The sequence below is a fragment of the Lates calcarifer genome, linkage group LG12 (genome assembly GCF_001640805.2).
Source record: "Lates calcarifer isolate ASB-BC8 linkage group LG12, TLL_Latcal_v3, whole genome shotgun sequence".
NCBI classification, from domain to species: domain Eukaryota; kingdom Metazoa; phylum Chordata; class Actinopteri; family Centropomidae; genus Lates; species Lates calcarifer.
This window is the reverse complement of record NC_066844.1, coordinates 19862385-19966172: the sequence shown is the minus strand read 5'-3', so window position 1 is coordinate 19966172 and position 103788 is coordinate 19862385. Positions and strand designations below refer to the sequence as shown.

At 43.4% G+C, this 103788-nt stretch overlaps 4 protein-coding genes across 11 annotated transcripts; 1 reads left to right on the top strand and 3 right to left on the bottom strand.

Moving 5' to 3' along the window:
- Window positions 1–1484: 1484 nt before the first annotated feature.
- Window positions 1485–29062, bottom strand: rassf5 (Ras association domain family member 5). 5 transcript variants are annotated; one of them, XM_018686747.2, is made up of 6 exons: window positions 28133–29062; window positions 14342–14469; window positions 5017–5127; window positions 4309–4642; window positions 4100–4215; window positions 1485–4001 (listed from the first exon to the last, which is right to left on the bottom strand). In XM_018686747.2, exons 1-6 carry the CDS (start codon window positions 28935–28937, stop codon window positions 3858–3860), a joined length of 1638 nt encoding a protein of 545 aa, XP_018542263.1. In that variant the 5' UTR covers window positions 28938–29062; the 3' UTR covers window positions 1485–3857. The 5 variants fall into 5 exon arrangements, with proteins under 5 accessions (XP_018542263.1, XP_018542261.1, XP_050930358.1 ...); XM_018686745.2 differs by having other exon boundaries at window positions 5017–5130; window positions 28133–29061; XM_051074401.1 differs by lacking the exon at window positions 28133–29062 and adding an exon at window positions 22145–23439 and having other exon boundaries at window positions 5017–5130.
- Window positions 29063–30216: 1154 nt separating this feature from the next.
- Window positions 30217–40491, bottom strand: ikbke (inhibitor of nuclear factor kappa B kinase subunit epsilon). Of its 2 annotated transcripts, XM_018686748.2 has the most exons (22): window positions 40294–40491; window positions 40044–40156; window positions 39562–39661; window positions 39166–39303; window positions 38762–38891; window positions 38495–38676; window positions 36851–37011; window positions 36484–36594; window positions 36143–36322; window positions 35018–35214; window positions 34648–34706; window positions 34425–34516; window positions 34177–34278; window positions 33803–33860; window positions 33053–33165; window positions 32899–32975; window positions 32768–32807; window positions 32557–32658; window positions 31906–32002; window positions 31563–31654; window positions 31418–31489; window positions 30217–31299 (listed from the first exon to the last, which is right to left on the bottom strand). In XM_018686748.2, exons 3-22 carry the CDS (start codon window positions 39658–39660, stop codon window positions 31236–31238), a joined length of 2166 nt encoding a protein of 721 aa, XP_018542264.1. In that variant the 5' UTR covers window position 39661; window positions 40044–40156; window positions 40294–40491; the 3' UTR covers window positions 30217–31235. The 2 variants fall into 2 exon arrangements, with proteins under 2 accessions (XP_018542264.1, XP_050930357.1); XM_051074400.1 differs by lacking the exon at window positions 40044–40156.
- Window positions 40492–41215: 724 nt separating this feature from the next.
- srgap2 (SLIT-ROBO Rho GTPase activating protein 2) lies at window positions 41216–93244 on the bottom strand. Of its 3 annotated transcripts, none has more exons than XM_018686728.2 (23): window positions 92645–93244; window positions 64167–64359; window positions 59278–59440; window positions 56232–56294; window positions 54412–54627; window positions 53944–54072; window positions 52661–52882; window positions 52458–52559; window positions 52142–52339; window positions 51909–51993; window positions 51307–51334; window positions 51011–51041; window positions 50168–50228; window positions 49874–49951; window positions 49611–49745; window positions 49379–49484; window positions 47857–48081; window positions 46839–46918; window positions 46306–46504; window positions 45229–45366; window positions 44721–44949; window positions 44509–44619; window positions 41216–44422 (listed from the first exon to the last, which is right to left on the bottom strand). In XM_018686728.2, exons 1-23 carry the CDS (start codon window positions 92709–92711, stop codon window positions 43862–43864), a joined length of 3420 nt encoding a protein of 1139 aa, XP_018542244.1. In that variant the 5' UTR covers window positions 92712–93244; the 3' UTR covers window positions 41216–43861. The 3 variants fall into 3 exon arrangements, with proteins under 3 accessions (XP_018542244.1, XP_018542245.1, XP_018542246.1); XM_018686729.2 differs by having other exon boundaries at window positions 46306–46486; XM_018686730.2 differs by lacking the exon at window positions 92645–93244 and adding an exon at window positions 65315–65505.
- Window positions 93245–93396: 152 nt separating this feature from the next.
- Window positions 93397–98533, top strand: fam72a (family with sequence similarity 72 member A). Its single transcript, XM_018686731.2, has 4 exons — window positions 93397–94855; window positions 95077–95154; window positions 95694–95818; window positions 95908–98533. The coding sequence occupies exons 1-4, from the start codon at window positions 94692–94694 to the stop codon at window positions 96000–96002; spliced, it is 462 nt and encodes a 153-aa protein (XP_018542247.1). The 5' UTR covers window positions 93397–94691; the 3' UTR covers window positions 96003–98533.
- The last annotated feature ends 5255 nt before the right edge of the window (window positions 98534–103788 follow it).

Genomic DNA, 103788 nt, shown 5'->3' with positions numbered 1-103788 from the left:
AATCTTAGCTCTTTCTCAGAGGTGAGAAGAGGGGTCTGTCTATATTTGCAGCCATAAATAAGCATACTAACACAGTTTTAGGTGGTCCTCTGGGTAGCAGCCAGCCTTTAAGGCCAGCTCGGCCACGCAGATTATTCTTAGACGGTGGCATATAAAGAGAGTAGGGTGACAATGCCTATAAATTGATCTGCTTATTGCACTTTCCTCTCAAAAGAGTTCAAGGTGTAAGAGTGTGTGCACTCTAATCACAGCCAGTGAATTTACAACCACAGCAAGAGATGGGACCAGGTGCAAAGCTACCTATAGGTCCCTTGCGGGGGTTGTGGGCTCTGGCTGTATTTGGTCTCAGAGCCTGTGACAGACACTGACACCTGTGAGTTTATTGGTCTAACACCTTCTTTTGAACGCACTTTGAACAGAATCGGACTAAAAACAGCCATATCAGCGGAGGAATTGTGAACCGGTGAGTGTCACAGCAAAATCTAAATTCTTTATCATGTGAAGCATATCAGAGCATATGAAAGCAAAATCACACACACACACACACACACACACACACACACACACACACACACACACACACACATACACACACACTTCTATTTGGGCATTAACACTTACCATCTGCATGGTGAAGATAGCACTTGTTCAGATGATGTATTGCCACCTGCTGGTGATTTGAAAGCAATACAAGAGATGGAAAAGCTCAGCATCTGCTGCTTGGGTCATGTCTGGACAATACCCGAAAGAAGGTGTACATCTGTCTTGCTTAAGAGAAGCAAACAGGTAATGAAATCCACAAGCTCTAATATCCTGATTTTACTGTCTACTATATGATGATGACATGCATCAGCTAGTTCTAACATTTCATTTTCATTTATTTATGAGGACAACACAAATTAATTAACATTTCTGTGATTCAGTGTTAGCTGGCTGGCTAAATTTCAGCAGCAGTTCTTTGGCTGATATTATGAAACAAAGGAAGTGATGAATCCTTTACAGCAAGTCTAACTGGAAATTAGCTCACAGGAACTTCTAGTGTACATAACAACATGAAAAAGTGAAACCAGTGAATGGGCTTTTAGTTTTTTTTAGCCATTGTGACCCACCCCATAATCTAGTCAGAGAGTAATTGAAAGGAATCTCTCTGGGCTTTCTTCTTGAAGGGTATATCTTCTAGAATACACCCTGTAGTTTATAACTTTCTGAGAAAGTTATAGTAGTATAGTAAGTATAGTAAAGTAGACAGTTTCTGTTTGTGAAAATATTTTATGTGATGTGATTATGGTCAACATATATTGTGCTCAAATTCTCAATGAAGACCATCACATTGGGAGCCATTTTGGGCCTCATGATTTATAGAGAAATACCAAAAAACTAGATGACTTAAAATGCAGAAAAGATCTCGCTGATGTAACCCCAAGTAAGTGTGGTATGGAAGCCATGTAGGACCTGAACACATGAGGAAATAAAGAACATGTCAATAAAGCGACAACCTTTTTTTATTTCATTTTGATATTCTGTACAGTTCTACTGATATATTTATACACACTTCTTCAAATAAAACAAAATAAATTGCAAAAAAGCATTTAGTCTCAACATCCTTCACATAATATCATGTGGATGGTGTGAACCATGAAATAAATAACACGCATGCACGCACACAAACTCACACACAGTCAGAGGGTTTGTTGGACAGACACACAAGTGTTTAGGAAAGGGGACAGAAAGAAAAGATACAACACCACCCAAGGAACACATGTAAAAGCACCCATACACTCCACTCAGGCACCTGTGTGCTGAAACACACCTTACATAGATACACTGGGATTGGGGGGGGGGACACGCAAAACAAAAGGCACTGCCAGCAGGAACAGCTTGAGCTTTGGGTGATGATGTTAAAAACAAAAAAAGGAACAGGTTTGGGTTTACTGAGAAGCATGTGCTTATGGACAATGGGCCTCATTTATCAGCATGTACATGGAATAAATGAAGAAATATAAGTATGTGTGAATTTTTTTAATGATTTGGTTAAATGCATTAATTTTGTGATACATGCATGCCAAATACCATTTCCAAAACAACCTAATTAGCAGTTGTAATGTGTTATATTACATGTGCACTCAGTGTATATTTTACTACTTGATAAGTGAGGCCCAATGAGGGAGTGCTGATGACACACAGACACTCATTATAAAACACTATTCACATTTTTCTCTCTGCCCTGGAAGAGCATGCACGCACACACGCACGCACGCGCACACACACACACACACATATGCACACACATACGCAGGCACACCAACCAGTAGGAATGATACCAAAAGAATATTAATATCTGTAATAACAACAAAGTTAAACCTTGTCACTCTTTTTCCAGTGTCTACATAATACATATGAATTGCAAACACATCATTGGTACATTATAGCCATTATCATGAATCTTATAAATTTTCTGTTTCTCTTTTTGGGAGTGGGGGGTAGGGGATGGGTGGAAGGTGTAGGAGATAAAAGAAAAACAAAAACAAAACAGAAATCCATGCCCAGCCTCAGCCGTCGTGGGCCATTCAGTGACCTGCATCAGTATGTGCAAAACAGAGGCTGGTTTAATTTTTACATACACCACCTTTAATTCCATAAACACCCAAATGTCTCTCTTTTCCCTTTAAAATCCTCTCAATAGATGTGTCCCTCTAAGCTTTGGTGTAAAAGACAATCACATTCAAATACAAACCATATACCATAACGGTGTATGTAAAGTGTAAAATCTGTAAAGGTATGTGAACTGCCTCCCTCAGCAGGCTTCATTTGCAGGTGGAGTTCAAGCAACGTTTGGATTGTGTGTCTGTTTGGAGGATCAAGGAGAGAGGCAGGAACCGGGGGTCTGACTAATCTCCCTGTCAAGCGAAGCACTTGACATGGCATTTAAGTGGGCAGACAAAAGTGAGCTAAAATAGGGCGGGTGTAGGGTGGAAGAGGGTTCTCTTTCCTCCTTTAAGTTTTATCTTTGCTCAACACATGCTCCCTGAGAAAAATCAGAGAATGGATCACTTTCTTATCCTTCCATTCGTCCTTGGTCTAAGCAATGAAAGCAAACGCAGCCTTCTACTTCCTACCAAATAGTCAGTAATCCAGCCCTGACCCTAAACGCCTCCCTCACAAATTCACACGTTATATTCCAGCCAAAAAAATAAAACATCTGGTGATAACCCTATACATTTCCAAGAAAGAAAAACAAAGAAACACACAGAGTATGATTGTCCTTCCATCCCAAAGAGATGCAGAGAAAAGTAATCATGCCTTCTGTTTCTATTCTAACTCTATGTGCAGAGGGATGAGCTGAGAGAGACTCATGCATAAGTAACACTTGCAGTAGCAGCAGCAGCAGTAGCAGAAGAAGACGGAATCTTTAAACACCGCTGATTCACATCAGTCCCAAAAGAGATCTCGAGTCGGAGGGGGTTTCAGATCTTTCTGTGTGTGTGTGTGTGTGTGTATGTCCTTGGCAATGAAAACACTACTTGTCCAATTGGTGTGCAGACCACACACTCTGTAGCCTTTCATGTCACCTTCAACCCCTGATTTTCTCCTCAAAGGGGGTGGGGGTGGGAGGGGACCTATGGATAGTGGGGGGGCTTGTAAGCGTCCTGAGAGAGGGTATGCCTCTGTGAGTGGATGTACTGTATTCTCATTTGTGTGTATATGTGGAGGGTGGAGACAAGTTCACCCCCTGGCTCCAGTCTCTGAAGATCAGGGGTCTTGAGAGGGAGTGATGGGGTGGGGGGTTAGGCGTTCATAAGGTCAGTCTTTCCCTGGGTTGAGGTCAGAAGGTAACAGGTGAGGGTGGGGTGAGGGGGTCAGGGGTCATGTTGTCGTAGGGCCTGTTGTAGTTTCTGTCGGTACGTGGCGTATTTTTGCTCCACTGCCCGCACGCGCTCCGCCTCCTCTTTCTCCAGGATTACCAGGAAGTTTTGTAGCTCAGGGACAGAGAATGCATGCCACTGAGAAAGAGTGAAAATAAGAGAAACAGATTAATATGCCATTGCAGGTACTTGTATTGTGCATATGTGTGTTTGCATGTGTTTCTGTGCCTTCTCACCTCCACCTCTCCAGTCTCATTTTCCTTCAGGACAAAGCTGAGTTGGTCCGGGTCAGGCCCAGTGATCAACCTCAGAAGAAGAGGACGCTCACACAGAGGAAGCTTCTGGAACAGATCTGCACACACACACACAAAAAAACCCACATTATTCAATGCTGTCTATTTATTTTCTGCAGATAAGTTGGTAACTGCGTGTGTTTTTTCCTCACCTTGCCCGTCGCGGTGCGTCTGCCTGTACAATGCAAACTTGCGGGGATTGTCCAGCACCATGAACTTCTTTAGCAAGCCCTGGATGACCTCTCTGGTGGTGGTCAGAGAGCTGATGTGGAGCTGCTTCACACAGTCGCATGGTAGGTAGAAGGATGTTCTCTTTTCGCTCTGCCCGCAGTCCATCCTTTCCTGGTCCTCTGATGGCGTCCGACTGCAACCGCCTGGCTGCCTGGACGCTCCTTCTAGGCCTGCCGCCTCCAAATCAGGGACTGTGACAGGTCGATTGAGCCTAAGGTGGACCTTAATGAAACCCGTGTAGGATCCATCTGCAGCCTGGAGCACACACAAAGAACGAGAGACGGTAAGAGAGAGGAGGCTCATTTAAGCGTATACATGTGCACTATGGCAAGACTGGAAAGAGGTACTGTATGTGGTTCTTTAAAGGAGTATTCCAGCATTTTGGCCTGACTCCATCCAAAGATAACAAACTTTCTTTTCGGGTGTATTACCAGTCAAGAAATTGTTATCACTTCAGCTTTTGTAGGGATTAAACAAACAAGATAGAATGTTTATTAGTGTTTAGAGGCTCAATTTCCTGTTTCTATTGTATACAGTAAGAAAGCAAGGAAGCTGTAAAAATCCAGTTTTATTGTCAGTTTGACATTACACAGTACATTCACCAGATCCAAAAAGTGTCCAAAACTCACCAGGTTCATGCCATTTTCTGTGACTTGAGCGTTATACTGCTCTATCCTGGTCCGCACCTCTTCCTCTGACAGGTCTTTCGTCCCTCCCTCCTCTTCCTCCTTTTTCTCATTCTGCTGCAATGAGAGAGGCAGAGAAAATGTCAGTCTGTTGAGGTATCACAGTAGCAGTATGAGTAGTAGGAATGTTTAAATTTGACCAGCAGATGGTGCTGCTTCCCCCACTGCAAGTCATGTAAAAAATGAATGCTCTATCTGGTTTGCTCAAGTTCATGAATAGATATGTGGGTACATTAGAGTCAGGAGAACCCATATCCCTTTAAAAAAGTGGACTGACTGACTGGATGTTACATTTGGTTGAAAACCAGACTAAACAGCATCTAGGCCAGTTACTGTTCTCTCTAATTAACAACTACATGTGACAACACCTCCCTTTCCCATCCTCCATCTTTTCCATTCTCAGAAAGAAAAGCTGCCCTGACCGTGGCTGATGAGGATTCTCACAGTCACTTCACTATCTTTCTCCCCCTCAGCATGGTTACACACCTCTACAGCTCTATACAGGCACAGGAAATGTTGTGAATGGAGCAAATCACACATTCAAGCAGCGTGAGAATATTGACATCGTTGCCTCCCTTTCACCATTACTCACTTCCCTCTGTGACTAGGAATGAGAGAGAGAGATAAGATGATGGGGAAGGAGGAGAGGGAGTCAAAGAGGGAGAGGCGGTGAAAGAAACGAGTAAGGGGTAAGGACTGATGAAAGAACGGCTGCTGAGCCAGCCTTAGCAACACAGAGTTTGACTGGGTTATTTATAGTACAGTGGGATGCATCCTCTCTATCTCACAATAGCTTTTTTTTCTTCCTTCTCCTGTTTGTTTGCAATTTCTGGGGCAAAGAGAGAGAGAGAGAGAGAGAGAGAGAGAGTATGTTTGAGAGAGAGAGAGTGAATGCAGGGCAGGAATCGTTTCTGTAGGGGAGTCCTCAGGTCCTGTGCGATGAAGTCACTATTTCATTCAATACAGATGCAGCGCGCGTACGTGTGTGTGTTTCCCTACGTGTGCACGCATATAGATCAAGGAACCTTGTGGAAATAAACGCATGCACACACGCACACACACACACAGAGCACGAGTCAGGCTTAGCTCATTCTGGCAGCAAAAAGAGAAGATAAGATTATAACATTTTAAATTCAAGGCTGGCGTGTTTGGAAATATGTGTTTATGTGTGAGGAGAAACAACAAGAGCAGGGGGACTTTTGACTTTGCCTACCACATTACTGATTCTTTTTGTTGCCTTCATCTCTCTTTAGCACTTATCATCAGCCACTCCTCTGTGCAACTGTGGTCCTCCTATCATGGTACCTGCCCACACTGCAGTGAAATAGTAATGTGAGCAGGTGATTCTATTATGGTGACTGCATTTCACAAATAAATGAAATCCCTTCTAATAAGGACAAAAGTACATTTAAATGTCAGAGTTAATAGGCCTGGCTCTGTACCTCCACGGGCTCACAAAGAGTCAGTGTTCTGATCTAATCATATTCATATAAGAGTAAAATGAAAGCCCATATATTTAATGGAACTCTGTTGGATAAATAGCAAGTGTGAATGGTGCAATCTAGGGTTAAGAAAAGAATCTGAGGGATATGGAGGAGTTGACTTGTATCAAAAATTCCTCCCAGTCTAAATCAACAAACTGAAAAGAACAGAACCTTGCAGGAATTCCTGCGTTTGTATGCAAGTTTCTAAATGTATCAGTGCCCTGCCCTCCCTTTCTGCATACCAGTGAGAGTGCTCAGAGGACAACAGAGAGGGACAATAGTGCAGTTTCCGCCCCTGAGAGTTCCACGAAGTCCAGGGACGCTGCCCTCGACTGGACTCAGTCATGAGGGAGCCAATGACCGGCAAGACACAGAAACAGAGATATGAGCACTGAAAAAGCCTGTGTTCTCTGCACTTTAAGGGACTATCACTTTGGTTAACTATTTGTGAAGTGGTCAAAAAAATGTGACATGACACTCATTCACGTTGCGCCCAGTAGAACACTGGTTCCCATGCTGTCTTCTCACTCAGTAGTAGCTATCAATATGCAAGGTAATAAGACTTATCTTGTGCTTTGAAAGCATATTCATAAATATATAAACAATACATCACTGTTTCAGTGTGAATGATACAGTGTTTATCTTCAGAAATATTCTTGATACGTTACAGTTTTTGTATGGTCCTCCATTGCCCACTATGCTCACACCATGTCTTTATCTTATGAAAATTTGTCCTAAATTTTCCAATCTCATACATTTTCATATTTTGCTAAATGGCATTTTATCTGATTCATCTTTAGTGCTCTTATGAGTTCTCATTTTTGCACTTTTGAGCTCCCACTTTATTGCCTCTCTACACAGTAGGCACTGAGCTCCAAGCAAACCAAGTGCACCTGAGGACACAGGTGCTGTACAAATATGTTGTCGTGACTGAATGGTTATGACAATGAAAGACCAATTGTATCAAAAAAGAACTAGCCTCTGGCAGTAAGTGTACCCACCGAATGCTTTGTCACTGCCTGATAATAACAATATCACAGGTGTCAGAGACAGGTCAAGGCCGTATTTTCCAGGTTAATGTTGTGATTCAGATAGATGCAAAGCAGCTTAAATGTGTAAGACATATGGGACTGTTACGTAAGGGCAACACACACACACACACATATGCACACATATGTATACATGTCATGTGGATACACACGCCCTCAGGGTGACATGGGTAAGTGTTGATGCTCTCACTCTGATGAGATCAGACAAAAGAGGTCATATGACTGCTTGAAATGTCACTGCAAAGTCAACGTGCCAAACCTGTCTGTGCATATGCGTGTATAACCTGGCCTCATTTTCCTTTCCTTTACTTGAATTTGCTCTTTAATTTGTCAGTCAAATCTGTAAAACCTTTGTCAGTGTGTGTGTGTGTGTGTGTGTGTGTGTGTGTGTGTGTTTCTTGTGATTGACACCATTATCTTCAGGAAACACTAGACTCTGGGATCTATTACAACTAAGTCTGGGGACATAATGAGCTCTGCCACAACTGACCTAACAATTGTCATATAATAAAAGACAAACAAGTGGACAGAATTCAACAATCATACATCAAAACATACACACACACACCCACATATGCACACACACCGATAAAAGCGTGTGCTACGTCTTTAGTGGGTCAAGTGTCGAGGAGGAGAAGCACAAGTGAGGACACACACGCTGATTCTATTTCACAGCTCAGAGACTGCTGTGTGCCAGCTACGCCAGCAGTACACACATACAAGTGTATGCTCACAAGCATACACACGTATGCACACACACACAGGTTTGTGCAGCTATCTTTGTTAGGACATGGCATTGACTTCCATTCACTGTGGACAGCCTAACCTAAATCCTAACACCAAACGTAACCATAAACAATTCATACCTATAGTGTTGTAATGTATAGCTATGCATCATATTGCACAGTTTATTATATGTTTTGTAGGAAAACTCTTTATCTGTAACATAACTAACTACTCTCTAAAAAGGCAGTAAAGTAAAATGATCATATTTCCATCTGAAATGTAGTGGAATGGAGGTGTTAAGTAGTACAAAATAGAAATGCTCATGTTAAGTACCTGTGCTTCAAAGCTGCATAGTACACGAGCACTATAATAAGTACTGTAGTAGGTCCTCCTCAATAACAATACACAAGTGTGGGCTGTGTATAGAGTCTGAGTGTGAAGCCAACATGTGTGTGTGAAAATGCATTTTTTAGTCGACAGCAATGTAACTCGTTCATTTTCATTGCATCAAAAAACAGACCGGAGAAAATTGCACACACACACCCCTCTCTACGGTGGTACGCTCACATGCATGTGTACATACAGACACACATAAAACACATTAAAGCTGGCTGGCTTATCTGGAGCAAAAGGCTCAGCTCTGGAAATAATTCATAAAGAAAAGAGGATCTGACCTCCACTTCCACTGTTGTGAATGTAAGTATCTCCCTGTGTGTCTGTGTGCATAAGTACATTGAAAAAGACTTAGCACAGTGGCACACTTAATGCCTTATACACAAAAAAATATAATAATGTCTTTATTTACAGGATGCCACACAGATCTTTGCATACCTCTTTTCCATATTCAAACACAAGGATGAAGAGGGTACTTTCTGGGAGAATGCAGCACACCTCAGGCCTGCTTTTAATACCTACAAACCAATACTATTGAAGATGTAGAGCAATCCCCTCCCATATTAGCTAACTAGCTAACAGTGCGGCTATATTATATTTCACACCGTATTTCTCTGGCTGTGTAGTGCCAGAGAGAAATCAGTCTCTGTCAGATTGGCAGCTTCTGCGCAGGCAAACCCAGACAAGCTAACCCCAATACCCTTGTGTCTCAGCACGGCAGCAATCCTAACTCCACACGCTGACAACACAGCTGGTCAATTATTCAGAGATTATGCCTTCTCCAAGTCAGACACCAAAGGCACTGCCAGGGTGAGGACACTAAGAACAGGGCTGAACACGTTTTGTATGAATGCAAATGTAGTTAAAAGGCTTTCATCTCCAGGCTTCTTGTGCAACCGGAAACACTTCCTCATTTCTGTCTGTCTCACTCCTCTCCCCTCCTTTTGCTGTAGAAAATCAATCAATCACTTAATGTGTATCAATACCCAACAACACCCTGCAGAGCCAGTGGCACTGTATATACTGTACTGGCAGGACTGTAAATGACACAGTTGTGTGTTAAGTAATTGAATGTACAGTAGACCAAAACAAAATCTCAGGAAGTGCATAGAGTGTGCCAATATAACCATGAGTTGCTATGGTAACAGGGAAAATGGTTTGCTACAGTTAAGTAGTTGCCCTGCAAACACAAACACAAACACAAACACACACACACACACACACACTAATGCAAAAGTACCAGCTTTGTTTCTACGGAAACCTCTCCCACACAGTGTGGAGAAGAAGCTTCTATGGAATCTGTAGGTTAACATCATTAGTTCAATTTCTCTGCTAAAACACAGCAAAACACATGATCTCCATTGACTGCGGTTAACAGTCTGAGATGAAACCACACCGCAGAACGTCTTCAGACTCAAAACAGACTGTGATGCTAACTCTGTGCTAGCCGTTGACATGATAAACGAGCTGCCAAAAGGCTTCAAGGTTGATGAACAAGGCTGACAGGACAGCAGATCAATGTTGCACAACATATGCCTGACAGTAACCCTTTCCCACACCCTCACATACATTTACACACACACACACACACACACACACACACACACACACACGCACGCACACACACACACAACTTAAGCATTCACAAACACTACCACTTCCTCTCCACACTTCTGCTTTTTGGCTGCATGTTTTTGATATAAATGGCAGCTTGTTTCCCAGCCCAACTGAAACACCATCCGTCTGACCTGTCTGAGTTTGTCTAACTCTTACAATCTCATCTACCAGAGTCAGAGTGCCACCCCGATTCTGTACCTTCGCTGCAGGCCTGGGCTTGCGGAAGAACGAGGTCTTGGCCGTGAAGAAAGTGAAGTCTTCGCTCTCATCGTCCAGGCTGCAGTACCCGCTGCTCATGCTGTTACTGCTGGTCATGGAGGGGGTCAGCACTGCATTGACAGTCATGGAGAGGTCCAGATTTGGGCCCCAGCACTACAACGGCACCAGAGCAGCACGTTGGCGGCTTGAGGAAGTGCTGGTTTTATCTCAAAAAAAAAAGGCAGGGCTGACTTGGACGCTCAGCCACGGTCAGAGTCTACAAGCATCTAACTGTCCTTTACTCATCCCTCATCCAGAAAAAGTCAGTGCTCCTCTGCTGATGCATCCAGAAAGAGTTTAAGTCCCACCTGTGGGGGCGAGACAGGTGAACTCGGCTCAGATTCGGCGCTTTGCGTGCCACCGGAGAGGGGACCAGGAAATCCGAGAGCGAGCACAGACGTGTCACTTCCTCCTGACGCGTGTGTGTGTTCTGACGCCGGTGTCACACACACGCACACACCATACAGTATATGCACCTGGTCATTTGCAGCTCAACATACACACTCATACACAACATGTAACTGTCTCACACACACAAACACAAATAGGCACGCGCCGGCATCATGGAGTCAGTTTACAGGTCGGTTTCAAGTTAATCCTGCTCACCTGAGAGCACCTTTTATACCCACAAACAAACACGCATAAAAGCATGCATGAAATACCACATCCTGCTTCTGGTTTCGCTCTGTGTCTCTGTGAGGACCCACTACAGGGTTCTAGGTTCAGTCCAAGTCCTGGTTGCAGCAGCAGGAGCTCAATTATGCCGGCGTTTATGTGTGCGAGCATCCATCCATCCCTTGAGTCCAGGGTAAACAGCAGCAGAAGATCTCTTGGCTGCGGCAACAAGACGCTCACAGATCCCTGCACTACCTCCTCTCTCCTCTTCCCTCCGTTGCTTTGGCAATACTACCAGAGAGAAAGATGCCTCCCACTCAGCCTCTCTCTTTCCTACTCTCTTCCCCTCGTCTCTTCTGCCCTCCTCTCTCTCTCTCTCTCTCTGTCTCTCTCTCTCTGTCTCTCTCTCTCTGTCTCTCTCTCTCTGTCTCTCTCCTTGCACTCGCTTTGCTCCCTCACTCTCTTGCAGCCTTGCTCAACCATCTGTGGTCGAGAGTGTTATCAGCCTGTGAGCACCCTCCCTCCCTGCCTCCCTCCCCCTCTCCCTCCACTCTCTCTCTTCCTGCAAGCGACTGCACCCTGCAGAGCATGGCCACTTCCTCTTACAGAGAGAGAGAGAGAGAGAGAGAGAGAGAGAGAGAGAGAGAGAGAGAGGCAGGGGTAAGTAGAGAGAGAAATGATGAGTGAGAGATACGAAGCCTTGCAGCTCCTGTTTTACATACGTAAGGGCAGCAGTGACAGGAAGCAGCAGCTCAGAGGCTGGGGAAGATGGCTGCTTTGTTGATGATGTTGTGCTGCAGCATGCAAAGGACTAGAAACCATTAGAACCACTGTAAACACGTGGCTTTTATGTAGGAACATGACATAATTAGGACTTGTTTATCAAAACGGAAATCAATCGGGGAGAGATACAGTATAGCTAAAGCCAACTGGCAGTAGTGCAGCCAAAACCAGCTGCACTACTGCCAGCTGACTTGTTGGCGGAGGGGTGGGCTCACGGTGCTAAAGGTGAGATTAAGAAAATAATGAGTGATTGCCCTCAGGATAGAGACTAGTATGACCCCTAACCCCTACACTGACCCTCCTATCTGCCCTCTGACTCTGGCAGTGACCCCCTTGTCAAAAAGTCGGCTAATGCCGCGGTCACTGGTGAGATTGACGATGCATGTGTGCGTCTGTCTGTTTCTGTGTGTGTAATATGATTTTAAAATCTACTCAGACATGATTATAGGTAAGCCTATATGCTACTGGGGAGCTGCAGCATGCAGAGACAGTATGTCACCCTTTCATCGCGTGTCCCCCTGTCAGGTTCGACTCGGCCCGAAGACTGATCACCTGCAGCTTTGCCCCTTGCTTCCATCAGAGTAATCACTGTGGGAGAAGGCAGCGTGCAGAGGGTGGAATGCTACACACAAACACACATGCACACACATGCATACTGAAAAACACTCCTGCTGGCTTCAGGTCGATGAAGCACAGACAATCTGCTGCATGTATATTGTGACTGCAGCAGTGTCTTTGCGTACTGGGGGGAAAAAAGGGAATCAATTTCTGCTGATGCACACACAATAAGGGCCTGTAAAGATAGAGCAGAAAGTATGCACAGCCACACATACACACACAAAGCTGCAGCTATAAAACAGAGGAAAGGGGAGAAAGGGGACTGCAGGAAATAAACTGTCATCTCTCCTCTTGTCTGCAGTGCTAGTGCGCTCTATGAAACAAATGGGAGTGTGGGGAGAGAGACAGGCCTTAGTCACAGCCAGTTCACATACCTCCAAGACAGACATCATCAACGCTCACTTAATTCTAACTCGCAGCTCATCATCTTCAACTACACAGTCATTAAACTTACTGAGAGCAGCAGTGATTAAGCTAAAAATGACTCTACAAAAAAAAGAGTATATGCCATTATTTTGTTCCGGTAGATTTGGTATATTAAAAGAAATGAGGATGTTTTTGGATAAACAGTCTGAATTGTAGTTTGAGCAGTTCCTGCTTGGCGCGAAAATAATCGAACAGATATTTAAGAAAAGACATTTGGTAAAATTTACACTATATATCTTCCTCTTCGCTCCAGTTTTCGCGATCCTGATCAACGCGCATCAGTGTGGCATGATTGTGTATATTTGTTCAGGCTCTCTCTAGAAACAGAGTAGTACCTGGCACACTACCAGGGGTCTAATTTTGTTTATCTGCCTCCCTGGGTATAGGGTAGCTGCCAACATTCTGCTGCTGGCCTGCAGGGTTATCCAGTTTTCTCTCGTGCATGACATGTGAATCTGTATATGTGTGTGTGTGTCTGCATGTATGTGTGTGGACCACATTGCGTGGGTGACTGAGGCTGGGATGCCAGGAGCAGTATGCAGGCTCACACTCTCTCAGGTTCCCGTACACTCACATGTGCTTGCACAAAGAGTGGGTGCACATAATTACTGTATCACTGGATATTGTGTGGCTCATACAGTACGAGTATGAAAGCTGAAATAGATTTTGAGTTAAACTTGGTGCAAAACATTAAAATGGTGGATAACTAGATATATTCCACTAGCTCACAAAAACATCTGAGAATAGCTAACAGCTAATACAGCTATGTGATTAGCCTGATTAGTTTGCAGTCATTGGACAGAAACTGAGGAAGTGAGGATGTCAGTATCCAACACTGTTTGCATAAAAGACACCAATTCTACAGCAGGGAGATGACAAAGAGTCTCTGAAGAGAAAAACAAGAGAGGCCAGGATAGAGGGGGGCACATCCGATGCTGATGTGACATAGCAGATTCTGTCCTGAGAACACTCTGTGACCAAAAAAAGCAAATGAGCGCATACATAAATTTATAAGTAGACAACCGGGGAGGTGGGACAGCGTGTTGTGAAAGAGGAGGACGGTTATGTAAAAGTGTAGGCTTGAAGAGACGCTGTGGAATGAACCCTGACATTACCCAATTCTGTCTCATGTACACCTCTGCACCACACACACACACACAGACTCAAAAAGTTCAGTAACATTAAAAATATTTGCTTTTTCTCAGCAGTGCCCTAAAAGTACCCGTAATACTATAAACACCTCTTTTGTAAGTCTTATTCCTCACGTAATTAATTGCTATATGTCTTTGAAATGCTCACCTTGCGCTGAGGGGCTGTGGAGGAGCAGTGGCCTCTGGGAGATGGAGTTTTTTCAGGCTGCCTGTCCCTCTTGTTGCAGTCCAGCTGGACCTGGCTCTGACACTCCAGGTGACAGGTGTAGCTGCAGTCTGATGAAGACAAAAAACACACTGGTCAGAGAAAAGAGCACAAAACGCAGGACAGTAAGTAATCAAACACTGAGGCCTACACTCCTCTGTGGTATTACCTGTCAGAGAGTGTAACACTGAATAATCACCATGAAGAATTCTAGACTAATCAAACAGGAACAGTCACACAAGCACTTCCTTTGCATAGAAAACTAGCTCCATCTAGTGGATAATGTCAGACTCACACCCTCAGGCTATTAGACCACACAGACAGTATTCCTTAACAAAACATATCTGACGATACACACTTGTGTGTGCAGTGATTTCGAGAATAATCAAATTTTGATATGCACATGCAAGATATACCTATAAATGCATTGTTATAATAAGGAAAAATAGCTCTGCAGTTGAATACCTGTTGTAATCTTACCCGTTGTAATCTCAATTTACAAATTACACCTCTGAGATTAACTGCTATGCATCTCTTTTACCCATCAGATGGCAGGAAATACACAATACAGTAGAACAATCACAAAAGAAATATGACATCTTCTTATGCAGAACCATTATGCTACCTAAAATGGACATACCGAACGAGGTCCAACAAAGACTATAATGGAAACAAATATATCACATAAAACAAGACATAATGTATTGTAATGGATGGCCACACTCAAACATTCAAGCCCAACAACAACAATATAGCAGCCATGTTATGGTCAACTCCCATCTCACTTCTCAGTTAAGCAAAAAGAATAGATTTAGGTACTTCCCCCAAAACTTCCCCAAATAGTCCGTCGTTGTTCTTTAACTTTTAGTTGGTTCCACATATGACAGCGCCGCCTTGTTTATGCCCTGCGGACTTTATTGTGGCCAGAGGCTTTTCCACTGAGACGCATGGCTTCACATCTCATTCCTCCTCAGCTGGTGAGGTAATCCACGCTAAAGAAACGAGAGATTTTAAAACCACATGGGCAAAGGGAGGTTTTGGGGAAATTCTGAGTCAGATCCTTTTTTATCGTCCTGAGGCAGGAAAGCCTACATATAATCAGCAAGGTTTAATAAAAACATACAACAATTAAGACGATATTCTGTTTACTTACAAACAAACTTATAAATACTTGTTCACAGGAAACATAATGTTTTTTTCTGGTGCACCTCTTTGTTGCTGCAGTCAGAATAAGCTGAGCTAAGCCTCGTTGTTTTTCTGTCCACTGATATTAGTCGCTCTGTCTGTATCCTGCTAAGAGAGGGACACCACTGTGTCTCTCACAGTCAGCATCAGCACCGTAACTATGGCAACAAGCTTCTTGTTGACGACTGTAGAGAGAGGAGGTCATTGGTAGAATTTTTTGTTATTAATTAGATACAAGTCTCAATGTAATTACTAAAGACTTTTCCTTTCATGCCAGGAACGAAAGGTATTATTAAAGCAGCTTGTTTGGGAATGAAATGATCAGTGTATTTTGCACAAGGAGGAGAGAGTGAAGAGAGACAGGACAGGGCTTACTGACAGGAGAGACATGTCCAGCAAAGAGGAAAGTTCAAATAAAGGGTATTTTGCTGTGACAGTTCAGAGGTGGCTGCATTAGGAGCGGAGGATGGGCATAAGTATGTGTGTGTGACAGAGACAGGCTGGCAGAGAGAGAGAGAGAGAGAGGAGAGAGAGAGAGAGAGAGAGAGAGAGAGAGAGGGTAAAAGGGAAGGGCTGAGATGCCTCGCTGACAGCAGGGATGTGTTGAGGAAAGAGGAGAGTTCAGATAAGGGATACTCTGCTCCTGGTGGTTTAGGGGTCAATACAAAAAGAGTGGAAGAGAGGAAACACATAGGGGAAGGGAAGAGAGAAACTCCTTTCCTGTCCTGCATCACTTCATTCACTTCATCTGAGAGAATGTGCCTTTATGTCCCCATCTGCCATACATAAAAGAAATGTTCAACATTCTAAGAAATACACTTATGCAGTTTCTTGCTGAGTGTTACATGAGAAGACTGATGCCATTCTCATAACTTAGCTTAGCACAAGGACTAGAAACAGTGGGAGAGGGAGCTAGCCTGGCATTATCCAAACACAATAGAATCCACCTACATAACCCCCATAAAACCACCAACAACAAATTGCCATTTAGAGCCAGGCTAACTGTTTCCAGTCTTCTAAACTGAGCTTGACGGCTGCTGGCAGAAGCTTCATATTTGGCATAGACATGAGAATGGTGGGGATGTTCGCATCAAGAAAATGAATGAGTGTTCTGTTTCTTGCAAAGAAACAACAAAGTCATCTTTCCATTCCCTGTTACTCATCAGAATGCATTGTGTGTATTCATGGTATCATGTTTGGGAACTACTTTTAAAGACATTACTCCAAAGCACTACCAGTGGCCAAAAATTCCACGGGGTACCTTTAAACGTCTACCGTTTTTCTCAAGACAGACATCTGTGTTTTTGTTGGGTGGTGGCTCCTTGGTCTTTCCTCTGATAATTCGTTTTGAAGACAGGAATTGGACAGCTGCAAGGAAAAATGGGAGCAACGCTCAGGAGTGGAAACCTTTTCCTGTTCCACACCTACAGCTTGATATGCCACTGTCAGCAAGTCATGGTTCACCTAGCATCCACACTATTCCCACACTGATAAGACACACAGTTTCTGTCTGTCATTATATACAGGCACAAAGAGAGATCGGCATTTCAGCATTTTGGACCAAGTGTTGACGCTGCTGTCTGACTCAAACTGACAGACAAACACCTACAGTAACAAAAATTTGTGGTATGACTTTATGACCACAGGGACATGTTTGTTTTACAAAGACCAGTGTCTGGACATGACTAAAATTAAGTTGTAGGATTTGGTTTAATGTGAAATAAGTGTTAGAGTAACTCACAGGATTTAGGCTTTTTCTTGTATCTATGCATGGGTGTGTGTACAAGCTTAATATAAGGTCTACCTCCTTGTGATGCAGTGTCATGCATGTATAAGCGCTAACGAGCAGGTGGAGAAACTGCAGCAGCGGTCCTGTGACCCAGAAGGGCTCTGAAGGTTACAGTATGCAGGCTGTGCTGACACAGGCACAATCACAGGGAATCATGAGGGAGACAAATGAGAGAGAAAGGAAAAGAGGAGGGAGTCAGCAAAAAGAACACATTTTCTTGTGTGACTTTTCTGCATATCAGTGGTTTGAATTTCTCAGATAACCCCACCCCCAGACTGTGTGTTATGGCTTCCCTTTTGCTCTTCTGTGGAAAGTCCATTGTTTCACCCGCCGTGGAATGGGGAAGTTGCTTGGCCTTAAAGACAGCGAGAATGATTCCCCTCTGCTGGAGTTTTAGGGAGAAGTTGTGTTCAGGTCCAATAATGGGAATGGGTTTTGTTAGAAGACACCCCCCCCAAGTAGTTTCTGCACATGCATACACAATTTGTTTTCAACCATATCCTTGCCACCCTGCTTCTCTATTTATCACTCCAGAGCTGGAAACTACCTCATACTCCCTATATTTGCTTTCGATTCTCTATGTAGTCTACTCCCTTTGACTGGAAAGTGCTTTAGTCATGCACCAAACTTGAAGTACTTGTAAAAATGGACTCTTTTAAAAGTATGTATAATCTGAAGGCGAGCTAATCTAGCTGTCAGTGTTAATAGACCTTTTTATTTGACTTGCCTTGTAAGATTCTTTGTCTGGCAAACTGCGGAACTATGATTCCCCTCATATTAAATCCCATCTCAACAGGTCAACCATCTTTATTATTCCACTTTAATTTTTTTTTTTTTTAGATTCTTTCTTGTATAGTCGTACTCTACTTTTTCTGATATCAAATCTTTGATACCATTTTACACAATCCCTCAGACCTGATTCTTAACATATTTAAATTATTCTATCATAACTCTGACTTATGGGTTTTGTAACTGGAATTTCCTATGTGCTGCTGCTCCTGTAAAAGCTTTTTGATATCAGTGAGACATTTCCTTTTTGAATAAAGCTATTACAAAATTCATAAATGTGCATTGATTCATGCATCCAGGGATGAAGTTGAGCAATAAACACTCATCAGGATCAGTTCCTCTGCACAGAGCCATAATGTCTGGAGTGTGTGTGTTGTCTCAACAAGGAGAAGGGCTGTAGTGTTATGTGCCGCCATGGTAGGCTGGCTTTGGACCGCTCCCTCACAGCAGGAGATGTGTTCACAAACTCCCCCCATTTGTCTCTCATCCCATCATTCCAGTCTGACTGCTTTTTAACTGACACTGCCTCCAGACAGAGAGAGGGACAATGATGCAGACAGATAGAGATGGAGACAGAGACAGCGTTGGAAAGCTCCATCGGTGCGGCGGAAAGAGATGAGGAAGCTCGGAAGTGCAGTGTGTAAAGATCTATATGTAGCGGCTATCTTAACTTCCACTGCTGCACTTGGGTCGATAACACCCGCTTGCGAGGGAAGACAGGAAAGGAAGAGCTTCGATTACGGTGCGTTTAATGACGACAGGTCTGTTCTCAAAAGAGGACAGTCAAATTGTCTTGGTGGAGGCTGGTAAATGAAAAATCTCCACAGTCATGTTTCTCCTTTCTGTCCCCTAAAATGTCTGTCTTTTGTTTCCTCTCAGCTTTTGTCATTCTCAGAAAGGCCAAGTCGCCAGAAAATTGGCCCATTTCGCCTTTACCCCATGTAACTGGAGATGCTGCGGTGTGTGTGATCAAAACTGGACTATGTGCTCTGTGTGCGTGCAAGACAGAAAGAGAAAGGAATTGGAAGATAGGGGTTGTAGGTGGTTGTTTTTTTTTCTTTTTCTGTAAGACAGTGGGTGTGGGACAGACAGGGGAGGGTAAAGACACAGATTAGAAGTTTTTCTAAGGTCATGGAGGATGTCTGCATGGCACAAGATAGAGACATAGTGGGGACATGGAGGGTGGGACATATTGTCTTCTCTCCTTGTCTGGGTAAGAAGGGAGGGGATAAATAGGGGTTAGGTAGCTATAAAGTATAGGGCGATGATATTAACACGGTCACTAATGAACCTAAAGGGAGCTCTGCAGGTCTTAGGAAGGAATTAAGAGCAGCTTTGGGGTCTTTGGGGGGCTTTAAGCAGTCTGATCCCATCATAGCTCATTTGGAGCAGTTATCTATGTTCTCCTACTGTGTAGCTCATGCACACACACACACACACCCAATCGCATAACTCCGTGTCTACTACTGTGTCTCCCTCATTCACACACACAAACTCAATGAACTCAAATCTCCACTAACCCAAATCAAATCCGACCCCTCACCTTGACATCTGCGTGTATTTGTGTGAACAATAATTTCATATTTGATAACTGACACTGTTTATCTCCTATCACAGCAGCAGCATCTCTATCTCCCTCTCTGTCAGCACCTCCATCTGTGCAGCTACAGATGCTGCCAGAATTAACTAAACAAACAAGAGAAAAACCAAGCTTTAATTTGTTTTTATGAAGGCTTACTCTGTACAAATGGTGCAGCTGAGGGCTTTAAGAGGTATTTTCTCTTTGCTTCTTGAGAAAAATTTCTTCAGCTTATGACTACATTATCACTGAGTTTTTATGTTTTAGTGATTTTATGTTATAATTTCAGATGGATGCTCTGACTGTGGGTTTTCAGAAATGGGCTCAGGATTAATTAGATGATAAAGAATGCACTGTTCTCAGTCTTTAAACACCAGTGTTGAGGGTGACATTTCACCAACGTAACGGCAACAGGGCACTTGTGATTACATTAAACTTAACAGATAAGTCAGTTTTACACCCACGCCTCCAGACAAAGTAAATCTGGGTGTATGTCTCTTAATTGTGAGGTTATATGTCCCAACTGCTTGACCATCTGTGCAGCAGGACAAAGTATTATTCTGATATTGATGTCGCAAATGTAAAATCAAATAAGAGAATTAAATCAATGTGACAAACAAAATTCTTAACTCAAGGCCCACTTACTATATCTCCAGAAATTTCAGCCATGTCTCTTGGCCCTGAAGAACTTTGGTTATTACCTCCCCCCATATACAACCACCTCTTATAACCAAAGTTCTATACTTAGATATGATGATGACAACTGAACCATCCCAATGACAACTGAGGAAACTCCATCAGTTGATGAAGGCCATGGAATGGGGCTGAAGAATGACTTGTCCAGCTCAATCACATTGATGTTATGCATCTGATCAGAGAAAACTTCTCAAATAAGTACAACAACAAGAGACAGATTACACAAAGGTTAGTCAAAATAAAAGCAGCAGATGCCGACAGATGACTAAATTTTAGTTTCGCATATGAGTCAAATTCAAAGAACACTGAGTCTTACATTTTCCATGATGCAACCAACAGCATCACCTTTACTGATGTGCAAATGTCCATTTTTCAAATTCCATGTCCCTCTGTTTGCAACACACGCTTTAACTGAACACATATGACTTTGTAACAGTCCTCTTCTAAAACACATTATTACCCTCCGACCACATCTGAGATGCTGAAGAGACCACAGTCACCACGTTATTATATTCTTAGTCGTTCAGAGCATTCAAGAGGAATTTCCAGACAGCTGGCGTCATCTGCGATTATGACACACTTTGGCAGAAGATAATTATAGATTGAAGATGCAACAGAAGAGGAACTGAGGAATCTGGTTTGGGCCAGTTCATTCTTAAAAGGATTAACTGGGTTTCCTTTATAAGGGAACACCATCTAAAAATAGCCATTATCTGTCTGCGGTAGCTCTGGCTTTTGATGGCGTTTTCTGAAGCTTTTGAGGCTGCAGCATGACGTCACTCAGGTGGAGCGGTGAGCTCTTGATGAGCTGCTCCGTGACTCATGTTTGGTCAGGGTCTTATCAGGTTTACACAGGAGGGCACACCCACACACACACACAAACACGCAAAAGAGCTGCAGTAAACATCTTTTTTTATTCAGCTGTCAGTCTCTCGCTGTGAATAGATCAATAATTCTGCAGCACCCAGCCATTTTTGCTGCCTGCCTCTTTTCACCCCATCCACACTTTGTGCTAATGTTACATTATGTTAAAAAAAAAAAAAAACGGAATTAAAAAAAACTGCATTAGCTGGTCGTCTATTTGGAGAAACATGGGAAAAATCGATGCCACGCAGCCTCCAGCAGGCTCACTCCTCTCTCGAATTCCTGCCACAAATATGAAAGTCGATACGATAATCCACTTACATAGGATTTTATCAGCAGATTGATAATGTGTAGGTTTTCTGTGTTTGCCTGTGTGTAGTTGTGAAACAGAAACGTCTGTCTGGAGCAAGCATAAACCGTAGATCCTGCTGCTTTCATCTGACCTGTTTACTGGACTATTCTACCATTTACAACCAATCTGCAGTGTCTGTCCTCACTGTTCACACACAATCTTACACACATAGACATTATGTGCTCTTACACAATAGCGAGGGGGACAGATCAGCCGATAGAGAGGGGGGTATAGACAAAGAGTAACTGGGCTTGAGGGCATTGCAGTTCACAGATAGACAGATGCACACAATACCCACATATTTTGGCCCACAGCCGCCCTTTGAGGCCAGCCCGGCTCAACCTGTCTACTCATCATCTTTCCCCTTTTTTCCAAAGTACTGCCCCCTCTTTTCACCAGTACCAAAATGATCTGGATTCCTTGTACAACTTCAAGTCTCAATTCCCACTTTTTACTAGTTGTGCACACTCCATTCTCCTCTCCTCTCCATACCTGAGGTGGTGAGCAGAGATCCGTTAGATGATGATCGTCGGAGGATCCGCAGGCTGTCACTCCAGGAGCGAGACTTGGGCAGCCTCTTCAGCAGCCGCCCCAGCCGCCTCGAGACCTGCCCGAAGCAGGCGCTGCCAGCCTCCCCTTCTGAGTCACCCCTGACCTCCTCCAGATGCAGCGACACCTGGCCGAGAAACGTCCGGCCCACCCTGACGCCTTCAACTGCTCCGGGCCTGACCCCTGCCGCTGCCACCCCCTTGGCCCTCTCCTCCTCTTCTTCCTCCTCCTCCTCCTGCACCTCTCGCCCCGGGACGAGAGGTGCTATCTGTGCCATGGATGGGGCATGGTGGCACCAACCGGCAGGCACCGTCCTGTGCAAGTAACCCTCGCTGGCTCTCCTGTCCTGCCCCCGGCCGCCCCTGTCCCTCTGAGGACTGCCCCAGCGCCAGCCCCCCCAGTTCCCCCCTCTGCCATCCCAGCGCAGCCACTCTGCCACCGGTGCCACGCTCCGAATAAACAGCCCCCTCTCCACTCGCTCTGCCACCCCTCCACCTGTACTCCTCACACGTTCCCCAATGCTCTCACGTCTCTACCTGCCTCACTCTTTCCTCCCCTGGCCTGCACCTGACCGATCTCCCTCACACCTCAGCGTGCGGACATGAGCCCTGATTCTCTGCTGTGCTGCTACTTGTTCCTCTCTAACGTCTCTCCGTTATCAATGCTCCCTCATCCTCTCTCGTCCTCTCTCTCCCCCCCGTCTCTACTGCAGCACCCACACACTCTGCAGTAACAAACAGCCAGCTTAAAGAGACAGAGACCCCCAGATACGATCAAAATCCTGGCTGCCCTGTTCCCCTCTCTCCTCTCTTTCCAGTAACAGGAGCCTTTATCCTTCCCGTTCACTCAGTGGTTGACAGTAAACTCCTCATTCATTAGCCAAAGACCTGGTGGGATCTCCATACAACAGAGCACAAACACCACAGACCACTGCAGAGCTGGTCACCGACGCTGCCACCTCTCTCTTCTCCCCGTTTTTTCCGTCTCCTTGGTGTGAAACCCCACAGCCTGGTCGAGGGGGAAGTGAGTCAGCCATCCTGTCTAACCCCACAACAGTGACATAGCTTGTCAGTGTGAGGGACACGCATCACCTCGAGTGTGTGTGCAGGGATGCTTGCATGTGTGGGCTGAGTTGATGTGCAGTCCGCCGGTTATTAATATGGGCTGCGAAAGAGAATGAGAGAGAGATAGAGCTACTGGGAGTTATCCTCCTGCCCTACTTCTAAAACTGAAGAGTTCGGAGGAACAGGATGTGCTTCACTCACAAGAGGATGACATAATCACGAGCAATGCCACAAGAAGGGTACGCTCTGATGTCACCGCCTTTCCCCGCTTCAGCGCCTGATGTATTTTGTGTAGGTTGAATATGATGTCATGTGTAATGTCTGTGTTTTTTTTTAAATCCAAAATGTCAAATTTGCTCTCAGCCAACATGTGCTTAAGAACCTCTTTGTCCTGTCCTTGCTGCCCTTACCACCTCTTCCTCTGCAGTCCTCCTATCACTATCACACAAAGGGCGACCTAAATATAGCCTGCTTGAAAGTCCCCACTGTTCTACCATACGTACAGCAGAGTGGTGATGCACAGCAAAGAGAGAACACCGCGCAGGTGTTTCTGTAAGAACAAAACACCCTTATCTGCATGTCCTATCTTGTCACTACATATATTTATCAAGGTCGAATGATGTTAAACAGTCTGAGTGGGTGAAGACTGTTTGTGTCTAAGAAACTGAACAAAAAAAACTTGACTGATATTGAAGAAAACCACAGTATAACGGAAGTGTCAGTGCAGTAATGTGTTTGGCATGTGTTCAGTAGCTCTTTTCAACATTGAATGCAGCTTTGTATTCAGATTCTATGTTTTCAACTTAAGACGTATGAGCTCTGAAGGAATGTTTTGGCTGAAGTCTAGTTAAAACTATATTCATCGCAGGTCTGGCAGAGCGGCAGCAGTGGTATGCCGAGACAAGAAGGTTATGAGCCATTTAACACAACCCTCCTCCCATGTTTTCTTCTTCCACTGTGAATGGAGCTTTGAGAGGACCAACGTGAAGCGGATGAGAAGGTTTCATAAGACAAGGCCTGTACTGTGTAGACCAGGGGGAAGAGGTAAAATAAGGAAGAGACGGGTGTTAAAGGGAAAAATACATCCCCCAGAGAGAGATTAGGAATGCCACAGGGCATAAAGAATACACTGGGAGGGTAACTGTGATGGTCTGTGGCACATGTGTGTTTAGGTGAGTGAGCATGTGGGGGCTTCTTGGCAGCCATGTGTCAATACTAGTATCCCTGTGTCTCAGCAGTGACCGGCACATGACCTCACATTTGCTGCTGCTGCTGTAGATGCACTGTAACAAGGATCTCAATTCAGCTTGCAAATATTTAAGCACAAACACCTTCAACAAGGCTTAATCAAAGTCTGAGATCTATGCAAGCTAATGCTGCTCACGAAAGTGTTGCAAAATCACGTATTGAAGGACTCTGATCTCTCCTTTGGGCATCTTATAGCCAAAGTAATTAATCGATTAATTGCAAAAAATAAATTTTCACGAAGGGAGATTATTCAGTAACAATAGCAATCATCAGTCGTCGCCCAACTGAAAGTGTAAAGAGGCTTTAGGTGTTTAGGAAACACATTACTTTAAAGACACTAAGTATTTATAAGCAGCATATAAAAACCTAATTGACAGTTCACAGCACATTGTAATGTACTTATAACAAATACAAGAACGCTTTAAGTGATTGTTATGTATTTATAATCCTTACAGGTTTGTTTAGAACTATTTATGGATGTGGTAATGTTCACAAATATCTGCTTTAAAATCTGCTTCAAACTACATTATAATGTGTTATAAACCATTAACAGATCTGCTGCTCAGATGCTAAATAGGGACAGTTAAGTATTGATCCAATATTAAGTGACAAATATATATATATACACACACACACACACGTATATATATATATATATATATATATATATATATACACACACACACACGTTAAAGAGTTGCACATCCTCTTGTCTGACAGAGATGGATGCTAGAAGCGAGAAACAAACTCAGCACTGGTGCCACAACAGCATGGTTCCCTGAAAGCTTTAATTAAATATTAATCTGGTGTCTGACTCTGTCTGCCTGTCTGTAATCCCAACCTCTTCATCCCTGAGGCATAATCCCAAAAAGGAGACACCCAGAGCTGGGATTAAAGAGGCTGCCATTCCCCACCCTCCCTCACACCTGGTATTCCCTGACCAACGGCTCAACGGTAAGATATGACAAATCAAATCATGAGAGGTGATGAACAACAAGGTGATAATCCAGATTTATACTACTGTTACACACCTTCCTGAGCAGTTTTGTATTTTTTTGTATTATTTTTTGTAAAAATAGAATTTATTATTCTTTCTTCTGAATTAATTTGACTGTACATGTGTGTTTTCCAGTGCTTACAGGAGGGTAGTATCAGATTAGTGTCAGTAAATCAGATATTCAGAGCTCATACATGTCTAGACTGTCACACTTATCAGACATGTTTGTCATATTTATGCCCCATTAGGACTTGACACCACACATGGCTATCATCTATATGTGTGTAGTGTTTTTATATATATAGGGTGGGGGTTGCTTTATAACTAGACATACCACAAATCAAACTCCCATCTAACTCCCAAGAGGAGGAATAAAGATATTAAAAAACACAGCACAAACATGGATGAAAGTCAGCAGTAGGAATTAATTCAGAGGTCTATACAACAACAGAGCAGTAGTCTATGAGACTGGGAGCTCTGGCTAGGTTGACAGATTCCACTGCAAGCCAAGGCCACATCAGAGCAGTCCCCGCAAGTTCTTGACTCTCCCAGGGGAAGGAAGAGCTGCATGGCCGCCTTAGTGAGCTTCCAATGCAACAAAGCCAACACAGATAGGAGAGAGGGTGATAAATTAAAGACAGAGGCAGAGGGAGCGAGGCACACAGTAAGACAAAGACACAGAATGATGGTTGTTTACGGTCGCAAGGCCTCCATCTCTCACTCCCTGTCATTTGCTGGGTGTAGTTGAAAGAAGAGCATGTGTGCGTGTGTGCACCGTTTCTATTTTAGCATTTTGGTTGCATTTCTCCCCACAAAAATACCCTGAAATGCCTAAATTTGTATTGCATGTCATAAATGTCCTGGTGACCCCCACGACTGCGCACCACAATCACCTCTGATGTTTTCCGGGAAAAGGGAGCAGAGAGGACAGAGGACAGCTGCTGGCAGCATAAAACTAGAGCTAATTAGCTTGATCCATAAAGAGACTACTGAAGGAAAAAAAACACTTGGTGCAGTTCTTGGGTTATAAAGAAACTCCTGGCTCTGTGTGTGTGTTTGGGTATGTGTGTGTGCATAGTGCTCTAGTAATCTCTGCTCTCGCTCCACTGAGCTCTTGCTGATAGCACACTAAATCAGACAGCTCTGCAGTGCTGGGCAAACTCTCGTTCTTTTCCCCCCATCCCTCACTCACATCGCCTTTCTTTCCTCCCCGTTGCTCTTGTCCTATCTCTCCGTCCCTCCTCATTTTTATCACCCTGCCTCCCTCTACCTCTTCTCTGACTCTTCTTCTCCACTATTTTTGTCAATCCAGCTCCAAACTACTTGTCATCCTTTCCCTCTGTCCTTCCATCAACCCCTTGGTGTCATTCCCTTTATCTGCCCCCTTTCTTCTCCCACTTCTTTCTTCACTTTTAATCCCTTCAATTTCTTTATCTCACAGGGCTCTACAGCCGCAGCCCCCCCCCCGATGACTGAATGTTGCTGACACAATGCCAACTCAGCAGCCACATGCGCTCAGAGACACACAAATTCCCCCACACATGCACACACAGGACTCATGCATGTACAGTATGTGCACAGAGAAGCCCCCATACACACAAATGCTCTTCAGTTAGAGCTGGGTGTTTATAGCACAACGCGTGTGTGTGTGTGTATATTCAAGCCAGACTAAACACATATCCACGATGCCAGGTCAAATTGGCTTGGCCCAAACTCTCTGCATCCCAGAGCTGTGCAGGTGGGAGTGATGTCATCTGCCTGAGCAGCTCTCAGTAATACAATAAAGTCAGTACAGTCAGGTATGTGCGTCCAGAGATGTCAGGCACAATGAGTGTAAAAAGTTTTAAATGGCCTTAACCTGGCACTCTAATATACAACCAAGGAAAATATAATGCTTTCCTGGAGTGTCCCCGACTCCCTCTGTACGATTCCTGGAACAAATACTTTGCTCTCACATCCTCATCAGTTTAAAAACACCAAAACACACATACATGTTTGTGCACACTCACAAATGAATACGAGTTTTACAGAAATTTCCACTGCATTTTATGGAGTTCAATAGTGTGTCACTGGTGAATTCTACTATCTTTCCCCGGCTTTTTGAGCTGAGGCTGCAAATCACAGAGTGAGAACTCTGGGAGGCAAAGCTGGAAGGACAAGATAATGAGCTTTCCATGGAAGATTTTTTGGCTTTGTCTGTGGAGCAAAATGCTTGGAAATGTCCTTCCTTGTCATACTGGCACACTCACAAAGGCACACGCTCTTTTTTTTTGCGTACAAACACACACACACACAAGTGTGAAAGAATTCAGCACCCAGCTACTTGTATCCTTCACAAAATAATCCAATAGTACCAGAAAGAAGATACAGGCCACTGACTCATGACTCCATGTGTTCAAGCAAAGCCCATCTCATCAACTAAACACAACCAACACAACTGACATAACCGTGCACTGTTTGTACTGATGTGCATGTTTTGGATTCACATAATATAGAAACAGTGTAGTAGTGACAATGTTGTAGCCAATGTGTAGCCTTCCTGTTGTTAACAGCAATTTCCACATGTACAGTACAAATTTACTGTGAGGACAGATTAGCATGCTGGAGGACTTAACTACTTACTTTGGCATTTGAGTGCCTGAGCTGTGATCTTACGACTACAGGCGTCGCACCAGTCCTGCGGGACGGCCTTGGCCTCGAACCTGTGTCCTTCGCCCCTCTCGCTCCTCACCCGGGGGTCCACCCCCTGGGGAAAGATGGACCAGGCCTCCCTGCGGGAAGGCTCGAGGCGGGCCAGCCTCACGACTCCGGTTCTGCCCTGTGTAACCCGCTCCAGTGGGAGAACACCACCGCTCTCTCCTTGCGCCGACACAGACGAGGAGACGTTATCGTGTCCGCTGTCTCCGTTCCGAGAGTCCCGTCTCCCGTCCCGGTGCCGGTGCGCTCCTTTGTGTCCGTTCGCGACCGGTTGGCTTGGCATGACATTGATGCCCGACCTCTTGAGCGAAGTCCCCCTCCGACCACCGGTGTTGTGGTTTGAGTCACAGTCAATGTTGCTGTTGCGGTCACCGGTGATGTGCCCTGTGTGACTTTCTCGGGTGAGCCTATCGCAGTCCGTGTTGCCCTCCTCTCTGTCCCGGTCCGGGCTACGTGGCGCAGCAGGGCCGGCCGGAGCTCCGCATCCTCCACCGGGCATCATCCCTCCTTTCACCGCCGTTTCTCCCGCTGGTCCTGGAGACAAGGGCTGAGTGTCCAATTCGCCCTCAGTAGTGGCGGACCCGCACTCCCCGCCGCTCCCCGAGCGTCTCCTGAACATCATCTTCTCCTTGGACGATTTCCTCGACGGGGTGCTTTTCCTCCTGACGCCGGGCAGTTTGAAGGAAAAGAGCGGTTCCGCGTGTTGACCCACCACACTCGCAGACGCCATTGTCCTGTTCTGTGGTGCGTGTGTGTTCGGCTGTTTAGAATGTGTATTAGTGTGTTTTCCCTTCGTGCTCTGGAATGTAAACTCAACTCACGCCCGCGACAAGCGTGTAGTAGTGACGCAAGGGACCTGACAGCTTTAAATGCCGCGAGCGCGCACCCCTAACGCAACAGGAGCGCGCGCACTAATCCCTGCTTTATACTGAAGGTTTGATTTGGTGTTACTTCATGAATTATTAAGCACCAATTCACTGGATGAAAACAACCCACATTCAGACAAGTCATTGTAATTTGTTAGCGGCTTTATTTCTATTGCTACCAGGCCTTTACTCTAGAATGACTTGTAGCTACTGAAAGCAGACTACAGAAAGAAACTGACATGAACCAAAAGCCACAATCACAGAAAAACAAAATCTGTGGGGAGCCACCAGAGACTGGATCCATATGTATGACACATGCAATGATAATAATGATGATTTAGGTTTCCTATTATAGGTTTTCCTATTTAAATAGTTTATACTATAAACTGGCTTTTGCCAATATACAACCATCTATTGTATGCTAATTACACAACAATCAACTAAATATCTCAACAGCAACAAAACTAAACTAATGAAATTGTTGTTTAGGTAACAACACAGGACTGACACAGCAGAGACCTATAAGAGGGCCTACAGTATGTGGATGAATGTTGCCATGATGTACAATAGTTTAAAAAAGCTAAGTGATTTCAACACGTCACATTTGTTTGTGTGGGCCACAAACGGGAAAATAAAAAAATTCCACTTCGCCAAAAGCACATCATATGAGCGGCACAAAACCACAGAGGCATCAGAGGTTGTCCCCCTTATTTGAGAAAGCCCCCGAGGACACCCACAGCACTCCCACACAAGAGTGAGCGAAAAAAAAACTTTCAATTTCATTCTCAGTACTTTGCAGTGTCACAACAGCTTGCTTGTTTTCTGTTTTGTTTGAGACCTTTCATCTTCACCAGCCCTGTTATAACCACCCACCCCTAATTTAATGTTAAAGGAATGCGAGTACAGACTGAAGAGGACACAGCACACTTAACAGTAGGAGTGTACTGTTAAGTGTGCTGTTATCGCAGCCATTCAGGACCTTAACTGACTTCTCAGAGCATGGTGACTCATCGTCAAAGAGGTAGTGCAGCTGTGAATTTACAAGAGCGGACATGAAAAGGCCTTTTTACTTTCACTTTTTAGCCTCTTATCACTTCATCGACTAAGATCATTTTTTCAGAGAAGAGCAAACACATTCAAAAATCTGGCAAAATATTTTATGTGAACACAAGCTGAAGTATATTTCACAATTTTCTCTGAGTTTAGCCATGGCCTGTGACCCCTTCACAAATACCAAGCCATGGGATTTCCCCACCTTGTTAACACACAGGCTAATGTCATTTCAAACTGTAAAATTTCTGTACTGTCACTGGACTGTTAACATTATTTACTTCTGTTAAAAAGGAGATACTGTGGTGAATGCAGAGTTTCCCTGATCCCATTTCTTCTCTTTTACACTGAAACCTATGATAAACACAGAGAAATAACTTATCATTACAGTTTAACATCAACAGGAGCAGAAACGCTACAGTACTGTACTGTGCTTAAAGAGAACAGTCACTGATGCAATCAACCACTACTCATCCACTGAATTAAAACATAGAAGGAAAGTCACATGGAACCGTTTGACTGATCAAGCGTTAAAAAGACAACAGATGACTCATGCCCTTCCTACAGCAAACATACACACTGACACAGACACACATACATACACAAAGACATGCAGTCAGTCTGAGTACATTTTTGGTTAAAGGTCCCCCAGATTGCACTGTGCTTCTTCTTCTGGACAAAGAAAAGACATGGCCTCAGAGAAACACTAGTAGTTGACTCGGCATTCATTTGTCTGTCCTGGCAGTCCATCACTGTGGTAGCCTATTAGAAATACAATAACACTAAAGGCATTAATGAGGTTTGTATTGAACTGCTGTAGTCAGTTGCCAACCACACACACACACACGCATGCACATTCACACAAAAACAAAGACTAAACATCCATCAGTAGCATTACTTCCTCCTCTGTGCATCTTATCTTTAAATTGAGATTACATTTTATTGATTGTCCTCAGTTGCTTCCTCTTCATAAAACAACTTCAGTTGGTCCTTGAAAGAAGATCCTGACACTGTCCATAATTGTTCATTAAAGACAGTTAAAATGAGGTGTTTGTCTGAGAGAGGTTGTATGTGAATTCACGAGTTTAAAAGGCAAAGATGCTACATTTCTGTCACAGTGTAGAAGGTCTGGCCAAGCTCGGCTCCAGAGCTGCTGCAGGGTTCACTGTTCCCAAACTAAAAGGACAAAAAACCCCACGTGAAATCATCATTCAGAATGTCATATTGTGTCGCACTGTATATGTGGGTGTGAGTTTCGACAGAGGAAATGCATAAACACGATCACTCAACTGACCTCTCTATAATGGTGTTGTTGCACTGTAGTTCCCTCACCAAAATCTCCATTTCCCCCTTCAAATGGTGCATCCTAGAACAAAGCAAGATGTTATCTGGGCAATTGTCTCTATCTTGCACGCAGACACACACACACAAACACACACCTGGACACCATCTGGTCTTTGTCTCTGGGTGTGAGTCCAGGCTGCTGTCCTGCTCTTTTGGACTGCAGAGTGAGAAGGATTCTGTCCAGAGCCTGAGGAGGACAGATGAGACATTGCATCATCACATCACTGAGATGCTACATGAGTGAAATCACTAAGACAGAAAAACACACTCCCAAATCAGTCAAGCAAAAACAAACAAATCCAAAAATAATAGAGCACAAACATGTTAGACCACGTGTTTATGAATATGGTATGCTAGCAGAGACTTGCGTTTTCCACACACTGTCTATTAGTTTATGACAGTGACCAGTTCAAGGATGAAGAAACGTGAAATGCTGACCTTATTCTGGCGCTGCTCAGCCATCTCTAGGTCTGCCAACAAGCCTGTCGAGAAAGAGCTGAAGTCCTGCAGCCGAGTCTGCATCTCCAGTAAAACACTGCAAATACAGGAAGAGACACACTTAAGTAAGTCAAAGTCAAAACAATTTGCATTGTACCGATAGCTGGTTGAGATAAAATGTATCCAATAAAATTTGCAGTGAAATTGAAAACTGCTATAGCCAATTTTAAATTAGTAAAACGTCTGCTGGCAGATAATATGGATGATTTTTAAAGTAATTTATCTGACAATTATGCAAGATGTTTTTTTCCTCACATATTCTCCTTTTTTTTGTGCAAAATTAAAATGTAATCTTGAAAGTAAAAATGTATCTTTGTATCTGTAGAGAGTTCTACCCTGAAAATGAGTGAGTGAGCTTTAATAATGCAGACTACCAATTTAATCTGTTAGAGCTGGATTGCTGATAAGTAATGTCCTGCTGTCCTGGGTTAATCTTCATGTAAGCCTCCATCATCTGTGTGAGTGGTTGTTGAACCACACAAACAGTTATCTGACTGTAAATAGTTCAAGAGTTGTTGGAATAACACAGCTGAAGTGAATCTGATGCAAAGGTTACACTGTGTTTGGAGTTTAAATATGTGAGTTGAGAACCTGCTCCATGTCCTGCTTGAGGCCAAGAGCTCTTTGTATTTCTGCACGCAGTCCTCTCTAAAGAGAGATTTCACTCTCTTAATGTGGGACGACAGGTGGATTCTGGGAAGGAAGAGCGACAAGCAGATTAAAGGAGGAGCTCAGAGTAGGGCCGTCACAGGCTGGATGAGCAGCTGCGTGGACGCACAAATCGACAAAGACACATACTCACTTCTCGAATTTGTGGATTTGTTCATCATTATAAGCCAACTCTGTGGTGAAAGACAAATGTGGGTGTCAATTTTAGCATAAATAAAAAGAGAAATAAATATACAGTAACTACCAACAAAGAAACACACATACTGCCAGTAAGTCTGTCTTTGCGATACTGCTGATGAATTGCTGTTATCTTCTGCAGCAGCATCTCCATCTTCTGACAGCTGTGGCAGATAAGAGGTCAGAGTTTAAAAATCCAAAACCCATGAAGCTGACCTGATTCCCTGCTTCCCCAGAGTACCTCTTGTCATTGGCCAGGGTCTCTGCCAGCTTGGCCTGTTCTATCTGCAGGTGGTCCAGTTGGTTCTGAAACTCTTGGATGCCTGCTGCATAAATAGGCAGGTGTTCATGGACCTGTGAAGGCAGTGGCAACAGACCCTTAACACCTGTTAGGCTGTACCTTTATTCATTTTCTGTCCCTCATGATATAGCATTTTTCGCTTTAAAAAAATGAAGAAGAGAGGACTCTCAGGGAACTGTGGTTGTTCAGCTTGCAAAGTTTTTGCAATGCTGTGAGGTTAAACCCTGCTACGATACCATGGTAATGAGAAATATTTTTTTCAACTTAGCATAGTATGAGCTACAACATCGCACCCGATCAACCTGGGATTCAGTGTCTCCTTCAGTACAGTCAGAGCTTGCCATTAGGTGGCCTTGAAAACATGGTTAAAGGCCAGTTTTCCTTTTTCTCTGCCTCTATAATGCTTTTATGTATAAAATATTACAAACACTTCTCATTATAACACAATACAGTTTAACAGCACAACATACGGCAGCCTCCAGAATATTCACACCTATTGAAAACACTTTCCACAAAAACTGATCTATTGTAACCTTTGCGTAAGGAGGATATAGTTCAGTGAACCCAATAAGCTGGGAATAGAGTGTATATACTGCTGAGGACAGGAAAAAAAGGGAACTTCCACAACCCAGTTCCCAGTACCGCTCAGTCAAACTGGTCTCTGTGATGTTGCTTCTTAATGACACTCACCAGCTGTAGCTTCGGACTATTATCAGCTGAGCCTTGGTTTTCTGAAGAGTTATAACCGCTGAGAAGGATAACAGGTATAGGGGGAGAGAGGGGGTAAAAGGAGGAAGATGTTATTATGACAGTACTAAAAACTTTATCAGCAACTGATCTGTCAGAATCAACAATATTCATATGACAAGACCAAGCTTTTCTTATCCTGATGGCAAATTCAACTTCAAGGAACAAGAATAACTCAATCTGTCCTATTGTTAGCATCATAATGCTTGTCATACAAACGTGTATCAGTCAGTTAATTTATCAGTGCAATTTTTAACTTAAAGTGTGACATGGTGGATTAACCGTATTTGTCCCAGAAAGTGTGAAGATAAACTCACAGTGTGTGGGTTCTGTGTTCTAAGTTGAGGCAAGACTGCAGTCTGATGGTGATCATTGCAATACTGTGAATGGCTTCTCCACACTCCTTGCGCAACCGCATCCTGAGGATGAATGAGAGTGTCAAAGACAGAGACACGGCATAGAGAATTTGCAAAGGATCATTACCTGGAGTCATCATATAACTTGAGAGGTGCATAACTCAGTGCAGTAAAACAAATGTAGTGATTTAAGTATGAGTGTGTCTCACATGTAGCTGTAGTATCCTTGCAGCAGCAGCTCTCTCTGTGTGTGCAGCAACTGTACTATCCTCAGATACTGATGGACTACTCCTACTATTACCTAGAAATAAAAGGGATTACAGAGATAACAAATGATGGGTTGGAGGCTTGTAACACATAAAAGTCATATAAAAATGAACATAACATTAGGCATGAGTGGGATAGAAAATCAGCAGGGCAGCAGTACAGTACCTTGGAGAAATTGTAGTCTGCCACGACATCAAACCTGGATGGGATGACAGGAGTCTCTGCTACAGAGAGGAGAAAAAATGTCAAATATGACTACTTTCCTTTTTAACCAGCCTTCATTGTACACTCATAATTTGTCTATATCTAGCTCTGGCATTCCAAAAAATATTACTGAATACAACTGGAAAGAAACAGCTGATTCACAAACACTATGTGTAGAGTAAGTGAATTTGATGTTAGAAAACACCTCATATCAGAATTCTTTCATGTCTCCCTAAGGGAGCAGCAAAGAGTGAAGAAGATAAAAGCTCAAGACTTCACAGAAAAAAAACATATTAAAGAAAAGATGTAAACATGTCTTTGTTTGTCTTACGTTCCCTGAAGGGCAGGTTGGTGTTTGCTTCAGGCCCGTAGCTGAGCAGAATGAGGGGCCGGGAAGGTGAAGTACGTGGGAGGTTGACCACCTTCATGTTGCCCTCCAGGGGGAGCTCATGCCCAAGGTACAGCAGATGCTGGTGCTGAACCCCTATACCAGTCTGAGACGCCACCTCCTCAAAGAAGACTGACACCCTGGATGAGAAGAGGGGAAGATTCATTCTTGGGTCACCATTATAAAATTGAACCAAATTATTTAAAGCAATGATTCAGCTCAGGTCTGCTGCAGGGATTCAATTAACTGAGAAAGAAAATCTTCATACATGGAATTTGGAATTACAGATATAATCTAGAGCTGAGCACAGACTCTACCAGCATTATCATATTAAAAGTATTATACATAACATTATTCTACATTATTCTGCAACTGTTATGCATATCTGGCATGAATTTCATGTTGCGCTTATTGAGTCAAATGAATAGGTCTATAAGTATGTTGTCTGTGATGAGTGTAACCTTTTATCAAAATGCCAACATCCCACCTTGCACTACAACATTTACATGGATCCACTTTGATTTAAGCCCCCTCCCACTCTCCCACTGTCATGCTGTTTAAAATTAAAAAAAAAAAGAAAAAGAAAGAAACAACAGGCGAAGCATGTTTAAAGGTCAGTAAACAATAACTTGTCATAATGTAATAGTTGCTGCACTGGAATAAAAACAAACAATGTTTTCCCTCCTCTCCTGCTGTGGCATAAACATAATTTCAAAATTGATATCAGGACAAACATGGGTAAAATTCAGCAATAGTTTGTTAAAAAATAACACATAGGACATAAGCAAGTTGCGGCATCCTCATCATCTTTCCTAATGTTGCATCACACGTTCTCATTAAAGAATTACTAATATGTTTTGAATGCTTTTTATTAAGTGACATACTGTGACAATTGGCAGCTACTTACTATCACACCTGCAGGACAGACTAGAAATCTAATGCTCTCTGGTGACTAGCAAAAAAAGTTTTTTTATTTCAGTCTATTATGATTTAAGCAGCCCTGTAAACTGCTTAACTTTTGTGTTTGATTAGAATAACGTGTGTGATGACATAACTGTGCAGACTTACGTGTTGTAGTGGTGTATGTAGATACAGAGCGCCGTTGCCTGCTGCAGAGAGAAGAGCTGAACTGGCTGCCGCTGCAATATATCTGTGGTGGCTGTGAAGAACTGGTCAAAACCCCAGCATCTCTCCTGGTCAGCCTCCAGTATGCCTGCTAACACTGGAACTAGCTGCACCCTCAGACCCCTGCAGATAGAGAGAGCAAGACAGAGACAGATCAACAAAGAGAGAGAGAGAGAGTGAGACAGGAGAGAAATAGATGGAGTCAATTAAGGATAATGTTGCATCACATGTTCTCATTAAAGAATCACTAATTTGTTTTGAATGCTCTTTATTAAGTGACATACTGTGACAATTGGCAGCTGTGAGGTAGGTGGTAGCTCCACTCTATGGGTCCGCCCTCTACCCTCTGTATTCCAGCTATTGCACCCATAGGTTTCTCTGTGGTTATTTTGAACCTACACAACAAAACATACAAATCAGGTTGATGCATCACAGGTGGATGTTCATGGTCTGCCTGATATCCCAGGATTACAGAGGAAACAACATCCAGCAAAATATCTTTTTTTAAGGTTTGGCACAATTAAAATTGAATGGAGCTTACATTAATACAGACAAAATTTGACCCTCTATTGACTAAACAGTGGAATGCTTTCCAACATTAAAATGGACCTTGGCTGGTGCAGATGGAGCTCAACTAATGTATCAACTTACATGATGGGTTTGTTCCTGCGGGGTCCTTCATATGGCGTGAAGGGAAGACTCCCTGTGGCAGCATGGTAAAATGTCACACCAATACTCCACAAGTCAACATTCACCCCGTAGGATTTCTGATGAGCCTTACGCAGCACAGCACGTTCATACATGTCTGGATGCTACAAACAGACACACACAGGTGTACACACATAGTAAGATATGACACAAGCAACTTTCACTTCAGAGACTCTTATACAGCAGTCAGTGTACATTCATATGCTGATAGCAGTTAAGCTTGAGTATAATCTTAGTGTAAAGTGAAAGCGGAGTTTTGCCACAACACGTTTTCTCTCCTCGGGGGTATCTTTCTTTTTAATCAGAGAACATCATGTTAAATTTGACAGCATGCAGAAGTATACCAGTGAAATGTAGAATAGCTTTTTTGAAGAGCCATACACACATTCTCCCTTCATAGGATCCTACTTTGAATAACCAGGAAAGGTGTAAAACCAGTTTGTTGAGTATTTATGTCACACATACTATATATACTCATGTGACATATACCATATTCTTGGTTAGAAATAAACATATCTACCGTACAGTCACTATATAAGCCAATGCTTGTTGATCGTTTATACTTTTGTACTGTGTATGTTTACTCATTTGTCCAGTAGAGGGCTACCTAGTCATGATAATGAAGTCACTTTAAGGTCTGAGGATGAGGAACCTACAGGCCTTCTCTCACTATGTCAGTTCAAACAGCCAGGTTGTGTTGTTTGCTCTGAAACCTAACACTGGTTTTTCACATCAGGTTGGAGTGGAACAGCACACAATGGTGGGATCTGTACCAAACCACCAATCACATGCAATGTAGTGAGATTTAAATCAAGAGTGTTTGGGGCAGGCTGTCTTCAAGGGGAAATGGGACTTTTGCACGTAGCAGCAAAGGTAATCTGATTTTAGGGAGAAAAGCCTCCTTTATAAAAGGAAACAACCCAATTAGTGGGGAAAAATACAGACTACATTCATACTGAAATGTATTATTAACAGACGTGTTCTTTACTCTTAAACAAGCCAGGACAATTAAGACTCAGCTACTGAGCCTTGAAAGCTGTCACTGGAGATAGCAAAGTTACAGCAGGAGACTGGGTGAGTATGAATACACTTTCTCAGCACTGCCCCCCTCCACTGAAACAGTTAACAGATTTTCTGCTCATAAAGTCACCTTGTGTTCTTTAAAGCGGCAGTAAATGTAATATGAATGTGACAGGCAATGTTATTATTGTTTTTAGGGCTAACCTGCAATAAAGGTGATATAAGGATATAAACAACCTCTGTGTACACCATATGGTGGACAAAAATTTCCAAGAGACAATTAAAGGCAACCTGTGTTTGCTGTGGGCATCAAATTGGTTGTTACCTTCACTTACCTTCACTGACTTCAACAACATTTGGCGACAAATCAAAGATTTGAACACATTACTGTCATACATGCTACTAATCTAATAAAATGCAATCAATCTTTGCTATAATCCATACAGAGTATATTTAGATGACCCCCCAAAAAATGGACTGCTCGGGCTGTGGCTGAAGTATTCTCACTGCATAACATGAATACATGAGTAGTGAAGTTCATCTTAATAAGCCAGTATGATATCTTACCAGATACTCTTCAGTTCCATATATGGACACAAACTTCTCATCATCATCTAGCTCTCTTGCTGCTCCAAAGTCTGTCAGCTTATAAACTGACTTGCCGTCCTCCCCGACCTGTCGCATGATGTTGCCTGGCTTAATGTCCCGGTGTACCACTCCGTTTTCACGCAGGTGGTTCATCCCCTGCACTGAAGAGAGCAAAGAGAGGAATATTTCAATAACAGGTACATGAAATGTATTAATTATTCAACAACATCAGATACACCCACCCACCTACACACTGCAATACGGTGAGGAATTCTGTTTCAGGCAGGCCAAAGGCGTTTTCTGGCTCCTCCAGCAGGCTGAGCAGACTTCCTCCTGAACAGTACTCCATCACCAGCACTTTCTGTTTGGAGGGCAGCTAGAGAAAGAGAGGAAAGGAGATCAGCTGCACTTGTCATCTACATAGCAGACATTATGAAAATATTAGAAAGCCCTTTTTCACCAAAATTTCCATAAAAGACAAATACTGAAATTCTTCCCTAAAGACTGCAAACAACTCTTAAGAGAGGAAAGTCACCAAGAGAACTTGAAGTTTACATCACTATTTATCCCATCCAGGATAATGCACATGGGCAAGGGGAGAGGCCCCTTGTTGTTGTTTTTGTCTTATCCTCCTCTCACAGTGGCCTTACCTCCTCCACAGTGTACAGCCTGACAATATTGCTGTGGTTGAGCTTCCTCAGCATCTCAAACTCCCTCATCTGGACCTCATGAGGGCGGTTGTAGCTCATCATATTGAACACCTTAACAGCAACCAGTTCACCCGACCTCTGCACATACATACACACACATCATTTAACATCAGCACAACACACTCAGCATCACTGAGAACGTCAAAGCCAGCCCACACATCAACAGCACTGCAACCACAACCTTTTCCTATCACACATCCTGGAGTCGCCTTTGAACCAAAAAGTAGGCTGAGAACGTGTGAAATGATGGCAGCAGTGATGTGCTGCAGTGATGAACGAGCTGCTCGGTGAAAAACAACTTAACAGAGTGTGTTATGATGATACATTTTTCCCTACCTTGTTGCGCGCTTTGTATACGCTGGCAGTGGCCCCTTGGCCGAGGACATCTTGTAAAGACCACAGGTAGTTTGTTGTACTGGCTGTCATCCCTGACATACTGTGAGGAAGAGACAGGGACAAATTATTGTGCAGAGAACTAGAAAAAAAATAACAGACAGGGAAGAGAGACAAGCCCTCTTTGTCTGGGGCATAACAACCAGCTGGCTGATTCATGACAAAATTCACAAGAAAGTATAAAGCATGCTCAAACTCGCTAATAAGACTGGTAGCAAGGTTACATAAATCACAGACCCAGGGTTACTATCACAAACTTAAGTTCCTATTGAGTAAGGTTTTTCACCAGCTAACAGCAAACATGGCACATTCAAGTTTACATTGTACCACAGCAACCAATTCTGTCAACAACTAGCCATTTAAAGTTAGTTAACAAACATTTCTGCATTTTACTAGCTAAAATGTTAGCTGTAGCGTTAGCTTACCTGGACCGGTTCAGTGGTTAGACGTGCGTTAGCTAAATCAGTAACGTTAAACCATCTAACGTTAACTGTCAGTTATGCAGGGTGTCGTAGCACTGCTGTTTATCCCGTGTTATCTGGGGTCAAAATGGAAAGTCAGTCTTCTCAGTTCCAGATCAAACTATTCCAGAGTTTCACCGTAAATGCAACTTGTCTGAAAACAAAATACGCCTACGTGTGAAACCTGTTCTGTCGTGACAGAACAGCAGCATACCTGCGGAATGGCCGCTGTCTCGACAGGTGAGGTACGGGGAGGAAATGCTGTTTAAGGTAGCGACCCGTTTCTTAAGTTTCTTTCTAACGTGGATCCAAACAGACCGTGGGTTTCTTCAGAGGTAGCGGTTGGCTGCATTACTTGTCTGATTTAGGAAGTGTGTTTGCATCACAAGGGGCGGACTCTGCGGAAATACAATTACGTTTGCGGAGTACAAACTTCACTGTTTAATTCTCTCCCTGAACTTCCGACTGTGTTGGCGCTGACTGTGAGAGTACAGCCAGTCAAAGGGGAGACGCCATACAGTCCTATATCACATTATACTGTGAGTCTGGAAAGATTTCGGATCAGACTTTTGATTTGACACTAGTTTTACGTGGGTAGAGGAGCCCCTGGGAATCTCCAGACACGTTAGTGCACCTCCAGGTTAGAGTGAAAACTACAGCAGAATTTCCATCCTGCTAATTCCATGTATTTGGAGGGGAAGTCAGCAGACAAAACCACAAACAGTAGTTTCTTTATGTTTTTACATATTTAACTCAAATGGGTTTTCACCTTCATAAATGTGCAGATGTGGATGTGTTAGTGGTAATGTTTAAATACAGTTAGGGTGTACATTCTCCTTTTTGATCCACTGGCCCCTGAAACCACATGGCTCATGAAAGACTTGACTGGACATGAATGACAAGAATATTTAAGCTGCTGATACAGAGAACTGATCTGATACCAGTGCTTTAACTTTGCTTATCTTTAACTAGATAAACTCTTCATTGTGTGAAACTCACTAGAATCTTGCATCTTACGGGCATCCTTAAGAGTCAGCCAGTGTTACATCATCCCAAGTTAAATCATTTTTCTTACCTGCAGTGAAAGGACATTAAATGTCTTTCCATTGTAACAAAGACCAGACAAATTGAGAATCTTTATAGCAAGCAATGTTTATTAAAAAACAGATCTACTACAAGAACTACACATAGAATTATATAAGGCCTATTTGATTAAACTACTATTGCTATTACTGTACAATATTGTACCAAAAAAAGAGTGTACCTCTGTAATGTACAACATTGTATATACAAAGTACATCTGAACACAGGATTCTCCAGTAATACAGAGACAACTATAAATAGATTTGACATTACAGTCATTTTTTTTAGTTCTGCTGTTTTCAAATGGACACAAAAATGCATATTTAACAATATTCAATTCTGACAAATCATCCCCACACAGTTAGTCCACACGCAAGCCACGTTGTTCAAGTGCATGATGATTGATTCGAGATCGCAGAGGGTCCCAGCTCCTCTCGACAGCACAGCCAGGATGAAACACACCAACCACCCACATGCATGTGTGAGAGTGTGCATGCTGATAAGGCGAGTTCATTCTCTCACCACTCACACAGTCACAGTCCCTCCAGTTGTTGTGATGAGGTAAGAGCAACACAAATACACCAGGTAATACACAAACAGTATACAGAGATTTTAAAAAAAGAAAACCTTTACAACTATAATCCATTACCTGGTAAAGAGCATACAGGAATGCAGTATGTGCTGTACTTTTGGGGAAACAGTTGTGGAGGAGGGGAAAGGTGTGATAGGAGGGAATATGAGGATACCAGGGTAAAATTAGTTCAGTACTTTCTCAAGAAAGTGAAATACAGAAAAAGGTTTTCTTCAGTTTACCCTGAATGACATATCTCCACATTTGAAGTCAGTATTCAAAAAAATTATTCACTTATTACATAATTCATCATCAGATCTAATTTTGCAAAGGTACATATTATCAAATAGTATCATAAAAAAGAAAAGTGGGTTTCCTCAGCATCTTTCTACTTAAAGCTAGTCTGCTACTGGTGTTACAGCAGTGACTGAAGACAAGACATTTCATGTATCCCTGCAGGCATTTTTTTTTTTTTCAAATTTGATCACACATAAACAGTGCATATTCAGGCTGCTGGTACTCCATGGACATAGGAGAGGTGTTTTCCTGTGTGTCTGCAGACAGCTGTTGGTTGCTGTAGGGTGGCGTCCCTTTATGATGAGTGGGGGCAAGAGTGGGGGGGGGGTGTGAGGTGCAAACATACTCTGCATCCACGCGTGCTTGCACAGGCGCACACACACATACACACGCATCATGCACACACCCAAGACAGCTAACACAGTTCCACATTTTACCATAACAGATTCTGAGCATTATTCAACACCTGGGAAGAAAAAAAAACATAATAATAAAAGCAAACCTTGCTTAAGAGCGCATTGAATGAGGTGGTTGGTTGTGCTTCTATCTAAAAACACACTCAGGAGGATCCTCAGCTCCATGCTTCCAGTTATCGTGATTATTAAACATACATACACACCATTAGAATAATAAAACCCTTTTTTTTTTACTGTTAAGTCTTAAGTATATATTTAAAGGAGCAAGCTGTAACTTTGTTTGAAGTTGTTCTATAGCTGGTACTGCAGATAGATACAATCAGCCAGCTCACCATAGTGGCTGCTGCCTGTGGCCCCAGCATGCAAGGAAAACCTGAAAGGCGTTTAGCTGCCACAAAACACCACCACACACAGATTTGGAGAAACGTGTGTGTGTGCACAGTCCAACATTACATATAAAAATGCTGGGTTTCAGTGGTCCCCTACACACATATAATAGAGCTGCAGGAGAGAAGCAGCAGAATGCTTCAAAACTACCAGCTGTTGTTGTTTTTTTATTGCTATATATGGATTTAAGAGTTACCGTTGGCCGTGTTAAGTATATTGGAGAACACTACTCCTGTTATGCTCCTGTTGTGGTACTAGTACTGAACAGTAATAAAAAAAAAAAAAAATCACCAACATATCAAACACTGGAGGAAGAGATAAAATAAAGCTCTTGATCACATGACTTACACTGATATTTGGCCCAGTTTTCTTTCCTTTCATCATCCAAAATGTCCACCTTGATCTCCAGTCTTCCACTTCTGAAGCAGCGAGTCAGTGTGTTTAATTTCTACACAGAGCGAGAACTTAGCATTTCACAGTCTTTTCTTAGGAATCAAACACTCCCTTCCAGTCCGCAAGTCATGGGGTCATTAAAAAGAAGAAGAAAAAAAAAATCTGTCATGTCTACTATACAAAAATCAAACAGTGCTTTTGTTCCTCACATAGATCTGTGTATAAAGGCAAGTAACACTTTTGCACGCCCACTCAAACACAATTTCAAACATCACAAACTAATGTATGTAAGCTCCAGGCGCTGTAGGTCTGTAGGTGTCCATCCTGAGTCCTGTTCCCTTGTAAAAGATTTTAAAATCCAGTGATGACTGGAATCTCAGTGGTGGCAAAGAGGAAGAAGAAGTGTCTCTGAAGGGTGTTCACTAACCTACACCTTGTGACAGTTACGAGCTGCCATGAGAGGGCAGGAAAAACTCTAAAGGGAACATGGCATCTTAAGAACTCGCCTGGACACCAGGAAGTGAATGCTACACATGAGTAGTGGGTTAGGGGTCTTATGTGAAAGAAATGAAGTGCTTCTAGCACCTGGTAGAGGAGTTTGTAAAGATCAGTATTGTGGTTCAGATTAAGGGGTATTAAGCCGGGCAGGATTTGTCGTTAGACTGCGGGGGTGGTGGTGGAGGAGGAGTGTGAGGGAGAGAGTGTGTGTGGCCTGCAGGTGGAGGTGGAGGCGTAGGTGGAACGGTGGAGGTCGGGGAGCCCATTGCTGGACTGCCACCTCCTCCGCTCTTCGGGAACACCACAGGCTTGGGTCTTGTCGCCGGGGGGCGCAGCTCTCTAAAGGATGGGACAGAGGAGGAGAGGGAGGAGGAGGAGAGGGAGGGGGACGTAGAGGAGGGCAGGGGGCTCCGTGGCTGACTCTTGGCTGGGCGGAAGGAGGAGGGTACGTCGCTGGCGGAGGAGGCGCTGCGCTGAAGCGGGTGAGCGTTGGAGGAGCCCCCCTCGCTGTCCCGCAACAGACGGGAGTGGAGCGGGCTGGAGGGCTCCGAGGCTCCTCCCCCTCCTCCGCCGCCCATGCCTTTCAGCTGCTCCAGTGTGTCCAGCACCACGTCAGGGGTGTGTGTGTGCTTGGAGGTGCTCTGTCTCTCTGACTTACTGAGCTCACTCAGGGCAGAGGTCATCACCACCTCAATGTCCTGCAACACAGAGATGTAAAGTAAACACACAGGGATGTGCACAGAGTTGCAGACACGGTGGTAAGTAACTGAACTGAGAGCAGTACCTGTGAGCTGTGCTCCACCTGGGCGATGACCTCTGGGTCCAGTGGTCTGTGGTTACTGAAGCTCTTAGAGCGCCCTGCTGTAGTTGTCTTCCTTAACTGTGGACTCTCCACCTAGATGTTCACAATGCCCTCAGTTAAACGCTTACCACTAACAACTAAACAGTCCATTCACTGCATTAATTTGCTAAAGATATAGTAAGATGTTACAGTACCTTGGTCTTCAGAGAGGAGTGGCGAGTGACTGAGTTGAGGATGCTATGAGCGCTGACGGGTCGTTTGTCTCCAGTTTCTTTCACTAGAGCCCCCCCGACAGGAAGAGAAGCTGTTCTCACTCCTCCTCCTCCTCCTCCTCCTCCTCCGCTGGCTCCTGGACTGGTACTGTCGCTCTCTGAGCCCCGGAACGTTCTTCGGATGTTCCCAGACTCTGGGCGTTTCCTCATCCTGAATGATACAAATATTTTAGTTACATTTTTCTATGATTTACTGCATTGTTGTTATAAAGTTCATGCGGTCAGAAAAAAGCTAATTCAGGGTTAGAAAGTCTGAGAACAACAACAGAAAAAAAGACACCAAAAGCAAAAACAATCTAGAATCCTTTTGTTAATGGTTTTGGTACATCTGTCACATTCTTATTTATTTTTTTGCTTGTATGTAAGTTTTTGGCCCTGAACAGATTTTCATTGTCTGTCAGTGCAACTGTAAACTGACATCGCGACATACTTGTTCAGGTTGGCCAGGTAGATGTCGGCCACGTGAGCTCCAGTGGGAGAGGCAGCACTGCCTCTGGTGGAGACCCTCTCTTCCAGCAGATCCCTGGAATCAACATCAGGCTTTGGACTTCCCCGACCACCATCAGGCCTGAAACAACAATTCAAGCTGACTTTGGTGCCACCTCACTTATAAGCAGCAACTTCTACATACATGACTCTTCTTGACTCATATCCAAAACTGGCCATAGTAGAATGACGTGAGGAGGCATGAACAGTGATTGAACTGTCTCTCTGCGACACTAAATGAAGGATTCAAACACTAATCCTGATCATAACTTTTCCAAAATTACATAGGGTTTAACCCAGAAGAAACTAAAGGGGAATTCCTGTAGTTGTCAACCTGAGTATTATTATTATTACTCTGTTTTAGTCCATTATGACAGTTGGTCAAGATAACTTTTTACTCATAGTCTGTTGATGAGTATTGGAAATGAGGACCAACAACTGAGCCTTACACATTTCTCTGTGTTCATGTTCATGCAGTCACAGAGGGTATTCCCCTGAAAACCCCTGCAGTTATTGTAGTCACCTCTTTAGCTGCTGTACAACAATTAGCCACAATTAGAGTCACCATGCTATGTGTACCATGTCATTTTATTTTTTCAGATGGGAAGTTTTGCAGAGGGCAAGAGATTTGAATCGTTTCTTCGTCATATGTTGCAGTTAACTGAACATCTTCTCATGCATAAAAAAGTGTAAAAACGCCTGACACTTGTGGAAACAAGCCACTCTGCCTGCACGAATGCAACAGCTGAAGTTGACAAGGAAACTGATCTGGCATGATGACGCATCTCTTTTCATATTAGTTCAACTTCCTTTTGCTACGGGGATCTCCAGTGGCATGCTTTCTATGTTTACACTTGGTCAGATAAATGAACAAGTGTTGGAGATAACTTCTGTTAATGTTTTCTGTAGAAGGCTCTCTTCCTTCTAGTTCGTGTTTCTCAAAACTGTACAACAGAGCAGGTAATTATTCTGTTCTTTATGCCGATATTTGGTTGAGACTAATGACTGGAACACATCTTACGCGTCTTGGACCACAATATACTGGTGTGGCACCAGTCCATCCACTCCGTTGTGTCGTCCCTCCCACCAGTCATCAGAGGCTCGCTGGTACAGAAGCAGAGAGGCTCCCTTTTTAAACGACAGCTCCCGACTAGTCCGCCCAGAGTAGTCGAACCGAGCGATGGCTTCGATCGGGTCAGACTCTGAAACAGCCAAGGAGCCTGAGATTCAGATGGATGGTGGACGGAGATGGGGAGTGGCAGAGAAGCAGGGGGTGACGACAAGTGAGAGAGAGAGAGAGGAAAAAGAGGGGAAGCCAGATTAGTGCATAGCAGGTTAGTGCTGCTGTATTTGGTGACTGAGCAAATGTTAAAAAAATGCTGAGCAGTGACAAGGCAGCATAATAAACAGGTTTACGAGAGCAGGATGTGAGCTGGTTTAAAAGGTTAAAGCCAGAGTAACTGGTGAGGAAAGCAGGGTGAGATTTCTGGTGACAAGAGGAAACTGGCTCCAGGAAGTACATATAATGCTCGTGTTTGTGTGTGTGTTATTCACCGTCTTCGCTGTTGTGGCTGACAGAGACAGTGTCAGGTGCAGGCTCTTCCACAAGGGGGGGCTCACAGTGTGGACTGTCACTGAGGTAGACACAGAGGGCAGATGAGGTTAGAGGACACAACTACACAACTCTCAGGCTGACAACTTGATGACTCACAGCTTGAGCTCATATCCCCCTATTCAGCTGCATAAGCTCATGCTGCAGACACCTCCACCACTGCACAGTGTTACGATCATAACCATCTTTCAAACTTACACACTATCAGCAATGCAATTTATGTTAGAAATGTGCTTTCTGTCTCGCAGAGCCTGAGTCTGAGTCAGGTCACAAGTCCCAATAATGCCGCCACGTCTATGATTACAGCAACCCATGACTCTCTCTCCATACATATGGCATGTGAGTGTTTTGTTCAGATAGACTTGAAACGAAATCTGAACCTATCCTTTAATTGTGTCTAGGTCTTGGTCGTGGCCCTCTGGGTGCAACAAAGCCCAGCCATGCCAGTGTGATAATATTTTCTGTCTACACTATCTACAGTCGAGACAGAGCTGCTGCTCCTGTGTGACTTACAGTCTAAACAACTGCACTGACTGGCAGTAATCATAATAACTGGTGCCGAGGCGTGTCATTACAGTAAAATTGAGAGTTGGTCCTTGTGTGCATTGTGGTATGTGTGTGTGTGTGTGTGTGTGTGTGTGTGTGTGTGTGTGTGTGTGTGTGAGTGTGCGTGTGTGTGCATTCTGTGCTCTCCCAGGGCTGATGTGGTCAGGAGGTACTTTAATCTCCCGTGTGATGGGAGGGTAAGCTGATCCTCGTGGCTCCCTGGCCCTGAGCGGAGCAGACAAGCTGAGCACCCCACCTCCCACCTCCCACCCCCACCCATCACTCCGCGGCAGCCCCTAAATCAACCCCCTTCCCTCCCCTGCCAGCCCCCCACTACTAGCTTCCTAGTTCATACCCCACATGACTTATCAAACTCCTTTCATACATATACACCTTCTCTTCCCCAGCTCTCACCAGAAGTCATCTCCGGTTCCAGGGATGGTGTAGATGGGGCCCTGCAGGTCCTGCAGTCCAGGGAAGATGGTGTCATGGTGGATGATGATGGTTTTAATGAGCTCGTTGACGTGAGCCTGGCAAGAGACCTGGTCGTGGCCCTCTGGGACAGACATCAGGGTGGGACCGAAACAGATGGCCAGGTTGTAGGGGTCCATCATGTTCTCCTCGCTGTACTGAGACAGGCTGAGCGCAGAGGAGAGAAAGAGTCATTTACAGGGCACCATCTCATCCTTCTCTCTTAGACGTAGAATATATACACAAGTCGGACTATGCTAACAAACAGACACGACATATCATTTACAGCCTACATCACCACCAGCCTGTAAATAAGCTGTGAATGTAAATATATGTATCAGATTGCACAAGGTCCAACAGTAAACACTAGCCTGCATCAATACATCACTTCATTTGTACGATGTGGTAATAGAGAGACTCTGATGATGTGTGTGTTTCAGTGTAGTGAGAAGAAGCAGGAGCATTGGGGTGAGTGTAAATCACTTCACCAAAAGAAGAAGCTCCCCTTCTGTCTGAGCTTTCTGGGACCTCTTGGTTTACCCAGGAGTCTCAAATTTCAGGTTTTGTCTTTCACTCAATTTTTTTTATCTCCCTGTGTTGTCATGGATTTACAGATTGATTGTGTGCGTCTACAATGTATGTTCAGTGTGCACTGGGTATTAACATATAATCAACCACAAAACACCAAAGCACACATTCAGGAAAAAAGGGTTACTACCTTTGGCTTAAAATTACTATGACACAGGAGCTCATGTGTTTCTTTGCCTCTCCTGATGTTTCTACAAATACTCCACTTCTACCATATCCAGTTCTGTTTTTGTGGAGCTTAGGTTTGTGGCTAATGAGAGGCACTGTATGTGGTATTGGACATACAAATAAACTTTACTTTAAGTGAGAAATTAAACTATTTCTCAAGGAGGGAAGCTTCCAGTGACTTGGGTAATGTAGGGGGAGAAATCTCCTTTGCACTTCGGACTTTAATTATGGGTCCATACTTGACTTTCCACAGAGGGTAAAGGATGTTTGGATTTGGTGTGAGAAGGGCAAAGGAAGGCCTTCTGACCTCATTATGATGATTATGAAACTATTGTGTGTGTATGGGATAATGTTAGCAGATTGGAGGAGCGGATGTTCTTTATATCAGGCTTTATTACTTTTATAACTTTATTTCTGAGCAAGTTATATAAAAATCATGTTATTGTGTATTGATCGTGGGCAGTTTTCAAATGGCAGCCCTATCTCTGAAAAGTTTCTATAATAGTGGATTTGTGAATACCAGATCTGGAGCTGTAAATAATTTTTTTGGTGTCTCTCATGTCATGTTTAAATAACTTATATACAGCTACAACTACTAGCCCAGGTCTTATTCCAGCTATTTTATTGACAGAGCAACTCCATATTTCTCACAAGCTGTTTTTCTCAAGTGTCTTGTTGTGTGTGTGTATATGTGTATTCTGTGACTCACTGGTTGAGGAAGGCGAACAGGTATCTCATAATGATGAGGGTTTTGCTTGGCAGAGATTGCAGAACTTTCTTGATATGGACTGCCCGCTCCTGGAGGCTCTCCATTGCTGGAAAATAACACAGCCACAACACCCAGGAGATTACTCACACAATCAAGTACACAAACAAGAGCGCACACATACACACACACACACACACACACACACACAAAGACAAAGGGATCCAAAACTTACAGACACAGGATATGAGATCATGGAAGACTTCTTTAGGGAAGAGGGCGTGGTCCAGTCCTCTAAAGTAAAGCTTCAAGACACCAGCGATGGAGTCCATGTCGTGGTCATTCTGGTCCCCTGCCAGCGGGTCCTCACCTACAAGCGGATGAGAGGACGGGGGAGAGAGGGGAGGAGGGAGGAGGGAGGAGGGAAAAGATAATAAAGCACCAAGTAAACGCATTCTCTTAAAAATGCTCATGTTTCCCGTTGGATAATAGCTGTACCTCTCTCAAAGGCATTCTTGATGTCGTTGACTTCCACCTGAGAGCCTGACACTCTAAAGATGCCCTCATGCTGAAGACCTACACAAATACACACAAAGTGTTTCATTTTCAGGATTGTACAGCTCTGGAGTTTTTGCTTTTTGATTCTTTTGTTGTGTGAAACTGAGAAGTTCTGGTAAAATTCCAAGTTTAATTCCATCCAGAACCAATCACACTTGACATGACAATGTAACCAATCAGTACACAGGAAAAGTTAATGCTAAACCTATCACTTCACTGGAGAATTTCTCTCACCATGGCGACTGATGAAGCGGATACAGCTCTCGACCATCAGAGGAATGGCCTCACCCGAGTCCTAAAATAAGAGGGGAGAGGAATTACTCCCAGTTTCGGAGGAGACAAGACAGGAAGACCAGTGTGGAAATAAAACACAGTGCGCACTACTTGTCAGGAGGATTTCCACACACGCGTCTGCACACATGCACGCATCGGTGCACACATTTAGGAGGAATGGGTATCAGACATTGGGGGGGGGGGGGGGGGGGTGGGCGCCCTACCCAGCTGTTGCTAGGAGACGCTGCTTTTTCCTTTTCCCTTTGTTTGTTTGGGCTTTCCAGAAATCTCTGGGAGGTGAGGCTGTGGAATATACTGCTGGATGATACTCACATATGCACATAATTGTTGTTATGTGAACACAATTGTGCTGTTATATGGCAAAACTTCATCACAATTTGAAATGAACAATCGGTGATGTCTCTTAGAAGTGAGAGCTTTTAACCAAAACATAAATCACCCACAAGGGGGCGCCCCAAACATGAGCTACCCCAAATGAGCAGCTTCTTTTGATCAGTTGTGTGCTATGTCAGATTGCATGGCACCACACCAACAGACTGTGCTGATTCCACTGTAAGTATAGATGTATATTGCATATTGGGTTAAATTAATCATTAATGACTGATTATAACAAAAATGCTGTCAACATTTAGGTACTCATGCATCCTGTGGGCGGAGGATACTGTGAGAAAACATGTGGCTTGAGTTAAAAACAAAGCTACAGCAGCTCTGCAGCGCTGACTGAAAAGCTTACAGCCAACTCAGAAACACACTCACACACACACACTTATGACAGATAATTACCTGCTTCCGTACTGTTGAGTTTCTCCGTCCACTATGCAGAGGGAGAGAGGGGAGAGAGGGGAGAGAGAGAGAAACAGCACTCTGTCATTATGTCTCCAGAGAAAGTCTATTTATACTCACAACTCTGGTAACGGTCTATTTGTATACTCATAGACATACGCACATGTGTTGAGAATATCTATAAACAGTGAGAGGGAAAATAATACCCCCGGCTGCCAAGAAATCAAGCTTAAATGCTGCTATGGTATACGCAAGTGTGTATGTGAGACCATATTTCCTTCCTTCACCACACCTACCTGGCAAGGCAACAGTCGGTCTTCTGACCTAAAGGAGGGAGAAACAGGAAGAGGGGGAGGGGAGAGAGAGGGAGGAAAAGCGAGAGGGAGCGAGAGAAAGAGATAGGCAGTTATAGTAGATGTGGGACACATGAGGAAACGGCTTCACATGGGACAAAAAGAGGGAACAAACTTCCCACTTAAGCTGTACACACACAATTTCAGGGAGGCTCTTCCTGTAAGACTGTGGAAACGCAGACACATTCAGCCTGGAGGAATGACTCCCCGTACACACACACTTAAACACACAGCTGCATCCACATATGGTCACTGTCACTGTGACCTAACCCACCACACACACACAGCTTGTGATTATTAGATGTATTAAACTCATTCTGCTTCACTGCATGCGTTCTGATGTGTCCCACTACACCACTCATCTCTATGATCTGTTCCCTGTTCTGCCTCCAGGCACTAGACCTTTTTTCCTGAATCCATCTCCCTCCTGCTGCGGAGGAGCTCCCAGTGCACTTACACACACACACACATACACTCGCACAGACAGGACACACAAGGACGATGTCTAAAACAGTATGAAGGACACTCCAGCAGTCCAGACTCACTCTCTCCCAGGGTCTTCTGGATGAGGTCATGCTTGGCTTCCAGCTTGGTGATCAGATTCCTGCCTTCCAGAAACTCTTTCAGCTTCTACAACAGACAAAGACCAACACTGGAGTCAGTACATATGTAGATTATGCTCATGTATAACTACGGTAAAGCATACAGCTTCATCCAACTGAGGCTTGATCTCATTAATGCCTCTGAGAAATCATCTACACCGATAGCTGGCACTGACCGTGAAGTAAAACTGCTCCGTCTCCTGCTGATTGGCCCGTCGCTTCGCTAGGCTGGGCTTGCTGAGATAGGATTCGCTGAAAGTGGACTTGACCGACTCCATGCTGTTGCTGTGGTGGAAGCACTCTGAGACATCGTAGTCCTCCACCGTCACCATGTCTTGGATGGTGGACAGAGTGGCCTCCATGGTTTTCTTCACCTGAGGGGCAGTACAGAGGAGAAGACAAGATATAAAACAAAAGCACAAGACAGTTACAAGGGCTGGAAGATGACAGAGATAAATGAGCAATACTAGAGGCATCAGAAAAACGTCTGACCTCTTCGTTCTCAATTTTGAGCGTGGAGAGACGGGACTGCAGCTGCTGACACCTCTGGAGCAGTTCAACTTCCACCGGCGGCTGTGCACACATCACTCCCATCTACAAACACAAACATATTAGAAATGCTGACGTTTAAAAGCGCACTCGCTCTGACAGAGCTAAAAAAAACAAACAAACAAACAAAAGCACTTGCGCCGTACCGTGTCTCCCATGTGGGACTGGAAGTCAAACCGAGCTGGGGGGCAGAAGACGTTGTTGTAGGTCTCCATCAGTTTCTGTTTGTCTCCGTTGGGCTCCAGACTCTCTGCAGCTCCCTCCAGTGTCTCCAGGCCGGTGTGTTTAGACGTTTCAACGTTCTGTTCCGCTGATAAGTAGGTCCTCAGGGCGCGATGCAGGCTGGCATGGTAGCCCAGGTCACAGCACTGTCACAGACACACACACACATAGACATATACATATAATTACAAAACATGAAATGTAGCCGTTGTTGGTACAGTAACAGAAAATATAGCAGAGAAAAACATGTATTTTTTGCCATTATGCCTTTAACAGTAGAGACAGACAGGAAACATGGTGAGAGAGCCAGGGGAAATTACATGCAACAATGTCCCCTGCTGGCATCAAAATGGGGATACTGCAATTACATGGTATCTAGCCTTGTCACCAAGTAATGTAGGCACTCTGTTGACCTGTATATTTAGAAGTGGACTGCACTTATATAGCGCTTTTCTAATAATATCGACCACTCAAAGCACTTTACACTACAGGTCACATTCACCCATTCGTACATTCATAAACCCTCCCTACCTCCTGAGCCACAGTACTACACACAGTCAGTTCAGTAACTGAAAAATGCTGCACCACAAGTTTCATCAAGATCTATACAAGTGTGTTTGAGATGTTACATGATACATCCCTTTTGGGATAGCTGGTAAAATTCCAACTGTATGACTGAATTACTTAATTAAATGCTGTTAAGAAGGATCATTGTTAAATTGTAAATTGTGTCTGTGAAATGTAATTTAATGTACAACCACAGTCTGATCTCCACAGAATAAAGGTTAGGTTAGTCTCTCAATAAGTGTGTCAGTGCCTTCAACCACAGTGAGACCTGCAGTTGACCATCAGTCCAGCAGGCAGTGAAATGTTATTACTGAGCAGAGAAAGAACTGTTTCCATACAATCCAGATGGATTTGGACACTGGCTGTCTGTGAGGGCCCAGACACTGATGTGTGAAGTGTTGAGCAACAAAGAGATAACTAGGAGAAAGCATGGAGAGAGAGAGACCAATCCTCCTTCATTATGAGCATTGAAGCTAATAAGAAGAGACTGACTGAGGAAGCACTACTGGCTCGAGCACAGGGACGCTGGGACACACACACACACACACACACACACACACACACACACACACAAAGAGCACATAACATGCCTGCAAATGTTAGCTGCTCCCACAGAGTAGCAGAGTGTGTTTATACTCACGTCAATGATGTCGGAGAGGTCGTGGATGTAATATTTGAAGACACAGCTGTTGGTGGCCTCAAGAGCTAGCAGGTACTCATTCCTGGCCTTGATGGCCTTCAGCCTGTTCTCTGTGTACTTAGCTTGCCTCTGATAGGAGAGAGAGATAGAGACAGAGGTTGAAAAGGAGAGAATGAAAGAAATCCGGAGAGAATGAAAGAAGCAGGGTAATGATAGGTGGGGGGGGGGATAGGTGTTAGAGTGAAACGCCTCAGTATTGATTATGGATAATAAGAAGTGGAGAACCGTGTAGCTGTGACAGGCCCCAGCTGTAGTAGACAAGGTTAGCAATAAGCCAGTCCCGAACTCATAAATCATTCATGAGACACACACACATAAGTCAGTGTGACAACAGGTGGAGCGCTCTGAAACAGCTTTTCTCTCATTGCCCTCCATTTCCCCTCCCCACCCAGGCCAGACCCCACTCACCTTCTCCTTCATCTTCTCGATTTTTTTGACACTGGAGCGCCGGACGGGTTTCTCATCAGTCTTGATGCTAGCCAGGGTGTCGGGGGAGCGCGGCGTCTGACGGTCGTCCTGTCGACCGGAGCGACCCATCTGCTTCTCCTCCTGCTTCTCCGCCTCCTTCAGCTTGGACTCGGCATTGATGCTGTCTGTGTTGTACATGTGGTACGTCTTCATCACCTGAGAACAAGGGTTGAGATTTGTAGACAAGCATGATTGTGTGTTTCCCCTGAGTGTCTCCTCCTTCAGCTTTGGCTGCAGATCAAAAGTAGGATTATGCCAGTCAGCATCATGAAAAGAATGGAGCTCGGAGACTCAATACACAGACAGACTCTTTGGAATTAACCTCCAGCACCGGCACAATATTACAGTCAATGAATCACACGCACAACCTTCTCTACTGTACAGCACTACTGTGCTTGGACATGGTATTATGACTTTAATGTGAAGAGTTAAACACACGAAACGAGTATGTGTGTGTGTGCAGTGTCAGCCTTATTCTGGTGACCACCACCACAGCCATCATTATACTGCTCAAACCCTCCTCAAAACGCTGCAGTCAGACACACTGGTCTGTCTATGAGTATGCATGAGAGCATGTGCTCGTCACTCAAACCAGATCTATTTCTATCTCTTACTATACACTATAATTACAGCCTAAGACCTGCTTTTATGGGCCTCGCTGAGCTGAAGCTGTATGGTTGCCTGCTTCTCTAAGCCATGATGTAGTAGGAAACTTTGCCCACACACACAGACGGTGAAACACACTCTGATTGCCTCAGTCCTTTTGGCAGTACCATGGACATGTGTAACCAGACGCTATGATGCCCCTGACAGCGTGAGAAGACCAAAACAACAGACAGCCAGTGAGGATGTCTGAAGTATCAACAATCAAAGCAGACTGCGTAGCTGGTAATAATATGCACAACGCCTTGCAGAGGCATGAACGTAGAGTATATCTAGTGTCATTCGTTATCAGTAACAGCCTATGCTAGCAGCTCAGTGAGGCTGTGTTTAGGCAGAATGGTGAATTGAGCTAAATGCTAATGAATTCCACCATGCTCACAATGCTAACATGCTGATGTTTAGCAGATATAATGCTTGCCATGATCACCATGATTTATTTAGCATACCAACATTTAGCCATAAACACAAAGAACAACTGAGATTGACGAGAATGCCATTAGTTTTGCAGGTATTCAATCCTAAGCCAAACTAAAACTAAAATTCTGATCTGATGGCACAAACTTAAGGGATAACCAAAATTGTTTGAATTAATCTCCAGGGAACAATGAATATTAGCACTCAATTTCATGGCAGTCAATCTAAGAGAGGAATTTCACACGAGTGAACTTGACGGTGGGAAAAAGCCAAGGGATCATCGAAGGATTCATCCTCTGGGGACCATAACTTTTATGGCAAACCATCCAATAGTTTATTACTGTAATATTTCAGTCTGGACCAAAGGTGGTGGACAGACCAAGTTTGCTTCAGAGCAAAGCTGTAGTCACGTTTCTGTGTCATGAGCTTTTTCTTGTCAGCTTTTGTTCAATTTGTATAAGAATTTTTAGTGGCAGCCACTCTTTGTAGTAAAGTACCTTTTACCTATAATGTGCTGTTAAATAAGCTAATAGGAACTTTTGAAATAGTTTTTAGCATCCCATAACCCCGGTTAACCCCGCAGACTGCTAACTTTAGCACTATAAAATGTAAGATGTAAGAGATTACAACACATAATTATGGATTTAATGTATTGTAAATGTGATGGCAGTGGTTTCTCTTACCGTGTAAAGCTCATTAAGAACTTTCATCATGTCTTCTTGCAGCTGTACACCAACCTCTTTGCTCTGGAGAGACAGAGAGAAAGACACATTATTGCAAATGAGAAGCTCCAACCATTAGCTTGGTGTCATTTGTCCATCTATCTATCATCTCTCAGTGAACTAATGACACCCATACCCAGTCAGCCATGTGGTCAACCAACTGCCCCGTCATCAATCAAGACTGAAAAATCTGGCTGAACAGGAGTGGACGAGTCACTAGCCCAGATAAATTAGCAAGGCAGCAGTGGACTTGATGGATGTGGAGTTAGAGGAGGAAGTCACAGATACTGATTGCTACATGATGGCATGGGAGGTAGAAAGACGAAGGAGGCAAGAGGGAAAAAAAGCCAAAGACAGAGGGCAAAGATAAAATAAGAGACAAAGTGGGAAGATGGGGAGTAATACCGGCAGTGCCATTCTCCAGACATAACTGCCGGGAGCTACTAGTGACTGATGATTTCACAGCATCCCACACATCAGTAGACTCCACACACATTCACAAGTGTACACACATAAACACACACACACATGCATTCATAGCTCTTCTCACACTTTTGTGTGAATATGGTGAGACTCTCCCCAACTACTAAAATGAAATGAAAAAAGAGAGTCATCAACTAGCTACAAATATACACATTATACAAATTGGTGATTTGGGGATTTGCGAATAAAACTGACTGACTTGAATTGAAAGCAGACAGGTAAACGAAAGCAAGGGACTAGTATGGGAGGAAAATAAAGGAGGAGAGCGGAAAAAAGCAGAGACAGCCAACTGAAAAAAAATGGATATGGAATGCAGAGAGAAAGCAAGAACAGATTTCACCAGCGCATGTTGAGCATCTGTCCTCTCCTGGAAGAGGGCACAGGAAGAGGCGTGGGTTGTAGCAGGGTGTCAGAGGTGAGTTGGTGGAGGAGAAAAAGGTTAGTAAGGAAGAGGTTGGAGGGGTTATGAAGAAAAAGGGAACCAAAATCATTATGTAGAATTTATGTGGGAGAATTACAGAGAGCACAAAGGTCAGGAACAGAGGGATACCTGCTGCAGAGGGAGAAAGTGACATGGGGGGAGATTTAGGATACTGCAGCAGACGGAGGAGGTAACAGGATAACTGAGGTTGTCACGCCCTCGCTCTTTTAAGTGCTGGAGGATGCTCATATTGGGTGACAACCAGCCAGACTACAGCCAATCAAAAAACAATCAGCCGTGGCTGAGTCATCCTATCTATCAACCTCAGAGCTTGACCTTTTGGACTTCTCATTTTGCCTGTGGTCGTCTAGTCTGGCTCAGCAACAGAAGTTTAGCGACTAGCGCGCTTCATTAGCCCTGATGTCTGTGGTCCAAGTTGAGGCTGTGTACTCATTAATGCAGTGTGACTCATTAGAGCTTTCTCTCTGTCACTGACAAGATCTCAAACCAACCCCCCCCAACCCCCGCCCCTCCAGTTCACTAACAGTATCACTCTCATTACTTTCCACACTGGCTGAGATGAATGTGTTGACTTCTCTAATATGGGTCGTGGTGTTCATCTCCATCATTTGTGTATGCATGAGTTGTGCGTGTCATGGCCCCTGGCACTACTGGTATTCATGCCACTGACTGGAAATGTTATAAATGAACTAATTATCTACTTAATTAGCCATCAGAGTATTCTCTGTGTGTATGTGTGCAGCCTGTTTTGTGACCCAGACATGATGAAAACAGCCCTGGTGCCAAAGAACAACCAGCATTTGAGAAAAATAAAAATAGAAATCAACACCTATGACTCAACCAAGAGTGAGAGGCACAGAAAAAGAAAGAATGCGTGTGTGTGGTGTTTTTTTTGTACTGGTGTATCAGACGAGCAGTAAAATGAGCGTGGAGGTTTGTGTGTATGTTCTCATCGCCTGCGATCAGACTGTAAATGTAGTTCAAAGACAACCTATCGGGACAGAAAATCAGCAGCCTCTGCCATGACATTCCACTCACAGACTGCTTCACTTTGCCTTCCACACAGACACTTATCTCACGATACTTGTGAGGGCTTTCTCTTGATTACATTCTTTTCCATCCTCACTACAAGCTTAACTTTGATCTTTACCTGAAACTCAACCTGTAATAGTTTAATCTAAGCCCAAAGTCTAACCCCATATCCAGGCCGAAGCTGGATGAACTCATTCTTTGAAGAGGTTACATTCAGCAAAAATGATCTCACGTTACAGAAATGCTCGCTCTCTCTCTCTCTCTCTCTCTGAAACTTGTGCAGAGCAAAATCGATGCATGTAAATCAAAACATGACAAGTAGTCATCTGTACATATTTACTTAACTCACTCACAAAATTCTACAGTTTCAACTAGATTCAAAGTATAAATACACACATAAACTGAATTCTTGCTTGTATATACTGTATGGGTGATGCACTGCCTCTAAGACCATGTGTATTTGCTCTAATATGTCCAGCCTAGAGATGAACGACTCTCCCCCATGGGAGAGCTTAGCCATGGTATTTGCTCTGCAAGGTCACAGCAAGCTCTGATCTCCGGAGAAATCGCCTTCTTTTCTTATCCTCTCATGATGCTGCCCCTGCCCCCCACCCTGTTCTATTCCAAGTTGTTGGTCTGGTCTTTCTGCACGTTTCCTGTGTCTTGTCTCTTTTTTTCTCTCAGTCAAGCAAGGCAAAGATCAGAGGAGACAAGACTGATGCTACTGTATGTACGCATGGCATAAACTCCCCTAGCCTGAGGTTTCAGCTGACTTGCTGTCAGTCAATAAATCAGCCAAGACAGAAAACAGATGCTGGAGAGACCGACAGGGCACAATGTATTTTAGTGTATCAGATTGTAGGTTGGGGTGCATTCTTGTGCTCCTTCAGTGTTGAAAGCCTGTTGAGGAGGAGCATCTATTACCAATTACACATTTTCAAATGATACAAGTGGTTGGTAGCCTCAGCAGACAATGAAATCAAATTTCACTGGAACATCCAATGTGAGTAAAGTCCCGCTGCGCCTGTGCATTTGAGTGTGTGCGCTCACCTTCTTGAAGAGGCGTCCTGAGTCCTCGCTGATCTGTGCAAAGCGGGGAATGATGTTGTTGAGGTAGAGGTCGGACAGAGTGGCGTGGTCGCGGCTCTCCCTCTTCACCTGAAGCAGCAATAGGTTCCAGCAGTTCACCGGAGATAAAATGCTCTGCTCCTTCCTACAAGCACACACAAAGACAGAGTGTCTTAAAATGCAAATAAAGCAAATTTGTGTATGAAGGACGAGCATTAAGCCTCTTTCATCTTTCGAAATTTCCCTTTTCATGCTGTTGATAGATGTAAACACACATACACACGCAGACTTTCTTTGTGTAAAATGCAGAGACATAAATACTGCACAGTTGTAAAGATCAGACAAGACATTGGGATAAAAGACAGGGAGGGAGAAGATGCCCAGACAGATTTATGTTCAAAACAGTCAGCCTCTCTCTTACACACACACACACACACACACACACACACACACACACACACACTGAGCCAGCCCAAACAGGGGATTCAGCCAGGGTACAAAACCCAGCAGGAGGAGGTAAGACTCCCCCAGATGTACAGCTGTCGCAGAAATGAATAAGAGGAAAAAAGAGAGAGGAGAGAAAAAGCGATTTAAAGACTGTAATGATTTCACTAGCAGTTTACTAGTTCAGTAGTGTTTCATTGTCTTTTGTCTTTTGTCAAGTACCCATAAAGCCATTACACAAATGCAAGACTGTAAATGCCCCGCTTACATGACAACACAACCCCTTTCAGAGTGTGTGCACACAGTCTGAATGACTGTGTGTGCATGTGTGTGTGTGTGTACAGTATGTGTTATGGATGATCCATGGATGATCTAGTGGGCAAAATGGATTATGAGTGAGTGTAAGTGGATGAAAGAAGGTCTTTGTGCTGTTAAGAGCAGCTTTAACTGGATAGAGAGAGCAAAGGGCTGCAAGGCATTTACATCACACACACACACACACACACACACACACACACACACACACACACACACACACACACACACACAGATGAGCGTCAGAAAAAGTAGAGCACTGACCCAAGCACACACAAGGTCGGAGATACAGAAAGTCTTTGACCGGGGGCTATGGAGTGGGGGTGGTGTCCGTGGGGAGGTGTGCACATGTGTGTGTGAGTGTGTGTGTGGGAAAGTAGGATCTGATGAGATGAGTCATAGACAGTGATGTGATATACTGGTACTGGCTGTCACTGGGTATACGACTAACTCAGTATAATAACAATAATGATTTAAAGGAAAAGAAAAAAATCCACCTACACGCATTTGGAAGCCAAAATACTGAAACTCTCTGCACATAGTTTGAGCAATAGTCATGTGTGTTTGTATCGCTTTCTACTGCAACTTCTCTCTACTGTCTATTTCTTTTCCGGCATGTCTGTCTTCACTGTTTGCACAACATTTGCTTCCACCAGAAAAGGGCCAGAGTTCCTCTATTTGCTCAACTGGTCAACATCCATGTGACATGCGTCACCCTCGGCCCATCGCTGACGATCACCATGGTAATGGCACTGCAGCACCGGGTGAAATATCGCCTAACTCTCTTTGACCCTCAGCTATCGCAAGGTAAACACTGAAATGTCATTGGCCCATCTGAAGGTCACATGATGCGCACACTGGGAACACAGTGAGTCTTGAGGTCACGTGCTGCCAATGACTCACACTCAAGGGAAAATGCTAAATGGTCGTTTACATTCAGGATCAAACTACATAGCATTTATCAGGGCATTACTGCTGGCAGTGTTGTACAACTGAAACAAGCTGACTCGTCAAATAGTCCTTGCACTCACAGAGCTAAATACTAGGACCAGCTGCTCTACAGAAACACTTGCTGTCTGAGCACAGCTTTAATGACTGGACTGACAAGAGGATGCATGTAGAGATAGGTCTGGCTGCACATGGTGCACACAGTCAGTCAGAAGTGAGAAATACTGATATTTATTCCACATTGATACATTGGATTATACCTTCATGAATCGAAAAGTTGATGCAAAAAGTATGTTTCCGCATGAATTCCCAATTCTTATTATCTTGAAACTGTTTTCAGTTCAACCCTAGATATGGGTGTAGTGAGAAAAACGCCTGCGTTTGATTTTGTTTGCGTATCATTAAGCTACACAAACAGTGTAGAGAGAGGGTAAGCACTAAAAAGCACTGGACAGATTTAAATGAATACAGCCACAACAGATGCAAAACAGTAATTTCCAGGCCACGTGTGATCACAGGATCCCAAAAACCGCACTGAAATAATGTGTAGCTGTAGCCATGGGTTGTGTAAGGGGCTGCAGCTTATTAACAGTGAAACTGGCCTAATATTTAGCATAAGGGCAGGCTTTGAATCTGTGTGCAACTTGTGAGGGCTTCTCCATGTGACCAATCAGCCTGTCAGCCTCGGGGCACACATGCATGCATATACACACACACACACACACACACACACACAAATAATACGGTTAAACCGTGTAACCCCCCACCACTGCTGTACGCAGTCTGCCAAATAGCAGGAATACCAGGAGTCTCCACGGGATCAACACACACACAACCCTCACACCCCACAATTCTTGGAGCACCATCAACGCCTGGCTGTATGGAGAAACAGCCACAGGCACACACTTAGACACACACACACCTATGTTCAGACACACACACAAAAACACACACGCATAACCGGAAAATAGCTGGAATTCCAGCGTGGCACCCGGACTGAGCAGCAGCAGATGCAAAGAGCCTGTTAAATACACAGATGTTGGAAGAACAGAAAAGCAAAGAGAGAGAGAGGGAGAAGAGCAGACAGAGATATGAAAAATGGAGATTGAACACTTGTCACTCACTTGTCAGTGAGGTGTATTTTTATTGCCTTATGACATCTTGATAGATTGTGACCTGAAGAGACCTGCTGCAGCAACTGCAGTAGCTGACCTGCTCAACTACATATTTTATTTGCTGTCCTTTGCCTCCATTCACTTCTGCTCTCCTTCCCTCCCCCTCCCCCAATATGCAACAGAGGGAAACATACACTCTCCAACTGCCTCTGTATTGATCTGTGCTGGAGGGAGTGTGTGTGTGTGTGTTGTAAATGTGAGTGCGTGTTGGGGGTATGTCCTCTTGGCTGGAATTGGGTTTCGTTTAGAAGACCTATCGATTCCTCTTAGTCTGTGCCTGCGTGTGTGTGTGTGTGTGTGCATGGGTGTGGGTTTGCCCCCAGCAGAGAAATAAAGGATTCTGAAAAAGTGCATGACGCATACGTAAGGAGAGCGAGAACAGTGCAGGGTAAAAAAGAGGAAGGAGAAGGTCATGGTTAACAGGAAATTAGTGAGAGAGAGACAGAGAGAGAAAGAAGACAAGCAGAAGAGGAAAGAGTCCAGTCCTTCTCAATAGTTTTAGTAAGTTTGGTAGATACAGTCTACCAGTGAGGGAATGTTTCCTCTGCTGTAATGAGCAATCAAAAACACCTATAATAGAGAAAGAAAGAAATAGAGAAATAATTTAAATTTAGTGATGAGTGTCAAATCTGGAAACCACAGAAATAATAACAGTTCCTCCTAGTTCTTCTCTCAGAGACGTATTCAATACATTAACGCTCTCTCGCAATTCTCCTTATCCGCCTTTCCGTGTAGAGTTTGTGTGTTCTCCCGGTGCCTGTGTGGGTTCTCTCTGGGAACTCCCGCTTCCTCCCACCGTCCAAAGACATGCAAGTTAGGTTAATTGGTGATTATAAATTTCCCCTAAGTGTGAATGTGAGTGTAAATGGTTGCTGGCCCTGCGATGGACTGGCGATCCCGCCTCTCGGCCAGTGTCATCATAACACACTTGGAGCGGCTACTCGTGTCCCAGTGGGTTGTTAAAAAAAACAAAAAAAACACACACATTACTGCAGTAGTATATGATGTATGTATGATATATTAATGACACTGCAGTAATGATCACAGAGGCCCTTCAGATCTTTAGCAGTGACCCATCATTAAATACATTTTTTGCTTAAGATGTGCTTGTGTTTTCTTGTCTAAAGTTCTTCTGCAAGTCCAAGATGCAGTGGCCAATTTCCAAGACTATGGCGAGGATGCAGGAGTCATAATTAACTAAACAGGAAGCAACCTCTGCCTCCATTTATCTGTGGTACCTCCACTGAATTTGGGTGTGTGTGCATTTGTGTGTGAGTGAGCATGTGTGGTTTATGATTAGCTAGCAGTTCAGTATCCGACCCCATAGGGGAACAGCCCGCTCTCTCCCTACCAAAAACTGCCAGATAAATTAGACAAGAACATGTCACGCTGCTAAAGCTGATGAGCTCCTGTGTGTATTTGTGTGGATCTTTTGTATCTATGAGAGAGAGAGAGAGAGAGAGAGCTGCTTCAGTGAGAGAGAATCCCCGTTTGGGCAAGGTTACATACACAGCAAGGCACTGCAAAACAGTCAGAGCACAAAATCACCACCTGGCCATTTCTGGCAAAAACTACAGTTAAACACTCACACTCACACCACACACACAGACACAGACTCACAATAGAGATGAGCATCTTAATGAAATGAACACACTATAAATCAGTTGGTGTTACATTAGATCAAACTGAGAAGCAGCAAGTGATGTAACTAAGTACTTTACAGAATGACAATTGCCATCACCATCCTTCTTGTTCATCCTTCTGTTTCATTTTCTTGTGCACCCCTACTTCTCTTTTCTCAGACAGGAAGTCACCAGTTTCAGAAACACTACACGATTTAAAAAGCTAAATAAGGAAACTGGGTTACTTACTTGGAAACTTTAAAAGGAAAGAACATTGTCTCGGGCACTCGAGCTAAATGTACACACTAACAACCTGCAGTCTTGGTGTGGCGATGCATTACGTGTGTCTGCACAAGTGCGTCATTACTTGAGTAGATGGTCCTTGGTGCTGCGCGTCTTGGTGAGGAACCTCTCGGCCAGCTTCTCCAGGTTGCGGCTGTAGTCCATCTCAATCTCCGCTTTCTTCCTGAAGAAGTCCTGCAGATCCTGGAGTAGCTGCACCCTCAGCTCGCACTGCTGGTCCAGACACTTGAGCTGCTCCACCAGCTGGGCACGGATCTCTGCCAGGGTGAATAGAGAAAGAGACGAGATTGACTTCTTTGTTTATTATGGTAATCACGATCCAGGTGTAATCATCACAGTGAGGTTATACAGGACATCTTACACAGAACATCTGTTCCCCCGCACTTCTAAAATCAAAGGCCTCCTTCCTCTACAAAAATGTTAACTACATGCAATTATCCATAGTAAGCTGCATACATTACTGTTGACAGTGCAGTGCTGTCATTAAGATACATGCCACAACAATGTGTAACATATTTAAAGTCTAAAGCAGTTTCCTCTTTACAGCTGATGTAGATGAATCCAGCTCCATTGAAAACACCTGGCAGAGCCCTGACACATCAGCCTGGAGCCTTGGCTGAAATTCATTCCCCTCCCACCAGTCCGTAAAGCACAGACTGCTGTGCATGTGTGGATATCATATTTATACACGTGTGCAAATTTGTGTGTGTGCATGATCAGCTATCCTCTTGCACACACAGAGATCTCTAGAGGTAGTCATTTATCCTAGCTTATCGCTTTTCATTTTCCTCCTGCCTCCTTCTCCTCTCTCCCTCCACCATGCTGCTCTCCAGTCTGGCCTCAAATTAATAGAGTGCACTCAGTGCAGACACACGCAGTAACCATATTCAATCACTGGCTACAGAAAAGTCCTCTGGAGAGTCCTGCCCATTGCAGTTATAGACCGGGACACACACAAAGCATCCACAGCAAGACACACAAACACTCACACACACACACACACGATGGTGATAAGCTGGATCAGTGCTGACAGCTGACAGATTAATGCTATGCTCTCATAGCTGTCTGCCAATGCTGAGTGGGCTACACATGCATCCTTTTAAGAGTTAAGAAACAACACACACACACACACACACACACACAGAGACACACACTTATCCAACTGCCAGCCTGTGCAGATCCATCATGGTGAGTTGACTCAATGTCTCCTACCTTTACAACGCTGGCTATAGAGAAAGCGGACGGTTTTGGTCTCCATCCTGGCTTCAGTGCAGTACAGACTCCCCTCACATACACACACTCGTTCAAACACACGCACACAAACACCCTCACAGGCAGGCAGAAACTCAGCCTCTGGCTGATGGCGACTGTTGATGCTGCCTTTGTGTTTAACAGCTGAGAGTGCAGTTTCTCATTACCACAAAGAGAAGTGGGATATCTAAATGTGTCTGTGACCCCCCCCCCCCCCCCGTCTCCCACTTCTCTCTCGCTGTCTCATAAATACAGACCTAAACACTGTAACGCTACCCAGTGGCTGTGTCCACTCACAGTCATTCTTTGCTGATTTAAAAGGTCAGAGAGGAGCAGTTTTGTGGCATTACGACGCTACAGTGCAAAACACTCACATACCCAACAAATAAATGCATACACATAGTCTGTGACTGTGCTAATGACCTGGTGTGAATATTTGCTTTGGCAACACGTGTTATTGTCTCGTGGTCTGTGTATGTGTGCATGTTTGTTTGTATATATGTAATTTCCCCATCATTGACAATGATGGGGAGTGAGTCACGGTCCCGCCTCTCAAGGTTGCAACAGCAAACCTCGACACAGCGGCCTTGTAATTAGTCGACCAGAGACAACAACACACAACACATGCAGAAACACCTTGACTGAAAAGAAGCTCTCCCATTATCATGCTCCCATAAGGAGGAGCATTAGGAGGTGACAGAGGGCGTAAGCTAATCAGCAGCTTCAGGAGTGGAGGATGTGTAGGGGGAAAAAAAACTGTGTCCCATGTGACTTTGATGTTTAGAAAGCAGGTTTAATGGAGGTAAAATTCATTTAGTGGGGAGGCCATGCCCTGAAACCTCTCTCAGGCTTCTAACTGCCACATTACGATGAAGAGTGATTATGACAGCGCGCTCCATTTACAAAATATATGGCTGTGTGACCCAACCAAAGCTAATTCTGTGCTTTCCACACTACACAGTGTTGATACTGGCTGCTAAACTGGATTAATTTCCCTATGAGATTTTTTCTTAAAATCTTTATCCATTTAGATCCTGTTATTGCCAACAGGAGAGGAGTGTTAACCGGGAGACAGGGAGCTTGGTACAGCAAAGATTGAGAGTAGCCGTCAGAAAAGATCGATGCAGGTCTTCCTCTCCGTCTCGTCCTCCTGTAGCGGTCATCATCCCCAGAGCCAGTGAGAAGAAGTGGGATGTGAACTGGAATGTGACGCCTCCACCCCCCGCACCCCACACCCCTCCAGACAGCCCAGTCACATTTTCCAGGCAGATGAGGGCAGGTCTTGTAATCGGGCTCTGGGATTCTACTTTACCGATGCTCTCCTCTCTCGTTTCCCTCCCTCCCTCCTCCCTCTCCGCCTCCTCTGTCTGTAGCACTGAGTGCTGTCTGGCTCAAGTCTGCACCAGCCTCATCCATTCACTTATCGCATAAGCACCGGTCCAACCACAATATGACTAAACACAGAGCAACTTGCCAAATATTAGTTGAGTTGGTCTTTCTCCCTGTATAAAAACACATCTACATATGGAAGGTATGAACGTGTCACAGTACACCAAGATCTCCTATAACAGGCAATATCTGCCATAATTCACAGAGAGAACCTGGCCAGGCTGACAAATCAAGGCATCCACACACTCTTCAGAAGTTATTTAGTGTTTTTTTCCAAGATCTTTCTTTGTTTTCTTCCTGTTACTGCAACTGTATTCCGTCACAGGAGCCACCTGTTGGTTTCTTTTTGGCACACAGTGTAGGTGAGGGGGTGGTATTATGTGAATAAGTGACATCAGTGCATCCATATGCCTCCATCCATATGTCTCCCTGTATTTTAAAAGAACCAAACAAAAAACGGTGAGCTCACAAACTAGCACGGAATGGAAGAAATCCGAGGAGCCTGATGTCTTTTTTCTGCCTCAAACCTTTTCACCTGAACCTGCCACTCCTCATCATCCATTATTGATTATTTTTATTGTCCAGACCCAGAGAAAGGAAGACAAAAATATAGAGAGAGATGATGGATGGAAACAGTGTGAGCACACTAGAATGACATTACCACCGCAGTCAATGCCTGCTCTTAATTGTGCAGTGGGCCGAGGCTGAAGGCAGCTGGTCTGGGTTGCCTCAAATCAAACCAGAGTCGAGATGTGTTGCTGCATACAAATGCGTGGACGGATGCTCAGAAGGAATCAAACTTGAAAAACGGGAAAGAGACATCTCTAAAGGACAACCCGACCAGTCACATAATACTAGAATCCCATTTTTGGCAAGAACAATGTGGGACCTAAAAGCCATGATTTTCCTGCAACATTACCTTTTTTGCAGCAACACACCACCAGCTTTAGGCTGTTTTGTTGGGAGCTGACAGAAGTGATGGTTGCCCTGGATGCTGTTCTGAGCTGGCCTAGATACAGGAGCCACACATACTGCTGCGAGCACTCATTATACCTGAAAACACCCCGGGCTATGGGTACAACATACACACACACCCACACACACTTACAGTGAAGGGGGCACAGTGAGTCCAAGCTGTCACTCTGAGCTGTTTTGACGGCAGCTATGCAGCCAGGACAGATCCGTCCTCCTCTATCACTGGACTGGGCTTGCAAAGGTGAACACACATACACACACACAGCAACTGTTAACAAGTAGATGTGATGAGTGTTCGAGACAACGCTTGAAGTGGCCGAAGAGAGAATGTAAGGGAGGGTACAAACAACAGAGGAACAACAAACTGGCACAGACCCAGACTGAGACAACAATTCAGTTCATCTAAAGGATAGTTTTTATTTTATTGCAACATAAGGGTTTTTTTTTTTCTTACAGTTTTGACCACGTTTCCTTTAGTAATAAAACTCTGCTGACAGAGTTAAAAGAGTTACAAAGTGGGAGCGGTCATTCTGGATGCCCCTGGTTCCGGAAGTAAAAGTCCCATTCATTTTCTCCACAGTTACTCAACTCACATCAGAAGCACTTCCACTGCTTGGATGGGCATGAAACTCCCCTGGTTGAATCATCAGTACAAAAGATGAACAGCTGCATTAGAGAGTATCCAGTTCTTTGACAGAAGGTTTTTGAATTTGCTACAGCTCTGCTTCTGATTGGCTCTGGCTTTCACCATAACAAACAGACTGAAAATGCTCCATGTCTCAGGAATTACATTGAAATAATTAAAACTGGTGGCTAAAACATGAAACTGTAGGATTGTTACATTATCTGGGAGACTCCTGTCTTTATATGTTGAGTAATATTGTAGATATTAATGAAAGGAAAATCTCAGATCGCAACACTACTGTGAAAGTCTGGAAACATGGCAACTTCCATACATATTAGTCAGACGGGGCAGGAAACACAAGAAGTCTGATGATCAAACAGGTTTTGAAACAAACCCCTCAGGTTAGTCAAACCTATTTGGCGGAGAGGAAAAGAAGTGGTTTAGATAAAATCATGATGAGTTATGCCTTAAATGTGTTATCATAATCAATAGAAAGCAACAATTTTGAAGACCCAAGTTGTAAGAAACCGGGACAATCCTTTAGACACAAGGTTCTCTGTTGGAACTGGGAGTGAATGCCCACAATCTATGCCAGGTAATCAGTGAACACAGCGGGAAAACACACACACACACACACACACACACTTGACAGTTGACTAATTCTAAGAAATCCAAGAAACCCAACCAGAAGATCTAGCTACCAGTGAAGGGTAATATTACCCATTATTCTTTTTCTGTTTGTGTTTGTGTGTGTGTGTGGGTGCGAGCATGCGTATATGCTGTGCTTATGCAGTAAGGCCTGGTCTTTGTTGCTCCGGGGGCTGATACTGCAGCAAGGAGCGGTGGAGAAAAGGAGGGGGGAGCAGAAGGGGGCGGTAATAGTTTTGAGTTGTACCACTGTGAGCTCATACTATTGTTCTCAGAAGAATGAAAGAAACAGAAAGAGAAGGAAAAAGAACACAAAGCGGTGTAAAGGGTGAGTAAGTGAGGGCGGGTGGGGGGTGCACTGCGTCACTGTGAATAATATGTCCATTCATCCCTGTACACACAGGAAGAGAGGACAGAGAGACAGGAAGTCAGTCGGACCAGTTCATTGCCAGTAGGGAGCACACGGGAGGGGAGGGTCAAACTAAAACAACTACAGGAAGCATGAGTGTGTGTGTGTGTGTGTGTGTGTGTGTACAGACAGAGTGCAGCAGGATGGGGGGTTGGACTGAGGTGTGTGTGTGTGTGCACGTCTATTTCTCCAAATAAAAGGACCTGAAGAAAAACAGGCAGCTGTGGAGTTCACCAATATAACCCTCCGAACCTGAAACCGGCCAAGAAAGAGGAGAGAGAGAAGAGAGAGAGAGAGAGAGACTGCAGGAGAGAAACTGGGCCAGGGGTTTGCAGTTTGAGGAGGGGCTAGCCGTGTATGTGTGTGAGTGTGTCTGTGTGTGTGAGTGAGGGGATGGCGGGGGCCATGGGACGTGATTTTTAGGGCAGTTGAATGAGTTGGTAGTCTGAAGCCTCAGGTTGCAGGTAGTATTTTGCTCATAAGATTCTTCAGCCGGGTGGAATCTATTAGTTCCAGACATGCCCGCCTAATACTGCTTCACTGTACACACACACACACACGCACACACACGTACATGCACGAGCAAGAGAGAGGAAGGGAGTAGAGGAAAAGATAGAATTACAGTACAGTAAGTGTTGGAGGGAAAAGTATTGCAGGAATGGGAAGATTCCAGCCAATGTCTTTTCCTTGGGTCTGGGCCTTTCCTCTGAAAACAAACACACACACACACAAACACGCACACACACGCACACACATACACACTAAAACTTATATAGGCATTTCCTCTCTCACCCAGAGCTTAAAACCTTTAGGAAAAGCAGTGTCGTCTTAAGGGGGAAAGTTAACCAGCTTAGTGACTTTTAGACATGGAAAACTCTGCTGAAGCCAAACCACGGCAGACCTGCTGTGTGTGACAGAGGAGGGGAGACGTAAATGCAGGGAGCTGAGGATGTGAGAGAAATAAAAGCTACTCTTTGCTATGGATGGGCATAAATAAGTAAAAAGAGGGTAACAGTAAAAGTTATTGGTGTCTCTATAGTACTTTCTTAAGTTCACTTTTGACCAAACTCCATAATGGAGAACAGAGTACTGAAGGATGCTTTCAGCCAGGCAAGGAAGCAAGCTCCTGACCTTTCAGCTTTCAGTTCTCTTTCACGCACGCACCCACACACACACACACCAAAAACAAACAAACACATAGCAAGCACCAATTAAACCACTGATGACCCAGGAAATACAAAAATGGGTTATGAAACTGACATAAAAGGCTACAATATGGGCCTCAGGAAATATTTCCCATCATCACTTGTAAACATCTTATTGAGAATGAATGAGGAAAGTTAGAGGAAGAAGGAGCAGGCCTTCTTAAAGGAAAAGCTCAATTTTGGGAAACGCACATAAAAGAGAAGCGTGTTTGCACTCTTGTGTTGGTCTGTTAAATATAAAGCTACCCCCCCCCCCATTTTCAAAAGATCTGAAACAAGGAAACAGCTCTAAAAGTCACAGATTAACAGTCTCGTTTGTTGAATCCATACAAGATTATGTTGTGTATAAGCAACAAGTTTTGAAAGAGAACGTGCTGGTAAATTACATTGCTGGAGCAGTGACCAGCAACAATGTCACAGTATTCCTTCAAAACCCTGATAAATACTAAAGAAAGAGACTGGAGATCAAACAAGAGATGTTTCAACTATTACACAAGTGCTAAAAAAGTTAATACAATTCCAAGATTATTAACTACATGTCATATTACAACTGCAGTATCTGTCACATTAACTGTAATATAATATATTGTGTTTTGTTTTCTCCCAGTGATAAATGATAGCTCGGGCCTGATATACCTCGCCTCCCTTGTAAATTATAGCCGTGTGTGTGGGAATCACCATTACTTGTCTATGTTGCACCCGTCATGGTGAGGAAATAGGCAGGAGGAGGAGGAGGAGGAGGAAGAGTAAGACGAGAGTGAAAAGGAGGTGACAGGGGGAGTAATCATGGGGGGTAGCGCTCAGCAGGGGCAAATTCCTCTGCACTACCCCGCACCTCTCCGGTCGGATCAGGAAGTCATTAACCCTTTACTAGCCGGTGAGATGCTTCATCTCCAGCTGGAGGAACACAGAGACAGGAAAGAGAGAGGAAGATGAGAAGTGTGTTTGTGTGACAGTGTGTGTTTGTTTAAAAGCATCTGTGGCCCACAGTCTGAGCCATGTGAGCTCTCGTGAGGGTTACTTACACTCTGTGAGTTCGGAGCATAGGTCAGGGGTCACAAGGCTATTGGAAGTGGAGGGGTGGGGGTCAGTCTCCCATGTCAACCAACTGGTGGAATGGCAACCATCAGTTTCAGCTCGGACTAGTGCTGAATCCAAATAACCATTATGCTCTGATTCCTCTCGTGTGGTGGAAGAGGGGTTGGAGACTGGGGGCTGGGGTCTCTATGCATAATGAAACAGGCTGCTTATCAAAAGTTAACTAGCTCCTCACCCATTTACAGCCCTTGTCTGTTCTACTAACCCAGTCTGGAAAAGAAGCTGACAGAGCATGTGTTGGGGGAGGGGGGTGTGTCTCATTGATGCAGGGAGTGGGGATAGACGGCGAGACTTCAAACGAGACTGTGGCTTAAAATAATTATTATGTTTGGTATCAAACTCTACTTGACTATGTTTCATTTATCATCTACTCTGTAAAATGTCAGCAAATTGTAGAAAAATGTACAAAACCCAAAGGTAAACTGTCACTTTACAACAATATAAAACAGAGAAAGGAAGACCTGCAAATATTTTTCACTTTTGCTTCATAAATTACTCAAACAAATAATCCTTTATCGAAACTGTTGGTTAATTTTTAGTCTGTTGAAAATTAACCAATTAATAGTAAAACAATTTGTCAACTGCCTCAGCATCAAATGAGGTCACACGGCATCTCACAATTCATCAAGTCACTTGATTTGAGACCGACCTTCCTAAATTCTTGGTCTCCAGGCTAACTTGTGTGTCTGTGTGTGTGTGTATGTAGTTCATCCTCAAGGGTACCATCCACCTGGTGTCACCTCTATTTCCTGTCTCTGCCGGACACAGCCATCTGGGCCTCAGTCTGTTCCAACAGCCTTCATCATCTCCCTCTCTTGCTATCTCACTCTGACACACACACACACACACACACACGCACGCACGCATACAGAGATGGCCGTAGGAAAGCAAATCATGACCGTATAGTGATCTACACCATCTGTCTAAGAAAGTATGGATAGATATCAGACAAAAAAAACCCACACACATATTATAGCGTTGTGGGCCAGCAGGAGAGACAATATAAAGTGAAGCTGTCCCACTGTGTGTATGGGTGTGTGTGTACTCTTTCCAGTGTTTCCAAATGGCCAGTGCATAACACCCCCTTTAATCAGCTTAGCAGCCAGTCAGGGGATTTGAATAATCCACAACACAAGCATGGGAAGGAGCCCGCTGAGTGTATGTCTGTCTGCGCGAGTGGTCTGTCTGACAGTGTATGCAGCAAGTTAAATCAACCTCGACAGTCTTGGACGGCGCTCTCTCTGAGCGTCAAGCATTACAAGAATCATCCAAGGTTACTTTCAAACAGCGATGGATGGCCGTGGAGTCTTTCATGTGCAGATGGGTAAACGTTCATTCCCATCTCTATTAGCAGGTTGACACTTGTCATGATTCCAGTGAATGAGTGATGTGTGTAATGACTCCCTGCTCCTAGATTAAACAGTCATCAATCGCTCAGTCATCCCCTCTCATTTTTTTCTACACTTCTCTGTCAGAATTAGATCGGTCAGCGCTGATGATTCATGGGGACCTTGAGGGCCTTTGTGCACATGTGCACATGCACAGAAAGGCCCCCCATCAGCGCTTTGAAGCCTAACACAGTGTGTAATATCTTCCCTCTGACAACTAATAGTTGTGTCTGACAGCCTCTGTCACAGAGCAAACTGCACACATGCGCGCACACACACACACTACCCAGTGGGAAGACGCATGATACTAAACGTGTACATGACTGGCATGTACGTCCTTACGCAGCAAACTTATCACTGCATTCCAAGAGACATCAGTGGCATGCCGAAAATGGCCGTAGGAAAATGGTAGAGATGGAGATAGTGGATGTAGTGAGACCTGAGAGGAAGAGGCAGGCAGTGGCACCGCGAGTTTACGGCTGCATCTGCTGATGTCTGTCGATCCTTATCTGAGTACCAGTGGAAGGCAGCGAGGCTGGGAGAAAAAGAGCAAGGGGAATGTGTTCCATTAGACAAAGGATGAGACCCAGAACAGCGGCCGATTACATGAGATACTATCGTCGCATCCACCTTGAGGTCACACTGTCACTTTCTTCAGCTACAACCTTCTTCCCAAACAGCGGAGGGAAGGGCCAAGGAGCGGGTTTATGGGGCATGTGCGCAAGATATAGTGATGCAGTAGAAGGAGTGTCAGGCACATGTGGATCTAGCCCACTTTAATACATACTGTACTCTGCCACCACAGAATCAGTGTCCTCTGATCCGGTGATAGCATATATTTTACACCTACATATTTTTCATCCTGCTGCCATCCTTGTGGAAGATAACTGTAGAATAATTGTGTATTTGCTAAAAATATAAGGCAATCAATTGATTCTCAAATGTGAGGATTTGCTGCTTTTCTCTGTTTTATGTGTCAACATAAATTGTAACTTTGTTTTTGGGACTGATGGTTGGACAAAACAAGCTGGCCATTATTGATACTGATAAGGAAAATATTGATTGGTTGAAACCCTGAATTTAGCCAGCACCTCTAGAACACACTGACACACTGGTCTATAAAAAACTGCCTGAGTGTGCTATGAACGTATAAATCGTCCAATAAAGCTGTGAGAGCTAAGGTTATGCTAGGAAAAACTGTAGGTCATAATTAGAGAACAGTGTATGAGTCAGAGAAGTGTTTGGCTCTGATCCCTTCATCACTGTGAGAAGAAAAAGCTGAATCAGGATCAATCTATGCAGCAACTGCAATCACAAATCCCCCTTCTTTCCCCTTTCCCGCCTCCATTTCACCCTTCCCTCCAATCCGCTGCTCCAGAGGTATAACTCATTCTCACGCCTGCTAATGTCTGTACATGTGCATGCATGTGTGTGTTTGCACACTATGGAGAAGTGGCCTTGCTGTGTAATGACTCATGCAGAAGCACAGCTCAAGAGAGCTGGGGTTCCAACACTGACAGGCTGGCCAATGAAATATGGCCACCATTTCAACCAGGCGGCAGTGTGTCACAGCAACACTCGCAGATACTAAAGCCTGGGTAAACGAGAAACAGCTACGATGTGCTTGGGGGAAGAGCGGGGCCCCACCCTACCTGCACCTCACCGCATTGAGAATGTCTGGTATACACCATCAAAATGTTCAATGATGATTTCAGTACTACTATGCAGTTTACTAATTTACTTTTTTTCCACTAGCTAGCTAGCTAGATAGTTGATTTCTTCTTCATTTGCATACAACCCCCCCCCCGCTCATATACCCAACCAGGCATTTGTCTGAGTGCTGCAGAGACATGAGGGGGCGGGAAGAGAGAGATAAATTGGGCCAAGCTGCATGAAGAGGCTCCCAGAGAGGGACAACATATAGTTCCTTTTAAACCAAGACACAGTGTAAGAGAGGTGTTCCATTGTCATCGAGAGGAAACAAGGCAGGAAAGGTGATTAACTGGCTGATATAGACAGAGCATACTTTCTCTAATAGTCACCAGCAAAAATTGACCATAGTTTCTGTTCCACACAAGCCAGAATGGAAAGAAATCCCAAAAAATTTGTCTCATTTACAGCATTTCATCTCAGAAAGGGGACTATTTGATGAATTCAGTGTCTATCAAATGTATAAAAGAAAATAAGAAATGATAAATAAAAGGTTCAACTCATTATCTAAATTATTTTACTGTTGTCATGTGAGAGCTGATGAGATGCATGCAGCATCAAGTGGGTTACATTATCCAATCACCAATGGAGGCTTACAAAACAGACTTTTTACAGACAGCAAATGCACTTGTTCTGCTGGTTTACTCTGTGGGTAATTTAATACTGTTGATTACTGTTTCAGCCTCTTTCTCTCTTTTATTTTGAAAATACCAAGACGGGGTCCTTCATCTTAACAGTGAGAGAGGTCGTAAGCTGTGAAGATCACATTTAGCACCTCAGAATGTCAAATCAAAGTAATCCTCAGACAAAAGTAATTAGCAGAGGAAGTCTAGCAGTAGTAGTCTAGTAGTTGTATATTGCAGTCACTCATATATAGTAATTGACATGCTTGCCACACAGGGATATCACAGGTCATCAGGATTAGTGTAATAGAGTCTGCGTGAGATAAGCGTTGATGTTTGGTGAATGAGGACTCAGGTCACTATTCAGTTCGTCACACTCTTAAGTTAAAGCCTACTCTCTATTCAGGGTTTTCATTAGAGCTTAGCCCTTTAATGAATATCTTGGTCCTCTAGCAAAGTATGAAAATGAGCTTATAGAAAATGCATAAGACAGGTTTTTCATTTCTGCAGGCTTAATACAAGAGAGTGAGGCAGATTACACTAATCAGAGTCTGCAAGCTAGTTGAACAAACTCACTGTACTCATCATTTAGATAAGATTAAATAATACATACCTACATAAAATGTGTACCTTGGTAAGAAATGGGAGAAGAAAGCAATTGTTTCAAATTGAGCTGGTTTTATTTTGAGTGTTTGAAGATGCACAGTGACGCTAATACATTTTACTAATGCAGCAGCTGCCTGAGCGGAACAAGGTTTGGAATTAAAACACTACTGTGTTTTCTAATTCCCCTTACAGGATGAACTGCACCATAGAGAGACAGTGTTGAACTTCATTAGGTTGTACGTGTGATTACCCCTCCACCGAGTAGCCTGACATCACTGAAAGAAAATTTTTTAAACAACTCAAAGGCTAGAACTTACATAAGGACCGGCCAGAAGTATAAAAAACCGGGCACTGTTACACTTTTCACACTTCTTTACAGATTGGTATTCTGTGACAGCCTGGAGCCAGTAAAATGTCAGTAAAAGTGCAAAACCAGACAAAGCAGCTGGATTAGTTTTTTGCTTATTGATAGCAGAGTTAGAGCTGCTCTCCTTTGTTTGCATAAATGTAAGAATTTTTGAGTAGAGAGTGTAATGCAGATGGTTGCATAGTGAGCAGCAGAGCCTCCTGTAAGGCAGGTGAGCGAGCTGATGTACCCTCACTGAGTGGCTGGGCTATATCAGAGTGAATTTATGTCCCTGCAGCAGGGCAAATTGGGGTCAGTATGAGCTCACTGCCAAAATAAAACTCAATGTCCTTGTATAGCTTAGTGTTACAGGCTGCATGATTCCGCAGTGCAGAACACTCAAGTAAGCCTTAAGAAAATCCTGCCAGTACTTAAAGAGCAAAAACTGGAACAACACTTAAATCAGAGGGGTGAACTGATGAAAATAAACTACCTCTCCAGGAATTCTCAGAGATAAAGTCAGACAGACAGGATGCTTCAGAAGATGTGTTTGTAAACCACTGCAGGGTGAGGAAAGCTCACCTGAGGTCAGCTTGAGGACACCCTGATACACAATGAACACAGGCTTTGTGCTGCTCAAAAACACAAACACACATGCTGTTGTTTTGCTTTCTCACACTAAGTGCCTACTTAGCAAGCATTACCACCCACATGATTGTCCCCACAGCTCAAATATCACCATCTCATGAGCCATAACAAGCATCTGACGGTCACTGCCATCAGCCATACTTCTGACTACAGTCTGACCCGCACTGGCACAAACTTAACTGACATACCAGGCAAACTTAAGAACTGGTCTTGTTTTGTATTGAACAAGACCACCAAGTTCGTCACTGCAGTGGACTTCATCAGACATGCAAGTTCATCAAATGTTGACGGCCCTGGCTCAAATTGTATTCTAGCACAATCCAACGTCATCAAGCAACACATTTTGCAGGCCAATTATAACACCTTGTGGTACAGTGCCAAGTCTGTGTAAAATCCTGCCTAAAGGGAGTGTAACCTGTTGAGTAGTGTTTTTTTGGCATCCAATAAGCCTTCAAACTCATGGATGTATTATTCAAACTGGACTTCCTGGTTTGTATTTCATTTTCCTACGGACACCTGCCTCAACATGCTCACACCTACGCAGCTCCTTGCATTTATTTGACACACTGCCAATCAGTCAATTGGTTAAGCAGACACTCTCAACTCTGAAAAACTGCGTTCGATCCTCAGTGAGGGCTAGAAAGCATCAGATGGAATGTGCATGAGCAAGATGCTGAATAAAGACTGGCTGCTCTCTAGCTGACCCTGAGCTTTGACCTCCCTGTGGACTGAGGGTCAATGATGAGACAAATTTCTAGAAGAATTAGACTATTAGATTAAAATGTCCAGTGCCCTCTGCCTGACATCCCTGTGCTAGAGCCTACTGTTCAAGCCTTTCCCTTTCAATCTTTCTGCCCTCTGACACCATGGGAGCCTGGAGTCTGGACGAGCCTCGGACACATGATAGAAAACAAAGCTATCTGTCCTCAGGAATGGACTGCCCTGATACCAAGAGACTACGCCTCTCTAACAAGAGGATTCTGGAACACGATGACTCGACACAGCGTGCGTGTCCTATTTTGTGTGTGTGTGTGTGTGTGTGTGTGTGTGTGTGTGCGATGTGATGTGTGTGTCAGAGAGAGAGAGGACGTGTCAGAATCAGTGCAATACAATAGAGTGCTGCAGTGTGGGCGGCCACACCCTTCCCCTCCTAGCTCCCCTCCACGGCCTCCTCTCCGGCCCCTCAAAACTGCCTCGATGAGATTTTAAAAGAAAGGGACAGTGAAAGGGAGAGGGAGGAGGGGGGAGGGAGTGGACACACAGGCAAGTCAGGAATGAAATCCCATCAAGGGTAGGAGAGTAGGAAAACAGGAGGGAGGGAAAAGAAAAAACAGACACTAACCAATGCAAGAAAAAGTGAGAGGTTTGACAGATTCTCAGCTCCAGTATTGGAAACATGACAGAGAATGGAGAGAGACAAAGTGGGCAAAACTGAGCAGGGCTGGGGGAGGGGGTAAGAGAAACAAAATGGGGGTATAAAAACAGTCTAACGGGAGACAGATAAACACTGAGGAATCTGGAAGGAAGGAAAGAGAAAAAAGGCAATGCTGGGTGTAGCATTGTGTTCTGCAATGTGTTGCTGAATTATTGATGCTGCCTCCGAGTTGAAGGGCGAGAAGAGGGGGCACTTTCACACACAGTCTAATCTCCGCATCATAAACATGCACGCACACACACATGCTGAGCTGTCAGGCTGCGGTAAATATATGTACAACAATCGTCCCCCTTTTGACGGTAGGCTTGAGAGTTGGGAGCAGATCCCCGGAGGGAGTCTGTGGCTGGCAGGGAACGGGAGAGGTCAAGGGTCACGGCAGACCAGAAGGAGACATGTGGCCCACACCTGTTCTCAACTCGCCTCAGTAGACTCATACAGACAGATCACCACAAGTCGGACACAAGGTAATGTGAGATGGTCATTAGTGCCATTTACTGTTCAACAATTCTCTCTAGTTTGAAACACTACAAAGAGCTCTCTTCTTGTATTCCTTTATCCCCTTCCCTGCCTGTGTTTTTCTCTCTCCCTGGCTGGCTTGCTTTCTTATCCGCAGAGGAAGCCTGTTTGATCTACCAGAGTCCTGCTGTTTCCGACTCTCCTGCTCCCAGATATCAGGCGTACACTCCTCTCTCACTCACCATAGAGGAGATCTCCCTCCTTTTCTTTCTATGCTTCCACTTCTTCACAAAACAAGTGGAAAAAAATCACAGACTTCCCCCGCCCTCCCCTCCTTGCTAGAAATCAGACACATTCTCCCTGTTGTACTAAAGACAACAAAATAATTCATGAATTCAAAATGGCCCCGATGCCTCGTAGACTCCGTGGTGAGGGCCAGCTGTGTTGTGTGCATATGGACCATGTAGAATGTAAGCTATGACAGCGATGTATTTCACTGAGAGGACAGTGGCCATCATTGTCAACCCCCAGCAAGAGCGGGACACAATGGAGAGGGATACAGCCAGGGACCTGACTCACACATACTGAAAGCCTTCCTGGCCATTATCAGTAACAAAGATGCTGAAAACAATGGGCATTAAGTGCCAATGTGTTGTGTGGAGATACAATAGCTGCTTTAATACAGGACAGTCATGTAGAAATATTTGCAGTTAGTTGGTTTTTCTTTTGTTCAACTGGAATTCAGGGTGTTTTTGGCACATCTTAGCCCATTAACTACAGTTTTTGGCATATTTAACATTACTTTCAGCAAGTACACCATCTGCTCAAAGATGCTCTGACATCTAGGGGGTGAGAATCAGTCGCTGACAAACACTGCAATGCTTTTGGATACTTGAACCTAGAAGAGAAAAAAATAGAGTCAAAAAAAGGACTCTACAGGGAGGATAAATTTGGTCTTTCGTTACATTAAAGATATAATCCTTAAACTCAAACACCATTTTAATGCTGTTCATGGCTAGCATTTTTCAGCAAACAAAAATCGCATCCTGAGCTTAGTATTACCACATCAGGTGACACTTTTGACTGTCTTTTTAAATTTTCTTTATAAACTAAGTTACGCAATAAATGCAGTTGGTTTGGCTGCCCAGAGTAACCGCTCAAGGTGTGTTTCCTGCTAAAGTAGGTGTAATTTTGAATGCAACTCTTAAGCCTATGCACACTTGCCATTACCACCAGTAACCACAGATGACCAAAAGTCAACCACAGCTTAAATCTCAAGGATTGTAGCTTTAAAAAGGTTGTAATCGAAAGACACTGATGATTTTTCAATAGGACATTTTCACAACTCATGTACAAGTGATACCACACTGTATGTACAAAACTATCAGGACCACAAGGATTCCTGAAAGCTGACATTCATGCTCAGACCAAGCAGTGGGAATCCACCACTCCAGACTGGGAAACTCTCTCCTCCACATTCCTCAGAGGGAATACCACCAGCACATGACAAGAGCTCCACTCACACTCAGCCACTTAGCCTGCTGCCTCCCACTGCAACCTTTACACAGAGAATGCCTGTGTGTGTGTGTGTGTGTGTGTGTGTGTGTGTGTGTGCGTGTGTGCATATGTGTCATGGACAGCAACCTTTAACACGCAACACTGCCCTCAGACAGAAAGATTTCACAGAGAGAAAGGGAGTGGGAGAGACAAAATTCAGGGAAAAGAGGAAGACAAAAAGAGTGATGGTGGCACTAGAGTATGCTTGTGTCAGGCTGCTATGCCACAAATGTGATGAGGTGATTGATGGGAAGGCTTGTTGCTAAGGGGCATCCCCCCCTCTGTACCCTCTCTTCTGTTCTTCCTCATCAACTTTTCCATCACCTCAATAGTTAGGGCTTGTTGTTGCTTATTTTGGAGAAAAAACACTCGCTTATTTAACTCTCAGCTCAGCACAGGTCCAGGCACAGGTCTACTTCCTGACACGTGACTACACAGGGTGTAGCACACTGTGTATAATCTATATGGAAAGAACCCATCAGCTCCACGCCAACCCCTGTCCCACATGGGCCACTGCACAACAGGAATGAGTATGTGTGTGTGCATGTATAAGGGGTGGGATGTTCCCATTTCCACTCTGTTTGAAGCACATGGACTGAGTCGGAATGTAAAGGGGGAGGAGGGCCGCAGGGGAGGAGGGCAGGGGGAGAGGCGAAGGTGGTAATCTGAGAGGGGTATCCCACAGCGCAGGCCAGCACATGGTCTATACGCTCCACAGTGCACAGGGAGAGGGATGCTGGCAGAGAAGATTTCCCTTTCAGTCACAGGCCAGAATGTAGCAACATAACAGTGCCTGGTAGGTGTTGACATATCACAACATACTGACGATACCCAGATGATGATAACAACATATATGTTATTGCATCACATGTTAAATATCAGATTTCTACACTACATACCCAATTTTAAACTTCAGCTCAATTTCACTGATAGTATACGCTGAGCATTTATTAAAACATTAAAATGGCCCAGGCTTCAGTTTACCAGCTATTCAAGAAATGTCTCGGCACATGTTACTGCAATTTGCTGTCAGTAATGATGGAGAGCCGTTGGCCCTCAATTCATTAAGCGCTGTGTAAACTGTGCCTTGCCGTCTTGCCTAATTAAAATACTTCGACTATGACCATTTTGGCATTCAATACGACACAGTCCATCCTGCACACTCACACCACAAAACATTCTCCTGCTCCTGTTTCATGGGATTCTTGCTAATACTGTCTGACTCTGGTATTGGCTCACTTGGCTGACAGTCTGCAGTTGCATCATTGCAGCTTCCAGGGGCTGTCTCTAGAAATTTTAAACACTGCAATCTGCAGAGAGGCTGACTGTGCGTGACTCGCTGTCTGTGATTGGATCTTGATATGTCAAATACTTCAAATGTTTCTGCTTTAAATACCATCAGAGTAACTCTACACTTAGCATAGTACTTAGTTTGTATCTGAAAATACTTTTGATAGTCTGACTATATTACTATAGTACTACCACAAAGACCTAATATGACACAAAAATAACAACTGGATTAAACTGAAAGAATGGAATGAAGTGCAATTACCCTTTAATTAATATGTTCCTCACCCTTTTTGTAAAATAATCTTGCTGTACAAACTTATATACCACACTTGTATTCTTGCATACTGCGAGTGCAGAAACCTCTTACAAACCTCATACAATCATATTTATGAACTCTATACTGTATTGTGTAGAGTTTATTTATAAACTCTTTACTATAGTGCACATTGTACTGCAGTTCCAACTCTTAACAAAAAGGCAAAAGCATCATCTTTGCTCCAGCAAGTCTGTTTCTTTCAAAGCATGACAGTTCTTCCAATGAAAGTGCAATGACAATAGCACAGTAAGGACAGTATGTACACTTCAGTGGCTGTTGATTCAATAGAGCTGAATCAACATGTCTCTAACAAGGTGTCAACAAAAACTGAACTTCTGAAGTGTCACAAAGACATGATGCATTGAAAGGCCATTGTACTGAATGACATTAGCTTGTACATAATAAACCATTAACTCAGTGTATGTGATTATCTTCACTGTATCTCTTGTGTTTGTCCATGACAGGTTTAGAGACTTTGACAGTAGTGCACAGCCTGGGGGCACGCTTAAACATGCATGGGTGAAGAGCACATATCAGCATATTCTTCTCTCTCTCACACACACACACACACACTGTTGCCCCCTGGCCACACTGAGCGAGAGGCGAAGAGAAAGAGTCTGCTAACAGGCGCCTGCAAACCAGTGAGATAAATATCAGGCCTCAGGTATTTGCTGCTGCCTCTGAACAGCTCCAGTACAATTCCAGGGTGGGTTCATCCACAGCAGGCATGGCACCAACACACACACACACACACACACACACACAAATAAATGCATTCAGGAAGGTACGCAATTAGACATGCTCATACAGCCACAGCCTCCAACATGTACTAGATATGAGAATGGAGACGAGTGTATACATGATGCACATCCTCTCAGTGTGTATTTAACTCACAGCATATCTATTTAAAACTGCTGTTGCTAGTTGACTTCTTGTGGGCAATGTTCACATACACCCATATCTGCAAATGCAGTTCCTTACAAATCACAAATGACATAGTTTAAGATTACGTAAGTACCCAATAAAGATATGTTTCAGTTTTCGTTCCCGCCATAAACCCACACATTGTCTCTGTCTTTCTGTCTGTTTTCTTCCTCTTGTTCTTTGCAGAGAAGTCATTGTTTAAATGTTGTTTGGAGATTAAAGCTTTGCTTTTATATTGACCTGTTTACCAGAAGAATCCAAACAGTATTGGACTCATGTTGAAGCCAAGTTGGGTGGATGACCATGAAAGAGTTTAAAACCTGTTCAAATTAAGTACTGATGCAGGTTTCATTCGTGTCACTGTCAGCGAATATGTATGACATTTCCCCTTCCTTTCTTTTGAACTCTCTACATCTTCACATATGTACCCCCCGTTTCCTTGTTTGTACACAGCAGGGCATTGTATCATGAGTCGTCCCACATGGCCGAGTAAAAAAGGAAGATGACAGGAGGATGTTTAATTTCCACATCTCCTTCCTGCTGCTACATAACCGGCTAACAGTAACCTCAATGTAACCTCCAGCTGAGGCCAACGTGTTAGCAGTACACACACCCAAACATTGCCCCCACACAGCCAACATGCTGTAGAAGTGACGTGCGTTGGGTTGTGTTTAGAGGTAGTGCATCTGGTTTGAGTGTGAGGTGAGGAGACATGAGGGGGCTAGGGCAAGGAGAGAAGGGCTGACTCTTACAGTTTTCAGGATCAGAGATCAGAGGATTGCTCTTCTTCAGGCAAGCTGCCTAGCCATACAAGAGCGTGTGCTGTTTTTATCATACTGTAGAAAAAGAGTGTGTGTATCTGTGTGATGACTGTGGGAAAGAAAACTAGAGTATTCCCACATTCAAAGTAGGTTTAAAGTAAAGCTAGGACTCAGCACTTTAAACAAGCCTCTCTAAGCCTGCATATGTGCGGCAAGAAACACTGTGAGTGAAATGGGAGAAATCTCCACCAGAGCAGCTTTGATGCTGGGAACAACTAAAATAGAACTGGTGCATCCACATAGCAACCAGGGGGAAGAACACCGTGTCCTCGCACACATTCATATGGAAGAAAAAGAAGAGGAGAAAAGTGAGAGGGCTGTGTGTGAGTGCCTAAGTGTTGCAGATTCAGCTGAGAAGAGGTGATGAATGGCTTCATTAAAACAGCATTAGCAGAGGTGTGAACCCAAATGGTGAGTGCCAGCATGCAGTGATTGCTCAGTTCCAACACACAAGCATACACACAAATGCTTGTCACAATACTGAAATTCTCTTCTTGATACCAGCACAACCCACCCCACCACCCTCTTAGCACTCAGTGGCTACTCATTTACAGTGTTTGATGTTAATGCAAGTTCAAAACGCAACCCCAGGCTTTCATAAATATCAAGCTTAAAACATCAATGACGAGCAAAATTATTTCCAAGAAACAACAGCAGCGACTCAGAATTTCCTTTAATCAAACCATGCCTCCCTTCAGTTCACACACACACACACACACACACACACACACACACACACACACACACACACACACACACACACACACACACACAGAGCATACCACCCCACAGCCTGAGGGAGATGAGGAAACTGCAGTGACACCAAGGAGGAAGAAAGCGATGAAAAGAAAGAATAAAGGAGGCGGAGGAGAGCAAATACGGAGAACAGGAATGCAAAGCAAGGAAGCAAAGGAGGAAAAAAAAACTGAAAAGGACCATGGTCTGGAGGGTCAAAATGGAACTGTGTGTGTATATGTGTATGGTGGTAACCTGATTAGCTAGACCCTACAGGAGAGACAAATCTACATTATTCTTTCTTATTTTCCCTCTGCTCCTCACAAACCCAGAAAAATGGGGGCAATTCAGTAACCCTAGCAACCAACTCTGCCTACGTGCAGAGAGAAGCTGCTGATGGAGGGGGAAGGAGAGAGGAAGAGGGAGACTGAGATGGGGAGTGAAAAGGCTAATACAAGTGCATACTGTATGCACAAATATGTTGAATTGAGCAGATGGATCATACAGTCTAGTAGTAGTAGCGGGGTTTCTTCCCTCCTCTATACCTGTCAGTAAGTCTCTTTTATTTAGGTCTCTTGCATGTTTCCCAGATCCCTCCTCCTATTTCTTCTCCTTTTCCTTTCTTCTTTCTACCCCCAATCCCTCCCTTTTCCCTCCTTGGTCTGGCTCCTTGGCTTTTTCTCCTCCTGCTCTCCGGCCATGTATGAGGACTGTTCAAACACAACCTGTTTCCTCTGGCGTCCCATGGGAGCATTATCCAACCTTTCTACTGTTGTGTTTTCTCTCCTTCCCTTCTTTCTGCCTCTCTCCTATTTATTTACAGCTGGATGTCTGTTCTCCTATTGATTGTTTTACAGAGGATATGAGTGTGCTTTGTCTCTGCCCTGCTCAGCTTTATATAGATCCCTCTGTTCTTAAAGATGTTCTCACCGACACACACAGAGACACAAACACACACACAGACACACACACAAACATCCTCTCTCTCAGCTGGTTGTGAGTCAGTGTCCAGCAGAGAGGCTCATGCGCACACAATATGTGTGTCACATACGCTGGAATCATAAAGTGATGATTATTGGTTTAAGCTGCCATAGGAGCCGTGTTGCAAAAATGTGCGTGTCATATTTCATCACAACTGTCAAAACATCATGAGGGAGAAAAAGAGTGAGGCAGAAAAGGAGAGGGGGAGAGAAACAGAGAGTTTGAGTTGAAGACCAGTGGTTCTTTTCACAATGGTCTGATTGTTCGTTGGATGTAGACTGAGAGAAAGAAAAAGATTGAAAAAGAGGGAGAGGGAGTAGGGGATTGACAGACAGAGTGTGTATGAGTGAGATTGTGTGTGTGTGTGAGGGGGGAGGCCCAAGTATGGCTCTGTTTTTTACATTTTTACACACTCACACTGGTTGCTCTGCTGTTGCTGTGTGTGAGTGTATGTCAGATAAAGAGGCACCCTAACAGGGGTCATGGCCTCCGTATTAACTATGTGTTCAAGTCACATGCACATTCACACTAAGAGCTGATATTATATATATATGGGTGTGTGGGTGTGTGTGTATGTGACTTGAACAGTACTGAAACAATGGAAAAAAAATAAATCTACAACAGTTTTTATGGATGATTGATTAATTATTGGCCACAAAATGGCCACAGTTCACTAGTTCCAGCATATAACATATGGACATTTGTTGCTTTTCAGTCGTCTATGATGATAAACTGAATATCATCAATCTGGTCATTTTATCTGCAGAAATGTTTCTCAATTGAATTTTTTGAAAATCCACTACATCACATTATTAAATTTCACATATACCCAGTCCTACTTACACATTCAAACATGGACGAGCATTAACTGCTGCTCCACTACAACACTGCTCAACTTCATGTCAACTGTCTGTGTGGAATGCTACGGTTGACATTATGCAAAAAAACCTTCAGCAGGTAACAACAAAATCTGTCAGGCTAGATGGGTGTGTATGTGTGTGTTTTGCATGAACAAATATGACATCAGCTTCATCGTGTTGCAAAATGTCAGTACAAACACAGCTATTGACTGGACACTGGCTACCACACACACACACACACACACACACACAGTTCTTTAACATCAAAGCAAGAGCACCTGAAAAGAGGGAGGGGAGATTTCAGCCAATCCCATCATGCCATTAGTCCTGAAGGCCTTGTAAAGGGGTGGCAGCCAGGGTGTTAGGATTAGCCAACCAGGGCAGACAGAACATCTGTTGCCCAATCACAGCATCTGGAACATCTGGCACCAATGAACAGCAGTCATCTAGCAGCTGACTTCTGACCTTACCCACTTAGCTTCACTGACTGTCTTCGTCTTCATGCTTATCTCTTTTTCATTCAATCTCCAGCCTTCTAAATCTACTCCTTCATTTCTCGGTCACTGATATTAACGAGCTGTGGGTGTTGTTCAACTCTACTGCTTCATCTGCATTATCATGGTGGTAGAAGTTACTATCATAGCAGACATTCCTCTTTTTTATCTCCCATCTATTGACTGTATCCAGAATGTGGGGGTGTAGGCAGAGATGGATGAGATATCTCGTTCCAAATCGCAAAAACACAGTCACTGACTGACTTGTAGCCGGTGTTCTGTGTGTGTGTGTGTGTGTGTGTGTGTGTGTGTGCACTGAAGGAGGCCAACTCAGCACTTAAAGTCTCAGAAAACTGTGTTTTCACTCAGGTGCTGCAGCAGCCCTGTAGTGAATTGTCATATCAAATGCGTAAGAATGAGGAAGCAAATAGGTAGAGGGGAACAGAAAATCAATGTGTGTTTTCAGCCACATCGTGTCTGGTGCTGACACAGCACACAGCGACTTCTAATGTTTGCTCTCACACACATACACACACCAAAAGGATGGTGGGACACCCCGTATGGAATATATTGTTCTGCTGTGACTTATTAGAGGGAATAGAGGATCTTCATTCTTTAAAAAACTCCAGCTTTCACAGTTCCTTTCTATTCTGATAGGCAAGTATGCTGACTGCAGAGCTAAAAATCCTCACACCACACCAAGCACAGTTGCGCTGCACGTATGTGTATGTGTGTGTGTGTGTAATATGAAAGGCAGTTGATTCCTTCACAAAGCCATGGGCCCAAACAGGAAGCATTACACACTCCCTGTATAATCTGTGTGTGTTCCAGCCTGACTCCTGAACCTCAGTTTCACACAAACATCCTTCCTGAGTGATTATTTTAAGCTCTGTCAGCAATTTTAATTCATCTCACAGTACAAAAAAAAAAAAAAATACAGAACCAGGAACCCCACCCCCTCCTCCACCTTTCACAAACACACTCTGACAGACATCCTCACACTGGCACAGTCTACAGCGAGTAAACAATCCCTTTCAGAGCTGCGTGATTGACTTTTGGTTGGTAATTGCACCACTGGACTCTGGAGTCAATACAGTCCAGCCCTAATTGACAAGAGACTGTCAAGATCACACACACAAAGCCCTAAGAGTATTCCTGATTAAGAAGCTTAAAGATGTCTTCTTCCAACCCTCCAACCACACATGACTGATGTGAGGACAACTGCAACAAAGGGGTAACAATTATGCTGTATCCATCCTCCCTCTGTTTGGTCATTTCCCTATTCCTTCTCCCTCTTACTGTAACACAGCTGTACAAAAATAAAGAAACATAAGCTCCCTGCCATTAATGTCAGAGGACCCCTCTTCAGTGTCCCTGCTCCTCCTGATCAAATATACATCAATCAACCGCAACGCACTCACAAACAAAAATATATGGCCAGGCAGAGAGCCTTACAAACACTCATACACACAGACGCAAACCCACAATCCTGCTAGCCAAACCTATTGTGTGCAAGTGAAAGCAGCCCTTTATCCAAAATCATATGTTTCTCTGGCTGCCGTATAAACAGGCAGCTTAGTAATGTACACGTAGGCAGACACACAGTTTAAGTTTGTGGCCACAGGCACTCATCCCTTTTCAGAAAGAGAAAGAGAAAGAGAGAAAGAGAGAAAGAGAAAGAGATAAAGAGAAAGAGAGAGAGAGAGAGAGAGAGAGAGAGAGAGAGAGAGAGAGAGAGAGAGATCAACATTGTACCTGTAGAGCTGAATAAGTTTATTAGCCAGACTGGAAAATTATAATAGCCTAGAGCCGTCTGGAGTCACTGCCCGCTCCTTTGTGTGTGCATGTCTGTCAGATTTTTGTTTAAAAAAATCAATGAGTTATTCAACACATCATCAGACTGAATGGCCACACAGTACCTCCCTGTATTTCTCCAGCAAAGCACAAAAACATCATAATCAATAGGTTTTTATCAATGTCAAAAATATTTGCAAAAGGAACCACTCATTAACATTCCCAGAAGTGTAAAACACTGACACTGAAGCACAGAGCCAAAGTGCACTTGAAAAATGCAAAAAAAAAAAACATCTGTCAAATATTTTTTTAAAGACTCAGCACTCCCTATTTTTTCCACTAAAATGTTTCCCATTGCCTGAATTGAAGCTTTCCATTTAAACAATATGGTGAGCTTGCAGACTGGGGAAAACAAGGGATGGTGATAAAGATGGTAGATGTGCACTGAATAGACAAATATAATGGAGCCTATAATAGTGGCAAAGCTCACAGTAATCTGGAGTCTTTCTAAAACAAAAGACGCTTTCTGGATTCAATTCCAAGTAAGTGTTCTGTAAACTAAAAATGGTAGGTGATAAGCTCATTCCTTAACTCCATTTCAGCTCTGTGTAACCATTTGCATCTGTGTTAAATGCATTCCTATCCCTCTTTAAATGTGCCTCACTCTCTTTTTCCATTTTTCTTCCTTTCTTTATGTTTCTCTTTCTTACTCTCTCTCCCACCTTTCAGTCATTCTGTGTCTCAGTCACTCTGTCTGTGTCTCTCTACACACACACATACCCTCTCTCTCTCTCTGTCTTTCACTCTCACACACACACACACACACACCCTGTTCCTGAGCAGTAGGAACATTCCTTGCATCAGCCAAAATCCCATATTAGAGTATCAGCACTCTGCCTGTGTGAAATAGCACAGACTGAGAAAAGGATGGTGATATTCGAGCACTGGTGTGCATTAATAAAAGCAATATTCTTGGATTCCCTCGTCAACAGGTGAGGCGACAGTGTCCAAGGATATTCCCATACCTGCTCTAACAATTCACATAAACGTTGCAGTTTTTTCCTTCACAAAGTTACAAGATTATGCAAAGGTAAGCTACTTCTTGCTTAAATACTAAGAAGCAGCATCTGTCAGCTGAAAAAGTACGCCAGTAAGCACTTCATATGTGCAAGAGTCACAATAAAAGAGGCTAAATTATCTCAGGAATCTCATCAGAATTCTCATCAAATGCTGTACATGGTATAATAAAATGGCATGTGAATACATGTTTAGCTATTTTGAATGTAGTATAATTGCGCTACTAGAGTTTGATGGTGCTAAGTGGGGTATCATAATACTACAGGAAAGTATAATAGTTTTACACAAGTATTCCATCAAAGGCATCCATTTGCCAAACAAAACACAGTAGTATGGTAGTTAATATACCCAGAGAGTCTTAATTAATCAGGACAAATGCAGTCACCCAAGTGTTTGATTCATTTTGTCAAGCCCCTGTTTGTGTGAATGTGTCCATGATCATGTGTAAAAAGCATCTTCCTCTCCTGCTGCAGAGCTTTATGAATGTAAGCCACGGGAGGATTTACATTCATTTCGCCTTTTATGCTGCATGGCTATATGGCTGCAGCATTCAAGACTACTCCTGCTGCCTGATTAGTACAGAGGCACGCAGGTATGCATGATTCCTCAGCGGATTTGCTGAAAATTTGGGAAACAAGGCAGACATGTGTCAGCAAACACAAGAGAGACGTGACGTGTAGCTTCTTCTTGTATTGCTGCTTGATACCCTCCATTAGAGAATCTCTAATAGCAGAGCACAAGGTAATGACAGACTGTCTCTGTCTCCCAGAGAACTCAGACTGCTGGGAATGTCAGAGCAGACACACGGCATCTAGAGACACGCAGATGGAAAAACACACACTCCAAAAACAGTTATGTGGATGCACAGGTTTATCCTTTCATCCGTTTGCTCCAGATAGGGAAGACGGTATGTGGAAAAACATGTGGACAGAGCGAGGAAAGGACAGGCAGTGCAACGCAGGTGTTCACTAGGGAGCAGCAAAGTAACTGACAGGAGGAATCAATGCGGAGGGTCGATGAACAAACATTAAGTCCACAGTCTGACAAACACACCAGGACGTACCACGGACAGAGAACCTTACATGGGCTGCTGAGCATAAACAGCGGTCTAGCGGGACACTAATGTCACTGTGGTGACAGCCAAATGAGTCTGTGGATAGGCAGGTAAACAAGAAGAGGCGGTTAATAAGAGGTGGTACACAGTGAGCTGAGGTGAGTTACCACAGATTGATCGGTCTGTTAGATCAACTGACGAGACTGCCTGTTAGAATATGCCAACAAATCAAACTCTGTCCACATTACTGTGTAGATTTACAGACAAGAAAAATCACTGAAAGCTTTCAGATACAGAACTGACCTCAATCATTGACGTGCCTTTTGTAGTTATCAAATCTCAACTTAACTGAAAACCTATAAACCTTTCAGAATAATAGTGTTCATACCTCTAGTTCTAGCTCTAGAAACCTGTTGAATCTATGTCATAAAGAACTGAAGCAGCTTTGACAGATTTTGGTGGCTCACTAAAACACTTGGTGTTTTCTTCTTCTGATTTGTCACTCATCTGTATATTAACACCAGAAATTCCAGTTTGACAACATGGTGATTTACGATAACTCTCTCAACAACCACTTTGTTTCTCACTGACTTGCCGGTCTATCAAACAGAGTCACAGGAGACAGCGGCTCTAGCGGAGAACAGGACAGCCGCGAGGTGACAATATGGAGATGAGGCTGGGGAGAGGACTGGTGTCCTGTTCCTAAATGGAAATGAGAAGCGGCAGTGATAAAGAAGGTAGTGGCCCATCTTATCTGGTGATCTGGCACTGCAGCAGCAGTGGAAACATGCTGTTCATGAGGAGGGCAATATCCTGTCCTCTCTGTTTCACATCCCTCTTCCCCTTCCTGCCACCTCTGTGCTTCCCCTCTCCTCCCATGCCTACAGTAAACAGTAGTACTCATCTGAACCTATAAATCTGGTGAGGACTGGCTGTCACCCTGACTGACAGTGCCCAGCTAAATACAGTGTGCCTGCCTGACGACAGAAACACATCCACACACAGACACACACACACCAATCAGCCAGCAAACAGTTAACATCTGAACGCCCCTTTCTAACCACTACAATCTGCTCTCCCACCCCTGCTGCTCTCTCATGTCCTTGATCACCGGCAGAGGCGACACCAATGAACTGTAATCAATGGACAAACCTCAGCACAAATTGATCATTTAATTGCAAATTTGCAACACTCGCTCTCTCTCTCTCTCTCTCTCTCACACACACACACACACACGTTTGCAGCATGAAGGAACGGCGGTGCACACCAGCAGCAGCAGCAGCAGCAGCAGCACAGACACGCAGGAGACAGAGAGGGGAGAGAAAACGCCCTGCCTTGTTCCATGTCGAAACCCCAGCTCTCTGGGTAGTCTACACAACAGACACACACATACACACACACACACACAGCACCTTCACATAAGCTTTTCTTTACAGACCATACAGAGGCCACATTTGGAAAACAACGCTGATTTGTGAGCGGGTTTTTTTTCATGTCTTTGTTGGCCATCTGTGTGCTGAGTTAAAGGCGAGCGATCACACGCTTGAAGACACGCCGATCATGATGTTCTAGTTAAGATAGCAATAACTGATACATTATTGATCCGCCACGTCCGCACAGTGTCAATTAACCTTCATAAATGGTTGGTGAAATACAAAGGCAAGAGTACCCTTTACGCCTGATGGGAGAGGTGAGGGTACGGGAAAACCAATGCAATCAGCCAAGTCAAGGAAAACACACTATACAGTAAGAAAGCACCGATTTAAGGCTACGTTGCTTAAGCTTGCCCCATCATTTAACACGTGAGGGGCTTTTAAAAAGTTTTACCTTTGACTTGAGTTTCATATTCGGCCACTATCTCCTTGTCCTTTCGGAATTTCGCCGGAGACGTCATGGCTGAGTTTGGAGATCAAACCACTTGCCCTCGTTGCGAAGTCAATTTTGTCTCAATCAATCACTCAGTCAGTCGTGGAGGAGGGGAAAATGCCACTGTGGTTTTGAAGAGGTTTTGAAAAGAAAAAGAGAGCCCCGGTGAGAGATTGCAGCTCCTCAGTGTGCCCGCGGATCTGTATTGTCTCCCTGCCTCTGTTCACTCCGGGCGCATTGTGAGTTTGGCGCTGCTGTTGCTGCTGTTGCTATTGCTCTATGTTCCCATCCGCTGCCGCGCCTCTCCACCTCCTCAAAACCGGTTATGGTGCAAACAACTTCAAGTGAAATGAGATTCATTCCCCCCCGAAAAACAAACAGCGGTAGCTTGTCAGTCAGCACTTCCAAAAGTTTTTTTTCCTTTTACTATGTGTATATCTGCCTTGAACGGGTATCGGTCTCGCAGCTGCCCGTCTGCCTGTCTAAACTAAACTGCTCTCCTCTTCCCCTCCTCCTGAAGTGAGAGAGAGGAGGAACCGAGTGGAGATGGAGGGGGCTGGCTGTGCTGGTCAGCCCCAGTGCGCAGGACAAGCATGGATGCACACATGGATGGGATTCATTTGGGTTTAAACCACATTTGCTGCAAACAAGCTCTCAGCTGTATGGTAAGGTATCATTGCTCTAAGTGTGTGTGTGTGTTATTTGACCAGATGTAAATACAACCTTAAATTTCATTAAAATGCATGGCAATGAAAGAAAGTCCACTGGACAAACTTTACTAACTAATTTTTTTTTTAAAAAAAGCTTATTTGACATGTTTCACATAGCTACATATTTTTTTTCTTGTACTTAGGATAATAACCTAGTTGCAGTGTGAGGATGATGTATTCCAGAGTGGGTAAAGTAAGGAAAAGTGGGTTTAATATTCATAGACTAATGTTAACCTTAGTTGTCTTAGTAACGTTACAGATGACAAGAAGCAAGGTATCTAACATGTGTCCTCATGCTCAGTTTAGGTGACGGTATTACTGAATATTTACTGAAGAAAAACAGAAACTTATCACCAACTGTAAGTAGAAATGTGCCGTTAGCCCAAAATTAGCCAAAAAAAGTCTAACTTAAGTTTCAGCTTGCTAGCAAAGAATTCCATAACTAGCCATCTATGCTCACCGATGGTACTGTTTGGCACAATGGAAATGCATTAACCTTATCTTGTGTTTCGACGATGATAATTCATACCATAAACTAGTGTCATTTATTGAATATTTAGAAAATTAGCACTTTGCTTGAACGTCAAAGCATGAACTTTTTCTTTTTTTTAAACACCCACTGAACTACAGCCCCGCCTAATTTTAATAGGACAAGAGCAATACTTCCCACACCACGATTGGTGTAACGGAATTTGAATGACACGCAAGACACCAATCGTCTCTCAGGACCTTTAAATGTGGGCGTATCAGCTCTAATTTACAACCAATCAATTTTAGACTTTGGAATGAAGTCGGCCAATGGCGCCAGTTACTATGGAATGTATCCAACCAAAGTCAAGTCAGGGGTCTTTTAAAGATAGTTTCAGGAAGTGCCGTTAAATACCAGGAAGTTGTAAACAAAGCTGACAGCTATTCAGTTAGTTGTTAACTACATCTCAATGGATGCTGAGCCAGTCGTGTAAAACAGGCCAGTTATTCGCTGATATCGTGTATCTATTAATTGGATAGCTAGCCATTTGTTTTCATAAAGAGATCGTCTCGCAGAAATAGATTTTTTCCCGTGCATTTGTTTAACAAGCTAACGTTAGCTGCCTTCCGTTTTGTCGTTAGGGAAAAGCTAACGTTTGCACAAGGACGTTAGAGCTAGCGTTAACGCCTGTGAAGTTAACGTTAAATTGATTATTATTTTACCGATTTCAACGGATAGTGATCAACACCAGCGCCCGATTCTTGTGTTTTTTGTTTTCTGCTGCATTTGCCGTCTGGGGGCAGAAAGAGCGAGAGAGTTCGTCCATTTTATGAGGACAACAATGTCTACATCCAACGCCAATTTCAAAAACAAGTGTGTGACACAGGTGAACTGCATCTTTTGTGACAGTCTGCTCTGCACGAGAGGCATGAAAGCAGTGCTTCTTGCAGACACGGAAGTTGAGCTTTTTTCGACTGATATACCTCCCAATAGGTAAGTACTAATCGAGTTAGCAACGTTGCTAGCCTTTGTTTATGTCTGCTGTTGCTACCAGAACGAGATGTTCTTGACAAAAAGTGTAACTAACTAATACATGGAGAGACACAATGATAACAGAGACACAGTATGGGTGATTAACAGGATCTTTTGCATGACACTTTTTTGTAATATTTCATGGCAATGTTTGTTTCTCATTACACGCACCCTCCCCCAAGAACTGTTGACTTTGTGGCCAGCTGCTACTCTACTGAAAGCTGCAAATGCAAACTGAGAGACATCGCATGTCTCAAGTGGTATGTAAAGCTCCTCTATAGCCTGCAGGGTTTGCTTTTAGGAAGATGACCATCTGCTGATGTGAGATGTTAATCAAAAGCACAGCCACCTCGGTTGGCACAGCAACCAAGCATGTCCTAGCCATATAGCTGTGTTTCATAGTATACACCTGTAGAGCTGGAACTAACAGTTATTTTCATTGTTGATTTATATGACAAGTAATATATCTTGATTAGTCTGTTGGTCTATTAAACACCAGAAAATTGTGAAAAATGCCCAGAGTTGTCATATGCCATGTTTAGTCTGACCAACAGTCCAAAGATATTTAAGAAATTCTGTCAATTCTGTTTTTTTTTCTGATAGTAACCTAAAGTTTTGGTTTACAGTGAGGCTTTACGGAGCCTCTTTTGTATCCCTGGGCCTTTGTTGTTGTACACAGGGTAAAAACAAACATGTCAGATAATAGAGACCCACTAGTGGAGTTAGCACTTTTCAGAAGTGCCCCCAGTGATGTGCTGACACATGTTTCTTCTTTATTCTCTCCCCCTCCCTCTCCCAGTGGTAATGTTGTGGGCTATCATGTTGTGGCCCCATGTAAACCCTGCCTGCTCTCCTGTAACAACGGCCATTTCTGGATGTTCAACAGTGATGCTGTGTCTACTCTCAACAGACTGGATGCAACAGGTCAGTATAATCTCCTCTTAGTTAAAACAGGAGCTGATCTGTTAATTGTGTGTTTGTAAGCCTTTGTCGTTCTCCAAATGTGTCTGCAGGTCTGAATCTGCTCCTCTGGGGAGATCTTCCCGAGCTGGATGACAGCGAGAACGAAGAATCAGAAACCCCATCAGAGGAGGAGTGTATTAGGTAGAGAGGTAAACGGACAATGTGGGAGACCAAGAGGGCCAACGTTTGAGAGGTAGAGCTGCAAGAGTGTACAAACCATGCTGAGATGAGAGAGAAAAGAGGAGCCTTAAAGGGTAACTGAACACTGAATCACACAGGGCAGAAAAGTGTTGCTGTACTGCTCTGCATGGGTTGAAATATTAAACCACAGTGCACTTCTGTCCTCACCCCAAACAGTGATGTCACAGCAGGTGTTTTGCCCTTGACAGCTGATGGAGAGCACTTGCCTTGACATCACCGATTAAGGTGTGGCCATAATCACGGCATGCTCCACAGTTTTAAGCTGGAAGTAAGAGGTTTTTGGCCCTGTTTAATTCAGTGGTGAATTACCCTTTAACCTGTGACCATGCCTTTCCTCATCACTTTTCACTGTTAAAAGCACAGACACACACACACCGTCACACAAATTCTTTTTTCTCTTTTTCTCCTTTTTTTTGTATATTTGCGTGGGCAATTATAAAACATGTGGCTGAAGTAGACTGAAAATAACAGAAAACTGGACTCCTTAATCTAGTGCGTTATTCTTTTCATTAGAGTCTCCACTGAGCTCATGGTTTGGATCAGCCTCATCAGAAGTTGGGAGTGTGATATGATAAGTCAATGGAACTTACCAGTGAATGCTGTGCTTTTTCACGCTGTTTCTGTTAAGTCCAATTTTTCTGATAAGATGACCAAAATTTGCTTACCTTCTTTTTAATGGCAGTTCTACAGTAATCTGTACATTGAATATGCTGTATTAAGCAAAAACCTCCATTAACAGTCATGTCTTAAAGGCTTATATTCTGTCTGTGTGGCTGGGTGCTGACTGAAAGTTTGAGTGCTTTTTGAATCCTGTGTATTGGAAAAATAGCACAATTACTGAATGATATATATCTATGAGTTCCTTGCTTTTTAAGGGCATATTTGATTTAGATTACCTTACAATCTGACATACTATAAATGATATGATATGCTAATATAGTGTTTGTTATCCACCTGACCACAGCAGTATGTGTTTAACACCCAGATGAATCTGACCGTAGCAGTGGCCGATATTAACATGCTAACTTATGCATAGTGTGTGCTTCCACAAAGGCCCCGGAGCAGCCGAATTTAAAGTCCTACTTTTTTTTTCAACTAAAAAAGGTACTGTGTTGATGACATAGGAAAGCTAGAATGGAAATTAAGAAAGGTTGTTCTTTTGTGCCACTCCACGGCTTTTCAGTGTGGATTTTTAAGCAAAATTAGGAAAACGGTTCTCAATGGATTCCAACATCCACACTCTGTTTTTGTTACACCTTTGTTCAGTTTTATGTAGCAGCATAATTGTAGCACCTGAAGAGAAGAAAAATTAAACTCCAAAGTATCATGGAACATATCAATATTGAACTTAACAGACTGGCTATCCTTTAAAAAAGATAGTTATGATATTTATGGCCAATTTATAAAATAGCATGTCACATTTTTAAGTCAGTTGTGGTGAAGTTAAGCTTAAGTCAGTGCAGCTGGCTGTAAAACTCTCAACCCTCAGTATTCTATTGGCCTTACTGATGCTGTGATCCCTGACAAAGAACCTTTGTTGAGCCGTGGACTTGGGGGTTGATGTTGTACATTAGTTGGTCATCACTAGATGACCAGGCCTTCTCGTCGTCAGCCTGCTGTGCCAGACACAAGCTTCAGCATCCTCCATTCACAAGGGACTTCACTCACATCAGTCCTTTTTTGGCAGTGCCATCCTCGAGCTCTTGTTATTGTTTCACTGCTGTGCCCTGCTAATACCATGATCCTGTCTTAAAGTAACAGTCTTTCTGTGAGTGAATGCGTTTTGCCTGCATTGTCGGAAAGCATTATTGAAGAAGCAAACATAGAATGTCACTTCTTACCTGAAGGAAAAGGATACAGGAAGTTGGTCTTTTTTAACATCTGTAATTGGCCTCTGTGTTTATCTATGCTATAGCCTTTAGTTGTGGAAAAACACACAGAGGAGAAGAACTTTGTCCAGAATTTCACGTCCTTCACCTTTTAAAGTTATAACTGACAGTCTGCTACACTTGCACACCAAATACTGTCTTATGTGGTAAACTGATAGGATACAGTGCATCGGCTAAGTATTTATTAAATCCACAAACCAAATATCTATAACCACATACTTCTTTTTTGTTTACGGACTTTGTTTACAAATGCGTTGGTTTGTATTGTGCTATAGTACTTATGTTTTTGTTCTCGTATTTAATATTTCATTTGTGACGTAGTGCTTTGTTTTGTACGTTAAAAGATTGGATGTGTACAGTTTTACCTCAAGAAGGTATCACTTGCGAGCTTCCTCTGGCTAGGACAATTGTCAAATGATAATCAAAAGAATTATTTAAATGGCTGTATCTGATGTGAATAACTTTGATTAACATGCCCTGCTGAAAATGTATATTTTGGAATTGCACTGAAACTGCATTGGTAGTTTGAAAAAATGATTTGTTGTTTTGTATGCTTGTTAAATTAATAAACTTTTTTTTTCCAAAATATCTGAGATGCTCAGTAGTTCTGTTGTCTGTTGTCTCTAACTTTTTTTTTCTGCTTCTTATCCTGGACTCCACGAATGAAACTGACATAACGTGACCTACACACTCAAGTTGCAGTGCAGAACGCATGGAAAAGTTCTCACAAATTACATTTGTGTTTTTATTAGCCTTCATCACACTGTGGTACATGCTGAAGGAAAAATGCTCAAAACATTGCTGCTGTGAGGTGGTATATTGGACTTGGTTTTCCATATCCAACACCATCGACACGTGACTCTGAGTTCTCCCTAATTCACACTGCAGAAATGACTGCCAAGATTTATGACGAACTCTGTCAAATAGTCAAGTCAGTTTTATTTATAGCTGCAAATCACAAGTTAGTCTCAGAGGGCTTCACAGTTTGCACAAGGCACGCCACCCTCCATCCTTAGACTGCGGTGTCAGATAAGGAAAAACAGAAACGTATTACGGGAAAGAAAGTGGAGAAACTTATCAAGAGCAACAGAGATTGGGACAGACATATAGAGCACATAAAGTATAAAGTAAATCTTACATGTAATGAGTTGAATAGTTTGAGACAGGTTTAAGTGTAAAACTCCAAATTACAACAACTGAACATAAATTAATCACATGTTCAGCGCGTTATTTCTGACTACAGCTGACAAAGAATGTTAATATTGTTTGTGGACATTTTGATTCTACACATGTCATCATGATGCTCAAAATGCTGTATATTTGCTACTTTCACCACACCATGTCAAGTGCTGAGTAAACATTTAGATTAAAGAAACTGGATAATCCTCCAGAAAATTATATTTTGAGTCTGCGCCACTTTCTGCTCTCTGTTCCTCTGTCAAAAATAGGTGTGCGTTTGTGAATTTCAGGGGGAATTATTCATCATCATCGGAATCGGGTCTTTTCTTTCATGCACTGTGCAGATTTTTATATATATTATTCATCAGCAACTTTCACACAGAGGAGACTGACATTTTAGCTGAATATTTATGAGCTGTCCTACACTTATACACAGGTTATGGAAGAGTCTTTTATTTTGGAGGTGAGTGGTTTCATAATGTAAGGACAGCATTTCTGTGGATGTACTGAAAATTCATGAGATAGATTTTGATTTCCAGATAGATAGAGTATAAATAATCAGATTTGTGCTGTTTGTCTTTAACCTGCAATCTGTTATTCAAAAAAGTATCCTGTCATTTTTGGAAGTGTTACCTGATCTGTGGTATGAGCATGCAGTGGTGAACCTTTACATGTACAGCAGGAAAAAGCAAACTACTCCTTTTTTGGAATGACCTGACTGAAGCTTAATCATTTGTTTCTGCATACCTCCTTCTCAAGAATTCTTTGCTGCTGTCGGGACATGTGTGGGGCAATTTTGGTAGTGATGGCGAGAGAAATCAGAAACAAATAGTTGTGGCTTGCTCTGTTTTCACATGTTTTTTTCTAGCATCCGCCCAAATTGCAAATCATGCCCACACAACATCAGCTCTGAGTGTATGTTTTATCTTGCACCATTTCACAAACTGTATCAGGCCTGTTGTTTTCTGTGCAACTCAACAACTTCCCCACAGACTTCCCCACAGAGAGCTAAAGGTCAGGGTCAGGAAAAACTGCCTTGGATGTTCTTTCAGTTTAAGTCCCACCCTCCTTTAACATGGATTACTCCTATAATTGGGAACTGCTGTAGTACTTTTGAGACATTTTGTAGCCCAGAGGGGAAACACTCTTTCAACAAACTGTCAACATTACCTCAAGCCAATGGTCAATGGTAGAAGACCAGTTGTTCTGGGCAGCTTCCAGGTATGTGTGTGTGTGTATGTGTGTGTGTGTGTGTGTGGTGTGTGTGTGTGTGTGTGTGTGTGTGTGTGTGTGAACCACTGAAGCAGAATGTTTCTGAATAAGAGAATGTATACAGAGCACTCTGTCTTCCCTAGACAAATAAAGGCTAAATTTAATCCAATATGCTGCCTCTCTGCTTCAGTGACTGCCAAGTTGATTAATAAGGTAGAGACACAGCTTATAGAACACAATGCTGATACAAGTCTAACAGATCACAATGTGTAACACACAAGTCACATCTGTGTGTTACACAAATAAACAACAAAGAGAAACATGATCAGTAGCTGTGTAGGGGTCAACAAAAATATCTGATATGTTGATGCTGAATAATGAACTGTTTTCACAGGACACAACAGTTTAAGTTCCAACATGCACAAAACTGAAATTAAAGCATGTTCATTGTGGAAAGTTCAGTATGGAGGAACATCATCAGTGGAATTATTGTGTTGTTTGGACTTTAGATGCCATGTCACATGTTATCTGTCTAGATCAGTGGTTTCCAGCCTCAGGAGTGGGATCATCTAAGGGGTTGCAGGATAAATCAGAGGGGTTGTGAATTAATGGGCAGGATTGGAAATAAGACAACTTTGGGGACTTTTCTCAAATCTCTGATTTTTTTTGTTATAAAATACTCATGCTTCAAACCATTTAAAACTTTATAGACCAAATAGGTTGGGGACTGGTTAATCACAGTATGAATTAAATGGATTCCATTGGGTATTTGTTTCTGTTGCCTGTCCTGCTTGTTTGTGGTCTCCATAAAAGAACTGTGCTAATAGTGCCAAACTGATACAACCAGCCAATATCAGAGGGTGACTATTCTTGAGTCACACAGATCAGCTTTGGGTTAAGGGAGGAAACCAGGCAGACAGACATGGAGCTAATATGGCAGCTGTTTGAATAAACTGTGTTTAAATGGTGGACAGGTGTGCGGAACATATAGCTGCTAAGTAGGCAGGTGCACAGCTACTTAACATAAACAGCTGCCAGGTGTGTAGACAAACAGTCAGGATAAGGTGGTGCTGATTAAAACTTAAATTCAATGATTTGCAATAATAACGCACGGCTCTACTCAGCTTTTTTTTTTTTCCATAGACACTTTTATCTTATTAGGGAAACATGGAAACAGAGCCTTTTTCGTGGCAGCACTGTGACTTATCAGGAGGCACTGGTGTATTTAATAACATTAATGACAATGACAAGTTCCATTTAAATGTCCTTGTATTCATGGTAGAGAGACAGCATGGAATTTAAATGATGTTATATAATACATCTGTGTTTTTAATGTAATGACAGGACAAAAAAAGCCACTACCATTCAAATATCTGTGTTGCAGGTGTAAATAAAACAAAGGGAACTCAGAAAATATTATTAAGATAAAAACAACACTCAAAAATGCAATCAAATCAAAATCTTTCCTTTTTTAAAAGGGAAACAATGTCTGGTTTGTTATGCCAAACTTATGCCAAATGGATCTGTTTAAACCAAATTAAAACAAAGTCACTTATATAGGAAGACTTTTTTAAAGACTTGTTTTGAAAGTAAAAACAGGCTTTGGAGAATTTTTTGAGAATTACCAAAGCCGTTTCTAAGTATTATAGGCTCAGTGCATCCACCACAAGTGTTTTCAATCCTGGCTCATTAGACCTCTCCTCAGACTGAAGGCAGATGAAGCCATGCTGGAATCACATTCGTTCACAAACTCTGTGTACTTGAGAAAAGACATACACAAGCGTTAACCAGAGAGTGAGGGAAATGTCAATCAAATGTTGAGTGTACATCACCACACAGTCCTGAGAAGACATCTAATCTGCCAAAAATAAATAAACTCATCATCACTCATTATTAGTTAATAAAAAACTCAGACATACATCACACAGGTAGTCCATACAGTACTTACCCAATACCTCCTCGTGTTTAAGGTGGAAAATATCAGAGAGAACACTCTGGTGCTCTCTGCTGTTTGTGAGGTGCATTGACACCCACCCACCACTGAAGATATGCTTCACTCAAGTTTTTGTATTTTATTTTCAGTAAATTTGTCAGCTGTAAAGTGACAAAACCATTTTAGTCATAAATCAATCACATGTCAGTGAATTTATTATTTTCCAAATATGTCTATACTGAAAGATAGACATGGCTCCAATTACATACATTACAACTGCACTTGTGTTGTTTAGTATCATTTTAGTTTGATTGACCGTTGTTGAATGGGTTTATATGAATATGTGATCCTCCTCAGAGATCAAAGGGAGGAAATACAGCTGGTTTTAAACACCACACATGCAGCTTTTATAGGTTTCTACCACTGCTACAGTGATCTGTGAAGGGGAAAAAAAAGATGACGTGGTGATATAATCATGATTAAATAATAGGAATTAAATTATGTCAGCCTTTGATTTTCCTGTTACTTAGGCCACAGTGATTATGGTAAAAAAAAAAAAAAAATACAGGTTGTCATAGTTACATAAGTCCAAACATCTCAGTCTTCTGTTCAAGACAGTTGAGAGTGGACAGAGAACTTATCCATGATTAGAAATTAATTCACAAATTAATAACCATACAATAAGTATAGGGGATAATAAGTACACCTTAAAAAGGAGCAAGATATATTTATCTAATTTTAGTGGTAAACTGTAGAGCAAGGATTGAATGAATACTGAAATAACTAAGGAGTGGAGTAAGTGAAAAAATAAATGGTGTTCGTGACTTTGTTCAACTGGATGCAAAGTGATAGATCTTAGATTTAAGATCTAATATCCCTCCATTCTCCACAAAAAATATCTTAAGAATATTGAAATCCAACTTTATGAAAGGTTAAATGAAACAGTAATAGCTTTTATTAAACAATATCAGTGTTCTCATATCAAGAAAATATTCTGCACTGACTCCAGTAAGCTCAGCAGTCGACAAATAGCAGAAGACACCTCTATATCTACCTAATAAAAGCTGGAAAGATTAACCAAGTTACAGGCCTGAATTTATCAGAGCTGCCACACTGAAAGTCTGATCTCTGGAACATATCACTTACATGTTTATTCTCACTTTCTATTAATTTATTTTTGGTCAATTTTTTTGCCACAGCATTGACAGTAAGTATTTTTTACATTGTGTGAGCCAATGCAATAACAGTTTTATATATACAGTACAAGCATACAGTTTATTGACTCACGCCTCAGTCTCAGTCTAAATGAAGTTTAAAAAAGGATCAAAGGACAATTTGAAATTCCAAAATGTGCAAATGTGCCTGTGTTGAATTCTGGGATATGATGCATTATGTTTGACCATCTTGCACTAAGGCCTGGCGCTGACTCATTACACCACTGCAAACAAACCAATGATATTAACAGAAAACATTAATAACCTACATGTAATTCAGCTGTTGTCTGGTGTTAGACCTTG

Coding starts and splice junctions, on each gene's coding strand:
- ikbke (XM_018686748.2), bottom strand. CDS start 39,660: ATGTCAGGGATGACAGCCAGTACAACAAACTACCTGTGGTCTTTACAA. Junction 37,012..38,494: donor ATGGAACTGAAGAGTATCTG/GTAAGATATCAT, acceptor GTCTGTTTGTAG/CATCCAGACATGTATGAACG. Junction 33,166..33,802: donor ATAGTCCGAAGCTACAGCTG/GTGAGTGTCATT, acceptor CTGCCTTCACAG/GTCCATGAACACCTGCCTAT.
- srgap2 (XM_018686728.2), bottom strand. CDS start 92,711: ATGACGTCTCCGGCGAAATTCCGAAAGGACAAGGAGATAGTGGCCGAA. Junction 59,441..64,166: donor ACCAAGGACCATCTACTCAA/GTAATGACGCAC, acceptor GTGTGCTTGTAG/GAAGGAGCAGAGCATTTTAT. Junction 54,628..56,231: donor TTCTTAATGAGCTTTACACG/GTAAGAGAAACC, acceptor CCTTGTTCTCAG/GTGATGAAGACGTACCACAT.
- fam72a (XM_018686731.2), top strand. CDS start 94,692: ATGAGGACAACAATGTCTACATCCAACGCCAATTTCAAAAACAAGTGT. Junction 95,155..95,693: donor GACATCGCATGTCTCAAGTG/GTATGTAAAGCT, acceptor TCCCTCTCCCAG/TGGTAATGTTGTGGGCTATC. Junction 95,819..95,907: donor CAACAGACTGGATGCAACAG/GTCAGTATAATC, acceptor ATGTGTCTGCAG/GTCTGAATCTGCTCCTCTGG.
- rassf5 (XM_018686745.2), bottom strand. CDS start 28,937: ATGGCGTCTGCGAGTGTGGTGGGTCAACACGCGGAACCGCTCTTTTCC. Junction 4,643..5,016: donor CAGAAAATGGCATGAACCTG/GTGAGTTTTGGA, acceptor TGTGTGCTCCAG/GCTGCAGATGGATCCTACAC. Junction 4,216..4,308: donor GACGCACCGCGACGGGCAAG/GTGAGGAAAAAA, acceptor GTGTGTGTGCAG/ATCTGTTCCAGAAGCTTCCT.